At 37.2% G+C, this 110,138-nt stretch overlaps 2 protein-coding genes and 1 long non-coding RNA gene across 3 annotated transcripts; 2 read left to right on the forward strand and 1 right to left on the reverse strand.

Annotated features, from left to right (window-relative positions):
• Positions 1-5,966: 5,966 nt before the first annotated feature.
• Positions 5,967-7,117, reverse strand: LOC137388674 (uncharacterized). The gene is made up of 3 exons (XR_010977990.1): positions 6,905-7,117; positions 6,476-6,649; positions 5,967-6,322 (listed from the first exon to the last, which is right to left on the reverse strand). It is a non-coding gene; the product is annotated as an uncharacterized lncRNA (long non-coding RNA).
• A 15,048-nt stretch (positions 7,118-22,165) lies between these two features.
• On the forward strand, positions 22,166-46,078 carry LOC137388059 (phospholipid-transporting ATPase ABCA1-like). Its single transcript, XM_068074576.1, has 8 exons — positions 22,166-22,450; positions 34,140-34,377; positions 38,747-38,943; positions 40,513-40,636; positions 42,457-42,644; positions 43,355-43,636; positions 45,648-45,887; positions 46,034-46,078. The coding sequence occupies exons 1-8, from the start codon at positions 22,199-22,201 to the stop codon at positions 46,076-46,078; spliced, it is 1,566 nt and encodes a 521-aa protein (XP_067930677.1). The 5' UTR covers positions 22,166-22,198.
• Positions 46,079-46,430: 352 nt separating this feature from the next.
• Positions 46,431-109,727, forward strand: LOC137387548 (phospholipid-transporting ATPase ABCA1-like). The gene is made up of 37 exons (XM_068074002.1): positions 46,431-46,552; positions 47,915-47,962; positions 49,007-49,208; positions 51,211-51,337; positions 54,960-55,170; positions 55,735-55,921; positions 56,586-56,741; positions 57,735-57,884; positions 60,106-60,310; positions 63,365-63,602; positions 63,965-64,114; positions 66,672-66,870; positions 67,237-67,391; positions 68,245-68,450; positions 68,951-69,057; positions 70,373-70,536; positions 71,670-71,818; positions 73,393-73,524; positions 75,006-75,211; positions 76,190-76,259; positions 78,884-79,030; positions 80,214-80,460; positions 81,851-82,041; positions 82,782-82,917; positions 85,051-85,225; positions 85,529-85,699; positions 86,628-86,756; positions 90,033-90,251; positions 91,378-91,512; positions 91,733-91,851; positions 91,952-92,130; positions 93,858-94,065; positions 98,459-98,597; positions 99,618-99,771; positions 102,721-102,876; positions 107,709-107,893; positions 108,865-109,727. The coding sequence occupies exons 1-37, from the start codon at positions 46,455-46,457 to the stop codon at positions 109,066-109,068; spliced, it is 6,054 nt and encodes a 2,017-aa protein (XP_067930103.1). The 5' UTR covers positions 46,431-46,454; the 3' UTR covers positions 109,069-109,727.
• The last annotated feature ends 411 nt before the right edge of the window (positions 109,728-110,138 follow it).

Genomic DNA, 110,138 nt, shown 5'->3' on the forward strand with positions numbered 1-110,138 from the left:
TAAGGCATTGTGAAGTAACAATATCCCCAAGACTTAGTTAAAATAGAATAAGTTTAGTTGAGATAGCATGTCTAGAATGAATTTTATGGTCTGTTCTCTCAGTTGGCTTGCAGTCACTTTTATGCGAGTATTAGATGAATGCCCTGTGTTGCACAGGAAGTATACCACAGCTTATAAACCTTACATAACCTACATTACCTTACCTACTACATTACCTCAACACTGCATTACCTGCAACTGTTTATAAGCTGTCGTTATGGGTGCAATGCTGGGCATTCAGCGTGAGGCCAGCTGATAATTTTGACGTGTGGCGCAACGCTGTTATGCATATTTTAACCAATGTAATGAATATCTTCACTATTACCGTTAGCCACGTCCAGTTGAACGCAGTCTAATGGGTCAGCTCAACGCCTCCAACCCTGGAGGTTCTGACATGGAACCCTCTGAGGAACAGATTTTTCGTTACTAAAACTTTATCCCTATGACTGGTCAGACAGACATGTACATTTATATATGTACATATATATATCCCTTGCTGTTGGTTTTAACAGAGCATATAGAATATGTTCAACCAAATAGACTTGGTCACCGTCGATAACACATTTTCTGTGAACAACGTTTATCTTTGGACAAATTGCCTTTCAATTATTTTGTTTCCCACATGCTTCACATATTATAGGCAAAAATAGTTTAACCACCTCTCCGGCCCCCTAGTTGAGTTGATTTTATATTGCAGTTTTTGTATCTCTACCTAGGTTTGTGATGAAAACTTTGGGTAGCATACTTGGCCTTGAGAACTTGTTTGGACTGTCTCACTGACTCATTGTTTGGTTCTGATTACTTACGGTTGACTTAATGGACTGTATCAGATTTTCAGCAATCAGTTTTTCATCAAGAGATTTAATGTGACCTTATTTATCATCAGACCCCCTTATCAACTTTTTAAAATGAAATTTGTTTCTAATTGATGAGTCTCATTGATTTTCCAAACCATATCCTTCAGCTAATTTCCTGTGATTCATCTAAAGCACATTGACTGTGTCATCACTTTGAGTACAACCATGACATTTGTGCCTGGGAATCACTATCCTAGCTCTGAGATTTCAGTATTTTTGAAATATGTTTATTACACCTTTCTACTTCCTTTCATTTGCATCTTATTCGTTTACAGTTCTCATCCATTCTTATCAGCTTTAAAAGAAAATACATCCGAGTATATAACTCTTCATAACAGTCATAGTAGGAACAACTTTGTCAATTGTCAACATACAGTTGTTGAAAGACTTCATCCAAGAATACCAGACTTCAGAAAGATACTCCTGACTGATAAGAGAACTTTATACTAACTATAACAAAAATCATAACAACATCCAAAATTACAAAACCCTAACTTTTTAACCTAGTGTCTTTAAGAACTTTGTCCTTCGGGGAAGCTAAGGTCAACAAAGCATCTTTGAACTTCTGCTCATTCTCGACCTTCAGCTGGAGCTGGCACTGGTCGACCCCTACAGCTGCAATATATTTCTTGTACTCGTCGATCCTTGACCTGCATTCAGCAAGGGCATGTTTACGCTGTATGTGACCTCGCATAGCATGGAACCAGACTTAATCTCATTAAATAAGCTGCTCATCTGATCCAGGAAAGGCCGCATTTTACCCTGAGCTGCGTCAATTTTAGATTTGTGACAAGTTGGGCGTGTAGAAAAGAGAAATTCATTGATGAGATGTGAAGGTAAATATGCTAACATAACAAGAAGTTTGTCTGCTTTTCTGGAACCTTCACAGTTTAAATCAATCTCTCAAATGCTTCAACTCAAAAATACCTGGAAGAAGTAATTGCCCAAAAATAGTATTGTAAAGGAATTGCTATGCCTCCTTTACTGGTTTCATGCTTAAACTCAAGGAAACAATGCAGAAGGTTTCTAGTTCAAAATAAATGTGTTTGCTCTACTCGGATAATGTACAACACATGCATTCACAAAAAATTCAAATGAACTCTGCCATCTTTGCCCTCGTTTTGTCCTCATACTTGCTGAGCAACTTTGGCTCCATCTTCTTTCAAGGCGGCTCTGGCAGGATTTCCGAGTCAATCGGACCTGAAATGAGTCATCCTTCTGTCTGTCCAGTCAATTCGTTTTCACCGAACAGTCCCGTCCCAGTAAGAGTGCTAGCTTTTTAATTAAAGATTGTTGAAAGGGCTAGCTGGGCCCAGGCCCTGAGTTATAGGGCTGCCATACTTCAACTCACGGTTCGCCTTTCAAAATAGCTGTTTTTTTAGTGTCAGGCGGGTCTCTAGTCATCCTCTTTTGGGCATCCTTAATCGCCATTTCCAAGTCATTGGTGTCGCCGCCTATATGCTTGGTCTGTTGATCTCTCTTCTCACCGAGATTGGCTGTTCAGCCTACTGCCTATTAATTCACCCAGCATTCTGGTTGTTGGCTGGTTTTTGAGGAGAGTAGCTGGAGAAGCATCAAGGAGATGACTCATGATCATGTGTTTGTTGAGGTCCGGTTGAACTAGTTCATCTTATGGCATGAGCTGACTCTTTTGACAGCGCCATAAGTGGTCCTGGTTACTGAGGGTAGGGCTGCATGGGGCATCTTTGTCTGTAGGTTCAGGCACAGACAAAGATGTGGCCAAACTGTGGCTCCACTCTGGTTTGTCAACCAAAAACACTACCAAAGGGTAGTCTCTATTGGCAACATGGCTCTTCTGGTGGAGTAACATCTGATCCTGTCAGGAGTTCTGCAAGGAACAGGGGCCTACGATCGTCACAAAGTTTTGCATAATTTGATGCCGGCTTCTTGTGTTGCTGGTAGGATAGACTTAGGCTTAGGACGTTAGGCTTTTGACACACTTTCTATCGTCACAAAAATCGCTACCAGAGGATGTGAAACTTTGATTTCTCTTGTCTATGTAAGTGGTAGGTGAACGAGTAGTATAACTCTTAGGTGCTATTGCGTTTGTGCTCGTACAGAGGAGTGGGCAACACTCTCTTTCTGCTATAAATTGTTCGAACTATGTTAATATACCTTATCTGGAGGATCTGCAATATTTAAAGCAGATGTCTCCACTGGTGCTTTTTTAAACCAGTCAAGATGTTCGTCGTGTATGTCAAGTGGTGTCGTTTCTCTGCTAGCTTTGTTCATTAGTCTTTTAAATGTCATTTTTCACTTGTGGGAGTAGCCACCATCTTTATCTCCGAGGTAGGCTTGACTGGCTCCTAATTTTTTTCAAACAGCTCGGAGCATTTTCAGTTAGGACATACAGCTGACTTAGCAGCTCTTGCAGAGATGTTTCTGAAATATTATTTATGTCTGTCAAAAGTAGGCTTTGTTTTGTTGCTCGTACATCTTTAACATTTGAATTTTTGCAAAGGAATGAGGTAATATCTATAGAGGGGCCAGTTTTACACCTTTTTTCCTCTATGCTGAGCCAAAATCTTTTGCTCTTTGGATACAGCAAAATACTTGCATTCACAAGAAAGTGCTAAAGAACTCTGCAGTCTTTACCTTTGGTTGCCTTTTATGGTTGCCCATTGAGTCTTTTTTCCGTTTGACTGATCAGTTTGCTTTCACCACAGTATATTGGTACAAACGCTGGAGAATTTTTAGATGTTTCGTAAATTGTCCCACATGGACAATTATTGTATTTAATGTTTTGTGACTATATGTATGAGATACTGTAATATCTGTTAACAGATTGGAAATATCAGTTCAAAAAGATGCCATTTTCGAAAAACGAGTCTCTGTGGTGCAACAAATTGTACCCTAACACCTGCCTGGTATTTGCTACTTTTTCATAGGCTCTGAAAGTATCAAGTATCTTGACTTGGTATGCTTGTCATGCACTCCCCCTTTCTTTTTCTCTTTGCAGCATTTTGAACCAACAGACAGTTTTTTATTTCTCTCACTATTTTTAGTTGTTCTCACATTTTTTAATATAAATTATTATTATTACCACTATTATTATACGATCATATGATATGTAAGGTTGGATGGTACAAGAGGCTTTTTTAATATATGCTTGGACTAGTGGAATGCCCAGTGTTGAGCAGGTATTAAACTAACGCTTATAAACAGTGGCAGGTAAAGTAGTTGCCTGTCACTTACCATTAGCCTGGCACATTGCCAATGGCTAATTTGAGTAAGCTATTATCCGTAATGCTAAACTTACTAATAAGAGCTCAAAAAGCAAGCTTTGCACGACGGTGCATTGTAACGCAGTCACTATCCCTATATTAATCTAGATAGCAATTTACAGTATCATGTGCGGAAAACACAATTCATATATATAAATCCGAACATAATAGATTTTGTATGTGCTGCAGTCTGTAGTTCGGTCTGTCCAGCTATAATAGCTATTATAATCTTGGAATGACGAATTCGTATCGCAGAAGATTTGATCTCAGAACCTCTCATTCAACAGGCAAGAAACTAACCCATTGAGCTATGCAACACAAATAAATTTATATGGGCAATGTACATGTAGATATGAGAGTCATATCCATATCTGTTCCATCCTTGCATAATACTTTAAATTTTTTCATCTCTAAATTTGTTCTAAATAAATTTGTTCATCGTTTAAAATTCGCATCATTCATCTGTGTTAGCAAAACTCTGAAGATTATATTGTTTGTGTTTCCTCATAAGATAATAGATGGTGGGAACAATCATATGCTATTCATCATCAATAACTTTCAATAACATCGCGCTGACCTTCTTTGAATGCTAGATTTCTTTAAAGGTTGACTTGCAACAAAATTCACATTACAGTTATTTGGTATCAAAAGATTCGCCATGTCTTACTCTGTAGTGTGGTAGGTGCCAAATATGTGGAAATGTGATTAAAAGCTCTTAAAAGCTCAAAAACAAAAAGCCGCCGTAGATTGGAATCTCTTGATTTCGATGACGTATCCGCGCTGTATGGTTATTGTCTTGTCACGTGATGTTCTCGCGTGAATTGAAAGGCCAATAAAAAGCTCAATATCAAACTTATCGTAGCAATAGTTTATGATAAACACTTCGGGTTTTACCTAAGACTCCGTATCAAATATAGATGCTCGCTACTTTACAGTTTCGGCTTGGCCATTCCGTTCGACTATTCATGTCTGAGTTGCGTTCATAGAAAATGTCAAATTCTGAAAAGTTAAGACCCTGGCGTTTCGAGCCTGACGCTCTATCTGAAGAAGATCCTCAACAGAATCAAACCTCCCAGCAAGTAAGCACCGCCATTAGCCAGCTCTCATGTGCCGAGCTAGCTAGTAGTAATAGCTTTAGCTTGAGAGTGATAGAACGAATATTATTATATATGATTTTAATGATGATAATTATCGCTTCAATATTGCGAAAAAATAATTACAGATTTTTCTCGAATGACAACATTAACAATTTTATTATTTAAATCTAGTGCTGCACTGATATACTGTTGGATAACATCGACCTGATGTATTAGCTATGGTTGCATAGACATATCTGTTCATTTCTTTAGGAGCTAATACCACCGGCTACAGAGTGGTGTGCCTGCAAGCATTGTCAAGACATGCCATCTCTTCCTGAATGTTTGTGCTGCCATTATGCTGAGTTTGCGCATTGTCTCCTTGACCGAGGGGAGCATGAATGCCTGTGTATGCATCCCGGTGTAAACGAATTTGTGACGTCTGCACCCCTTGAGTTGAGGTGGAATAATTACCTGTGATATCATAGTGAGTTGGATATTCATTTAATGCCAACAACACCAAGGCTATGCTAATGTGTCAAGCATTATCTAAAATTCTTGTGTTACACATTTAATGCATCAGTTGAACACACATATTCTGAACTCGTGGAACACAAGGAGAACTGGTATATTTGGCTTGTACACTTACTACAGTAGAGAGTGTATTAGTTTTATGATTTTATTATATAAAGATCGAGATTATTTTGATGATCAGCAATTATTGTTTTTCAATAATTATTTTGGTAGATAATCTATTCCCATTTGGAGAGCCATCGCCAAATGCTCGGAAAAGGTTGTGTGCATACCGCAATCTTGTGTTTTGGTTTATGCCGCAAATCTTGTTTGCAAGTCTGCAAACTCTTCTTCATCATCCGTTGGTGGGAAAAGAGCCCGAATCTTAGACACCAAGCAGGCAGGTAGAGGCCGTCGCTCACGGCGACAAATTTGCGGCATAAGCCAAAACACAAGCTTGCAGTATGCACACAACCTTTGTAACAACATCCGTTGTAATGGACCTCACTCTCAGGCCGTGGGAAATTAGATCGGACTGGCATCGCTTGAAGCCTTCCAGCTCCATGGTGTTAGAGCTGGTGGTCTCTGTTGACTGCAAAATATAGAAAGTTACGACCAACAATTACTTTCACATTATTTGAATGAACTATTTAGCTAGATGAGCAACTTCATGTTTATGTATTGATAACTACTAAAAAATTTGGGTTTTTGTCAGGCTGTGAAGTAAAAACTGTCAAAGTTTTACCTTGACAAGATGGCTGCTGACTATTAAACCGCAGCTCTGATCCATCATAGTGTAGGCTCTGTATAGTGCGCAATGCCCCGGACTATCGCATCTACCGTCACCTGCCAAATCAAGCTCCCAATCGATTGCTGCCATCAATCCCTCGTTATGCAGGGTGTACTGCTCAGCAATACACTGTAAAATATTGTAAAACTTCATTATACAAGATTAATTTGTATCATTATCATTAGTCTAAGAATGTAGAATCCTCTTCCCCTTTTTGTGCTATATTATGATGAAGAATCAGAATTTTGAATTATAATATATTTTGCTTGAAGGATGACATATTTTCATTTCAAGAAAAAAATTGTTTCTAAATGTCGTTATTCAATTAGTGTGCCAAGCTTTTACTCACATTTTCCAAGTTTATGAGTAAATATTAACACTCACACCATGTAAGTATTCTCTTTGTTGGTAGAGGCAAACGCTGTGGCTTGGTATTGCGATGTTCAGGAGCGACAGAAAACGGAGGTTCTGCGTAAGGCATCCGCCAGAAAAGAGTGATGCAGCTGCCAGCAGGGGGTTGATGACGTGAGCTCTGTTCACCCTGGCAGTTGTTTCCCAAGTGTACGATCGGTGACAGGAGGCACATGTAACCTTGAACTCTACCATCCGCCTTCTCGCACCATCGTGAATGAGCAGGGGAGGGCGCAGGTGTGACAGTGAAATAGTCGCTGGAGTGCTGTCACACTTACAATTATTTTCTCCTCTTTGAAGGAGGATTCGGGTCTGAAATCACGACACAATAGTTGACTTGCAATACGATTTGTACAACATCATTTCCTGTTATTATATCATATTTGCTTGATCAGAAAAAGAATAAATATATAGCCATGCAATCATGACACAGATTTTACAAAACCCTATCAGAATCCATGATATTGTAAACATAAAATGTGAGTAATAACTCTATGGATATTTTTTATATTTTGTCAAGTTTGGTTTAGTTCAGCTCTATCTTACATGTAATTGGAGAGCGTTTGACGCTGGCCAACATAGCGCTCAAACTCTTCCCAGTCTTCAGTGGTTGGCACAAATTATTCATCTAATACTAATAATAATCAACTAATAATATTAATATGCTATTAACGATGATACCAGAAAATGACAATAACTATTTTATATAACATATCTATAAGTGAGTGGGGTTAAGAAATTTGGCGAAATTAATCGTGAAACAACATTATTTCATCAATTATATATTAATATATTACGTTTTACAGATAGATATGCAGTATGAATTAGTTTTGTTATTATAATTAGAGTTGCCCCGATTTTGGTATCGGTATCGGTGCCGATATGAGTGTCAAGTATCTGAATCGGTATCGGCCGATCTTTTCTTAAAAAATCTGAACCTGCCGATACTTTTTACAGATCAACCATTTAGCAGAAAACTGTATTTTAACCTGCTATACTAATAAAAATTCATCAGCTGTAAGCTTCTTACTTTTACTTAATGAATTTCAGGCCTGCCACACAATTTATTTCATGTCTATAGCCTGATCAACGCAGCGAAGGAAACTTTTTAGCCAGAACGTAAACAAAAAGTGTGGTATTTTCCAATTACAGCGATAGGTTTTATCGCAAGCAATCACGAACAAGATAACAAAAATGGGAAACAAGAACACAGTGTAATATTTCTATTTACTAGCATTACGAAAGTAATTTAAACAGTCGACGCATAAAGTTATCTATCACTCTCTTGATCCTGACGATACAATGGATCGTTTGTATTGTACAAAAAACGGTAACCCCAGTGGCGTATCGGTATGTAGCCTGTCCTCCAACATCTGTTGCAAGGGAATCCCCCTTCAGGACGCTTGGCTACATTGATAATGATGGAAGAAAAGAGACGTCTTACTGAGATAATTGAATCACTAACGGTTTTTAAAGGAAACATTGATTTGCTATAAACTTGTACAGGCACAGCAGTTCATCTAACAATAGAAGAGGGACTCCGTTATCACAGATAGAACTGTACCACTAACAGTAATTACCTTTATTTCCAAATTACAAGAAACATGGACTGTTTTGTTACTACATGCACGGTATGTCAGTATGTGAATATGTATATATTTTTTTCCATAAATGCAAACAAATAAATACAATAATATTCATGTTTTCTTTGCATTATGTTTGTATTTGCATAATAAAATGAGCTACTATCTATGCAACACAAAAGATCTGAATCGGTATCTGAATCGGATTATTTTTCAATTAGGATCGGTATATCGGATCGGAATCTGAATCGGCTGGTGAATTTAGAATCGGGGCATCTCTAATTATAATAAGGATAATACACGTAATTAAAAAGATAAAATACTAATAATATAATATTACAATTAAATGACATTAATATTGTTACATTAAATATAGATTAATACAGTAGGCTACTATTAGGAGAATACTAGAAAATAACCCGAGTTACTACTACTAATACAAGTAGTTCATAAAATAAATTACTCACGTGCTTTGGTGACATGTGGAGTATGCAAACAGGTTAGAAAACATGTCGTCTTTGAACTGGCGAAAACAAAGGTAAGAGTAAGCAGGCGAATAAATAAAGTTTGTCACATCCAGCTTCACCCAGTTGTTCCACGCCCGGTGGAGGTCTGGTCTTTTCTCAGCTCTTGGCCAAAAAAAGGTGCTTCTCAGCTTGGCAGCTGCACAAACACTATGTGGCGCGTTAGACATTATGACGAATTGAAATAAACAAGTTTAATATGAGAAAGCGTGTTTGCTATTTGCGATAGATCAAACTTGAACTGAAACTAACATTATCTGGTCATGTGACTTACAACTCCCGCTATATGGCGCGAAAATTTTCTACAGCATTTTTCAACCATCATAGCGGACCAAAAGGCTCATCATTTTTATCAGAGGATGATATGCAATCGTTCAAGCTAAGCTTAAAAAATTAAACATATTTTTATGCTACGTTTTGAGATATCAGTGCTCAAAGTTGCAGCATTACGATGCCGATAAAATAGACGCGTAAGAACAATAGACATGGTTTTTATCGCAAGCGTGAAGTATATTTGTGAAAATAGTTCGACGAATAAGGATGCATGAAAGTGTAAACATAAACTATCTCGCACACATTTTAGCCGTTTTAGCACACATACGTCACATTTTAGCCGTTTTGGAAAACGAATCCAAACTAGGGCGGTCTCGTGTGGCTGCGATTTTCTGTTCGTTTTTTAGCTTTTACGAGCTTTTAATCACATTCCCACATATTTGGCACCTACAACACAATAGAGTAAGACATGGCGAATCTTTTGATACCAAATAACTGTAATGTGAATTTTGTTACAAGTCAACCTTTAACTAGTCAAAACGTGGTATAGCATAAGTTGTATTTTATTAGCCTTGTTACAATTTCATGTTAATTGGTTCAGATGAACAGAAACCAAATAGATGAAATAATGAAATGTTGCGCCTGTAGACTTAGATCTCTGAACTGAAATACACTGACCACCCAATTGCTTGAGTCAAACTCACAAAACTAAAATGAAAACATAACTCTCACAAAACACAAATTCGTGACACTATTCATTACAGATATCTCATAGCAGTCAGACGTTTCATAGGCTAACATGCATTTGAGACACTCATGGCATGTTGGTTTCATTACATTTTCCCCATTGACTTCTCTGACTAGCTGGTGAGCTTCAGCTTTCTCGATTTGTGTAACAGTTTTTCATTGCATTGTTCATAATCCTAAATTTATTTTACAAAATACAGAAAATATTAAAGAATTAGAAACTCATCAAGCATTTTTTGTTTGATTGCTTTGGATATCCATCATTCAAGAATTGCATGAGGCAGGCCTTTGTTGAGCCAGTCAACTGTAAAACTTCAGTTATTTGCCATTTTTGTTTCTCATCTTTGACTAGATATAAAATTTATTCATATTTATTCAGATTATTCATGTATTTTATGTCTTATGCAGAGTTTTACTTGCCTAATTCAAACTGTTTTTATTATTTGCCACAAAGTGACCCACAAAGTGACCCTCTTTTGCTACCCAAATGTTTTTGCAATTGTTAGCTGGATTTATATTCTTTTTGCGGGAATAATACATTTTAGATAAAGGACCTGCTTCACCAATTAGTTTTATTGGGTTTTTTGCAAAATATTGAATGCTCACTTTGATCTGTGTTGACTGGATTTGCATGGCCATAAAATAGATTTGGTCTGGGAGATGACATACATGCTTGGATTTAGTTTTTAAAAAGCTTATTGCACATAATGCATATGTCTGCTAGCATTGCAAAGACCTTCACTCGTTTGTGTTTCTAGAGATGTTTGTATGCAACTAAATTTACAGGATTATTAATGCAAGTAAATACAGTAAAACCTGTATTTAAACGCCACCTTCAATTGAGCACCACTATGAAATAGAGAGCGTCACCCTTTATTTGAATGCTACTTTTATTTGAATGCCACTTCCAGTTTACCAATACTCTCTGACCTTTGTAACCTTTACAAACTCATAATAGCAAGTGATCAGGAGAGAAGTGTCCACAAACCGTATTAATAATGATTCAATTACATCAATAATAATTAGTTCGTTCATTTTTTCTGTTTGTATCGAAGTCCGTTTTCGAATTCTGTGTCTAGGTTATTTCGTTAGAATCTTTTAATGCAGCACCATAAAATAATTAGTTACTGTATTAGGCTATTAGTAGTTCCTTTTTTATGACGTTCTGATACTTCAATGTATGGGAAAAGGTTTTCGCATTCACGATGGAAAATTCACTACTATTATTTTGAGGCTAACTTTTGAACCTGTTTTAATAACATGTGGTTTTTTTTTATTCGCAGTGCAGAAAACAGGTTGAGGTCAGAAGACGTTGTGGAAGGTATTGAACAGCCAGAATTTATACAATGGTTCGAAACAGAAACAACAATCAGAACACAACTGGCCCAGCAAGCGACGCTAATATTTTTGTATTAAAAATGTTGATACTTGTCTTAAAACGTTAACTTTTGTTTCTACATGTAATATAAGTATGGTTCCTTTATGTCACTTGTTCATGAATATATAGTTGTAGCATTTGGTAGATTATCATTATATAACTTATAAATATGCAGATTTACAGCACATTATTTGATAGCCTCATTGCAGTAATCTGATTTTACAACGAATCGATGCTTGTAACTCATCTTCTATTGAATATAAAAAGCTAGTTTGGGCTGTAAACTGTAGCAAACATGTTGATGGGCTCAATGAGGTTTTATGCAACCCTGTTAAATGTAATTATAAAATGAAAATATGCCTTCAAATTTAAAATGAAATAAAAAGCTTTTAAGCTCCAACAAGTCGCAATGCAGGCTATAAAATCATGGTTGGTTAATTGCGAGCAATATATATCAATTGGTAGATGCATGTATTAACTTCCTCGTGCATGCTTACTTAAAAATATCTAAGTTGGTGGTAAGTTAGTAAATTTCTTGCTAAAGGGTTAATGGCGCACCACCCAAAGGAGAGTGCAAAATATAGGCAACATTTGATTCCCCCACATAAAGATTAAATCCATTTTTCCACCAGTCTGACGAGGTGTTTGAAAAAAGCGCCACTCTAAGGGAAGGGTTGAAAGATAGAGTGCCGTGGCATTCAAATAAAGGTCTTACGGTATGTTTCTCCTAGGCAGTAACTTTGGCAAATACATGTTTTAGCTCATAGTTTTGGCGGTACTTGCATGAGTGATATCAGACTTGCTTTTTTGAGCTCTGCTTTTAATTCATGACAGCGAATCCTAAACTATGCAATACAAATATATCTTAATAAACTATTAACTATATGGGCTTGTCCATAATTAGTGTGTGACACTTGTAAAGCTTTCCTAGCTATATGGCGATTCAGCATTCTGAATTTATAATTTTTGAACTACAACACTTAGTGTTTGAGGCATGCGTGAGCCTTGATAAGTTGGATTTATTATATATAATAAACCTGTAAACTAGTTGGTGTACAATATTTATTTAAAATACACAAATTTGAGTCTTTTTAACCTAAATACTTATAGATCAAATATGAATACTGCAACTATATTTTCTCCCATTTTTTATATGATCTTTATGTTTGAATTTGAGTAACCTCTAGGCATATTTTAGAGACAGGAGAACAAAACAAATTTTTTAGTGCATAAACCAAATCGCAGACTTAGTTGTTTTCTTTGCTCAATGAATTTTATAGATGGCTGGCCCTGACTCATGTGAGATAAGTTAGCTCATATGATTGCAACAGATAGGAGTTTCATAGCTGAACCGCTTCAAAAGCTGTCATAATAATCACATGTTTCGTGGTACTTAACTTACTGCCAGCAATAAGATCAACAATCATTTTTCAGACCTTAGAAGTAGTCATTTGTCGAGTTGGTTTTTTATCAGCTGAACAAATTTATTCCAGTAGATATTCATATGTTGTAATATAATATAACAGCATCTGTTGTAAAACAATCATATGCTATTCATCATCAATAAGTTTTAATAACATCGCGCTGGCCTTCTTTGAATGCTAGATTTCTGTAACTAGTCAAAACATGGTATGGTCTAATTTGTATTTTATTAGCCTTACTTGTTACAATTTCATGTTATTTGGTTCAGATGAACAGAAACCAAATAGATGAAATAATGAAGTGTTGCGTCGATAGACTTAGATCTCTGAGCTGAAAATTAGACAAAAAGGCATATCAAACCTTACTTTTTAGAGAAGCTGCAATGTTGCTGATGTAGCTATAAATAATCACTTCTAAAAAGTAACGAACTTGACAACAAAAATTATTATTTGGTAATGGCCAATAATTCCAGTTAGAGTTGTATGCTCATTTTACAAACAACTCTAAATTTAAAACACTTGAAACCTTGACTGATTGCGAATGTTTTACAAGGTATACATTTATGTGTCAAGTACCATTTTGTGTGTCAGTGTCAAGTCAAATATCATCTGATATCTCACTTTTCTAAGTGAGCGTCTATGACATCCACCAGCTGCTTTTACATTGAAGAGACAACTCCGAACAGCGTCAATTCACAATACGATAAGTTTTGTGGCAGCAAATATGTTAGAATGTAATTTTCAAAAACCCTGATGTACTTCAAAGGATGAGGAGTGAATATGTCACTACAAAATTCAGTAATGATTTCACCTTTTGCTTTTACTATTGGCTCTCATCGTTATTCCTCAGTTCTTTGGTTCTATCTGCTAGTCACCCTTTATCCTTATTTTCCACATTCATAATACCTGGGGGCACAGCTGACCTGAAGTTGACTTTGTGCTCCCTTTTTACGATGAAAGCATTTAACACCTCAGACTCGTTGCCTTATAGCTTTTGAATGGTATGAATGCCTTCCGGGTTTTTGCACTTAAGTGAAGTGCTCACACCAATATTCTGGATCTGCAAAATTCTCCATTAGCGTTCAACTCGTATATCCTCAAGTTGGTTTTGCTCTGTAACCTTTTGAGTGTTTGTAAATTAGTTGAGCAGCAAAATGCAAAAGCAGAGCTGTGAATATTCAGCTCACATGTGCAAGTGATGATGTGCAATAGTAAGACGGCAATATACAATACAAAGCTACTGACCCCTGATTTCCAATCCTTGATAGGGATTGCCTGCTTTGTAAAGGAGCCCCTTAACTCTCAAGTATATACGTGAGATTTACTTTTAGTTATCAATTCAGTTGCATCAGTTAGTAGGATACGTTCATGCTATGACCAAACCTACTTGTATAGTTGTAAGGAAATCTAAATGCCGTAGATAAATTTAACTATTGTTCTCTCAGTGTCAGGGGCGTCCAATCATGCCTGTCATTTAGTAACAGTGAAAAGTACTTTTGAGCCTGAATATTTCTTCAGCTATTGTTGTCTAGCAATTTATTTTTATTTTTGTTGTTATATTTTTTTGCATATATAAATTAATTCAAGTTTCTTTTGCTGCTTCATAGTGCGCCTTCTTTTTAGCTTGCAAATTCATAAACTGCTCCGAAGCCTTTGTAACATTAAGCTTGTCTGGCTGTTTTGCAAATATATGTTCAAGGAAGTTGGCAGGCAAAACATTTTTTGTCGCTTTAAATACAAACAAACGTAAAGCTTGAGTTGCTGACGATCTTTTTCATTTATTTGCTATGCTGTTTTGTTGAGGTTGGCCATTAAGCAATCTAATTAAAAGACATGAATTTCACAAAAATTACAAAAGAATTAAAAATACATTAACTTCATTTTGGTTGTAAACATTATGGAGTACTAGCTGAATGCACAGCATTTCACAGGTAATAAAAAACTTTCTGCACAAAGAATTTAGCATTAGTTGCTAAATTTAGTTATCATTGGCTAAATCTATTTAGTCACTAAAGCTAGTAACTTAAGCTAGTAACGTCCTGTAATAAAAGTTGTCTGAAGCCAGCTTGCTTATAATCGTTAATGAATCTATACATATAAATCTCAGTGTTTACCTTTTTGTTGGTTTTCTGTTAGTCTGTCTGTGTGTCCAATTATAGTGACGAAGTCATAGGAATGAAAATCTGCTGTGCACTAGATTTGAGCTTATAACCTCCAATGCAGACAGCATTAATCCAATACAATACACTGTCCAACGGGCTATACTATGAAATAACTTTGCACATACTCATTACACCAGCCAATGTTTTATGGCTTCACGCTACTCACTTTAGCTAGCACTACGCTAGCACTAGATGAATGCCCAGCATTGCCCAGATAATAAAAAGTATTTGCGCAGAAAACTTATTTTTATTTAACATGTACAACATTTACCATTTTAACTTTTAAACTTCCTATCATGAGAAAAATGTTTTGGGGCAGTTTAAATAAACTAAAAGAAAAAATAAACAATAAGTACATAGAAGAGTGTGTATAAAAATGTTACCGTTGGAGCAGATGTTTGTTGTATCCAAAGTTTTGATAGATGGTACTGGTACCTTTCGATACTGGTACAAACGTAAAAATGAGATATCATACTTTCTTTGTCTGAGCGAACAAAAAGAGGATGAAGAGGCAATTCCTACTCCAGATGCTAACACAATTGTACACATGAAAATCATTTGGCTTCTGCAGATTTACCAAAACTAGAGATACGAGTGTAACAGCATGTTTGAAATTGAAGCAGCAAGTTGAAAAATTACAAACTAAAAAAATAAGTAATGGTAAAACAAATACAACTTTTAAAAAAATTCAAAAAATAACAAACACCAGAGGTAATATTAATTAATGAAATATTATAAAAAAATTCATTTCTATTTAGCAATTATACAGATATCGTAAATAAAATTGCTAAGAATGGCTTAAACCTGGTTTCCACATAGCAACGCAATGATCGCGCGCGGCGCAGTGACCGTGCGCAATGCATTGTGTTGACTGCAATGCAGTGTTTCCATAGCACGTGTAGGCGCCATGCTTGCATCGAACCGAGTGGGTAATTTCCGCTTACTCTTTCGTACAAGAGACCGATTTCTTCGCGATGAAAACGAAAACTTTTTTCAGATCAAAATATCCCTCCGTTTGCATTATGGGATATGTTGAAAAGGTCAAACAGTGTATTGTGGGATACATCATCGCACGCACCCGTCACAAGGATCCATTCAGTTGAATCCTTCCGATCATCGCACGTTCGACGTGCATTCGTCCGGTGATGAGGTGTCCACATCACAGCCGGCCTATGTGCGACGTCGTGCGCCTTGGCACCTTGCGCTGTCATATGGAAACCAGGCTTTAGTCTTGTGGTTAGGTGCGCGTGTTTGCAAACTTGTGGTTACAATGTTCGTTAGTTCAAATCCAGTATGAAGCGCATTTTTAATTCCTCAAACTTTATTGCTCTAACTGGGCAGAAGGATGACAAACTTTGAGTTTTATATAAAACTATATAAATTATGCTAGAATTGTTGGACAGAAGAAAATTCCTAAACTCACTATTGCAGCAAAACTATTGCAATCAGTATAGAGCTGTAGAAGGAACCACAACCGGTACACCATGAATTACATGGAAATAAACACTGTATACCAAAATAAACAAACACCTTTGTTTAAAAGTTGGAGTGGTAGATGTTGTTTATGTTGGCTAAAAGTAAATTTTCTGTGCAAAAACTTTTTTATTACCCGTGCACCGTCGAACATAAATAAATTGCTGACATAATACTTGATGCGTATGTTATAAACTGCATAAGTGTGAGCAGTCTTTGCATAAGTATGTGAACAACAATCCCATAGTATGGCAAGGACAGCTTAGTGTAGTGGCTAGTGCGCCTGTCAAGAGACTTGGAGGTTCCGAGCTCAAATCCAGTGCGGATGTTTTTTACTAAACCTTTATCACTATAACTGGACAAATGAACGACATATGAAACAGTCAAGGTTATGTCCTAAAACGTATACCTGTTTTTAGGTCCTCAATACTATTTTTAGGTTTATATTTTGAGTTAACGTTCGGTAACTTCAAGTCTTACTGAAAGTAGAAGCTGTTCAGGTACATTATGTCTATAAATGTGGCAGAACGACAATTAATAACTCACATTTGCTATGATAGAAGTCCAGCTACATTGTATGTAAAATCGTATTACTCAAGTTACAGTTGACCTAGGTCATCAACATTGGGTTAAAGTTGCATAGGAAAGAATTGAAGCAACTTTTGTGTTGGCCTGTTGGAAGCTCGGGTATAACAGCCAGACCAGTGAATGCAAGAGCATTATGAAAATGCTCTCTATTCAATTGTCTTTCCTTTACGCAATACGTCTTTCCTAGCCTGAGCTACTTTATACGAGGGGTGATCATAAAGTTCCCGGAATCGTTTTCCTAGTCAAATATAAGACCATGTGCAGTTGTTTTGATTGTTCCATGTTGCTAAGCAGCACGGAATTTCCCCATAGCCAAAGTTTTACGCCTGTAAGAGCACGCGCAGTGAAGTTATAGTAGGCCATGTCAAGGTCATTTTTTATCATTCGTCGGATTTTTCCAAATTGAATGATATAGGAGAGCAACGCGTTTGTGTAAAGTTTTGTGTAAAACATGGAAAGTCCGGTGCTGAGACACTCCAATATTACGGACAGCTTATGAAGACTCTGCCCTTGAGAAAACAGCCTGTTATGAATGGCACAAAAGATTTAGAGAGGGAAGAACAAGTGTTAAAGATGATGATCGCATGGGCAGACCGGCAACTTCAAGGACGACAACAGCCACAGACCTTGTGAGACAGCAGGTGATGGGAGATAGGCGATTGATTATGCATGAAATATCAGCAGAAAGTGGGCTTTCTTATGGTACATGTCATCTTATTCTCACTGAAGATTTAGGCATGAGAAGGATCTCTGCAAAGATGGTACCCAAACTGCTCACTAACGACCATAAAGAAAAGAGTTGGCTGTTGTATTGAACTAAAAGAAGCTTTAGCACAAGATCCTGAGTTTCTTTCAAAAGTTGTGACTGGGGATAAAAATTGGGTCTATGGAAATGACCCAGAGACCAAGTCACAAAGTTCTCAATGGAAATCTCCTGGCTCTCCTAGGCCTAAAAAGGCTAGAATGTCTCGCTCAAATGTGAAAACGCTGCTGATAACGTTTTTTGACATCAGAGGTGTGGTACACTCTGAATTTCTGCTACATGGTCAAAATGTGAATCAGCATGTGTACAAAGACATTCTGATAAGACTTAGAGACAGTATCAGAAGGAAACGTCGGGATTTGTGGCTCTCAGGTGACTGGTACCTACACCATGACAATGCTCCGGCTCACACCTCAGTGATGGTACGTCAGTATTTGGCAAAAAATGAGGTGACCGTGCTTAACCATTCCCCTTATTCACCTGATTTAGCGCTGTGTGACGTCTAACTATTTCCCAAAATCAAATTGACAGCGAAAGGTGAAAGGTTTGACGACATACCAACTATTCAAGAAAATGTGATGAGACAACTCCGAAACCTTACGGAAAAGTGATTTCCAGCATTGCATGGATCAGTGGAAACGCAGATGAGAACAAGTGCATAACAAGCTCAGGCGATTACTTTGAAGGGGACAGTTTAGATTAGGTAATTACGATTAACCGTTTTTGTGTACTGAGACCATTCCTGGAACTTTACGATCGCCCCTCGTATACTCCTCAGTGTTAAGAGTAGTAATATACAACACTCTTCAGCATATCATATTTACGTTATGCTGGCTTTTACTTAAACTTTTACTGTGCTATGTACTGCTTATAATTCTATTGCCTGGTTAGCAGTGTAATGTAAATTAGTTGCTTAAGTAGTGGATCGCTAGTTTGTTAGAATAGTAAGCTAAAACCAATAGTTCGGTCTGTCCTGTGCCACTGATGTTAGTTGGTAGTCTTGTGCATTGATGGAGACCATGATTATGAGCTACTTTCATTGTAGATCACAGGCTTATATGAATAGTCTGAGTTTCTACCATGTAAACTGCTTCAGCCCCGATTGTGAAGAATTCAACTGATGCTTTTACTTAATTAGTTTTGTATTGATAAGCACCGTAAAAATTACAATAAAATGCACATTATGTGAGATACTAATTTCTACGGAATAATGAAAGGCTATAATTGGTATGCATATATACTATAGTATGAAAATTACTAACAATATTGTTTGTAGTTTGACAAGCAATACATGAAACATAGCAATGAATAATACGGAATAATGAACAGAATAAAAACAATACCTTGATTGAATCTTTGGGGAAACAGTTATATAATATGAATGAATGTCTTCTTGTAGTTGCCTCTGAATTAATGCGAGTAAATATGTAGCTGATTGATTATGTAAGGTATATAATCAAGAGCTAGGTATAATAGTATAATATATGAAAGCTGGTTGTAGAGATATGTAAATCCTACATGTTACCAGTTTTCCTGTTGCCTAAAGAATGAATCGACAACCAGTGTGAATACCTGTTGGGTTAGTGGTATCATAGGCCATCATAGAGCAATAAACAGCTATGGGGTCACCAAAACTGATGACAAATGAGAGTAATGAGAGTATAGCCTAGTGAACCTTACATACCATATTATTGAAAGCAGAAAGCTATGTAGCTTGCTTGTGAGTGCTTCTATACCACAGTTAAGAGCGAGACTGATCAATAGAGTTGGAGTTATCTTCTCTTGAGAAGTGTTGATAACTTGGTCAATGCGATTAGGGCTTAGATTAGTACCTCGATGGCGGTACTAATTTAGAGCTATTTTGGTGTACTACATACATGTATACATACCTACCAACACTCACGCATTGGGCGTGAGACTCACGCAATCACCCTAAAAAATGAAAATGCGTGAGAAATGCATGAGATTTTTGCCCCAATTTCCACAATTTTATATATAATATTATACTATCATTGATACATCAATTGCCCCAAAACCAAATCTCACGCATTGCCCCACTCTTGGGTTGACAGGTCTGCATGTATAAGTTATAACTACTAGCAATGATATAAACCCCCATTATAATTATTAACCCCACATCATAAATATAATGTGGGGTTGGTTGTATATCATTGCTACTAGTGAGTCTGCAGTCAAACTGAACCAAAAAATGTCTACTCTGTGGCCACTCTGTTTATCAGGGCAAAATTGTTTTAGTGCTATTACTGATGATGTTCGAAATTCAAAGCATTTATAAGGCATTGCATACAGCGAGGACAAAGTGTACATCAAGCAGGATAAGTAGAAAAGGCCAACTTGATTTTTAAGTAGATTTGTCTTTTCAAACTCGATTTATCTCATGACTCCACAGTAGATTTGCTTGGTGGTTGGATACTTAGTGTTGTTTACTTTCGTACGCCACAGGTACACCATATAGGTATACGCGTGCAACTGACTGCGCATTACCATATTCATATACATGTACATCCAACTTTATATAATTAGAAACGTAGATGGCCTCAGGTCGTCGTGCGTAAGTGGGCGGAGCCCATTGAGAGGCAAATGTTTATTTGTTAACAGCCCAACGCGGCATGTTGTGCCCGTCTCGGCTTAATATGTACTCGAGACACTTTTCTAGGGGCTTTACTGACGGTAATAGACTCATGTTTATACATACATATACCGCCCGTCTCAATCATGGCTTGCTCAAAATAAGCGGCGAACAATAAAGTTATATTACCGGACTAAACGTGGTGCGATAACTATATTCTTAGAAAATCGATCAGCTGAAATATATGCGATTGCATAATTGTTATTTTGCTAGCGGACAAATATCGTAAGGAAACGTACCACGCTTTTAATTATTGAATTATATGCTTGGAAAATAAACAAGAATTATCAGTATAGCATTTACTGCCAAAATCTAGCGTTAGTGCTGCTTCATTTACAAAGCAATTGTCGCTTTATTCGTTTTAGAGTAAAACATACGTGTACATTAACGGCTGCAGACAGATCATCAAACTGGAGTTTTAGTCCGTGAGTAAAGATTGCCTAATTAATCAACAAGTTTAAGAATATTTTAATTTACTAAAATTAAATTTACTAGAATACATGCAACGTATCAAGTGTTTTGTCTAGCTGCGCTGTTCCCGTAAAGGGCACGATGTCGTCATCATTTATCTACATGCACGACTGTCTGTATGAAGGCTGTTTTTATTTAATTCAGCTGTATATCGTGAACTATAAGTACTAATGTCAATAACTGAGCGTTATTTCAAGTTGAAATAATGTTGAAGAGCAGCTTGGGTAATAGTTAACAATTAGCCGTTGGGGCATTCGGGGCTTGATTGTATCTAGGGCTATTGCATATTTGATCAATTGGTTGAATGCTGGTAACGTTTTGAAAAAAACACTTCAAACACACTCGACTCTGTGTCCTATTTATATTCTACTCTGTGGCCTTTGTTGGTCTAACAGTTCTATATGAAAATTGCTAACTAATTGCTTGTGCTGGAGGAAAGTATATATGCCATTCATAATTACTTATTTTTTATCAAGCATATCTGTTAATGTTTTTTGATGATGCTGGAGCATTCATTCTGCTCTTGAGATTTTCTTCTTGCCTTTGTTGGTATACTAGTATACTTGGTAACCTAATATCTCAATTTGAGTTACCAGGTAAGAAGATAGTTTGAAGAAGTATTTTTGTTTGCTATATATTGATACAAATATTTGAGTGACAAAGAGAGTTGAGCAGAAAGTGGCAAAAAGAGCAGAAAGTAGCAAAATAGACAAAGTGTAGCTTCTACCACGAGTTTTGTAGTAATGCTCAGCAAACTTTTCAAAGCTCACACCACTTGCATATTTGTCATCAATGAGAAAAGTTATATCTTCACTCTAGTTTTAATTTTATGAGCCTATAGTCAACCTCCTTATATAAATGTGTATAGGAAAATTTAGTCTGAAGTATGGTAGATTTTTCAACAAAGTAGCCATCCTAACAAAATCTTTTTTTTGATGACAGTGTATTTTTACTGTTCGTTCACACTTGTTTAAGAGAAAATTTCAAGGTTTCTGTTCTATATTAAGTATCTGTATATATGGCTTTTGAGAAATTGCTGCTGGTTAATAGTTAGCTCAAATTGAATGTTTTTATTCTACTAACCATCAGTCTCTCGATTATAAAATTTATTGGTCCACTTGACGAATAACAGATTAATATTTGTCACATTGTGTATTTGCTTTCATTTTATTTTTAATAATTTGGTTTTTAGAAGCCTTAAGGAGTGCTTAACTCTACTCAAACTCGTGTTGCCATGGAGGCCACCAGCAGAGCAGGTCTCACTGGTGTCAAAAAACTTGCCCGTCAGTACAAACTTTTAATGTGGAAGAACCTTCTCTTACTTAGCCGCTCACCTTTTCGAATCGCAGTAGAAATAACATGGCCGCTAGTTCTCTTTTTCATTCTTGCCCTGGTGCGGAGTCGTGAAACTCTTGTGCAATGGAACCCAGAGTGTCATTTCCATAATAAGCCTATGCCGTCTGCTGGCATGCTGCCATTCTTCCAGGTGAGTCTTCTTAAAGACCCACGAATGGGTTACTAGGAATTCTGTTATCTATGCCTTTATGCATTGTTCTGCCCTCTCATCATACCTAAACCAGTTGTAAGCCTATAAGTAATCTGAAAAAATGCTGGAACAATGTTCACTCAGTTGTTATGCTGGACCTGGATTAAATATCGACAGGGATATAATGAATGGTTTCATAATGTTAGTTGGTAATCCTGCCAAGTCCACATTCGGTCATAGAGGCATTGATGCTTCTTCAGAACAAGATTAGCAATCATGCCATCAATATTCATGTTTAATGTTCATCTTGGTTAACATTCTATAATGTACTTCTGCTACATCTATGAAATAACTTTGATACAGTCGTTTTTTGAACCTGTCTATTTGTATGCATGTATGTACCTTCATATCATTTGTTGAGCTATTCTTATAATGAATTGTACTCATTACGTGACTGTGGCCCAATACTACTAACGCGTCTAAACAAACTTTAACATGTCAAATCATTATCTTATCTGTATCCTCATGTGGCTTTTAACGTTTTAACTGTGATCAGGTTTTGTCATTTTTAATCTTGAGACATCCTTGCAGTCAGATCACTTCAAACATCAAAAACGATCACAAATGATACAAAATACCGATACTTTCTGATAACATCTACTAAAAATATATGCAAGTTTATCTTTACCTACTGAACCCCTACAGTCTACAACATTTACTAGCCAAGACTATCTGAGTCTATTTGATTATATAGTCATCATTATCAAGAGAGAAACCATATTATTACTATTTACAACAAGAGACAGTAATCAACCGTTGGTAAGTGCCAGGCTATGATTACTCACAATCCTCCTAGTGGTTAACTACTTGCTACTATCACTATATGCTATTACTACTGACAATGACTATGGGCCAAGACCAAACTATGGTTGCATACTGACAGTCAACTTGGCTCACTACAAGCAAAGACCGCATTATAACTACATAGTAGGACTCGGGGAAACTATTTACAGATCACACGACAGTGACATATGGTCAATTCCTGTTTAGGACACATGCGATTCGATTCGTGTATCATTATGCAAAGGTGATTCAGATTGCATCACTGACTCTCTTTACAATCGAATGAACATCTGATTGTGCAACTGTAGACGCATGAATTAATCGACATGACACTCCAAAATCATCCACTTGTCGCTGTTCAGTACAGGGTCATGTTGTTTACTGTCATAGTGTTCCTATACTGTTTACACGTATTGATTGATTTTTTTGTTTGTGTTGATGTGATGCTGCAAAAAAGCATTTGTCAGATACGATGTAACTGCCTTTTACTGGTAAAATAAAATAACACTTTTTTGTAAAGCCAGTTTTGTTATCCATCAAATAGGAATTTACCAAGGCATGCAATCAATCCTAAATTTGATGCTTTTCTTAGTAACTTTTTAACGTGTCCTTCTAATTCCATAATCCTTCTGATTCCATATTCTGTCTAGGCATTTTGAAAGATACACAAATATAGATTTTAGATGTAATGGAGTATTTTCGGTTCATCAAATTCATTCATGCTGCTTTTTGAAAAACTACATTTTCGATGTAATTAGCAGCAACTAATACCCTTGCAGTCTCAAATGACATGATAGATCGTCAGCTATGTCTGTAAAGTACAGAGAATAAGTATGTTCACAATTATTCCATAATCCTGTAAGGCGAACGACTGGCGCAGGTAGTAGCGTGACCAAGCTGGTTGTAGCGGGTTCGAATTCCATTTGATGGAATGTTTTTTCACGGCTCTTATTATAGTAAAGATTTAAAACCTGCCTTGCTTTTTCCAACGTTATGCGGGCAATCTGTAGATATCCCTACAAGATTAGCTTCAAGTGCCCATGCTTTAGTCATGTGACATAGAAAGACATTGTGGCCAAAGTTGATGATGTCCACTTGAGTGTTTTATTCAGTTGTCAGTGTAATGATAATAATAACTCTTGGCTTATTAAAAACATATGGCTAGATCTACCTTTAATCTCAAATCATAGAGGGGTGTTAGATTTTTACCTACCTTTATTTGTAAAGAGCGATAGCTAGATAGTGTATTGAACAATTGATGATGTTTTTTCTGGATTGCGCCATGGTAAATAATATATGTTACCGTTGCTACAAGAAATGCTGGGAGCATGCCAAGTATTAGATTCGTGGTTGTGCCAAAACCCTAAAGTCTGGCGAACGGTACAGACATATTTTTATTTAGTTAGCTAAGCATGTCTGATCAATCAGCAATTAATTTTCTTATCGCAAAAAACACCATGTCATCATTTTCAGTGTTTCTTTTGGCTACCAAAGTAACTGTAGCAGTCTTTCGGTTGTAGTTCTGAACAGAAATGGCATGTGATCGTCAACAATCAGCTTGGCTTATAAAATTAAGCGCAATGGCCGCACCAATTTTCTTTATTCGAATGACAGTAGCTGACTTGAGGCGGTACAAAAGTACTCTAAAATCATTTTTGCGTATTGCGTGTGAGTCTAGCTTGCCTGTATGTGCTGCTTCTATAGTATGGATGGTGTTGATTGGAATTGTGCGCTCGTGGCGGTACCGTGCGATAAGTGTGCCAATGGGCAGCCGCATGTAGCGGATTAACACGGACACTTTTTAAAAAAGATAAAGAATGCTTCGCAGAGATCAGGGGGCGCACTCGTGTTTCACTTATTAGCACACTTTCGAAATATGAATGGCCAAAGTGTGGAAAATGTTTAAAATGGAACAACTTGTGCGGCATTTTCTTGCGCATCATTCGCAATTGCCTCTTTCATCTTTCTTCATTATGAAACATTTCGGAAACTATGAAACATTTTTCCAAATTTATGAGTAACAGAACTCCCAAGACTTGCAGATTTTGGTTGTTTCCCTCTTTCGGGTGACGCGGACTTGCGGGATTAACTGCATTATAAAAACTGTGATGTATAACAATGGTATGTACTTTTCAGGGAAGATGCTAAATTTGTACGATTAACTGTTATTACATCTTAGTGCTTTTGTCGTGCGGGCAGGTAAAGCCTGATTAACATAGGTATGTTTCGCTTTTTATCATAAAAAAATGTCACAACTCACAGATGTTTTATTGCTTGTCCAGTCGCATATATCGTGGAGAAATAAATAACAGGTCGTTGCCTGGGCTCGGTGAAGAGCTATTGAAGAAGTCAATTTAAAGCGAATGCAAGAAACGCTTGTGCTTTGAGCTAGTAAAAAATTTACTCGCGATGTTTGCAAGCGATGTACACGCATCCTTGAGGATTTTTGATTACGCAAAGTCACGCAAAACTCTCATTCTCCTCTCCATTCATGTGACGTCAATCCTCTTTGTTATCGAAGCTTTCACTTGAACTGCCGACAACACATGACTCTCTGTTCATCACTTGCATGTTTCTTTCTCTCTTCTTTCTTGTGGTTTATAAGTGAACAAAGCTTTACCGTTCTTGATGGCTTGAAATTACATAGCACTTCAGATGAAGAAACCAAGGAATCCCCTACTGGCCGTTATGAGTAACTATTTATAGCAAACTTTGGTAGATAATACGTGAATGTTTTTGCACATAAAATTGAATGTTTTCCAATTCTGTGGTTAGATAGAACATACTCGGGGAATCGTCATGAGATAGTTCCTGCTACAATATTGAATCGCCTCGTTGCCCACAAGTCTGATATTGCTGATAAGCTATTTGGCTAGAAAATAGAGCCTTTAAGAATTAAGGCAATCATTCATGCGGCCACCATGCTTGTCAGGTATCCAGATTTCTCCCCTTGCCTCTCTCCCGTTTCACGATTTTATCCCGTTGTTGGGCTATGAAATTGCGAATCCAGTGTTTGCTCATGTTTTTCTAAAGACCTAAGGGCATGCTCAAATGAGCAGTTTGCTATGCCTCCCCGAGTGCTCAAACTGAATGGATATTAGATTGCTAGCTCGGGAGCTATGTGTTACGTTCTCATGACCCGACTAATCCAGCAGTTTGCGTCATCCAAGATGGAAATGACAACAACCAGCCAGTCAAGTTAGTTTTTTACTGGCAAGTTTTTATCAATTGTTTCATGCTTGCGAAAGATGGAAACGGCACTTGCGAATGATGTGTAAGAAAATGTTGCACAAGCTTTTCCATTTAAAACATTTTCCATACTTCAGTCGTTCCTATTTCAAAAATGTGTTGCTAAGCGGGACAGGGATGTGCCACTATGACTTCTGGCGTAGAGTTCCTTTCCTTTTGTAACCAATGCCCGCATTAATCCGCAACTTGCGGATTCATTGAAATTGGTAGCTCAACGTGCACACAATTCCAAATCCATATCATCCACACAATAGACACAGTGATGGTGAACCAGTCAGAGCTAGTGAGAAATGTGACATGAGAATTGTACAAATGTTTTACTACAACATTTTTAACTTTCGCACTCTTGCAGTAGCGAGATGGATTATATGGCTCATCTTAAAAGACCATAAACTTTACATTTGAGCGATATGCACACGGAAATTTAGCGTGATAACACTGCCCTCCTAATTATATTTGTAGCGCGAATTGTGTTGATCTTAGTCAGAGTTTTACAAAAATTTCGGACAAAAGAAATTGATCCGGCAGTAATGCATTGAAGCATTTCACTCGTGTATGGCAGCTTTCTTCATCAGCTCCTGCACCTGGAACTCCCTTGAGGTGTTTTGACTGTGCCTTTTTTTACTCAGGAAATTTCGAGGCTAATGAAGCTTGTTTTGGTGCTAGGTCCACCTCAGGTAGCTTAGTTAGCCCTGTTCATTGATTTCAAGGATGTGATTTATAGTATTAGGCCTACTACTATTTAGTTAGCCGAATATATCATCAGTTATATAACTACTTTTATATCGTAGCCTTTACAGTTCATTGCACAAGTATGAAAGAGTCACCAAAACATGAAGAAGTTTTGTATTTCAAAAGTATGGAAATATACAGGAAACCTGTGAATATATATAAAATTGTTTCTTCACTCCTTTTAACTCATGTAGGTGGTCATGTCTAAAAAGATCATAGCTCTTCCCAATAGCGCTCTTTTCTGGAACTCCCTCGTGTTAAATGTTGCTTGTATTTGCACAAACCACATTTGATGTGCAGGTGTTATTACACTATACCCAATGCTTCAATAATTAATCAAAGTACAATTGTTCTCATATACCAGCACTTTCCAATCTCCCCTTCGTGTGCGAGACATATTTTTCTACATTTTCCTTTTCTTTGCTGGCTATGTAGTAGTCATTGGGTGCTGCTATATCTATTATAGTAGCCTTCTTGCTCTCCTTGTCCATCCCATGATATCAGGCTAGTTTACCAAGATGTGCGTGTCTATTTATATAATATATCTACAGTAGAACCTCCCTGTTGTACACCATTAATTCCTTCTGGTGTTGGAATAGTAAGCCAAAAGTGTTGTATGAAGAGGTATGGAGAGGAAACTTTGAATTTACCTTGAATGAATTAAGCTTATTGAGCACACGCCCACGCACACACTTAAAACTAAGTTTCAATATTTTACTGAACTTAACTTAAATTTTTTCATCGTTTTTATTTTTTGTTGCCCGTTTCCGGTTTGGGGCTTTTTGTTTCGCTTTCACCATAACTTTCAGCCAACTTTACTGAAAAAATTTTTCAAACTAATTTGACAAAAAAAAAACGAGCGGTGTTGCTCAAATTTGAATTTTAGGGATAAATGTTGATGTCGTATGGTAGGGAAAATCTTGTGATGAGGGGTCGGAAAACTTCGTGTTTCACAGTGTAAGCCGAGGCAACTGTAATACAGTGACACTGTAATTCGGGGTTCACCGTATATATTTTTGTTTCATATACTGGTGAAGCCTGTTTAGCGTATACATCACCCTTTATGTGACCAGAGCGTTTGGGAAAAATACTACCTCAAGTGTTTTTTGACTGTTTATGCTGATTTTTCCCGGTGTTGCTCTTTAATGATTGTAACATAAAGATAAGGGCACAGCAAATGTTTTCCTTGACCATGTAAGAGGCAATAAACCTAAGATATGCACAAAGTTATATAGATCATTTATGCATAAACAAAAAACAAGTAGTAAACAAATACCGATACTATCCAGCATCCATGACCTCTGTGGGAATATTTTTCATATTTTGATGCATTTTACATAACTTAATAATTTAACCTACAGAGTGCTGAGTATGCATTGGAAAATTGTTTAACCCAATTGGAAATATACGATAAGCAATTGTTCATGCCTATGCGTATTTATAAACTTCTATGTTCATGAGGGTTCTGCATGTTGCTTGCAACGGTGTACGTTAGACATGGTAATTCATCGAACACATTGGTTATTCAGTATGCGGGATCATTGAGGCATACCCTTAGACCAGTCACAATCAAAGCAAAGCCTTTGATGTCGGAAGTTTGATTTGAAAAAGGCTGCCGAAGTGAATGAAGCGTGAAGCTTGCAATCGAACAGTTTCAGTATTGTTAAATTTGGTGCAGCAGTCATAACCAAAGCTCGCATTTGATTGGACAACACATCATTAGTGAATCCAATACTCACTTTATTTCCTCATCATTGCAAAGTAATAAACAACATGTTGATATTATAGTTAGCCATGATCTGAATTCTTGCAAGCTAGAAGAAAATTCCAACGATATAAAGAGAATCAATTCCCTGACAGTAGAACAAGAAACAGCTAGTATGCTGTAAACTTCTAAAGTTTAGTTCGGCTTTTGTGGCTCTTTGTTACAAAGTTCAGTTGCCTTTGCCAAAATTTGTGCACTTCGAAAATTTCGGTTGCCATGTGACCATGTCTTTATCCATAGTCATCAAAGCTTACCCTACTCAGTTGTTGTATTCCATCAAATCAAAAGTTAATATAGTTCCTGTTAAAACGTTGTGAGTTTGTCTAAATTTCACACATGCACCCTCACTCCATACGTGCAAGAAATCATTTGACATCATATGAAACCATTGGTCCGGAGAAATGCATAGATTATATTTTATTATTTCCTGGCACACTTATTTCCATCTGACCAGCCCTTGTCAGATTGCATGCATATAATCTAAATAAATTGAACAAACTGACTGGAGTGGCATTTATACACCGCCTTCTATGATGCAAATTTGATCCACCAAAGGTTGTTATTTAGAAGACTGGTGATAGTGTCGCCATGTACCAGCAAAGATCTATAAAGATTGGCTCGATGTAATTGCTCATATATGATTTTAAAACCATTCTGGCATACAATATTGTTTATGGCAAAAGTATTTTTAATCTGACATAGCGAGACAAGTGGCACTTTGACATTTTAGGCAACAAATATTTTTTGTGGATGGTTAAACTGGACATTAAAAAGTCGGCCTGCGTATTTTTGTTATATAAATTGTTATATAAGGATCATTCGCAGCCATTGCGAGTATACTCCCATATTGTGGTCGTTACTAGGCTACCAACTTATCTCACTTTTGAACTTTACCCATTCCAAGTATTGTCATTTCTAAGTTATAACAATTTTTTTTTATTTGTGTAAAATAAACTCTAGCTAATAGAAAAACCAAAACTTTGTCTCAATGATATCGTCTGCAATCACAATACTAAACCATTTTGTTCCATGTTACATGTCTCCATGTTACATGTCTTCATGTTACATGTCTCCGTGTTACATGTCTCCGTGTTACATGTCTCCGTGTTACATGTCTCCGTGTTACATGTCTCCGTGTTACATGTCTCCATGTTACATTTCTCCATGTTACATGTATCCATGTTACATGTCTCCATGTTACATGTTTTCATGTTACATGTCTCCATGTTACATGTCTCCATGTTACATGTCTCCATGTTACATGTTTTCATGTTACATGTCTCCATGTTACACGTCTCCATGTTACACGTCTCCATGTTACACGTCTCCGTGTTACACATCTCCGTGTTACATGTCTCCGTGTTACATGTCTCCTTGTTACATGTCTCCATGTCACATGTATCCATGTTACATGTCTCCACATTACATGTCTCCACGTTACATGTCTCCATGTCACACCGGTATTGACATCAACCTAAACTGGAAAACATAATTACGACTTCGAATTTGATTGAATGTGATCAAATTTGCTGTTACTCTAGAAATGAATATGCACAGCCAGAAGAGGTAAGACAGTGAAGGACTGCATAAATCAAATTAAAAAATAATTTGTAATCTTTTAAAACTATTATTAACATTGCTACGAATTTGAATTGTTATTTCCTGATAAAAAATACACTTTATAGTGAGTGAGTCACAAGCGTCTGGGGCCAACTGCATGGCATGAAAGTCAGTCAGTGACAAATGAGTTAAAAAGCTATCTTTGAGAGCTTTCTGTTTAAAGTTTGTTTTCGTGGTTTTTAGTCTGCCATATCTTACTATCAATCAATATAGCTCAATTTGCCAAAACCCTACACCTTGTTTGTACTGTTACTGTGTCCTTTTCAAGTAAACCTGAGTGTACTTTGTTGAAGCCTTGAAACGATGGTGTAGACCAATTGGCGCAGTCTGCAAACCACAACCTCTCGTTTTTAATCTTACTTTTGGTCTTGGCTGGGTTTGGGCAATGAACCGTCAGTAAAAGTCTTCACAACGTTGCTATAAATTTTGTGGCCATGAAGTCGTTAATAACAAATACAGCTATGCGTGTCACCAATAAAGTTGGTTGTGGTTAGGTCCTGTGTTTGTGAAAGTAACGGCTGTTGTCAGACAAACTCGAGAACATTACGTTACGCATACTCTGTTTCCTGTGACATGGTTAATTTATTAGTTTGCATCATCCCCCACGCTGGAAGGACAAAAACCTGCAGTCAAGTGAGTTTTGTTTCTCGAAAATTTTTATAGAATTTTTCATGATTACGAAAGATGGAGACAGCTGGAGACAGATGGAGACAGCACATGGAATGATGTGCCAAAACTGCTGTGAAAGCTATTCCATTGAAAACATTTTCCACACTTTAGTCGTTCCTATTTCGAAAGTGTGATGCCAAGCGAGGCAGGAGTTGGCCAGTAATTCCCTATCTTTTTTAACAAAGCCTCCACGTTAATTCGCAACATGTGAATGTTTATTGAAACCCTTACCATGCGGGAACTCAATTTGTACACAGTTCCAAATATTAATCATCCTTACCATGGAAATATAATGTAGTTTGATTTGATGCCTGGTGTGAGAGGCAGGGGTGAGCTATAAGTAGTTATGCAACTACCTCAGGAAAGTTTGTACCCAAGCAGCATAACAAGTAGATCAATAAAGAACAGTTGTATTATATTTAGTCAGTCTGATCAGAAAAATCAATACAGTAACCTATTCAATCTTTTGTAAATTTGTTTTGAAAGAATGGTCTTATAGAAGCTGTTTGACTGTTGAGTTATGAGCATGATGAAGGTTTATGGTGCTTACTTGAGATTGTGGGTACATTAGTATGTTTGAGCAATAGCAGTGAATAGGCAACTCATTATCGAAAAATGTCACCCGAGATGAGATGTCCAACTATATTATTGTTGACAGCTACACTAACCGACATGCTCAATAAATAAAAACTTGTTGTTAATTGATTTCTCAGCGGGTGTTTTCTCCACTATAAAAGGATACATGCATCCATGACAGTAGTTTTAGGTTGCCAAGAAGTGAGATAGAACATGGCCCTTGAATTCTAACACCAATCACTGTTTCCATGACGCAATTCATGCATATCATACGGACTTAAAGTTGTGCACAAGTTGTGTTACTGTGCGAATTGAGTATTTCTATGGAATTCGCATGATGCGGATTGACTCCGGTGCTTTGTTGAAAAAAGGGAAAGAATTGTAGGCCTACGCTATACGTTGATAATTAGCGACGCACGTGCTAGAAACTCGATCGGGAAAGGATGACGGAAGTATTGAGAGTTTTTAAAATTGAATAGCTGGCGCGATACATTAATGCGCATCAATCGCAAGTGCTGTTTCCATTATTTGCAAGTATGACGGGTTTGACAAAGTTTTGCGAATCGCAAAACTCGCTTAGCTTGCGGATTTATGCCGTTTCCATGACACGGTTAACTTTTGGATTGGCTCAAATTTGCGAATCATGCGCTGCATGGAAACACAGTGAATGAAGATGTCAGTGTCTCTGGAGTTTGTGGAGTTGGTTGTAAACAGAACAGATGGAAGGTAGAGATTGTTGAAAAATAACCAAAATCAGTCAGCGGGCTGGTCTGTAAGGATATTGCTACGAGGGATGAAAATGCGTCCCGGAAGTTGAAGACACAACAAGAGCAAAGTATTAAGTAAGGAGACCAGCGAATAAAACCTGTTAAATTAAAAAGCAATTTAGGTGAATCCGTCTTACTTAGCAGATTACCAGCAAGAATAGGCAAGGAAATTTGATAGATTGATCCTGACGTCACCCGTTATATGATACGCGATTTAAATATAGTCATCCTTATTTGCCGTAGGCCTATTTTGTCTTTTTACATTTTTAACATAAAGAAGTCGAGCAATTCAGTAACTCGCTTCTCTAGCTGAAACCAACCATCAAGGGTTGATATTCTAGTTTGGAACACTGCATTTGGCTGATGGCATCATCCAAAACTTCCTTTAAGGCTGGTCCACAGTATGTGGCAGTATGTCAGTGTTAATACCACTATAATACATCAGTGATCGTTTGTGATAGCTCGTTCACACATTCACAGTGTCACAAACCCTTCCGCGTTCACATCAGCAAGTAGTCCACGACATGGCGTTCTCGTTGCACAATGTCATCATTAAAACTATGAAATACCAGTCCCGCAATGACTATCACGAACAAAAATATAGATTAACCAATCCGTGACAGCCTATCACATTACTGAAATAGTGCACATTGCACAGACTGTTGTGGATACCCTGCTAAATATTGGGAAAATTTGGCAGCTGCTGTCTCCCGACACATTCGTATTACCTTGGTGAGGTCATCAATTTATGATGCTCGTAGTCGACAACTAATTGTTGAGAGAACAACCCCGACAAACGCGATAAGGTGTGACTAGCCTTTAACTGCACATGCCAAGCGTGCATGCAGGCGTTTTTAATGACGGCTTATATGGGCGCTTCATTTCTGTGTTGGCTGTGTCTTTGTCAAGGAATTATTACATTAAATTTTGGCTAGTGTCATTTACAAAAGGAGCCACTATCATGGCATGAATTATGTTTGCAATAGCTTGTCAACAGTAACAAGTGCAGTTGATGCTATCTCAATTAGCCAATGAGGCATAAGCGAGAGGCAAAAGCATTCTCAATAATCAGCTACCCGTGGGTGCGAGGCCTTCTGCCAAACCTGCCGAACACGGACCCGTGCAGCCATAGTCTATACCTACTGCTATTCTTTGGCACAGATAGTTCATGTGCTGCAGCCATGCATACCTTTCTGTAGCAGTACCTAAAGTTCAATCACTGATGCTAGGAAACACTGCTCTCCTGAGATCCCAGCCAGATCATGTTAGAACTTAGGCAATAGGCTATACATTTCAGTATCTTCATAATAGAATGTTTATATGGTTTAATTTGTACAATAGTATATATAATAATAATAATACTAATATCTATACATTGATTAATATTCTTGTTGTTAAATTACTTGTTTGAAAGGAAGGTACATCTCTAAAATTTGGTAAATTACATGAAATATGACCATTTTGTCAGGGAATGATGTGCCTCTCCAACAACACTTGCTTTGATCATGAAGTCGCTGACGAACTTAGTGGCAGGCTGACAAGCTTTGAGACAACTGGAGTAGAGAGGTTGGTGAACGACACTGCCACATTCCTCTCCAATGACACACAGACACAGGTGCTTTATAATGCTGTTACGGAGATGGCGAAAATCTCTGATGCTTTGCAAACCTTGCAAAGCAATCGCAACTCTCTTGGGAGTCTTCTTGGTACGTAGAATTGAGTTAACTATTTATCCTTTTTGCTAGGACCAGCTACAAGCTCGGTGTTCAAATAATCAATTAGTTAATTGATTATTAATAATCAAATAACCAATAGTCAATTAGTTGTGCACTGTGTTTCAATATCAACTGAAGATTTTATTTGTGTGAATAGGAAAGTTCTGGAAATGTTCAATCTAATTTTAGTGTTATTTGACTGATGGATAAACCACTCAAAAGTAAACTTGGACGATACTGATGTTTTCTGAATACATTGTCACGAACAACTTGGATCAAGAAGAACTAGGGTTATGCACTTATAAGACTTAGGCTTTAGATGATATTTGACTGATCAATTGATAGAATCACAATCTGACACTCACGTGTCCTTCAGAGAACACCAATGTAAACATGGTGAATAAATATTTTGCTAGTACGGTTAACTTAATTTTATCAAAAATTTGTTTAATTAAATTCAAATGAAACCACAAGTAAATGTTCAAAATCATTTACTGCCTGGAGAATAATATATTTGTAGAAAGCCGGCTTTCAAAGGTGTAGGCCGGTAGGGTGTTTTGACAAAATATTCTTATTTGTACTTCACATTTATATCAAATCCGCAGGGTAGGCAACGAAATGTGAGCATCTGATCTGTTTCGTATTTACTCACAGAGTAAGATCTAGGCTCAAGAATGCCTCCTTACTGTATATCTAGTTAGTGACTGGTGGGTGCTTCTCTAGATGATGTTGCTGTTTAATAACAAGTTATTGGTTAGTCACAGACATCATAGCTTCCCATCAATTGAGTCAAGTTCCCCAACCTGGTGCTAAATGCGAACTTCTACTGAATTGAATTTAGGGATCAGCATTCAAATGCAAACTAGTAGCTGTCTACTAGCTATGAGAACCTTTAATGAAGCTAATCAAGTTGAGCCACATAGAAGTTAGTCAATCCAAAGAAATCTTCCTTTATGTCCTTGACATCAGACTAATAAACTGGTATGCTGACGGCAAGAGACGAGTGTCACAATTTTTTTTATTTCCTTCTGAGAGCCCTTTTACTCCTTACTGCCTAGTGCTTGAAGAGCGCAAGCGTTGTATATTAATCACGAGTGACTGGTATTATCTTGACTGGTTTGTGAAAATCATCCTACACGTAGAACAGTTTGCGCAATTTTTGACTGCGTGGATTGGGCAATCTATCACAGGACAGAGAAGGCCTCTGACTACATGTAGTGGGCAATCTATCACAGGACAAGAAGGCTTTTGAAAATTCTAAACAACATTGAAGCATCATTGACTGAAAACCTTTTTTTATTTTTAAATGAAAATTAGAAAATCAGCAGGTTTTGCTTGTTCCCATCTTGTGGCCCAACTTGACCAGATTTAGTCGGCTGTTAATAAGATCATTCTAACCCGTTAATTTATCAATGATCGTGGATGTACGAGTATTTAATGAAATCTTAAAAACAACTTTACAAAAAGTTAAATGAATTAGTTTAACACACAAATGCTTGAAGGCGAACTTATACAGAGCTTTTGTAGATTTTATCAAAAAGTATTTTTCTATAATTCTCGATTGTTTTTGATGTTTGAGATGGTTTAATTTCCAGGACATTTCTAGATTAATATTGTCAAAACTTGATCACGATTAAAACACTCGGAAGAAAAATACGCGCGAAATGACATCACTAGTTGCTATCGTTGCGATAGCTGATATCGGCTATTGCGTTAAATAGCGGCTATATATAGCGTAACGCAATTATAAACGTCATAATCACACTTTTAACTAACCTTAGTGTTTGAATCGTGATCAAGTTTTATCCATTTTAATCTTGAGACATCCTGACAGTCAGATCACCAGAAACATCAACAGCCGTCGCAAATGATAGGAAAATACCGATACTTTCTGTTGAAATCAAACAAAATAATTTTCATAAGTTCATCCTTAATAATTTATTTTTTAAACAAACGATTTCCAATATATTTGATCATCATTATAATGATATGATAAATACTACCTCAGGCTTGTATTCATCTTTTAGTTCAAGAAATATTATTATAGAGTTGACTGCAATGCTATTCACCATTTTCAAGCCTTCAATCTTAGCATCTACTGCGGAAGCCAATGTCAAAAAACTATAGCCATGCATATTACTTTGCAATACAAGGCATTCTATTCACATCAAATTTAATCAGACCACCTGTCGGAAATTGTTACTTCATTAATAGAATCTACCATCTCTGTTGTATACTAGAGTTCTAATCTAAGACTGTCAGTCCATTGGAGTTTTTTTGCAGAAATTCTGTTTGATGTTCGCAATTGGTTATTCCAAGAATGTTTTTGCAGTTGATCGCATCGTGCGGCATATTATTACTATCCTCAGGTTGTGTTATCGCTATGGTTTTTCATGGTAGTTCTTTGTATTCACTGCGTTTCCATGACCCGCATAATTCGCAAATTAGAGCCAATCCGCAAGTTATCCGCGTCATGGAAACGGCATAAATCCGCAAGCTATCCGCATAAATTCGCAAGCTAAGCGAGTTTTGCGATCCGCAAAACTTTATCGAATCCATCGTGCTTGCGAATCATGGAAACGGTACTTGCGATTAATGCGCATTAGATTATCGTTGGCTATTACATTAAAAACATTTTCACGCTTCAGTCGTTTTTACTTCGATTTCAGCAGTCTCAATGAGCCAACGTTCCGAACGATCGCTGCTAAGCTAAGCGTGACAAGACTGCTTAGCTATTTATAGAGTCATTAATTAGGCTGATACTTGACCTATGGGGTCAAGTATTGGTGTTAAATCCGCATCGCCAGGTGTTCATTGAAACGCTCGATTGCTAAGTAACTCAACTTGCGATCGTTCGAATTATTTGAAACATGCGGATTATGAGAGTCATGGAAACATAGTGACTGACTATCTTCTCTGTGGCTCAACTTGATTAGCTTTATTAATGGTTCTCATAGCTAGTAGATGGTTACTAGTTTGCATTTGAATGCTGATCCTTAAATTCAAATCAGTAGAAGTTTAATTCAGCAGAGGTTGGGGAACTTGGCTCAATTGATGGGAAGCTATGATGTGTGTGACTAACCAATAATTGTCTATTAAACAGCAACATCATCTAGAGAAGGACCCACCAGTCACTCTACATGTAAATATACAAAAGGGAGACATTCTTAAAGGTGGACTTGCAACAAAATTTACATTGCAGTTATTTAGTATCAAAAGATTTACCATGTCTTACTCTGCTGTGTTGTAGGTTCAAAATATGTGAAAATGTGATTACAAGCTCTTGAAAGCTCAAAAGTGAACAGTTAAAAAACGGCCGTAGGTTGGAATCCCTTTATTTTGACGATGTACTTAACTCGACGTGGTTATTGTTTTGACCTGTGATGTTATCACGTGAATTGTAAGGCCAATAAAATGCTCAATATAACCCTTTTCGTAGCACTAGTTTATGACAAACACTTCTGGTTCTACCAGAAAGCCTTATCAAATATAGATGCTCGCTACTTGACAGTTCCGTATCAGTCTGGTCTAATCATCTAGTCATAATTTTTGTGAACCCATATTTTCGTGACCCAAATGGCGCGAACAATTTCTGCAGCACTTTTCGACCATCACAGGTGACCAACAGGCTCCTCATGTTTATCAGAGGATGATATGCTCCCCCTCGAGCTAAGGTTAAAAAATTATAATAGTTTTTAGGCTAGGTTTTGAGATATCAGTGCTCAAAGTGACAGCATTATAATAATAATAATGAAATAGACATGTTTTTTTTTAAATGCATGAAGTTTATTTGTGAAAATATTTGCATAAAAGTGTAAACAGAAGCACATTTGACGTAGTTGAACTCGAGTTCAACTACGTCAAATTTAAGCCGTTTAAGAGGGATTCCAACCTACATGTACAGCGTTTGCGTGATGGCTGCGATTAACTGTTCGTTTTTGAGCTTTTAAGAGCTTGTAATCAAATTTCTACAGATTTTGTACCTACAACACAACAGAGTAAGACATGGTGAACCTTTTGATACCAAATAACTGTAATGTGAATTTTGTTGCAAGTCAACCTTTCCCAGGGGTCAGCCTTAACCCAGGGTGTACTGTTTGAATAAATTCAATTTCGGTGATAAAAAATGTAATATGTAATATGTTTTTTATGTAATAAAAACATCATTTTGTTGGTGATTACTAATGTCAATACAAACTCAAACATACATGTGTTTTTTCAAGAGTTTACGCTCGTCGTTCTGTAATGTTACTGAAAACCCTTTGATGCCCTTGCTAAATTTCCATTTGAGTTTGACATTTGTATACTGTTTGTACTAAGTGTTGCCTCTGCGTTACATTCAAAATATATACATTGGTAGCCCTGGATGAACCTAGCTTCTACCAAAAGCTTGAAGAGTCTGGCATTCCACTGACCAACCGGACTGCTGACCTCCTGTTCAACAATGTGACCCTCAATTCTTCTGCCTTGCTCGATGAGCTCGGCCGCATACAGGACCGAAACCCTGCGTTCATCCCTCTACTTGAGACCTTCTTGGTTGACTTGGTCACCTTTCGGGTAATAATACCTCTTTAACTTGTCTGTCTCTATCTTGTAGATTTGGTTACACTTCCTGTTGATTTGATTACATTTCCTGTTGATTTGATTACACTTCCTGTTGATTTGATTACACTTCCTGTAGATTTGATTACACTTCCTGTTGATTTGATTACACTTCCTGTAGATTTGATTACACTTCCTGTTGATTTGATTACACTTCCTGTTGATTTTATTACACTTCCTGTTGATTTGATTACACTTCCTGTTGATTTGATTAAACTTCCTGTTGATTTGATTACACTTCCTGTTGATTTGATTACACTTCCTGTTGATTTGATTACACTTCCTGTTGATTTGATTACACTTCCTGTTGACTTGATTACACTTCCTGTTGATTTGATTACACTTCATGTTGATTTGATTAGACTTCCTGTTGAATTGGTCACACTTCCTGTTGATTTGGTCACACTTCCTGTTGATTTGGTCACACTGCAGGCAACAATACATATTGCACTTGTCACAATCACCCTGTTTTCATAGTGTGAATGATGCAGATTTGGAGTTATGCACACATGTAGTTACCATGCAATGAGTGTTTCAATGGACACTCACGGGGTGTGCTTTGTTAAAAAAGATAAGGATTCTATGCCAGAAGTCATAGTCACCCACTCCTGTCTTGCTTTGCAGCACGTTTTTGAAATATGAACCACTGAAGTGTGGAAAATGTCTAGAATGGAATAGCTTGTGCGGCATTTTTTCGCGGATCATTCACAATCGCTGTTTCTATCTTTCGCAAGCATTAAGCAATTGATAAAAGTTTGTTAGTAACAAAACTCGCTTCACTCATGTGTTTATGCTATTTCCATATTGTGGATTAACCGTGTAATGGAAACGTAGTCCTTGTGTTGTGTTAACGTAACCGGTTAAAAGGCAACCATGATCCAAATCTTAGGTACTCTTGATACCTGTATGCATTGCAGTCAAACCTTGGCGCATGGTTACTTCTACATGTAAATCCTTTGGTAACTGATGTAAGATTCGAACAAATGTCTTGATATACCAGGTAATTGCCGACATGTGACATCTAAGGTTTGTCAAAACAATAGTTTTCTATGTAAAAGTAAAAAGTGTAAAGTAAAAGTATAACAAAATACTAAACTAGATTAATTTAAACTATTCCTTGTTCAAGTTAGAGTAAGTTATACCACGTGTTTGTGTCACCCTAACATGAAAATGAACTCATTTTATTTTCTCATTACCTCCCCTAACTTAGTTGCACTAGGAATCCGTTAGATAAGGTAGCTGCTTTGAGTTAGCTAATTTTGTAACAGACCATACTCAATGATTGCTTCGGAGTTGTCTGTTTTCTTTTTCAATCGAACATCATGCTCATTAATCAAGTAAGAAAGGTTGTTTTCTTGTGGTAAGTTACATTGCAGAAGATACAGAAAGTTTTTAGTAAAGTGTATGGCGTTGTAGGAGCACGAATTCTCAGAGGGAAAATTGTCTTTATAATGTGATCTGTGAAGTAGGTGAGGACAAACATCGTCTCGAGCTTAGTTAAGATGTTATATCTGTTCATTATAGACATTGCTGACAAATGACTCACAGCTATGGGCCAAAGCTTTAACTGAGGACTTTGTGGAGAGTTTAGCCTCTGTACCCAATATAGATCTTTCACCAGACAGCGTCCTTGACAGGGTTGCAGCCGGTAAGCGTTAATAGTAAAATATAACTGGTATTCCAGTATTCTTTGATGGATCCTCGCATCGAGACCCTAACGCATGTTATATTTAAGATTGTCATTCTTGCCTGAAGGCCATCTGTAGTTGATTAGGGAGCTGATAATGTATGGAATGTACTAAGTTACTCTTCATGAAACTGGCTGTTTTTATTATCACTCGATTAACACTGTAAAGTATAAGGCATTTCTGCCAACAACTTATGTAGTGAATTTGTCGAATCTGTTGTTGTCTCCTTTACAATTGGAACACTCAGGTCAAACAATGGGTTTCGAGTCGATGAATATTTCTTGAATGTGGTTTGGGGGATTAAATGGAATACCTGGCCTTTAAAAGTATGCAACCAGTTAAAGCCTTAGGGCATGTCCACACAACGATTTTTTTGTTCATTCTGACCGAAATCACGAAATGAACGAAAAACAGAATTATCTGGCCGAAATTCGCAGAATTGTTCAAGCTGTGCATGCACACCGAAATCGTTGATGAAACGCTTTTAATTGGTTAAACAAATTATTAGAGAGCACAATTCTAGCAGCTTTTGCAATTTATATAGTCCGAGACACACAACGCGACACGTAAGAAAATACTAACACAAATTGTCATAGTGAATACTATGCAACTGACTTGATTGCGCTAAAGATGGCAACTCTTTCTACAACAGAACCTTTGCTGCTAAAAAGGAAATTGCTATTATTAAAAAAGAAACGATTTGTAGCCACAATGTCTGAACGATAAAGAATCAGCAATAGGGCAATCTAGGCAGTTGCATCGTATGTACTACCTATGTCTAATTGCGCTGGTGCTTCTATTGTGTGTCGCGATATGTGTCTTGGACTATATAAATTGTAAAAGCTGCTCGAATCGTGTTCGCTAATAATTTGTTTAGGCAATTAAAAGCGTTTCGTCGATGATTTCGGTGTGCATGCACAGCTTGAAAAATTCTGTGAATTCCGGCCAAATAATTCCGTGTTTGACGTTCATTTCTTGATTTTGGTCATAATCAACGAAAAAATCATTGCATGTGGCCGTACCTTTATAATGCTGCCCTATTGTGAAACGGAAATAATTAACCGATTATAAAACATACACACAGCCCGTTATGAAATGGAAAAACCGAGTCTATTATAAGACGGAAATACCCAGCCCGTTATGAAATGGAAAAACCCAGTCTATTATAAAACATGTATACCCAGCTCATTATGAAACGGCAATGCACAGTGTATTACGAAACGGAAATGCTCAGCATTGTACGGTATGGATGTATCCAGCCTATTATAAAATGGATATACCCAGATTATTAAAAAACTGGAAATATCTAGCCTATCATAAAATGGAAATACCTAGCTCATTGTGAGATGGAACTACCCTAGTCACTTGTTTACTAATAATAGTTGGTAAGGCTGATATTAAACCATACTAGTATCCTGGAAGTCTAGTGTGCCATAAGAAAGTGTCAGGTGTGTTGATAGAGCATCAATAATAAGCACATGTATGTGCACAATTACTCAGAAACATCGGAAAGTAGTTGAGTTGCACAGATATTAGGTTGTCAGGCTACTAACCTGGTTTCATGAGTTTGAATCCTGTAAGAAGCAAACAATTTACGCTAACATCCAACCGTGGCTTCAAACAGGGGGACTTGTCCCTCGAACAGATGTACAGGGGGATACAGGCCGTAATTGTAGAACACGTTTAACTTAGAGTGAAAATCACATATAGTCAGTGGAAATAGTCTTAATATGCTGATAGTTTTAGCTGAAGATATTGTAGATCTTGTATCTTTTTGCAGATGGCATCAACTTTGGAAACATTGACATGACAGACCTGCTGGGCAAGATACAAGGGGCTAGTTCACCGGAGGACCTTCAAAATATTATAGCCAATGCCACAAGCGCTGCTGGCATTGGTGAGCAGGTGATGAATGTTGTGGCGCTATCAGCAAGTCAGAGGCAAGCCTTGGATGAGTTCTGCGATGAGGTTTGTGTTACACCATGTTTTGTTAGGACTCTGCTGCCCAAACATCTCTCTGAATGTTGGCTTATTTTAAAACCTGTATTTAAATGCCACCCTTTATATGAACATCACCTCAAATAAAGCGCCATAATAGAGGAAGGGTTGAAGAATAGAGCCCCATGGTGTTCAAGTAAAGGTTATACTGTATGCTCTTTCTTAGAAGTTAATAAAGGCCTTACCACTAGTCTTGGTAAGACAAACAACAAGACAACGTGGCTTTGCAGATGAAACAATTTCTTTTTTTAAACCTTGACGTCTAACTTGTTGTTTTCTTGTTGGTCGATGCGATAAGACAAATTTGCTGGTTATTAACTTTTCTTTAACTGGCGTCTTGTTATCACTGAGGTCATCTAGTCATATCTTCCAATGTTGTACGTTTTTCTCTGATTCTTGTTTAGCGGGTGATTCTCTTTCCATTTCGTAGACCGCTACCATTGCTGACCTGGCCAGAAGGTTGCTATGTTTTTATTAACCTTTTTACTGAATTTATTTTATATTTGAGAGGAAGTTAGCGGACTATAGGATATGATTCAAATCTTTTGAGCTGCTCTTTTGGGAGAGAATTATTTAAATAGATTTTTGTAGTCATGCGCTCTTTTGGCTTTACTGGAAAGTGAATTTAATTAAAAAATTTAGTTTAAATTAAACTTTGAGTTACTATATATATATTGTAGGATCAGAACAAAAATTCGTCAGCATGCCTTCTCGGCCAGATTCTCTCTGACAATTCCACAAATGCTGCTGCTGCTGTTAGGGAGTTGTGCTCCCAGTCTAGATATGATGGTCTTGTCACTTGTACGCTGTTTGATTTCACAAATGTGAGCAATGTAATAGAGGCGAGTGCGGTGGTGGAGAACCTCTGTGAGCATCACATCATCAGCAACACGTCCCTGTGTGCCATGGCCGAGGTGCAGCAGCATCTTCTGAAAATCCTCGAGAACGCCAGCTCTTCAGAGGTAGGCAGATAACGTTAATATGTTCGCGTATGTTGGCCTGTGTGTGTTTTACATAATTTATCATTCCATAATCATAAAGTGCTTTTATTGATTTACTGTTGAATATGGTCAATAGTTAAGTTTGTTGATAATGAACTCTTGGGTCAAATGGTTAGCTACTATAAGTGCTTTTGTGGGAATAGTCAATTACTATAAACTCATTCTTAATTTTGAAAATATTGCAACTCTTTGTGTCCTTTTTGTGTGGCTTGAAAATTGTTGTAAAACTTGTAAAATCTGTAAAATATGTGATTGAAAGTGTTGAAGAATATTATTAAAATGCCAATTGGCACTACTATGCCTGCATTAGTTGTGCCAATTGGCACTACTATGCCTGCATTAGTTGTGCCAATTGGCACTACTATGCCTGCATTATTTGTGCCAATTGGCACTACTATGCCTGCATTAGTTGTGCCAATTGGCACTACTATGCCTGCATTAGTTGTACCAATTGGCACTACTATGCCTGCATTAGTGTTTTCATTGGTCAGCTAGCTTTTTGTTCATCTGCTTGTTAATAAAAGCACCTGTCCAAATTGTCATACTATTTCTAATCCCAATTTCTCTTGACACCTGCCCAAATGGTATGCGCTATTTCTTAAAAAAGAATTTAAAAAACTATAGTTTAAAAGCTAAAAGTTTAAAAATAGAAAATTAATAGACAACTTGGTAGCTCATTGGCAATAGCTGAGTTAAGTAAAGGCAGATATATCTTTGCTATTGGCTAAAAGCCTAGAGTTTGCCATGTGAAGGTTCACCCAGAGAACTCAAAACTGACTGGCTGAGAATCTGGCTTTGGTATCTGAATTAAATTCAACAAAAAGTTTTTCTCACAGTAAATTGTGTAAATTTGCTTGTTTTTCTCCTTTGCATAAACGACATGAAACTTATTTTTCTAGGTCAATACTTGAATGAAAATGTATATAGTTATACCTTCTGATCTGTGTGATAAAGTTGAGTACGATCATTAATGTTGTACGAACGCAAAAGTCACGTAGCATCATGTAGATTTTAATTGGTTGTTATTTACACTGCTAGAGCGTATAATCACTACTGCATCTTTTGCATTCATATAAATTTTAAAAACGGTTATAAAAAGATTAATTTTATGAAACATGATGCAAGGTTTTAAGTATTTTCAGATTTACTGATGATGTTTAAAGTGTTGGCTTCACTATTTGTGAAAAGTTAAGTCTTTGATTTGCCACCTCCCACCTTCATCACGATATGAACTGTGTGAACATACTTTAGTCAGGTGCTAATTGGCAGTAAAACTACTTTACACTTAGGTGTCAGTGTCATGGGAGATTACCTGTTTAGTTCAATCATAAATTTAGTGTGCAAGTCGATGGATATAATTCATCAACACTTGGTGGATTTTGAGTCATGCACTGAATTATTTACTAAGTTTTCATACGGCAATAGCATAGTGACACGTCTCCATGTGGCGTGGCAATACCATCATAAAAACAACCGTGTTTTTCTTATTCCGTCGGGATTCAGTGTCGCTGTTTGGAAGCGAAACGCCCTTGCGGTGTGCAATCTTTGTGCCTTGGAAATGGCCTTAGGGACCAATGGCATCACCCTTGTGCTTGTGCATAGGTTTTGCTTAAAGATACAACATTGACATAAGGCGTCGCACAACCATCGCTCTACTAGAGCAGCATATGAAAACATGATTTGCTTGTTGGCTCAGCGTAGCGTCTCGGCACTGCCGCACTCAGTTGTCATAACGCTATCGCTGTATAAAAACTTTGTAATTGTTGACAACAGAGCTTCTAGTAGGTGCTTAAAAATTGGCATCGTGAGAGGTTCTTGTAAGCCAATTGCCCTACCAGTCAGGGAGCTCATTATGAGTTAGAGAAAAACAGGCAAAGCTGTGTATGAGACTTTACTACTATGATTTTTGTCGATAAACCCTGTATTTTTGTGTATTAAGATTTAATTTTTACTATCTCTTTTCCTTGCACAGGTCTTATGCAATGCTGATTCTACGGTTCTGATATATGACAGCCCAGAGATTGAGAGTGAGGTAGAAACTCCGATGTGTAACCTGAATGATACGCAGCAGAAACTGCTCCTTGATATCCTCGTTGAACACATCAATACGACAGCACTTAGAGAGGTCTATTTTCCTGATGGTTTTGATCCAGAGGTTTTGTTGGAGTTGGCGAAACAACTCCAACAACTTAGAGACATGCCATCTGTGCAGGTATCACTTGTATTTTATTTCATTTCTTACTCCCTTGTCTACAGGTTAAGGTTCAATTGCAGCAAAGGTTAGCCTACTGATGGTGACAGGAATGACATCCATCCTTAAATTTCTCTCTAAAACTGGGCATGTTCCCGATTGTTAAGGTTCCCGTGCCACTAGACTCGGTCATGTCTGGCCAAGATCACTGAGCGATCGCTTGTGCAATAATTCACTTAAAAACTCGCACTGCCTCTGCTTGCAGTAAGCTAAGCAGACATCATACTCAATCTGCAAGCGATTGCCCGCACGCGTTCACACACACACACACACACACACTTCTGTGTCTAGTGGAGTTCTAAGATCAGATAAAAAGCACTAGTGTTCTTTTGTGACTTGGTGTATTTTATAAACTAGGTGTTGTCTTACATTCTAAGTCAACCACATTCATTGTTATATATCAGTAGAATTTTTGTATTATTTATGTTGTTGTGATTGCACCTACAGGACATGATAGCCGACATACAAGACATCATGGCGAAGGGATTTGGGATTTCCTTTTGTGGCAGCGCTGCCGATGTTCCGCTGATGTCACCATTAGCAGCCTTAAGTGAGGCAGATGATGGTACCTTTACCTTTAATGATGACACTAATGACACAAGTGCTAGCGGTACCGCTACCCCTTCGTAAGTCATTTCAACAGCTCTTATAACGATATCATGACAGTCTGAAGGTCCTGTCACACTTTGCTATCGATTGACGAATATCATTGCCCCATGTTGTGGTTGAGTAGAGTAAGAAGAGGAGGGAGCAGTCAGAGTAAAGTTAGATGAAAACAAATAGGTGTGTCTTCAAACATGCTCTGGATAGTAAATGAAACGACTTACCTCTGAGTTCCTATGTTGATCATAGCTATCAGCGATATATATCTACTATGCATATGTACATACTTGTACTGCCGGCAGTCTAGTGTGCTCTGAGAGATCGTCAGGTGTGCTCATAAAGCACAGAGATTCGCTATCTGCGCAATTAAGCTAAAATGCCAAGATGTGGTTAATTGGTGCAGGAGTTAAGAGCGCTGGTACCTTGACTTTAATATCACGAGATCAAGTCCTGTACAATACAATCGTTTTTCCAACCTCTAACTGTGTCTACAGATGGACAAACGGACGGACACTGCTCCTATAGAAAATATTTTGCTACTAATTATTTTAATAAATGTATCGCTGTGAATAAATTTTAAAAAAATTATGTATTTAAAAGTATAACTTGGGTTGTATTATTTTAATCAATGATCTCTAATGTGTGTAGAGTGTGAGCTTGTGATTCCCTGGCTGCGCATTCATTACAATGATTGAGAAAGGAGGTGCAACTCCTTATCTGAGGTTCTCATTTTATAAGACCGTTTGACTGGCCAGAGACTGCCTTTTTATCCTCATAAGCTTCTCCTGTTTGTTTTGTATTATTTAAGACTTTGTGCCTTGGGGGAGGAGTCATAGGCTGTTAGCTTGATGGCTTAATTAGGGAACAAGCACCACAGGTACTTCCGTCACCAGAAAAGCCACGTGTAGTGACTCTAGATCGCTTCCTCTGCCAAACAACATTGCAGACTAGTTTGCTGTGGTCACCCCTTCTCTCATGGTCACCCCTCTCTCCCGTGGTCACTCCTCCCTCCCTCTTGGTCACCCCTCCCTTTCTCAGGGGCAGCCCTCCCTCTCTCCCCTGATCAGAGATCTGCCATTAGTTGCTAGAAGACAATTGTGCTTTGTTTCACCATATGTTCATTAAGTGATATGAGTTCTACCTTTTAACACTAGGAGAGCTGTTATGTTGATTTTGTTGTGTTACTCTTTTCTCATCTCCGCATCAGCCATTATTTCTATCAATCGCATTGTTTATTGATGTCGACAATCTAAAAATTAAATGTTTCTAAGTGAGGTGTCTAAGTCTATGTGTGTATGCAATGTTTTCTTCATTTGCATAGGTTTTCCTAGTTGGATTGTTTACATTCCTTATGTATAACTACAGAATCACCAACTACATTTCAGGTTGGAAGATCTAGAGGAAGAAATTCAAGATGACACCATTACAGAAGTGTATGTAATCATGTTATGTTTTGTTTCCTGTGTTAAACGTTTGGTTTCAGTCTGCCGCAGACAGAGTTTAGCGATCTGTTGGTTTAGTGGCATCAGCTTATCTTTTATTATCTTTTTATGAAGCTATATTATAAATTATTTACGCTATATTATAAATTGTGAAAACAAATGACTGTGCAGCGGTGTGTTGACCAACAGGATGTGTATTCTTGCGCAAATGTAACTGACCCACGTTAAAGCATTCAATTATTTCAATTTTTATATTTCCTAGATGATTCCTCTTTGATGTATTTGATTATTTGGGCGATGCAGTTCTATACAGAGAGTACAGTAATAGTACATGATTAATACTTACATTGCCTATACATGTATGTATCACTAGCCCACACACTAGCTGCACGTGTCAGTAAATTGAAAATTTAGCGTAACAATACTTCATGGAAACTTAGTAATGGTTCTATTTGTCCTGCTGCTGCAAGCAATAGTTTTAATGTTTTACGGACTTAAAAGCTTCGTAGCATCATGTAGAGTTTAATTCGTTGTTATTTACACTACTAGAGTGTCTAATCACTACTTCATCTTTTTCATTCATGTAAGTTTAAACAGTGGAAAGATTACTAATAAAACATGCAAAGTTTTCAGATTTATTGATGATCCTTAGAGCATAAGCCTCACTATTTGTTCGAAAGTGAAGTTTTTAATTCGTCTTCTCCCCGATATGAGCCGTACAAATATGTTTTAGTCATGTGCTAACTAGCGGTGAAACTATATTAAATACCTAGGTGTCAGAGTCATAAAATATTACCTGTTTTGTAGCTATGCACATTTTTAGCTCATGCAATATTAAGCTCTGATGTTATCAGCGACCATTTTCAAGTTTTATAGAGTCCTTGTGATAATAACAGTCGCCCAAGTCTGACACCTTGCCTGTAACCGTACCTCATCATAGTGAGCCATAAATCACCAATACTCCTGAATTTCATACATCACTTTAATTTGTAAATAGGCTATACCGGTTTGTTGCAAGTTTTTCTGTCATTACAGCGAGTACCAGAATGTAGATAATCCGGAATGGCGACACTACCAACATTGCAAGCGCCTGTTCAGAAACCTGACACATGCAGACGAAGAGATGGGCTCCTACATCTACCAGCAACTCGAGCCCATCCTCCTTGGCAAGATACCTTACTCTCCAGCTACGGCTGAGATCAATGAGACCATCAGACGAGCTAACGAAACATTTATTGTGAGTGACGAGTTTTTGGTTCTTTCATGTATGCTGACTGCTGGCAGCGCTGATACTGGCAGTTCCATGGGTTGTGCCCGAGACGTGTACTACGTTAATTACCAGTATCTAAAATGTTAGAAAATACATGAGAATAGCCAGTCTGCCAGATCTTGATGGGCTGTAAAAACATTCATATTATAAACAAATATTTGGGAAGTAATTACAGATCATTGACTACAAACTCTTCAAGTTCTAGCCGTTTAAGATTCAATGGGTGGACTTTTACATCCGGGTAGGCTCAAACTCCAAAGATTTTATATGGTGACAGCTCTTGTCAGAATGTTGACATAAAAAACATTAATACTCATGGGGATGCAATTTTAACTACAGAGCTTTTAGTAACTTCAGTAGCTTCTTGTTCTTGAATGCCTTCTGTAATAAGCCGTAGTAAAGAACAAAATGGCATCTACTCGATATCAAATCAAATTGTCCCTGGTGAAATGCTCGCCAATTTCCTGTTCATCGGTTGCCAAGATATTCATGAAACATATTTTGAGGAGGGAAGAGACACATATTGTAGAGGGAAGGGACTTATCTTGTCGAGGGGCGGTGCATCTCTTGTAGAGGGGAGGGACATATCGTGTAGAGGGGATGGACATCTCTTGTAGAGAGGCGGGACATCTCCTGTCGAGGAGAGGGACATCTCTTGTAGAGGGGAGGGACATCTCTTGTCGAGGAAGGGACATATCTTGTGAAGGGGACGGACATTTCTTGTAGGGGGGAGAGACATAACTTGTCGAGGAGAGGGACATCTCTTGTAGAGAGGCGGGACATCTCCTGTCGAGGAGAGGGACATCTCTTGTAGAGGAGAGGGACATATCTTTTTGAGGAAGGGACATATCTTGTGAAGGGGACGGACATTTCTTGTAGAGGGGAGGGACATAACTTGTCGAGGAGAGGGACATCTCTGGTCGAGGAGACGGACATCTCTTGTAGACGGGAGGGACATATGTTGTTGAGGAGAGGGACATCTCTTGTAGAGGGGAGGGACATATCCTTTCTCAACAATAGATATTCCGTTGATATTGTCAGTTTTTGAGCATCTAGCTCCAGGTCAGACTAGAAGCCTTCAAAATACTCTCAGAAGTAAGGCACTAGGCACTATTGGTAGTTGTCTGTTCTACCATGTATTCCCTGCTGTTTTATCTTACAGTTTTAGCTGGTCTTTTAATGATGAACTGCCAGCTAACCATAAACAATGACTTTAAAAGATTATTTTAAGATTGTTCGCCGTCAATGCTGAGCACAATTCTGTTATAACCAATGTTAATGTCCCTTATAGTACGTAGTAACTACTCTGAAATGGAGCTCCATTTTTTTCAATTCTTGTCAAAGGTGTAGTAGTCTTAATCTAACAGAGGTTCATCGTTGTTAAGATTAATAGACATAAAGATGTTCAGTTGATTTTAGCACTGTTTTATTGTGCATATAATTATTATAATGAGGGACTTGATGCATTGAAATATTGATTTTTTTAAAAGTATTATCAAAATGTTTTGACAATTACGTTGTCGTTGTTGCTATTTTCATTTCCGTACCACAAGATCTATTCTTAGACTAATTAGCATTTGATTTTCCTGAGCTGATAACTCCGGCAATCTGACTAACGATTTTATGGGTCACGTTTGAAATTAGTTCATTAGTGTTCATTATGCTTTATCTCATCATAACCCTGGATATTAAGTAGACAACACTGAGACATTGCCAGAGGTTCGAGTTGTGACAAGGCAACATCACCATTTGGCTTATTCAACTGATGGATTGTTGTTAGAGATTAATATTCAATTGGATATTAACATCGAGTATCTATAATTTTACTTATTGTGACAACAGTAGCCTTAGGCCTTTCCAAACTAGTTCCACCTTATATCTCCATCTAAACATTTATATTTTTTTTTGTTTTCTCGATATACTGGCTACTAAGGCTAGATTGCAATGAGGATGTGTACATCTGTTGCAGGCACTCGCCACAATAAAGCAGGCTGCCAACGACATACGCCAAAACTATAGGGACTGGGAGGTGAGGCTAAACTCTTTTGGGGAGAATCTGAAGCTCTTGGAGAAGCTACTTGATCTTATCATTCAAGGTAATACCCTGTTTGATGCATCTTCGATACCCATCTAACATTGCTGCTAGTTTACCCACCCGCTTTGTACCTTGACCTTTTTGCTGTCAGGTCGGTTGTGTGTTGCTTCATCGCTACAGTAATTTTGGAGCTTACAGCTTTAGAAAGCGCTGTATGGTTTTCCTAAATTGCAAAATGCTTTGAAATTTTGCTGTAGCTTTCTGACATATTTATGTATCTTATAGGATTTTAATTGACTATTTCGTAAGTTAAATAGAACACTAACAAGCTAGTCGAAAAACAAATTGATGATGTTACTTATTGATGATGTTTGAAATTTTGGCTTCACTATATATGAGAAGTTAAGTCTTTGATTGGCCCCCTCTCCACCTTCATCACGATGAGCCGTGTGAACATACATTAGTCATGTGCTAATTGGCAGTAAAACTATTTTTCACTTAGGTGTCAGAGTCGTGGGAGATTATCTGTTTAGTTCAATCATAAATTTCGTATGCAAGTCCATGGATATAATTCATCAACACTTGGTGGATTTGGAGTTAATATTGATTTGTACGCTACATGTTTGACTATTACAAGTAATTTATAAAATGGCTTCAACTCAAAAATGCTTTTTACGTTCAATTTTTACTATAATAAGAATTATAGATTGAGATGAAAGAGTGCTATAAACAGGATTTGAACTCATGAAATACAGCTTGTTAGACTGAAACTGCAGCAACTGCGCTAACCGACTGCCTCCCAGCACCAAATACTTGTGCATATAGTTAGTCTTTGTACTTTATTGGTGCATCTGACGATTTCTCACAGCACACCAGACTGTGAGGGCACTAATAACCATCTAGAATACAATTGTACATCGTTATGAACAGTTTATTAACCGTTCAAACATAACTATATTATTATTATTATTCGCGGTAAGACTGATTTTTATGTTCAGCTAAAAGCTATAACAATATTTAGGAAGCTTTCATTGAGCGACAACTTCTCTTGTCGCATTAATAATTCATAAAACTTCTAGAACATTGCTTACGTAAAAACCTATTACTATAGCTGTGTCTTGACTCTGAGAATAGCTTTTGTCAAATCTGGATGATAGACATCGGAATCAAAACTCCATAATTAGTAATAGTAAAAAGATTATCTAGCCAAATACTCATATTTCATATGAAAATAAAATCTGAAACTTAGTGAAACTCATTTGATTAGGTGCTAGGGCTAGTTCAAGAAGAGTACCATCTTCTTAAACTTACCATCAACCACATTAAAAAGTAATCTATTTTCCCACGACCAAACAAGAGTGAAACAATTGATTGGGAGAATTATGATAAATGCACATGTGCACACAACTCCCGAAAAATTATCCGTTAACAGCCGTCACCAAACCCTTGCAACGAAATCCTATCAACAAATTTAACTATTTTTCAGTAAAGTCGTTTAAGTATAATAATGATACAAAACGCATTAAAACCTATTTAAATATGTTACCAAGCCTTTAAAAGGTTACCGCAAATTCCTAAAACTAACCCATCTAATCGGATTATACATAAATAGACAGATTTATTAGGACGAAAATCGTCACAAAACGCTTGAAAAGCTTCGTTTAATAAAAATTAAGACCGGAAATTGAAACGCCGAGCGACAGAAAATAGAACGATAGTCTTGCCACAAATCGCCACAAAACGCTTGAACAGCTTGGTTTATTAATAGTTTCGACCGACCTACGAAACGCCAATAAAGCCGTGCGACAGATAGTAGAACTGTTTACTGTGTACTGTTTGAGGCGTAGACCGATTTACAGGTACAACAATGTGGTACACAGTTTATCAGCCTACGTTTTTGTCCAATTACCGAAGGTTTTTCAAATTATCTAGAACATCAGCCAGATTTCTTTACATCTTATCTACAAGGTAGGGCGTTACTACAATGCCCTTTTATGACAAGAATATTTCTTTTTTTCACTCCAGTTTGCATAAAACTTCCAGACGCGTAAATGCCAACGCTTGCTCTCTGTTACATATCGCTGTCAAAACCATTCTACATTCACAACACAACCAACTTTCAAACTGTATATTACACATCAGTTTGCCGTTTAACTTTTAATATTGCATTTCAGAGATATAATAAACATATTTCTTTATTGTTGACATTGTTGTTGTTAATTAAATTACGTACAGTAGGTTAGGTCTACAGCTTGAATTAATATTTATTTTATTATTGTAAAACATAAGTTTGAGATAGTTAAATATTTATTTTATTAATATTTATTTCTGTTACATGTCGTTGTCAAAACTGTTCTGCATTCAACACAACCAACTTTCAAACTGTATATTACAATATATTTTACTTGTAATATTGCATTTCAGAGCTATAATAAACATATTTCATTATTGCTGTTGTTAGTTAAATTACGTACAGTAGTTTAGGTCTACAGCTTGAATTAATATTTATTTTATTATTGTAAAATGTAAGTTTGAGATAGTTAAATATTTATTTTATTAATATTTATTTCTGTTACATATCACTGTCAAAACCGTTCTACATTCAACACAACCAACTTTCAAACTGTATATTACAATATATTTTACTTTTAATATTGCATTTCAGAGATATAATAAACATATTTCATTATTGCTGTTGTTATTTAAATTACGTACAGTAGTTTAGGTCTACAGCTTGAATTAATATTTATTTTATTATTGTAAAACATAAGTTTGAGATAGTTAATTATTTATTTTATTAATATTAGTTTCTGTTACATTTCTGTTATTTCTGTTGTGTCTTTTTAGAGTCGTGCTCCCTCAAATTTATTTTATATCTTCTCAAACAAGTCTCATTTACATTATACTCTGTCAATTCCTGCTGAGAACTACTTTTTCAACAACCAACAGTACCCTTTCTTTTTTCCATTATTACTTTGGTCGTGGGCTGTATGACAGTGGAATTTCTAGTGATACTATATACTGTTAGAATGGCATACTACCAGGGTATGCCTATTTTAATGAACAGGAGTCATAGTTTTGACCTTTATCGTACCATGTTTAAATGAACAGGAGTCATAGTTTTGACCTTTATCGTACCATGTTTAAATGAACAGGAGTCATAGTTTTGACCTTTATCGTACCATGTTTAAATGAACAGGAGTCATAGTTTTGACCTTTATCGTACCATGTTTAAATGAACAGGAGTCATAGTTTTGTCCTTTATCGTACCATGTTTAAATGAACAGGAGTCATAGTTTTGACCTTTATCGTACCATGTTTAAAACTGAAAGTTGCAAAGTTCAAGTAGTATTTTTGTTCATCGTTAAAGTTAACAAATTGCTGAAGAGATAATTCTATCCACAAGAGTAATAATGGATGCCAAGTTGATGTTCACTAGTTGATGAAAATGTATAGTCTTGCAGATCGTTTCGGGCATAGCAATCACAACTTCGTTTTGTTTATAAAAAAGTTTTATATTTAGCGTCTGAATTGTTGGAGAACCTTTTGTTCTATATGGTATGTCATTGTAATACAATACTATAGGAAGTATTTGCAGCACTTCAATGATTTCTCTTGCACCATTCTATAAGCCTGCTATTGTTTATCAAACTAACTTTGCTTGATTTTTCTAGTTGATCCAGGAAATACTACCGGCCTCCCAGAGCTCGTGTCTCCACAACAGTTCATAGATACGATGCTGTCACTCGGATTTCCGATGGAGAATGCCCAGTTACCAAGCAACTTCACTGAAGCTCTCATGCAACTGAGACAGCTAAGTGTGTCGCTCGAGGTTGGCGGAAGCATCTGGAACACTGTCGATCAACTCGGCCGTGCCATGAGTGTCCTTTACACGTACGTGGCTTTTTGTTTCAAAGTCCTTTACATTCTACTATCAGAGTAAGGAGGAAAAGGTTTATTGTCAAATATGGTTCTGGCTCTTTATGATTATGAAAAGTGCACGGAAAGACAATAAGATGATAACATACATGAATCTTTAACTCGGATTCTTACAACAGATAGATGGTGTGTAGGTCATCTTTGTCAATTACTGCATGTTGCTTGTTCCTAGCTGCTAGTATGCTGGAGCATTTAGCTATGACTACTGTTAACTAAATATTATAGATTTAGTAATGTATCCTAGGTAGTTTAATCACGTAGGATAATGTAAGAGGGTTGACATAACTACAGCCCCATTTAGGTGCTGCCTCACAGCACTACTTAAGTGCTGCCTCATGACGCTGCATGGGTTGAGTAGCTGTTGCATGATATAACGACCTTTCACCTACCAGCAGTATATGTGTAACTATGGTTTGGAGCTACGGTTGCTATAGTAGCGCCAACTACCAGTGGTCACTCCATTGTACTCATCCTTCATACAGTGAACTTACCCTGCAGATCTACGCACAATTGTTTTAGATATTTGGATTGCGTTGAGCTGGATAAGTTTGAGGCATACAACTCCGAGTATGATTTGGAAAGTCGAAGTGTCGAGCTGATTAGTTACGGAAAATTCTGGGCGGCCGTTGTATTTGATGATAGTCTTGTTCAGCAGTCAGAGTTGCCTTCTCATGTCAGCTATAAACTCCGCATGAACACTGATAAGGTCAGTACACAAACTAGCTTCCATGGTTTGATCTTGATATGATTTGCTGTGATAAATACTAAGGATGAGACGCATGGCTTTAAAGACCTTATTCTGCTATTTTTCGCTAAATAAAAGTTTAAAATGGGAAAGATACCAAAAAAACTCCGGAAGTATCTCCTATTATAACACCTTTAAATATTTTGCTAATCTTGCACAAGTTAGCCGTTTGAATGCAGGCATTTGCTAATGTAGAGAGAATAGAATATATGAATACAATAAAATTAGGTTTGGCAAATAATAAAGCAAATCATTGTTATAGATAATAAATTTGTAATGAATCTTAAAAGAGCAACCAAATCACGAGCCTTTGCTAAATATATTGTTTGGCAGAGGCTCGTGATTTTGTAGCTCTTCTATTGAGCTTTATAGCAAGCTGAAAGTGAATATCTACTGTATGCCGATCTGTATTCAGTCAATGCTATATAGCTATATCATCAACCAATTATCATTTAGCTGTAGGAAAGATGATGGCTAAAGTGTGTAAGTCTCACCAACTGGAATAACTCCTCACGTCAGCGACAAATCATGCGTGGGAGGGCAACTCTTATCACATTAGTTGTACTACTTGAAGTCTTAGATAGCCAGTAGTGTAGACTTCAACGTATTTCATTTTACACCCCAGGTTGATGGTACGGACAGAATCGAGGACAAGTATTGGAACCCGAGACCGCGGGCTCGACCTCCCTTTGATACAAAGTACATAACATATGGATTTGCATACCTACAGGATATGATAGAGCATTCTCTTATTGCTGTGATGGCTGGAACTGAGGAAAAGGTACTGTCTACCCATAATTACGTCTCTTTCTCTACTTATATTTATATATATATGTATATATATATACATATATATATATATATTTCAGTGTCCGTCTGTCCAGTTATAGTCATAAAGTTTTGAAAACAAAAAATCTACATTGTAAAGGATTCAAACTCGGAACATCTAGCTTTGTAGGCGTTGAGCTTATTCATTAGACTACCGCTTTCAACAGAGCATAGGGACAAGTAATGCTGAAGATATTCATTACATCGGTTGAAATACGCATAACGACGTTGTGTCACACGTAATGCTCGCTAGCTGTCCTCACTAGATGATTACCTGACTTTGCACGGATAATAAAAACAGCTTGTAAACAGTTGCGGATGATGTAGTAGGTAAGGTAATGTAGGTAATGTAATGTAATGTTTATTAATAGACTGTTTTATAAGCTATATTTATATATATATATACACACACTAGCTGAATGCCCTGCGTTGCACGGGTAATAAGAAACAGCTTATACACATTACTTTACCTACTACCTTTGCACTACATTACCTGCAACTGTTTATAAGCTGCTTTTATTACCCATGCAATGCCAATCATTAACCGAGTGAGGCCAGCTGGCAATCATTACGTGTGACACAACGTCGTTGTGCGTATTTTAACCCATGTAATAAATATTTTCACCATTATTCTTCATCTTGCTCAGGTGAATGTGGTAGTCTAATGGATAAGCTCATCGCCCCAAGACTGAAGGTTCCGAGATCAAATCCTCTGCAAAGCAGATTTTTGTTACTAAAACTTCAATGCTATAACTGATCAGTTGGATATATAGATGAGTAGTAAGAATAGTGAAGCTATTTGTAAATACTTCAATGTTGCGAGGATTTTGGACAAATACCTGTAAACTTAAGTAGAGCAATTTGCAAGCACTTGAAGGAATTGTAAAGAGGGTACGGCTTGAGTCTACGGGGAGAGATCTAGTCGATCTAGTTGTATATTCCTTAGGTTGGTGTATATCTGCAACAGTTTCCTTACCCTTGCTACACATCTGACTATTTTGTGCGGGGCATGTCAACAACTCTTCCCCTTTTCATGGTGATCAGCTGGATCTTCTCTGTGGCTCTCCTTGTCAAAAGCATCGTCTACGAAAAGCAGGTACGCTTGAGAGATCACTTTGGTAATTGACTTCTTAAGATTTTAAAATAATTTTGACAATCAATTTGCTCTTTATACTGATGTTTATTCTATAATTTATCTGTTCAGCTGTACGTTTAGTAAGGCTCAGGTCCACCTTATGTAATGATCAGCTGTACGTTTAGTAAGGCTCAGGTCCACCCTATGTAATGATCAGCTGTACGTTTAGTAAGGCTCAGGTCCACCCTATGTAATGATCAGCTGTACGTTTAGTAAGGCTCAGGTCCACCCTATGTAATGATCAGCTGTACGTTTAGTAAGGCTCAGGTCCACCCTATGTAATGATCAGCTGTACGTTTAGTAAGGCTCAGGTCCACCCTATGTAATGATCAGCTGTACGTTTAGTAAGGCTCAGGTCCACCCTATGTAATGATCAGCTGTACGTTTAGTAAGGCTCAGGTCCACCCTATGTAATGATCAGCTGTACGTTTAGTAAGGCTCAGGTCCACCCTATGTAATGATCAGCTGTACGTTTAGTAAGGCTCAGGTCCACCCTATGTAATGATCAGCTGTACGTTTAGTAAGGCTCAGGTCCACCCTATGTAATGATCAGCTGTACGTTTAGTAAGGCTCAGGTCCACCCTATGTAATGATCAGCTGTACGTTTAGTAAGGCTCAGGTCCACCCTATGTAATGATCAGCTGTACGTTTAGTAAGGCTCAGGTCCACCCTATGTAATGTTCAGCTGTACGTTTAGTAAGGCTCAGGTCCACCCTATGTAATGATCAGCTGTACGTTTAGTAAGGCTCAGGTCCACCCTATGTAATGATCAGCTGTACGTTTAGTAAGGCTCAGGTCCACCCTATGTAATGATCAGCGAGTTGATCAACAAGTTAGCTATCAGTCAATTACTAAACAGCAAACACTTAGCAGTAATTAAGCGCTTATCTATTCCTAATTCATCAGTGACTATTTTTTTTGTTTAAAATCTTTGATATTGTTTTTATTATGTTCGGCACATTAATGTTTATTTAAAAATATGAACTGATATTTATTCTCTCAGTTTTGCTAGCGCGTTTGGCATTCTGGGATCCGGAAAGTTGGCAAATTATAGAACAACCGACTTGAAAAAAATTAGTTAAAGAGTTGTTTGCCCATCGTACCTCTTCTTTCAAGTGTATTTCTATGCTACACATGCGCGTTTGTGTGATGGATTGACTAGCTCATAATTCTTAGCACTACTGGTGGCTTTCAGCAGGTTGTGTTTTAATACCTATCATATCGGTACAGTAAGAAGTATGTACCACAATGATATCTATCATAATACAACAGTAGGATGTACACTCTTGTGATATTACCATTAATGATAATATAGCAAATTATACACACTTCCATGAGGGATATCAAACTAGTACCATAAAATGCACATTTATGCTACGCTGTTTCCTATAAGGTTGCATTAAACTATACACTCCTATCATAGTGGTACAGTACACTGTATATTTCTACTACGGATAAAAGCTAAAAATGTGTCAGCATGCAAAGTATTACGACCGCTGCCAGTTAGAGAAAATAATTGAAGTCTCACTACTCTCTCTGTCCAAGTGACCTTCAGTCAGAGGTTAGTTTGTTCCTAGAATATCTTGAAGCCATTGAAACAGTCTTCTCCGTATATGTTAACTTCTTGAAGAGTAGAAACGGTAGGTTGGCTTTTGTCATGCGAGTTTAGTAGAGAAAACGTGTACTTGCAAGTCTGGGAGTTGTGGTCCTCACGAGTTTAGTAGAGAAAATGTGTACTTGCAAGTCTGGGAGTTGTGGTCCTCACGAGTTTAGTAGAGAAAACATATACTTGCAAGTCTGGGAGTTGTGGTCCTCGCGAGTTTAGTAGAGAAAATGTGTACTTGCAAGTCTGAGAGTTGTGGTTCCCATGAGTTTGGTAGAGAGTAGATGAACCTGTAAGTCTGAGTGTTGTGGTTCTTAATAAAAGTTGGCAACAGGTAAATGGGCACACAAGTAATGTCTAGGGTAAGGATGGATACAACAGAATGTAATCGATACAAAAAACAGCTTCAACTCATACAACGTATATATGTGTGTGAGTGTATCACTTTTTGAAGATAGTTTTTTACGATACGACAACTCCTGCTATACCATGAAATTTCTTTGATGTGTTATGTTTCAGTACTATAGCCTTTTGTTATATGTTTCCAAACACACATTGAAGAATGTGATATGTTAACAGGAGCGTCTCAAGGAGCAGATGAAGATAATGGGACTAGCGAATGGTACTCACTGGTGTGCCTGGTACACCGTAAGCTTCATGCTGATGGCTCCCAGCATTGTACTTCTCTGTATCATCTTCAAGTATGCCAAGGTGCTTCAGGCTGCCGATCCATCAGTTATGGCTCTCTGGCTCTATGCCTTCTCTTTTTCAACCACCTCTATGGGTAAGAACTCGTGTTTCTTTTCTTAGTATTTTTCTACCAATCGTCTTTGGCGCCATCCTACTACAGTGATGTGTGGTCCCCTTTGTTAGAAAACTAAAACTCTCATTTACGACATTGTTACTCATTGCCAATTAAGTCAATAGCCATAAATAATGCATATAAAACTAGGTGAATGCTCGGTGTTGCACGGGTAATAAAAAGTGTTTGCCCAGAAAATTAATTTTTAATCGACGTATACAACATTAACCATTCTAACTTTCAAATGAAGGTGTTTTTCTATTTTTCTGTGTGGTATATGTTTATGCTATATATACATATAGCATATATTTATAGCATTTTGGGAAAGTCTGAACATGTATTTTTCTTCTAGTACACTGGCAGTCCTGTGCGCAATTTAAGGTTGACAGGTGTAATAAATATGTTCACAATAATTGTGAACATAGTATAAGAATAATTATTATTCTATAGTATGGCAAAGTCACCGCTTGACATAGTGGTTAGTGCACCTGTCTGCAAAACAGGTGTTTGCGAGTTCAATTCCAGTGCGATGCAGGTTTTTCGTGCGAATGTTACCGATACAACTGGACATACGACCAACAAAAAAACACTTGGATTTTTATATATCGATAGATTGATCTTCATTTGTCTTCATTTTAAATATGTTAAACTAAAAGTTGTAAAATGGTGTTTTTGAATGACTATGTAGGTTAAATTCTGAATATTTTTATTTATAATGGTTGAAATTAGCATTCTGTAGATATATGATCACACCACATACATTTTATTTGCTTATTTCAAGTCATCACAGTCGATTATTCTACCATTTTTTTCTAGTCATGAATCACCAGAGTTTGTCTCAATGATTCCTCCATTTCTTTCTACATCTTTTTAACTCTTGAGTTCCTGTAGCCTTGTTAAAATATAACCAGGAGTACATAGAACTATTATAAGTACCAACTCGGTGTAAAATGATGCAGTATACATACTAACCAGGTGTACATTGATATATTATATCGGTATACACCTGGTCAGCATGTTTCAGCTATTCCTCCCTTTATCCTCCAAAATTTTTTTGGCAACTTCAGCTGCGTAATTTTGCTTGCCCTTTGTTTTTAATGAGTGCATCTGCCAATTTCTGCTGCACCTTATAAATGCTTGTTATACTTGGGTGATTTACGATAGATGAGCTATCTGCTGGATACCATTCTTTGCTGCTCACTTCCTTACCATCTTTGATGCATATTGCTCATCTGTGATAATGTCATGTATCATATATATTTATAAATATATATACAATATTTAATATACATGTACATATATATACAGTATTTAATATACATATATATATACGATATGTAATATACATATACGTATATACGATGCTATATATGCAATACTATATATGTATGTATATTGCATTGCATATATAATATTGTATATACATGTTGTATTGTGTATACAGTCAAACATGGATAACTCCCCTCAGATAGCTCGAACACTTGGTTAACTCTAATGGATTTGTTTGGTCCGTTCCCACGCAATGATAAATTGCTTCAGATAACTCAACCTCAACTTCGTTAACTCGAACAGTTTTTTGCCCAACGGCTACTGAGACAGTTGTTATCGCTTTAGAATATCACTTTATTCCAAGCCATAGAGGTAAACTTCAACTTTTAGTAGTTCATAGGCGTCGTTATTACCATCATCGGCAAAATATTTCTGTCAAGGACTTCAAAAGGTTTGGTAAAATTTTAATTTTACCACACATCCGCTTAGCGATCGCCCTTCGGAAGCAAGGTAAAGTGAGGTAATCTTTGCATAAACTTCAAGAAAAATCAGCAAAATTAATCGTGGGTAAAATGCTCAAAAGAAAAAGATGTCTTTTTTTAGCATTTCAACAACGATCAAGTTTTGCCAATTTTAATCTAAAAAACGTCCTGGCAATAACATCACCTCAAACAACAAAACAATCTCAAGTGATAGAAAAATCTCCTATACTTTTTGATAAAAAGGTTTTAAACTTTACATTAGAAGCATTTAATTTGAAACAAGCCATTTATGCTTTTGATTTATATTATAGTTTGTATATGTGCATGTATCTACTAATAAATACATGGACTTGTGATAGTGCTCTGATAACTTGAACGCTCTGATAACTCGAACACTTTCACTCGGTCCCATGAAGTTTGAGTTATCCATGTTTGACTGTATATAGTATTGTATATATTCATATATATTGTATTTATAGTATATATTGCATATACAACATACATATATTACTATTTATACAATATACCATAAAGCCTCTATTTGAATGCCATGGCACTGTATTTTTCAACCCTTTTCCTTTAGTGGCGGTCAAATAGAGGTGGCGTTCAAATAAAGGTGGCGTTCAATTAGAGGTTTTACGGTATACACAATATATATGGTATACACCGTGTATTGTATTTTACACTTATATACAATATTAATTGCTAGTTATACTTACATGTTTGTATTAGCTTGGTCTCATATTCATGGTTATTTTTAAAAGGGAAGTTTTTAGTTTAGTACAATATTAAGTACAATGTTGAGTACAATATTCATTGTATATAAATTACATATTATATATACACTACATACAATATATATTGTATGTATTGTATATATATTTTGTATTGTGAATGAGTAATCAGACCTACTGCTAACATCACTCTACGCTCCGAAAAGTGTGGAGTGTTATTAATAACTCGAGTGTTGGAATGAGGTAATTGGTAGAACAGGTGGTGTATCACCACCAGTTACTTGAGCAGTGCAGAAGCACAAAACAGACCTGTCATGACTCCGTAGAGAAACATTAACCTGGAAAAAATAAGTAATTTTAACCTAGTCCAACTCTAGTTATTTATATATTGTATTGTATATGTAGTACATGTATATATAGTGTTGTATGTATCTTCATACAATATTCATATCTTGTATGCACTGATATGTTGCCGTTATTGCTGATACGTATCAAGTATTATAGTAGGACATGTTTTCATTTCACTGGCATTTATTTCATTTTGTTTGCAGCCTTCATGTTTAGTGTCTTCTTCACTAAAGCAAATCTGGCAGCATGCTGTGGGGCAATAATGTATTTCACTCTCTATCTACCCTATGCTGTCGTCTATCAGTACGAGGAGGATATGGATGGCTGGATGAAAAGCTTTAGTTGTCTTCTCTCTCCAGTTGCCTTTGGTATCGGCACTTCTTACGTGGCGAGATATGAAGAACAGGGTGTCGGAATTCAGTGGAGCAACATCTCTAAGAGGTGGGATAAGGTTATAGAAACATATAAACGAAAAACAAATCAGAAAGGTTTTGCTATAATAGTTCGTGGCGTAGTAATTTTACCCAAAAAAATTTTGTGCACACTGAGAAGGTGTAGAAGTGGTGTAGATCATTCATTTGTATATCCTTTCTGTATCTTGCTTTTATGTTGAAACTGTTTTTTTTAAACCGTACTTGATGGGTGATTGGTCCGTCAGCGCTCATGGTGTCTAACAATGCAATATAACCGTGTTGTACTCTCGCTGCTTTGCTCTCGCTGCTTTGCTCTCGCTGCAAGCATCAGGAGTTGAAAAGTGGAACTATCTAAAGGTATACATGAAATAAATATGCTTCTACTTGCAGCCCCCTGCCAGCGGATAACTACAACCTGCTGAAATGTGTCGGCATGCTCTTTCTTGATGGAATTCTTTACTTCTTGATAGCGTGGTACAAGGAGCATGTCTTTCCTGGCAAATACGGAACTCCTAAGCCGTTCTACTTTCTATTCACCAAGTTAGCGTTTATCTATCATCTGTTGATCCACTATCTAGGGGCGTTATCACAGATTGGAAGTTTTACACGGTTCAGTGAATTATCTCTCAAAAATCTTACCTTTTGTATATCAACTGTTTGTATATCAACTGTTTGTATATCAACTGTTTGTATATCAACTGTTTGAATATCAACTGTTTGTATATCAACTGTTTGTATATCAACTGTGTGTATATCAACTGTTTGTATATCAACTGTTTGTATATCAACTGTTTGTATATCAACTGTTTGTATATCAACAGTTTGTATATCAACTGTTTGCATATCAATTGTCTATATATCAACTGTTTGTATATCAACTGTTTATATATCAACAGTTTGTAAATCAACTGTTTGTATATCAATTGCCTATATATCAGCTGTTTGTATATCAACTGTTTGTATATCAACTGTTTGTATATCAACTGTTTGTATATCAACTGTTTATATATCAACGGTTTGTATATCAACTGTTTGTATATCAATTGTCTATATATCAACTGTTTGTATATCAACTGTTTGTATATCAACTGTTTGTATATCAACTGTTTGTATATCAACGGTTTGTATATCAATCGTTTGTATATCAACAGTTTGTATATCAACTGTTTGTATATCAACTGTTTGTATATCAATTGTCTATATATCAACAGTTTGTATATCAACTGTTTGTATATCAATCGTTTGTATATCAACAGTTTGTATATCAACTGTTTGTATGTCAATTGTCTATATATCAACTGTTTGTATATCAACTGTTTGTATATCAACTGTTTGTATATCAACAGTTTGTATATCAACTGTTTGTATGTCAACTGTTTGTATATCAACTGTTTGTATATTAACTGTTTGTTAAGATGGTTGCAGTACCTTCTATTTGCCACCAGATTTCTCTACATACTATATATATATATATATATGTATCACAGTACACGCTCCTATAACGTAAATTCTAGATAACATAAAAATTATGAACAGTTTATGCTTCGTACTACGTAAAAAATTCCACATAACGTAAAGTGTCAAGGCAGGGCAATTTCTCAAATTCGATTTGAATGTTAACATATCTCACCGCACTTTTAAGAGAAAAAACCACGTATGAATAGCGTTATATCTACTTATAGACAACTTTCATAACATTCTGGTTCGTCATTCATCGTAATAGGTTGTCAGATGTGTCGACAAAACAGAGAGAATTAGTAGCTGCGCATAGTTCATAAATACTTACAGCCGATCGATTGGTGCAGGTGTTACAGTGTCGGTCTACCAATCTGAATAGCACTAGTTTGACTATTGTCAAAAGTTATCTTATAACTTAACCTAGACCCCTGGATACAGATGCACAACAAACTGGTAGACACCGTTCTTTTTATAGTTCTTTTTATAAAAACGTAACAAAACTAGGTTTTATGTTCTGTTGCAGACATATAAAATATTTGTTATTAGTTTTACTTAGCAAAACAGACTTCGCTGTCTAGAAAAAATAAAAAATGGTTGTAAATGGGCGTCGAAGATGTGCATGTCCCATCAACTTATTGTAAAATAACTGCAATCATAGTCTATAAAATCAGTGAAATTGATCAGCAAAAGAAAAAAATATGTCGATGCGAACTAATAATGTTGCAGTTACAGTACGGCCAACAAATTGAAAAAGTTAACTCTAGTTATCCTCTTTGTATGGCTGAACGGGTAAGTTTGGAAAGATCGTGGAACGGATTAGGTAATTTTCTATGTATTTCACTGTTCTTATAACGTAAAATCCCGAAAAAGTAAACATTCCTAAATGGGTTATTTACGCTGTAGGAGCGTCTACTGTTTACACTATAGCAATGTATAATTGGTTGACACATATACATCATCTATGTACACCTGATCAGTATGTGTACTATACCTATCAATGTACACCTGGTTAGTATGTATACTGTATCAATGTACACTGTGTTGGTACATATGCTTTATCTATGTACACCTAGTTGGTATGTACACTGTATCAATGTACACCTGGTTGGTGTGTATACTATATCAATGTACATTTGGTTGGTATGTACACTATATCAATGGACACCTGGTTGGTATGAATAATGTACCAATATACTTCTGCCTGGTATGTATACTACACCCAAGCACACCCGGTTGATATGTGTACTATATCAATGTACACCTGGTTAGTATGTATACTATATTAATGTACACCTGGTTGCTATGTATATTATATTAATGTACACCTGCTTGGTACATACTGTACCTTTGCACACATGGTTGGCATACATAACATATCACTGTATACATGTTTGGTGTGTATATTTTATCACCGCATTCCTTGATGGTATACATACTGTACCACTGACATCTGGTTAATATACATACTGTACCACTCTGCTGCAAGTTCATGTACAAATGATACTACTACCAAGATTGGTTGATTTATATACTATAGCATAAATAGTTTGTTTAGCACATCCTTGTCTTCTAAAATGTCCATCTGTTTTTTTCAAAGACATCTATTCAACGTATGTGTATCTGTATCACATACATGTAGGTCCTTCTGGTGTGGGACGACTCCTGCACCCTACTATGATATCCCACTAACGAGCCGAAATGGCTGTCATGATGTTAACCAATCAGGGAATGGGACATGCACCAATAACCAATCACCTGACTGTGAAGCGGAGCCTTCTCATCTCAATCTTGGTATTCAGTTGAGAGGCCTGACCAAGGTGTACAGCTCAGGCAACAAGGTACTTATAGTAGCCTGTGGCACCTGCAGTTAGTCTGTGGCACCTGCAGTTAGTCTGTGGCACCTGCAGTTAGTCTGTGACACCTGCAGTTTTTGCAGTTTTTTTCTATTCTTTGCTTGTGTGCGCTGTAAATTTTTCAAATTTTCTAGTATGTATTCCTTTGGTATGTTTATTTACTACCCCTTGTCATTGTCAGGAATTTATGTAAAATATTGTTTTATATTTTCTGGATGCACTGTTGTAGCAGCCCACATGTACTTTACAAGAAACTAGAATCAATCAGAATTGATTGTTGTTCGCTGTCAAGTACCTAAAGGATTTAAATATGTCAGTTTCAGTTAACAAACATACCATATGCTGTTTTAGCTGGCTGTTGATGGTTTGTCTCTGAATATGTATGAAGACCAGATCACATCTTTCCTCGGGCACAATGGTGCTGGCAAGACTACAACCATGAGCATTCTTTGTGGATTATTCACACCGACAGACGGCACAGCCATCGTTTATGGCAAGGATATAAGGTGAGAGTGCGTTCGTGTGAGGTTTTTATGCTCCTTGAGAGTGTAGTCATATTTCAAGTTAAAGGTCATTAGATTAAATTTTATATTTATTCTTATTGAGATTTTGAGTTATGTAATATTTTTGAGAGCTGAGAATTATTGAGTTGAAAATTACTAGCTAGAAATAGTTTAGCAAAGCAGAAAGTAGTTCGGCAGGACTAAACAGAGGTAGATGTGGTTGAATATGATTTATGTTATGTAGTTTGATAGCACAAATGGTTATAGAGCACTACCTTTTAAACCTTAAAAATAGCTCATGAGAAAATGAACAGTTTTTATGGTATTAAAATTATATAATAATTAGTTTTGAGTCCTATTAGCTGCCATTATTATCCCTCGTAACACAGTAGCAGCCATTGAACATCAACATGTTCAACACCAAGCATTGAACATCTTGATTATCCAAACTCGCGTCCTTCTTTTTCATTCTCAGAGTCGGCAGTGGATTTATCTCACCATAAAACTGCTGCTGCAGACAAACCTCGCTCAAATTTATTGTTTTGAATTAAAAGGATTAACAGTTTCAATTTCAGCCACATTTTGATGAGTAAACCTTCTAACCCTATGCGGTTTAGACTTTGTATGTTGAGACTTTGTATGTTGAGACTTTGTATGTTGAGACTTTGTATGTTGAGACTTTGTATGTTGAGACTTTGTATGTTGAGACTATGCAGTTGAGACTTTGTATACCTCAGCAAGCTGTTTTAAGGATGTACATTAATGCCAGCTCGCGCAGCTACATCTTCTGCCATGGAAATCACTGGTCTCTATTGTACTAATCCTGTTTTGCTCTGATTCTCAATGATCTCTCCAGGCATGAGCTTGATGATATAAGGAAGTCCATGGGATTCTGCCCGCAGTTCAATGTTCTCTACGATTCTCTGACTGTCGCCGAACACATCCTTTTCTATGGACAACTAAAAGGATACAGTCAAGAGGCTGCCGAGAAGGAAATGATGTCGATGCTGGAGGCGACAGGCATGCTGAAGAAGAAACATGCAAAGGCGAGCTCATTATCAGGTCTGTTCCCCCTTCACATTGTATTCATATTTTATTTTCAATCTTTATTTATTAGCTTTTTATTGTTGGCTATAAGTTATTTTAATTGATTTACTTTATTTGGTAGATGAGTGTTCTTTTGTAATAGATATTAATGTGATAGTATTGTGAATTAGTATGGATATGTAATGAATTAGCATGAATATTTTGTGAATTAATGTATAAGAACATTCTTCGCTGCTTTTCTTGCTTTTGAAAGTTCCTAGACCTTTGTGAATTGACTCCTTGAATGAGATGTTTATATGAATTGTGGTCTGGCCGCCATGACTATAAAGCTGATTTTCAATCAAGATAAACTTTTGACTTCATGTTTCAAGTATCAGTGTCTGCTATTTGCTACTTGTTGGGCTTCTGCATATTTTGAAACTGCTAAAACTTAGAACACGCATCAATTGGTTTGCCGATTTCAGAACTGTTTACTCATCGATTATCTTCTGTATACTTGCTGGCATGTCCTGCAGGTGGCATGAAGAGAAAGCTGTCAGTTATGTGTGCCTTTGTCGGAGGCTCAAAATGCGTTGTGCTTGATGAGCCAACAGCTGGTGTGGATCCCTACTCGAGGCGTCAGGTAGGCTTTGAGAATTGTGCAACTGCTGACAACTGCTGTTGACCGGTAGCAGTCAACAGGAATTTTGTTATATGTATTTATTCCAAAACAGTGTTATTAAAAGCAATGGATAGGTTTTGTCCTAGTCCTGGTCTTCTCGACTTTTATATGACATACACATTACAACTACTTTGATGATATTGCAAAGAAAACTTATAAATTTGACTCATGAATCAATATAGATGCTGCAATTGTCTTCTCTTGTGCTACTGCTCATGAATTCAAAAGTAAGTTCCCACATTAATTCTGCAGTATTCTTTAGATTTGTTATTTATTAACGAGATAGAATTGTAATTGACAGCCAAGTGAAAAGAAGGCCTGCGTTAGCAATGCTATAAAAGTTTAGTATTCCCCATGCATTAATTGAAATTCAAATAAAAAGATAATTTTTGGTGATATTTTATAATTATTGAAATGTGGCATAACATGCTTTGCAATTGGCTCAACGAGGGATTCCAGGTCTAAACTATTGACTGGTACATCAAACCAAAAAATCTGGTTTGGAAAGGCCTCCAGTTTGATGAGTGTTGGCAGTTTGCGTCTTGTTGGAATTACTGTATATTTCGGGTCTCATTGTTATCTATCAGGATCATTTTGTACCTTCTACACAAACTGACTGGCCTAAGGATTAGCCATTTTATGGTTGCTTTGATCTGACTGGCCTAAGGATTAGCTATTTTATGGTTGCTTCGATATGAGTAACTTCGAAAATCAATCAACTGTTTATAACTAGTTAGATTTACGAGTTGAAATGAATATTTACACGAAGTTTCAAGACTTAACAATTTGCCGCATTAACTATCTTTTTAAAAGTGGTTCATGGCCTTATTTAAACAACAGAATTGGCTAGAAAACATTCAAATAATGCTGTATATCTTTGATCTTGGACAAAAATTAGTGCGTCGGGTTGTAGCTTTTGTAATCAATAATGAAGAAGATAATTCTTGTAATTATATACACTTTGGATTATCAGCTCAAGTGTTCGTTTACATTGCAAAATTTTTGGCATAAAACTCGGCTAAATTCTGGTCAGGGATTATCATTTCACGCACATACAGTTTTAGTGGTGCATCCACTCTGCGAGTACAAAGCTTTGCTTACACACAAAAAAGTCTCCTTATATTAGTGGAGTGCTGTTGTAGTTCTATTGACTCATCATTGAGTGGATTGACTTGTCATAGAGTGATCCTAATTTGTTCTAGAGTACGTTTTCTTTAAAAGAAAAACTGTAAATGCAGTTAGGTTTTTCCTTTTTGCAACATCTCTGTCTGTGCAGATTTGGGAGCTGTTACTGAAGTTCAAGAAGAATAGAACTATTCTCCTCTCTACACACCACATGGACGAGGCTGACTTCCTCGGAGACAGAATCGCTATCATCAGCCATGGAAAGCTGTGTTGTGTTGGCAGCAGCCTCTATCTCAAAGCCCTTCATGGCAGCGGGTTTGTTTTGTCCTATTAATTTTTTTTTGAATAAGTATATTTTGCTTTCCATTTTAAATAAAGCTATTGAAGTTGGTGGAATAAGTTTTTATTTGGTTTGATATTGCAACAAGTAGAGCAATACAGGTTTGATGTGCTACTGTTTCCTATGAAAAGAGCATGACTGACCTATTAGCGTGTGCTCCTTCAAGACTCTTTGTCAATCATCTCGCCTGACTCTCACCAGGCTATCTAAAATATCTTTAACCTGTGCCGACTGTATTTCTGGGCTTTCTGAGAAAATGACTCCTAAAGAAACTATGATGTCATAAAACTTCGTCACCAAATGTCACTCTAGTTTATGCATTTTCCTTGAAAGACTGACAGTTATTGCAAATTGAGTTTTTTATGCTTATGATGCACAGTTCTGTGTTTCTGTGTTGTACGCTGTTTCATGTATGAAGTACTATTTGTAGTATTTCATAACAGCCTATTTGTAGCTACACTTTGTCTTTATACCCTCAAACCTCTACTTATCATTCTTCTACCTTCCATCCTACCTTCCATCCTACCTACCATCGTTCTACCTTTTATCATTCTGCCTACCATCGTTCTACCTACTATCGTTCTACCTACTATCGTTCTACCTACCATCGTTCTACTTGCTATCTTTCCTCTTATCACTACCATTGTAACTCTGCACCTACACATCGCCTCGGCTACACTTCTGTTTGCATGTCGAAGATACAGTAGTGATAAACACATTGTTTTATCGATGACAACTTGACAATACTTTAGTTTTCTATGTTAGTTCTATTAGCAACAACCCATATTTCTATTACGCAGTTATTGGTTATTAGGCTGTAGAATGAATTCAAGAGAATACAGTATATTTTAAAGCAATCTTTGCTCTGGCAAGCGCTAGTTCCATAAAGATAAAGTAGATATGTGAATGATTCCCTTTTTATTAGGTTTGATTGTATTTCCACTCTGGCTACCAAATCTTTGTGCAAGTTGTTGTAAACCCTCAAACTCAGTCTCCTAACTTTTCAAATGCCATCACACACCTATCTAAGCTAGTAGATTGAATTAGCACACACTTCATTGGAGGTAGTCAGATTGCTGTTTGTATTCCTGCTATGTTCTACCTGCAGCTACTACCTGACACTAGTACAAGAAGAGGAGACATCTGCTGCGCAATCGCTAGAAGAAGAAATAGAGAGATTTGTAACTAGCCGAGTCCCCGGTGCAATCTTGACAGAGTCTGTTGGCCAGGAACTCGTATTCAAACTACCATCAAAGGGTAACTATCACTTTGTTTGGTTTAATAATGAGTCACTCTGACTCTGTCTTAACTAAACCGTTTGTACTCTTTATTGCAGTGCAGTACTTTTACTTTTCTTATCATTAGTTAGAAAGTCACTTTTTTCAGTACTAAAAACAGTAAGTACTATTTGAATTTTCATTGTCGTATACAAAATATATGGTGTGATTCATTGAAATTATTTCTTTGGTCGCGTTTCTTTTGCAAGTGCGTAATTTCAAGCATTTCCTGAAAAGTTTATTATTTAGATAATTTATGTTCAAAAAGTGGATGTGTTTAATTATCCTAGTTTTTATAGATACTTTTCAGCTGGCCTCAAAGGTCATGCCAAGATCACGTCACAATTTCACCCAATAAATTCCAAATTTCAACTCAAACTCGCATGCTATATAATATATGCCTTTTTTACGAGATTTATTTTAGCTGGAGATCCAAAAAATTGACTAATTACTTTTCCTCACTAAGCTTTTCATTTAAACAAATATTACATTACAGATTTAGTGATTCAAATAATAGCTTTGATCCAGATAACACCTCTGATCCAAATAACACCAGAAGCTTACTTAACATTTGAATTCCGGTAAAATATTACATCGGTATTTATTTATCTGGCCATAACAGATCGACCAACAAATATCTACGTATAAAAACAGTTACAGGAGATACAGTAAAAGTATTTTTGAGGTGCTATTAATAACTGCGATGGCTCTATGCCTCACATGCCTCAATGCCATTTACAATAAACTGATAATAAAATGAGTGATAGGTTAGGATAAGAATTACGTAGTCACTACACTGTGTACATCAAACACAATTCCTAGTTAACACACCCATCGAGCCATTCTTAAACGGTTTTCATCCCAGTGCAAACTTCGCTTTCGAACACACTCATTATTTTGATTATTTTGAGCATCGCTTTTAATACATTGTAAACTTATCAATCACCCTTGATACTACCTCTTTCTACAGTTTTTTCTCATGGTAGGTATTACTTATTGGATACCTGCGATGAACATATGGTACCGTCAAATTAAGATGCATGCCTAGGTTTTTGTAACATGCAATGACCCACATATTCCAATTTTTACTAATGCATAAAAGGTGATGATTTTTTTACTGGTAGTCAGTCTTCTTTCTATAATGACTCTCTTTTCTTGTGACATATAAATTAAAATATCTCGGCAACCTAACATCTTTATTGCTAGATTATGAGCTTATCAGCTTATCGCGAGTAGAGGATTTGCAGTGTTTGTTAAGATCATCATGGCACCATCAATGGCTCCGCAATCATAGCGCAACCCGTTTGAGTGCTTTGTAAGGGAACCTCGACGACTATTGACATGCCCAGTTGCAGACAACAATTTAAGGCTGGATGTCATTCCTGTCACCAGCTGATTTCACTGTCACCACCGGATGTCACCATCACCTTCTTCGGTGAATTCAACCCCAACCTACCGTTTGTAGGTCATATGTTCTAGATCACAAGGTCATGGCTGCGCTCTGTAAAACCTACTTAATGTTTACTACTGTTGCCGGTTGCTGAACTATTTTAGAGGTTCAAACTGGGGCATTCACCAAGTTCTTCGAAGACTTAGACACTCACCTAGCCAGGCTGAAGCTAACAAGCTACGGTATATGTGACACGACCCTCGAGGAAGTCTTTCTTAATGTTGCTGAAGCTACGGGTAATATCACTATCCGCTAATCAGGCTCAAATATATCTTATATAACTTGCAAAAGCTTTGTTTATGCGCAAAAGTTCCTCCTATTTCGCTGCTTAACTATCTCGGCTTCTTGGTGGCCTTCTTTTGTATAAGTCTAGTGAGATACTGTCAGTATTGTCCCTCAGGCATGAATGGGAATGCACCATCTATTGGTACGAAAGTACCCTAGCAATAAGATATTGATGTCTAAAATAAAAATTGTATCTCTTCCTACCAAAGTTCGAGACCACTTTTTAACTATTGAATGGCTATCACCACCCTCTTCCTTCATTTACAGGGAATGGCCAATAAGCGCTTTCCTTCATTTTGTTATCCTCGCGATGTCTGACACGGTCGTCTCAAAAATATTTAGCATTGACTTTGTCTCTTTGATTCTCATCCCACTTATGCTGCGCTTTCAATTTTTATTAATCTTTTAGGGATTAACTTACAGTGGGCCCCCACCATACGACTTTAATTCAGTCCAATGCTGGCATTGTAAGGCGAAAATGTCATATAGAGGAGTATAGAAACCCATAGTAATTATCTAATGCAAACTCCCCTGGTAAAAAACATCAAAATTTTATATACGTACTGCACATATTACAAATTAGTAACAAAATGATAAATTAGCCTTGGTAACTATAGTTACCTAAAGTAACTTTAGCATATTTAATGGTTATGATCTGCGATAAAATGTAACATTACAATGGATATGTGATACCATAAGGAGTTCTTACCTTTGAGACAGATGTATAACATAAACGTTGAATTTAACTTAAATGGATTTAGCTTAATAAACACCTACTTGAAACTAAGTTTTAGTATGTGTTTTACTAAATTAAACTTCAACTTTCTCATCGTCTAAAATTTTATCACCTTTTTTCCGGTTTCATTTTTACTGTAACTCGCAACAAATAACGCTGAACTGAGAGAGATCTCTTCCAGGCGTTGTGAGAGAGATTTCGGCGAAAAGCATATCGGCAGCTTTGTTATTTCGACGTATTGAACACTGACTGCCAAATATTAATTTCGAGAGAAATTATTGTTGATATCATACGGTGAAAACAATGTGGTAGGACAAAAAACATCGCGCTCCACATTGTAAGGTGAAATAATCGTATAACAAAGACATCATAACCAGTGGCGCACTGCACTCTGATAACAATATTTGCTACTGCTTACAAAAATTTTGACATAGAATGCAGATATCAGATTGGATTACGTTTAATTGTTGAAGTTTGACTGTATATTTTTTCAGCAGTGTTGATTGTGTTAAGATTGTTAATTAAAGTCATGTTATGAAAAAAGCTGACAAATCAGATCTTAGTTCCAAAAGTTATTGTAATTTAATCCGTGATTGGCTTTTATAAGCACTAGTCTTGGGCCTTTTACTCCTTGGTTAACCAATCCAATTATATTGACTAGCGTGACATCATGAATGAACTACACTATTTATTTAGGGGTGGATACTGAGGAACTTCTCACAGATGGGGGTACCTTGGCGATGCCTGCACGCAGAAATTCGCTGAAGCTCACAAAGGGTGCTCGTAGAGCGTTTGGGAAACTGAAGGAGAAACTTTCCAAGCTAAAAAAACCATCAAACAAATACTCAAGGCAGCTAGATGATGATACGACATCCACTAGGGGTTTCGGATTGAATTCCATTGTAAGTCTTTTTTATTGGTTGTGAGATTTGTAGCATTATATGTAAGAAAAGGCTGGTTGGTTATTTAGGGCACTTGATAGTATAAATCAGGTTTCTGTTTGCTGTCAGTCTTCCATTAGCAAATGTGTTATGATTCAGATGCTGTCATTTCATCGTCTTCTAAAAGCTGTAAAAATGAATCCTTCGATGGGCATAGCGACATTTATGTCGCTTATATGTTGCACTCTTCTACGGGTGGAGCGAGATTTATTTTGCTGGTGTCAGTGTTTTTTGTAAAACGGTGTTTCATAAATTTCAAAGTATCAGGCCGAGTTGAGCAAGGACTACTTTATGTAAACATATTAGACTGATGAAATTGCTACTTATTTCGAATATGTCGTTTTCAAGGTCGTTAGAAGAAACAAAAAATCTTTGGAGTTTGATCAAAAGCATCATCAATATGCCATAACAATGGCGGCTCCTGTTGCTAGTTTGCTGCTTCTGATGAGCATTTTAATAGCTCATCTAAATATTTTAAACTCTCCGGATTTTGTTGCAAATAACAAATTTGAAGACAGTAGATCATATTTAGACCTTAGACATGTTAAATCAAAGTGTAGCTCTGATGATTGTGAGGATGGATCTTCTCAGGTACACTGTCACTAAAACAATGGCAACCACTACAGCAACAACGACAGAATTCAAGGATATTGGTGTAATCTAGTCATTATTAGTACCATTTTGTTGGGAGTTTTTACTTTCCTCGTAACTGTGGGTTCACGAAGATCATACTAACCTGTTTCGAGTTATGACCAAAATAGTGAATGTAGAACATATCGATAATTTTTTAAGAATTAATGGGCCTACGGTGTGGGGTTGAAAACTACAGCATGGAAACTGTGAAAATATGTTTGTCCCCAATGGCTTAATTAGGGTAACGTAACAACGACGTGTTGATATAAGCAAAGTGCCAGGCTTATCTTAACACTGGTTTTACAGCCTGAGGCTGATCCGGAGCTAGAGAATGCAAACAACGTTCAGAGGACAGGTTCAGACACTGCTGCAACAGGTACTTTAACAGTAGCATGTTACGGCAGTTGGTTTCTAGTCTATTTACTAACTCATCAACCCGTGGCTTTCTCTGGTTCTATAGCTCTCTCGGTTGTTTATTTTCTTACTCTTTCTTTCTGCACACTAATGGTAGCGCACAAAAGGCTCTTAGTTATGTTACACATTCATAGAACTTTAGACTGCAAGCACATGCAAGTGTTTGTCATCTGCTTTAGTTAGTCATGACAAAAAGCACCCGCTATACTATGTCATGGCAAACAAAAGCACCTGCTTTAGTAGGTCACGACAAATAAAAAATAAGCTATTTGTATCAGTGTCTCCAAAGATTATATGAATTTTAGCGAGCTGTAAAGACTAGTATTTATGGGATGTCAAGTAAAGAGGTATTTGAAAATAGGAATTAGGTCATGATAAAGCTCTTTTCTAACCATTCTTCCAAATACTAACATCTGACTTTACCATCTACCATAAACAGGTAGGCATGAATATGTCACTCTTGCCAAGTATGAACAGGTTGTTTGTGTCAACTATGAACAAGCTGTTCTTAATCAATGTGACCAGTGTCAGCTATAAACAGGTTGCTCATTTCAATTGTGAACAGATTGTTTAGTAAACTTGAGCAGCCTGTTGACACGAGTGACTTATTTATGTCTGTCTACCACAAGCATGCCATTCAACTCTACCGTGGACAAGTTGTTGCTATGTGAACACAAGCGCTTTGACTTATTTGCAATATGTAATTTGTGTTATTTACATTTTGTCATTATTCACAGCAGTTGTGAATACGGTAGTTTAGCTATATAGTTTAGCTATATAGTTTAGCCACATAGTTTAGCTATATAGTTTAGCTACATAGTTTAGCTATACAGTTGCCACGGGTGATGGTTGGTGATTAGCTAGTTGCTAGCTGCCACTAGTAGTCAGCTTGGCTCCCTGGTAGTGTTTCACAGCTTTCAAGCATGTTGAGTGATTGCAAAATCTGTAACCTGATTTGATTTTATCCTTTGTCACACCCATTACCCTCGCATGATACAACTCCCAATGCATGTACGCACTGCACCCGACCCCACCCAACCCCACCCACTATGATTTTGTAAACACTCATTCTTTCCTGAAGCGAAACAATGCCATTTTTATTTATAGTTTTTCAACTAAATTTTATGTTTCTTTTCCGCTAAGACTTTTTCTTTCCTCAAACCTGTGAGTTTTCACAAACTCTTACCTTCACTCTACTTTTTATAGGCACTTTTTTGTAGGCTTTTCTTTTTCCTTGAACATTGTTCCTTTTTTTTCTCTGATCTCACGTTACCTTACAACCTTAATACTCTCTGCCTCCTAATGGTATACAGGAAGTCCCTACACCGCAAGCTCCCCTGTTACCTTACGCACTCCTTTTATGCTTCCTAATGATCTTTCTCAAGTTCACTAAACTGTAAATTCTCATGTTACACCAATGGCCTACACCTACACTGTACATCAATGGTTTTGATGAGCCTATGTTAGCGGTAGTGCAAGCTTACCCTGTACTGGATGTCTAATGGTTGTTTTCATTAATAGAAAGTCTGTAATTGGTTGTTAAGAATATGTTTTACCAAGAAAAGTTTTGTTGATGCCTTGATGACTAGTTATAGATTGTTAGACATTCATTACATAACCGCTGCCTCTGGCTATAATAACCTGGCTATTGGACTAATATACGGACTGACTTGCCTATCCAGTATACTATAATTGGGCTAGAATTTGTCTGTCTGATCATTACTTATAAGGAAAACATCCAATACCATGAATCCTGAAAGTGCATAGTAGTATTTAGATATAATTCCTATTTTGAATAGTTATATAACCCGTAGTAAAAAAAGTTCTTTATTCAAGTTGGACAGGAAAATGTGATGCAATTCACTAACTTGTTCTTATTTTTATGACAATTCCAATTAGTGCGAGGTAATTAGTACAAAAAACCTGGCTTCCATATACACTTCCCAAGGGCAGCATGATCGGTCTCTAATAATCAGGTCAACCCACGAAGGTGATGTTGGATACTGCCGAGGACAACCCCATTGATACCAAAGTTTAAAGGAGGAAGGAGTAAATGCAGATTTTATTACAGAACTAGTGAAGTGCCATTGCTGTTAGATATATCACACACTAGTGTGAGAGTAAAATGAAAATTGGGCTTGGAGAACGTTTACCAAATTCAGTTGCTAATATTTATCAAAAATACTCACAATCTAAGACCAATCGTTATAGAAACATTTGCTATGAATTGACAAGCCAGTTGAACTTCATGGTTTATTCCAATCCTCACTTTTTACAATTTGAATGTAACTTTCTTGATTTGCTGTGAGTCGGTCAAGAAGGTGGGAGGTTCAGGCCAATATTGTAACAGCTGGTTATGACCTTAGTTTAAGGCTACAGCAGTCTGAAGCGCTACTCTAATCAAATTGCATGCTGCTCGCTAACCCTGTAGTCCTTGGCAATGGTCACAGTTTATCATTGAGCAATCACTTGACACGTGTAGCTGTGCATGTTACCGCTGGTACACAGGCTCGCTACTAGTACTTTCTGTACGTCTGCTCTGTCTGGTCCTACGTAATCTTGCTAGTCCAGTCCCACTGTTACCAGATGGAGACGATACGGAGGACTGCCTTTCTGATGATGATGAGCAATCTAACGTCGCCTCTGCCGGACATCTCTCCATTGCCTATTCATCGAATAGCGCTCAAATCAGCTCAAACGCGGCAGGTTTCTCTGGAGACGGCGAGAGCAAAGGTGAGGAGTTGTGACTCATTTGATAGTATTTATGACAGAACTGCAGGAATGACTCTTGTGACTCGACGTGAAAAGGCTTGATGACATTAGATTTAATGTTAGAAAAAAGTTACATGATTTTGTCAACTGCTCGCTCTGTGGAAAAATGTGAGAGTTTATTACGTTTTATGGCATGCGATACTTTATTTACATTGCTTTGCCGCGGAAAATGTACTTGGCCCTTCTTCAAAGCTGGTTCACATTATATTGCCATATGTCGGAGTTATCCTCTCGGCTATTATTCGTCAGACTTTGGGCATCGTAAACTGATGGCATCGTCGAAGCAATGCGGATACATCAAAAACGCTTGCAGCTATCAAACTATTTGGTACTTTTTCAATAGTTCACCGAACATTCACGACAGCCTGTGCAATGCACACGACTTTGGCAATGGTGATTGGCTGTCGGGGATTGCTTGATTCACATTTTCTTCCATGACAGTTGCTGCGGACTTAGTATTTCATTGTTTCTCCAACCGCTTTATATAATAAGAACTCTATGCATCAAACCTTTTGTTGATGTAAACCCTGATGTGTTTGTGATAGTGTGAACATTGTCACCACCGATGATCACCAAAGTATTGTGTGTTTAACTGCGATATAGTGTGAACCAATCCTTGTTACTTGTCATAAAGAGCCAATGAATGTCACTCGCCTCTTCATTGTTTTTAATTGGATATTTGAATCATCCTTTTTACATCCTGTAGTTGTAGAATTGTACAACATGCAATTAATCCGACAATCATAAAAAGCTATTGTTTTTTACCAAAGAATGTTAAAGGATTACTTCATGATTTTTCTAAGTTCTAGAGTTGTAAGTTCTAGATTTTTCTAGTTCATGAGTTCTAATCAGCCTGCTCATGCTACAGTATGTCAGTACAGTATGTCTACCAATATGTTCAGCTCAAGCCTGGCATTTAATCTTCTATTGTGTGTTATTAAATTGGTTAATCGTAATTTTTTTGTTTCCCAAAATAGCACCAGCGGCATCCTAAAAAGGAAATTTATTGGCTGCAAAGTTATACTAACTGCACATTTTTTATTACTGGTTGAGCTTGCCAAACCACTGCTAATCTAGTTGAAACTGACCACCGATGCCATCATCTGTTAGTTTTTAGCAGTAAGATGTGTTTTAATGTTTGCAGCAAATAAGCTTGTTGGCTGGAAACTGGTGCTGCATCAAATGAAAGGCCTGATAATAAAACGGTTCCACCATGTGAGACGTGACAAAAAGGCCTTTATTTGTGAGATTATCTTGCCTGCCGCCTTCATCCTCGCTGCCATGGCCTTTGCTCTTGCTGTTCCTCCCATTCGCCCGCAGCCTCCTCTCGAGCTCCAGCCTTGGATGTATGAGCCAGCTCGTGGCGACAAGCACCTCAATTTCTTTTACAGGTTTGGGTCACTCCAAAGTTATGAACAATCTAATCGCATCATTTGATAAGACTGTGATATTAGTGTTACATGTGCTACATCGATAACCCTCTGTTCTTATTATACGATGTTGTATCTGTCATTCTGGTTGGACGATTAGTTGCTCTGTACAGCAATATGCATTGAGTATTCATACTTACTATGCATATAAAGTACGTAAGTGTATTTGTATATGTGCTTTAGCATATACCCAAATACACTTTTGTTGGGTTGTCACTATGGCAACTTCTATTACTTGTTTTGAGCACATACATTTGTAATTTTTTCAGGCAAGTTTAAAGGTTGACTTGCAATAAAATTCACATTACAGTTATTTGGTATCAAAAGATTCACCATGTCTTACTCTGTTGTGTTGTAGGTGCAAAATATATGGGAATGTGATTAGAAGCTCTTAAAAGCTAAAAAACGAAACGCCGCTGTAGATTGGAATCTCTTTATTTCGATGGCGTAGCCATGAAATTTGGTTATTGTCTTGTCACGTGATGTTCTCATGTGAATTGAAAGGCTAATAAAAAGCTCAATATAAAACTTATCGTAGCACTAGTTTATGACAAACACTTCGGGTTTTACCGAAGACCCCGTATCAAAAATAGATGCTCGCTACTTTACAGTTTTGTTTTGGTTTGGTCTAATCGGCAAGTCGTAATCTGATCATGTGACCCAATACTTCGCAAATAATTTTTGCAGCACTTTTTGAATATCACAAGTGACCAACAGGCTCGTCATGATTATCAGACAATGATATGTATTCCTTCAAACTAAGGCTAAAAAAATAAACGAATTTTTACGGTAAGTTATAGGATATCACTGCTAAAAGTGACAGTATTACGATGACGATAAAACAGACGCGTAAGAACAATAGACATGGTTTTATTGAATGCGTGAAGTATATTTGTGAAAATATTTCGACGAATGAGGTTGCATGAAAGTGTAAACAGAAACCATCTACCACAGCTACGTCTCATTTGAGCCGTTTTGGAAAGGGAATCCAAACTACGGCGGTCTCGTGTGGTTGCGATTTTCCGTTCATTTTTGAGCTCTTAAGAGCTTGTAATCACCTTTCCACATATTTTGCACCTACAACACAACAGAGTAAGACATGGTGAATCTTTTCATATCAAATAACTGTAATATGAATTTTGTTGCAAGTCAACCTTTAAGTTTATTCCAAAGTTTTTTTCTATGTGCCATAGCTGCATCATTCCTACATTTACATCGCAAGTAAAAAGGCTGTCTTGAAAAACGCCATGGCTAAAAAATGGTGTCTCCTTATCTAATAGCATAGAAGTTTAGGTGCCTGAACGCCTTACGGGTGTGCAACCTGAATTTGAGACTCTGGTATTTATTTTAGAAATGAATACCCGAGCTCCGAGTTCACACAAAATTTGGAAAAACTGGTAACAGAATCTCAGTATGGAACTCGATGCATGAACCCTGATGTATATGAAATTGATGGACTTCCATGTGGTGCTATGAACTCACCGCTGGATTGGAGTGAACAGCCCTCGGATATTTCTCCTCAGTGTGACTGCCACGCTACAGGTAAATGCCTTATCTGACACCTGACACTCACTGTCAGGTACCCGTTGTGATTGTCAGATTTCTGCTAGATATGCCTGTCTTTAAGATGTTCTTGTTCAATAGGAGCTTTTTCCTTCCTGCCATCACATTCAAGGTATTTAGAAATGAGTTACTATGTGGTGCTCTAAAAGTTTTTTGCTGTATTGCGCAGATGCATAACTACTATCACATAGCTGTTAATAAGTAAAACTTATCACCATACTTGTACACTGATAGTAGATAGTTTCGAGTGTCGTCAGTGATTGTCAGATGTGCCAACAAAGCACAGAGTATATCTACATGCACAGTAAATGTAAAACCATGGAAGGTGATTGATTGGTGCATTTGGTAATGTGATGGGTGGGAAAGCGCTATGTTGCAGGTTCGAACCTCGTATGGGGCAACCTTTTTTCCAGCATCTAAGCGTGGTTTTCAGACAGAAATAGACATCCCTACTATTATAGTAAAGATTGGCAGATGATTACATGATCTCTTACTATTATCTGAATTATGTACAAGCTGTAAAAACTGCATAATGTGGTTAATCTCTATCACGTATTTTTCTTTTTTTTTGTCGAGTCATTTTTGCAGAAGTCTAAATTTCTAGCTGGCTTAAATAAATTTTTTTTTCTGGTCAAACTGTCTGTCATTACTATATGCTTGTACAATTTGGGCACCAATCATGATGCTGCGTCTAATATATTGATATGATGATTTGGTAGGCTATCAGCAGTGTGGGGATATCACTAATATGCCATCCAATGTTACCTTAGCCAATCACGACTACCTTCTTAACCTGACCAATCAGAACGTTTCAGAGTGGCTAGTCAAAACAATGCAGCCCTACATCAAACGCAGGTAACTTCATCTTACAGCAACTCTTGTTTGGTCATAAGTTCTTCTCAAACTCACTTAGCCCCTTTGGCCTTTAAAAAAAACATAACTTTTTTATTTTTTTATTTTCCAGCAAACTATTATGTAAATGGTTTGTATCAACAACTTTCTCTTTTTTCTTGTCATTTTCATTTAGTTTAGGGTTCATGATTACAGTTATTTTATGTTTAGTTAAGGGTTCATGATTACAGTTATTTTATGTTTAGTTAAGGGTTCATGATTACAGTTATTTTATGTTTAGTTAAGGGGGGCATTTTCAATGTCTATTCCAAATTTATTTTTTCCACTTTTTGTCTCTGTAACAAGGTCTATGCTACAAAAAAAAGACAAATGTAGCATGTGTATGATGTAAAAATATATAGACTAGATACCTTGAGTCGTTGTTTTCTTGACCAAGTGCGACGAGAGAGACAACGATATTTAAGGGTAGCTATGAGAATCTCGTTATTCAAATCGAAGTTTAGAACTTGCGTCGAACTTTACGCTTTATGTTGTATGGAGTTTCTTACGTAATATGAGGCAAGACTTTATACAAGAACAGAAAGAACATACATTTGTTATGTTCAATGTAATTTACGTAAAAGGAAGTTTATGTTATGGTATGTTATGTTATGGGTGTGTCCGCTGTATAGAAGGTAGCGTTAAGGCCCCAGAGTGTAGGCAAACATAAAGACTTAGGTAACAGATGGAAGTGTATGCAAGCGCATACGTGACGTAGTGGCGTGTATGCAAGCATACAAGAGGTGATAAGGGGCAGTAATTCATACAAAGAAGTATTGAGTTTATTACAAATAGGCTAGTTAGTTTTAAGAATATCATCTGCGCTGGTATATAATCCTAGCTTCTGAGATTAGCTTTTTATTTATAGTTTTGAATAAGGCTCTGAAAATGTGGCAAGTTGTACATATTAGGTCGATGTTTAGTTGTAACTATGCGTGAAGTAGTCTTCTCTCTTCTGCTTCCAATTTACTGACTGTAACACTTGACTGTAACGCTTGATTGCAACTGAAAAGATAGCGCCATCTTATTATTATCCTACTGACACCATAAATGGTCACTTTACGACAGCGATTTAATGACACCTGTAACTGCTAGTCAAAGTAAACAAACTTGAGGCAAGATGGAGCCTTCACAATGCCTTTTTTTGATTGATACGACTTTCTCATGCATAGGCGGCACCCAGGATATGATCCGTTTTGCTAATTGACAGTAGCTGTTCGTTTGGCTGCAGACATCTGAATCTGAATCTCTTTGCTTGTTTATCCAGTTGTCATCACAAACATTCCTACTTAACTGACATAAACTTCAGATTCAGTTCCATACAACAGCTGCCATATAATGTTGTAGTTAGGTATGCTGTAGTAGTGGTGTGAGAGTTCATGTTAGTACTGTCGCACCTGCTACACAATGGCACAACCTACATGGTTATCATTTTGTTTGTATTCAAGATACTTGACTTGTACACTAGCTGGCTCTGATCACACTTAGATAATCACTAGTGTTACATGCTACAATTTCTTTCCTGCTTTTCATCTTCGTAGCATGTAATGGTTTCAAACGTCGCATTTTTAATTCTTCGAAACGATTTAAACCTTCGATTAAAGGGGAGTGTTTTTGAAAATATCGTATCAACAACGAAGTACTGCGTATGATGTAAACATCAATATCTGTATTATTGCATAAATCTTTGCGATTGGAGGTTGGATTTTCATCGTCTTCATTGGTGACGTCCTTGCAGTAACCCTACGCAGTTCTGTTTTTGAGTTTTTCTTCGAATTTGAAAGAAAAATTTCCCACACGTTTTAACATTGACATTTGACCTTGGACGCATTTTTAGTGACAGCCGTGATAAAAAATATGCACCCCGCTGTAGCTAAAAGCGCGACAGACTAATATAGAAAATGCGGAGTTGTGCGACAATTTCTTCGTAGTACGTAAACTTGCCCGCTATGAAGAATTGGGAGTTGTGCGACCACTCCTGCGTCTCATGTAATTACGTCCTCCTCATTCCTACAATCAAAACCACAACATCGAAGCTCAAAGATTCGTAGCAAGTATCGCTAGTGATTGTCACTTAATTTCAGTATCTGTTTATAGATATGGAGGCTTCAGCTTTGATGTCGGTGGTTCGGCAGCCTACGTGAATGAGAGTCATATAGAGGCCATATTGGAGGCAGCCATGCCGGACTCTTCTAACGTCCAGACTGCTGTTGACATAGCAGAATCTATGGAGGACATACTTGACATGGTTAACATCCATGAGAATGTCAAGGTATGTCTTGTTTCAAATTTGTCTTTGTTAGGAGACTTACTGATGTGGTAATGATAGTAGAGGTCTGGTGATCAGAGTAAGCCAGTTGTTGGTATAGCTAGCTTGTGGCACCCAGCAGTATCACTCTACATAAATTAGTAGATTAGGTTATTATTTGCATGCAAGCAGAATTTGCTAGGTGTACATTGTCATGAAGTTACTTTCTCTCCGTTGCTAGGATAACACTTGATAGAATAGATCCTGTAGTTGATCAAATTAAATCACTGGAGATATGGAGATCACCAGTGCTCTTTTTTGGTACAGGTGTGGTTTAACAACAAGGGGTGGACAGCGAGTGTCAGCTATATGAATGCTGCCAACAACCTGCTGCTCAGGTATCAGCTCAACAAAACAGGCCGAAGTACTAAGTACAGAGATTTTGGTATCACAGCCATCAATCACCCAATGAACAGGACAGACTATCAATTCCAGCAGGTGTGTTCTATCAGCTTTATTCTATCAATAAGTTGCTTGGATTTTATAACATTGTCAGAAACTTAGAATAGATGAATGTGTCACATGACTGCCCCCAGGCTATGTTCCCTGTCACATGGTTGCCCAGGCTATATTCTCTGTCACATGGTTGCCCAGGCTATATTCTGTGTTACATGGTTGCCCCCAAGCTATATTCTGTGTCACACGGTTGCCCCAGGCTATATTCTGTGTCACAACATTGCCCCAGGCTATATTCTGTTCAAGCATCGAGTATCTATTACATCAATAGTTAGTAAAGGTAAAAATGTAGGTCAAGGTTTCACGTGGTTGTACAAAAGCGTAATGAAGTTTTTAAAATCACAGTTTTCTCGAGTATCTGCTAGAACAACTATTAGTACTTACTGCCCTATTGATTGATGGCAGATGGCAGCAAGTGTAGTGTGATCATGAAGCTGTGAAGATGGACATCAGGTTATCTTATGTAAAACATTTGGAGGTTAGGGCTGAAAGATTGTAAAGTCTATTTGTTCATGTTTCGATGGTAACAGTTCTATTATGTTCATGAGACTCTAAACATGAGAGCTGGACACAACAGACATGTCGGAAAACTTGTTAATGGGAAGCATCATGTCACCTCTATTGGCATTCAATCGTGGGTTGTTGCATTTTTACATATCAATTATCATTAACAATTTAAAAAGGATAAACAGCTTTGAAGTTTTTGCCCCATGCTTAATGCAAACGAAGATGAATATTTTACTGAAAGTTCATAGGTGTTATAATGATGTCAGCACTCTTGCAAAAGTTTTGGTAAAAGTAATGATGAAAATGTTAGTTTTCTCTTGCCCTCCAAGTCGTAGTTTGGAACTCACCTCTGCATGTTAAAATGTTGAGTTGTCCTACACCGCTGGTTTTTTTCTGTTTGAAGGAGTTACAAAGTCAGAGCTATATCACACTGCTGGTATCACTTTGTGTTATATTTGCCATGTCTCTCATTCCGGCTACCTTCGTCCTCTATCTCATTATGGACAGGGTCTCGACTAGCAAAAGTCTTCAGGTAAGCTTTTTATTTTAAGGAATCCAGTCTGACTTCAGACTACAGTTACGTTAATCCTTAAAATTGTGAAAAATGGCGATAAGGGAACTATTATAGAAGTAGGACTGCATTTGCTAGCGGACAAAAATTAGAATAATCCTTCTTTTCCTCTGGCACCTGTTAATGGTCAAACATGTCCATAGCACTTTGATGACTTTGTATGCTCTGTATCCTTATTGGTTTTTTAGAAGAACAGCTTTATATGAAACATAGCAATTATTCAGAGTTAGATTTACGCTGTCTTCCTGCCATTCCTGTATGATACGCTTGAGGTGTCAAAGATAAAAGCAGTCTTGAACTCTTGCTGATTGTTTGCAAATTTAGTTTCTCTGGGAGAGTTTGTGATGTAACTCTAGATTTTAAGTTACCTTAAGTCCTTAACTCGCTGAATACAAAAATTAACATAGAATGTACTAGTACTCGGTATTAACATAGAATGTACTAGTACTCGGTATTAACATAGAATGTACTAGTACTCGGTATTAACATAGAATGTACTAGTACTCGGTATTAATATAGAATGTACTAGTACTCGGTATAACAAATATTTGTATTAGGCCTGGCATTTCACGGGACTTCCTTCATTTTCGATTAAATAGCCTGCAGTATGGGTGTAGATTTTTAACGCAAATTGCTACACCGCTGCTATGACGCCAGTCCTTGAACACATTCATTGAGAACAATTGTCCTCAATGAATACTAAGAGGCATCCTTGAGTTTTTGATCAGATGGATGTTCAAAAGGCGGGCTCTCAGGAACTAGATTAAGTTTTGAAACCAAATATTTTAGCCACCTGGTAGAAAACACGGAGCATATGGGTGTGGTGTTTGCAAAAAAATGTGGAAAGTGTTTACGCAGACTAACAGACAGACTTAGAATGATAAAGTAGGAACTGTTATATGTAGTTGAGCGAGGTGTCATGCTTGTAGCTCACTTATGAGCATTTTATGGGACTCATAAGTTCCCGTAGGTCATACTGGTTAAGTTTCCTTTAGAAGCTCAAACCTATTAACGGCGTCAAGTGCTTTGAATTACCATAAGTTGATATAACGACAAGGAATTTTTATATTTGTGATGTACTTATATAAGTTTTCCATGAGTCACATTGCTTCAGTTTCCTTTAGAAGATCAAACCTATTAACGGCTTAGAGATGGTTTGAATTACCATAAGTTAATGTAGCGGCAGGGAGTTCTATGTTTGTCTCTCGGTTGACTAGTCGTACAATAGCTGAACGTTAGCATGAGTTCTTTACATACCTCTTTGAAAATCATTTACCTTGAATAGACTCTTGAGGATCTATTATGATGCATTCACAATGACCTCATTGTCACTAAACAAAAATGTGAGCACAACAACAAAAGGTTTTTACGCAGCATCAAGCTGCTATGATGGATACCAACCTTCCTTGTGCTAACAACCTTCACTACCGCAGTATTGCACGCCAGTAGCACAATATCTACAACCAACCAAATACGGCAGTCCCTACTGCCTACACCTATGCGCAAACCAATAACCATTTAGCGGCCTCTGTCGCCACCCGAAAGTCCCTCTCTGCTCAGACCACCCTGGAGGTTTCTTTCTTGTTCGTAAAGGAGAAAGGAATAGAAACTCTGTAGTGCAGTTCACACGCCCTTTGCTCTCATTCACTAAGCTTCAACCAAAACTTGATTCACTGTCTTATATATAACGAGTCATGTTAGTCAGTCCTCTGACTTTTCATGCAAGCCAGCTTTTGTATTACTGGCCAAGCACTGAAAACCCTCAGATGTTTAAATATTATCACACAAAAACAAATGTATGAACTCCGGCTAGTCATCAGTAGAAATCATACAGCGGTATTACGGTTGTGGTTTGGTCACTCACCCTGATGCGGTCACTCACCCTGATGCGGTCACTCACCCTGGTGTGGTACCATATCCTGGCTCAGTCATTCACCATATTGCGGTCACTTACCCTGTTGTGGGCACTCACCCTGATGTGGTCACTCACCCTGGTGTGGTACTACATCCTGGCACAGTCATTCACCATATTGCGGTCGCTCACCTTGATGTGGGCACTCACCCTGATGTGGTCACTCACCCTGGTGTGGTACCACATCCTGGCACAGTCATTCACCATATTGCGGTCACTCACCCTGGTGTGGTCACTCACCCTGGTGTGGTCACTCTCCTTGGTGTGGTCACTCACCCTGGTGTGGTCACTCACCCTGGTGTGGTCACTCACCCTGGTGTGGTCACTCACCCTGGTGTGGTCACTCACCCTGGTGTGACACTCACCCTGGTCTCATCCATTCTGCGCTTTATTATTTCTGACAATTAACATTGATTTAGAATCCATGTTTTATTAACGACGAATATGAGGAGTCTTCTTAAACAAATCTGATATGAAGCTGATTTCAAATAGAAGGAATTACAATAGAAATTATAATTGTCTAATGAAGACCACTCATTTCAATGGATCACTTATACATAAACGATTTCTCATTCGTCAACCATGAAGGCTTATGAACGGAAAGAGCATTGGCTGTCATCTCAAATTGTAATCTGTACTATAATAAGAACATTCTCCAACCTCCTGTTCAAAGCCACTTTAAGAGCATTAAGAAAAAAATTTTCTCACACGGAAATCAAGATTTGTAGGCATTCAGGCTACCACAACCCGACTCTCGGTCGCCTTACCATTTTACGCATTAACCCTTCAGCTTTGTGAGCCCTGTAATTCGGCTTGAAACTGTAATAAAATTGATAAATCGTTCTGCTCAGACATTCTCATGGTCCTTGGCTGAAAAAGTGTTCGTTTTCATTCTACAACACGTTTGTGATATTTTTCATACCATCAGCTGATGTAAAATTTTATGTTGATTGATTTGGTATCGTAGACCGTGTGGTTCAAAAGTCATGGCAATTTGTACGTGCCAGATATTAGGTTTTACCGGATACGTAGTTGTGTCCCACTAAAGAAATTTATACATGTCAAATATTAGGTAGGTAGCGAAAGAGTGAATCATGCGCATACTGATTCGTGATTACTCATTACGATCTCTCACAGCGCATGGGACTGCCAAGTGGTAATAACTAGTCGGTATTAAAGACAAATGAATTTCTTGCTGTTTCAGTTTTGGTTACCAACAAGCTGAAAGATTGAGGTAAATGCAAAATATCTCAGAACATTTTCCGTTCTTAGAATAGTTTGACTTCTGGCCGAGCTGTATACAAGATGCTGCCTCTCTTTTGTAGTATGTCAGTGGCATGAACAGGATGGTCTACTGGTGCACCAACTTCCTCTGGGACATGTTCAACTATGCCGTTTGCGCCTCTCTCTGCTTCATCATATTCCTCATGTTTAATGAGAAGGCGTTTGTGTCAGCTACTAATGGACCTTGTCTGGCAGCACTGCTGCTGTTGTATGGATGGGCGATGATACCTTTCATGTACCCTTTCAGCTACATATTCTCTGTATGTTCATTCAAACGCTGTAATAAGTTTTGTCAGTCATGTTTTAAAATAGCAGACAACATCATTCATTCAATGGTAATTGCAAACTTCATTCTTCATTAGTTCAGTGTTTAAAATCCAATTTAGAGAAAAGTTGAGGTTATAATAGAGCTAGGATTTGTTTGTGTAACAGATGGCTAACTTGTAACTCGTATACTCCTTTTCTCAAACTGTCAAGTAGTGAATCACTTTTTTTTTTCATAGAATAATTTATAGCAACTCGGAAAGCTCCTCTCATGCAAAACAAGTTTTTCATCCAAAAATTCGAAACTGCCTAAAGATCTTGCAGCCTTTTTAAATTTGCCGAGACATACTGTAGTAATTGCTTTTAATAAATTTAAATAATAATCCAGTCTAACAAACTAATAAATTTTGGTTGTATTGCCATAATGCTGTAGAACCCAAGCATTTTGAAATCATCTCAATCATGGATGAGCATGGGTGATGCGATAAAATTATTTTTAGAACAGTTGAAGTGACACAAGTAAATTTTATTTTGTTTAAATTGGAAATGTAACCCTCGCTTATAAATTTAAATGTTAGTTATAGTACCGTTTGCTCTAGCGGCTTTTGTTAGCTGTCACTAGCCACAATTTGTGATTTTTCTCTCCCTTTAAATTGTGTACACTAAGGCGTTAAAGAGCGCGATTTTCCTCTAGGGCTTTTGATGAACATAATGCGAATATTGCATTTTTCACATAGCTACTATATGTGCAGACAACTCTGTAAATGCTTCAGGAAGATTTTACACCTGACTCTACTTGTAATTCTTGCCAAATATTGTTTCAAAATTTAATTTATTGACATCACCTTAAAATTTGGATAGCTCTATGGATAGTGAATACCTAAGTTTTTGTTTTAGTTCAAAACTGACGGTTTTCATCTTAATAATTTATAATAATTTTGGTAGAATAATGGCATCACTACGAACTGGTGGTAGTTGGGCAGTGGTATTTACATAATGGTATAACTAGTCCGCATTACAGAAAGGTAGTGCCTTTAGTTACGAAAAAATGTTTATATAAATTTCAGCTGACACTCACAATGAAGATGGTGAATGTAGGGGTTTATTGTTTTTGTTTCTCAGGAGCCGGCTATGGCCTATGTAGTGTTGGCCTGCATGAACATATTCTTGGGATTCATCACCACCCTGTCGACATTTATATTGGAGTCGTACCCCCAAGATGAAGAATTAACTCAAATCAGCAACCAACTGAAGAAGGTACATCAGATATCATAGATTTTTTCTGGAAATAGATTAATACTGAAATATTACAATGTTTTGAGTTGTCTTTTCAGTGCAGAAAATAAATGAAGCTGCGTGTATTATTATTCATTGCCAGGTTTATCATTTTATGCATATCCTATGTTATGTCGGTTGTAAATACCATCTGTTAATGAATGTTAATACCGCATTTAATTAAATGTTTTGTGTTGGTCAGGCTTTTCTCATCTTCCCCCACTACTGCCTGGGTCGCGGCATCATGGACATATCTGTGGAACACATCAAGAAGGAGATAGCGGAGATTCTAGGCACTACATACGAATATGACCCCTTCGCGTATGTAGTACATTTTACATGTCATTGAATATTATATTATAATAAGTTATGTTCTTGAAGTTGTTATCTTTGAGTTACGAGCTGATACTTTTGGTTTCAGGCTTGAGGTGACTGGAAAGAACCTGCTCGCCCTTTTCGGACTCGGCTGTTTCTTCTTCTTCTTGTTGATCATGTTTGAGTATAAATTCTTCTACCATCGTAAGCGCAGCTCAAAGCTGCTGAATGGTTTAAGGGAGTTGGAGGATGATGTTCTGGCTGAGGAAAGGGCGGTCAATGAAGGTGAGAAAGCATTTCTACTCTGCCTTGCTGACTCCTGTGGCAGAGGTTACACGCTTTTTGTCTAGATGTAGTCAGTCAGCAGGTCAATGTGTCATTTAAGCTGCCGCAATCACTATAAACTCACTGCTATGGCAGTCCATAAGCTGGTGGTTGAACCTGATGGTTAGGGCAGACTCTCAGGATCAACCTCAATGAATGTTATTTTACTCTATTGTAGGTATCTTTCAAAATAAAGTCTAATCACCTTAATATCTTCTTTGATCAAATCATGCAACTGTAGTTTGTCGTTGTAGTTTCTATAAATTTTTTGTGGTCCGAAGTATTTTTGCCATTTTTTGGAGATATATTTTTATTATTATTGGCCGTTAGTCGTCTGTCTGTTCACTTTTTTTACTGTCACAAAGCGATCTTTATTCTCTGATTGGTACAATTATTCTGTTTTATGCGCCATTCATTGGAAGACATTGAATTGCAAAGAACTTTCACGTTGCTTAAATTGTTGGTGACCTTACATTTCTGGGTTGTTGGATAATGTGTAAAATTTGCAAATGTTCAGAATCAAGTAGTTTTATTTTACCGTCGCCAATTATCGCTATGTTTCCATGACCCGCATCATGGAGATTAGGAGTTGTGCACAAGTTGCGTTACCATGCAAGATAAGTGTTTCTATAGACATGCGCATGATGCGGATTGACTCCGGCGCCTCGCTGAAAAAAGGTAAGGATATGTACGCTATAAATTAATAATTTGCGACGCAGGTAGAGATGCAAACACGAGTAAACTCGATCGAGAAAGGACGAACGGAAATATTGAAAATGCTTAAAATTGACTAGCTGGCCTGGTATTTTAATGCGCATCATTCACAAGTGCTGTTTACATTATTCGCAAGCATGATGGATTCGATTAAGTTTTGCGAAGCGCAATACTTGCTTAGCGTATGGATTTATGCCGTTTCCATGATGTGGTTAACTTGCGGATTGGCTCAAATTTGCGCATCATGCGCGTCATGGAAACAGTGATTATAACATAACAACCTTTCAGCTGGAAACGCTTCAGCTGTTTTTCTGTTGATATCTAGTGTCAACCAACTATAAAATTGTTTTAACTTGTAACACTGAGAACCTTGATAGGGAGCAAGTTAAACAGAGATCATAAAGTATCGGAGTATGTTGGTACCGAGCCTAAAAAAGATGGTTAGGATTTGCTGTTTCAGTAGTTCCGCTCTCTGTATATTACATTGAGGTGAGGATGCTTATTCAGCTGGCTACCCTTATATATCTAATCATACTAGAGATTGCTCATGGCTCATTCCATTGAGAAACCTTTTAGCGCTTTTGACTTTCCATATTGTTAAAAAAATAATAAGTAATTATGTAGTAATTATTTTGGTATTGGTCTGTGTTGAAAAAACCATCTTTCTTTATAAGTTCAACTTATTCATGTTACACAAAAAAGTCTTTATGAACATCTTTGTCCCTTTGAATTACACTTGTAATATCTTAAACGCAGCCTAATTTCACCGAATTAAGTGTAATTAATCCTAAGATATGTATTAAATTTATATTAAAGATTTAAATTCTATTTGAATTCAATTGTCATGGATTCCTAATAGTTAGCTACCAAGACTAGATGGATAAAATAATTTCAATTCCCATGATCGCATTAATATTTTTACTCACTTCCTGCTAGGCATTCTTTTAATGCTAGTCTGTTTACACTGTTCATAGGAAGCCGTTCAGGCGATGCCTTGCAGACGAACAAACTAAGCAAGCGGTTCCAAGGAAATACAGCTGTAAATGGCCTGACCTTTGGAGTGCCCTCTGGCCAGTGTTTTGGCTTGCTCGGGGTGAATGGGGCTGGCAAAACAACTACCTTCCGAATGCTCACAGGCATCACTGGAGTGTCTGGAGGAGATGCCTTCATACATGGACACAGGTACTGGTATATCATGCATCGTTGCATCATTTCAGTAAGGTTGGGGATATTCGGAGGTCATTGCTGTTTGAGTTGTTAAACAGAAACTGTAGTCATTGTCAATATTAACAGTAACCTGTTACAGTATGTTAGATTAGTTGACATTTAGTTTTCAGAGGTGTGCTGCTCATAGACACATACGTCGCACATGTTTTCTGCTTTGTGTGCAAAATGTGTGTCAAGTACAGTAAGTAATTTTTCCTACCTTGTGTTGGCTACGCTCCAAACCCACCCGCAAAAGGGAAATTTCCGCCAAAACCGTAATTGTGAACCACAATTTTAATACTTCAGAAAACTTTACTGCTTTTTAAACTTTCATAGTTACTCTACATGTAAGTACATGTAAATGTAAGTACATGTAAATGTAAGTACATGTAAATGTAAGTACATGTAAATGTAAGTACATGTAAATGTAAGTACATGTTCTGCATACTTGAAATGATCGGTGGAATAGGACTTGAACGAGAATCAAAGAGACAGTCAATGCTAAATATTCTTGAGTCAACCAGGATAGTGAACAGATGGAAACTGCTTATTAATGATTCTCTGTAGATGAAGGAGTCATGGTCAAATTCCATTAAATAGTTGACAATAGATCTCAGTCTATTCTTTGAAAATACTAGCAGTTAACTAGGAGATGCCTTAGATTTCTTTCATTGTTTATAAGATAGCCTTCGTTATAGCTCTTATAAGATAGCCTTTATAAGATAGCCTACGTTTGGTCTGGTTCTCAGGAGCCAGACCCTAATAGACAGACACACGATGACAAAATGAGATTAATAAATATTGGTTCTATTTTTCATCGTTGAAATAAATCACGATCGGGAGGGGACTTTCATACCAATAAACTGTACGCTTCATATTCACGCCTCCAGGATAAAACTACTGGGTATTGCTAAGTATTCAAATGGAAGCTTTCGAAAACCTGCGATACTGCGAAGCCGCGATAGTTGAAGCCCTGTGCTACCCTTTGCTGTGCTACCCTGTACTGTGCTACCCTGTACTGCGCTACCCTGTATTGTGCTACCCTATATTGTGCTACCTTGTACTGTGCTACCCTGTACTGTGCTACCCTGTACTACCCTGTACTGCGCTACCCTGTACTGTGCTACCCTGTACTGCACTACCCTGTACTGTGCTACCCTGTATTGTGCTGCCCTGTATTGTGCTACCCTGTACTGTGCTACCCTGTACTGCACTATACCCTGTACTGCGCTACCCTGTACTGTGCTACCCTGTACTGCGCTACCCTGTACTGCGCTACCCTGTACTGCGCTACCCTATACTGGGCTACCCTGTACTATGCTACTCTGTACTGCGCTACCCTGTGCTGTGCTACCCTGTATTGTGCTACACTGTATTGTGCTACCTTGTACTGCGCTACCCTGTACTGTGCTACCCTGTATTGTGCTACCCTGTATCGCGCTACCCTGTACTGCGCTACCCTGTACTATGCTACACTGTACTGCGCTACCCTGTACTGCGCTACCCTGTACTGTGCTACCCTGTACTGTGCTACCCTGTACTGCGCTACCCTGTACTGCGCTACCCTATACTGCGCTACCCTGTACTATGCTACACTGTACTGCACTACCCTGTGCTGTGCTACCCTGTACTGTGCTGCCCTGTACTGCGCTACCCTGTACTGCGCTACCCTGTACTGCGCTACCCTGTACTGCGCTACCCTGTACTGCGCTACCCTGTACTGCGCTACCCTGTACTGCGCTACCCTGTACTGCGCTACCCTGTACTATGCTACACTGTACTGCGCTACCCTGTATTGCGCTACCCTGTATTGCGCTACCCTGTACTGTGCTACCCTGTATTGTGCTACCCTGTACTGTGCTACCCTGTACTATGCTACTCTGTATTGTGCTACCCTGTATTGTGCTACCCTGTACTGTGCTGCCCTGTATTGTGCTACCCTGTACTGTGCTACCCTGTACTGTGCTACCTTGTACTCTATAATACTTGTGAACTATACCCTGTGGTAGATCAAGGTAATGTAATAGATTGCATTAAAAGTACACTTTCTATAGGTGTAAACTATATCATGTAGTAGGTGTGAACTATATCATGTAGTAGGTGTGAACTAAATTATGTAGTAGGTGTGAACTATATCATGTTGTAGATGTGAACCATAACCTGTAGTAAGTGTGAATTATATCCTGTAGTAGGTATGAACTATATCCTGTAGTAGGTGTGAACTATATCCTGTAGCAGGTGTGGACTATATTATGTAGTAGGTGTGAACTATATCCTGTAGCAGGTGTGGACTATATTATGTTGTAGGTGTGAGCTATATCACGTAGTAGGTGTGAATGATACCATGTAGTAGGTGTGAACTATATCATGTAGTAGATGTGAACTATATCATGTAGTAGGTGTGAATTATATCATGTAGTAAGTGTGAACTATATCATGTAGCAGGTGGGAACTATATTATGTAGTAGGTGTGGATTATATCATGTAGTAGGTGTGAACCGTAACCTGTAGTAAGTGGCAATTATATCCTGTAGTAGATGTGAACCATTCCTTTAAGTAATTTCACACATCTTGTTTTGGGCATCTTTGAACTCCTTTAGTCAACTTCCGAGGTATCTTATAATAACTATCATCTTGAGTTTATTCACCACTATAATTTCATGATCTTAGAGTGTAACTTAACAACAAAGTTACCACTGCGCATTGATTTGTCTATTAGAAACATGTTAGTTAGTATACCCTAGGACACATATTTCACTAGTATTTAGTTTTGTGAGTAGCATACAGAGTAAAATTTCGCTGCAACTTAATTTCGCAGCTCTGATGAGTGCGAAAATATAGTGATGTGAAAATAAATGCAGTGGAACAAGCATAATTAGATTTCTAAGGTTCTGTTCACCGGTAAGAAAAATTTTTTCAATTTGGGACTAGTTTGTAATTGTGAACCGCAGGTAGAATTGTGTGGCCGAGATCAATAATGCAACTTGATCGCTTGCTGCCATTTGTTTCTTGGACTATCAATAAACAAAGCTATTTAATTCCGCGTTTTCGCTCGTTCGTTATGACGGTTTAGTTTCGCTCATGAAATTTTCGTGAGAGGATGACTCCACGTAAACACGCAAGTTAGATGAGGCAAATACATAAGTGTCCTAGGGCACCACTAGTTTTGCTCCACATCAGCTTAGGTGTCAGGCCGGGTCAATTCCTAACGAATTGAATGAATCATGCTCTTCATCGGATGGCTGGTCTGTTATAGGATAGTCATACGCACACCTTTATCATGATATAGTATGGTGGTTCTATTGTGTTAGTATTTAGTGTTGGCTGGCATTTGCTTAAGGCGGTCACAAATTTAAAAAAATCAAAAAGTGGGAAGGTGAGCTCCCTGCACTTATTAAGGAAAGCATTTTAAGCGTATAAAAATGCACAAGTTAAAGAGATGTGTGAGGACATTACCATGGATTAAAATAGATTATTAATAATATTACTTGTACAATGGACACACGCCCTTTCTCAGTAATCTTATATTTCACTCGAAGGCTGAAGCTTAAAGTATGCTATTGGAATATGTTTAACTCGGCATATATAAATAGTACTTGCTACATGGTTGTACATTGTACACTCGGTTTAGATTGGATAAAGGTTTATGTATTAGAATATAACAAGATGGTTATTATATAATGTTAATCAGGTAATACTCTACCGTAGCAAGTAGCTTGTTATAGTCAAAATATGCTTATCTGATTAATCTCGGAATTACTTTTCTTTATCACTGTTTTCATAGCGGCATGAAGCTCTTCATGATGGTTTGGAGTTGTGCGCAAGTTGTGTTACCATGTGAATTAAGTATTTCTATGGACATTCGCATGATGCGGATTGACTTCAGTGCCTTGTTGAAAAAAGATAAGGAATTGTACGCTATAAATTAATAATTGGTTAAACGCAGTTAGTGGCGTAAACACGTGAAACTTGATCGAGAAAGGATGACGGAAGTATTGAAAATGTTTAAAATTGAATCGCCGGTGCAGTATTTTAATGCACATCATTCGCAAGTACTGTTTTCATTATTCGCAAGCCTGGTGGATTCAATAATGTTTTGCGAATCGCTAGCTTGCAGATTTATGCCATTTCCATGATGCAGTTACCTCGCGGATTGGCTCAAATTTGCAAATCATGCACGCCATGGAAACATAGTGTATATGCTCCTAAACACTATTAGTTAACCTATGGTGAGGGCTGAATGGTAAAAACATCTTACTTCAACTACTGAATAAAAATTATTAGTTTTATTGTAAGGTATTTTCTGTGGACATGGCTGACATTGTTTTGATGGCGTAATTAAAATAATTACTATTATTCTGTTTTCTAGCATTACCCATGATCCTACCAAAGTTCAACAATTGATTGGCTACTGCCCACAGTTCAGCGCTCTTGATCCTTTGCTTACCGTTACCGAGCATCTGGAGTACTACGCTAGGCTGAGAGGTGTTGCCAGTCAATATGTGAAGGTAATATACGTCGCTTTTACTAGTACTAAGTGACCAGCAGATGTTCGCACTCATTATTGGCTTGCCAAGTTTCCTCATCCATTCTTTTCACGCTTTGCTAAGTCCTAATTGTAAAGTCAAGAGCTGGAACGAGATTATATAATTATTATGTTAATAAATAGGTAACAGGTCACTAAGAGGAAATGCGTTAGGTGAGGATATTTTTTCTGTATTTGCGATGAGAAATCCAAAATAATTGGCCACATTGGGAGATGTGGAGTGTGCATAGTCGGTGTGAGTATGAGTAGGAGTATGGTGGTTTACTATAGTCGGTGTAGTTTCCAGCTAGTATGCTAGCAGTCCCAGAGAGCTGTGAGAGATCATCATGTGTAATAACTATGCGTACAATTATTCCACTATGCGGCAAAGTGATAGAGCGGTGCAGTTGGTAGTGTGTCTGTTTGCAAAACCAGATATTGGAGTTCGATTCTCATGCACGGCAATTCTTTTTCCTAATGCTCTTAGCGTGGCTTAAGACAGACTGACACGGTTCTTATTATAGTAAAGATCGCGTGTCTACATAGTAGTAGAAGAATTACTGTAGCTCTGTTACAATGATTGCTCTATGCTGTAGTACACAGTAACTGAGTCATTCAGCCCTCAATCGTCATCTGAAAGAGGAAACTTTCCTATGCTTTGTTAAAAACCATCTTTGCTAATTTTTTGTAGGATGCAATAGCTGACTGCTAGCTGTATAGCAGATGTGTTTGGTAAATGCTAAAATAGATCTCTGGATTGTTTGTTAACGGATCATCTCCTAGTCGACAGAGTAACTACCACATCAATCGCATATTATTGAAAACAGTGTGTGGAGAGTGACTCAGCATATGAATAAAAGAAGAGGTCCTTGATTGCTTTCCACATTTAACAATAAGAATTCATTTGAGGAAGTCTGAAACCACCCAAAGCTTCCAAACTTAAAACAAATTTTTTCAAAAAAAACTTTAAAAGATTTTTTCAAACTGATTTGTTGTCTTTCAGTCTGTGGCGGCAGCCAAGCTGAGGAAACTTGGCCTCGTCAAATACCAGAAGAAAAAGGCGGGACTACTCTCTGGCGGTAATAAAAGAAAGTTGCAGGCAGCCATTGCACTTATTGGCAACCCACCAATCATATTCATGGATGAGCCGACTACAGGTAAACAAAAACTATTATTAATTCCCATGTTTATAACAGTACTAGCGGTGCTACCCGGCATTGCCCGGGTAATAAAAAAGTCTGCACAGAAAATTGATTTGTATTTAACATATATAACAAAATTTGCCGTTCTAATTTTCAAACTACATATCATGAGAAAAGTGTTTTGTGTAGTTGAAATAATTTAACAGAAAATAAAAACAACTAAAGTTTTTTAAACTTTGTCAAACAACTGTAACTTTCAAACTTCATATCCAAACTATATTCAAACTTCATATCCAAATATAATTTCAAAGTTCAAATCCATCAGATTGCAGAGACTTTATTCCAAGATTTTAAGGGCTATAGCTGGAACTACACACACACACCACGCAGGCACACAAACACGACCAACTTTGAGAAATATATATATATATAGATGATAGCTGGCAGTTGCTACCTCAAGAGATACAAGATAACCTGTGTAAGAGTCAGCATTTTGGTAAAACTTGAAAGTCAAAGGGTAGTGATCAACGAGTAGGAAACAAGGAGTCGACAACTCTCTTGCAATTTAATTTGCAGCAGTGTAAATCTACTGTATGTTAGCATTTTTTAAACCATAAATGCTTATTGCAACCCGCGCACAGGAAAAGTTGAATATTTACTATCTTAAGCTCATTACTGAGGTAGTTTTAGCGCTCTGCATGCATTCAATTCTTACAGTATGTGTTAAGGTTTTAGTATTAAGGTTTTAGTATTCTAATACTCAGATGACACACACATATGACACACACATGACACAAATACGACACACACATGACACACACGCTCGCATGACACACACATGACACGCAGACATATCATTCTCACTGAAGAAACGCAATTAATTTATGAAGCATTTCTTTCTGCTATTTAATATCTGTTGGTACATCCTTTGGGTTTGTATCATTATCTTACCAACTCTAGCGCTATTTGAATATGCTGGTTTCACACCTTTAGCTAATATACATGTATGTGCATGTTTGGAATGATTTAACAGAAGTATCTCTGTGAACATGCATTATCTTGACACTGTAAATGTAAGATTGTTTACAACGTAATACGTTTACCTCACTCATTTTAGTTTGTTTCTTGTGTTAGTGTGACTGGCACAACCATCTATCTCAGTGTTTGTTTGTCTGTTTTTCGTGTGTCCAGTTATAGCGATAAAGTTTTAGGAATGCAAAAATTTGCTTCGCTCTGTATTTTAACTCGGGTCCTCCAGGTCTACAGACAAGTGTGTCTAATTATTAGACCAAGCGACTGCATTGCTATACGATGGAATAATTGTGGGCATACTTATTTTAGTTGCCGATGTTTATTGCCAATCACTAAGGCCGATTCAGCTAGCGCGCTTTAAAATCATGATTGTGTCAGAGAGAATTACTCATAACCTAATGATTATTAAGCGGGCTTTAGACACGCTCTTATTATAGTCAAGATTTAGACTAGCTTAAATTACTAGCTTAAGTCACTCAAATTCCTTGGGTGATTATTTAATTACTCGTGCAACACATGGCATTCAGTTCAGTCATTGCTTATGTGGTATTTGATCTTATGGTTGGATGTATTTTGCTGTTTACACCCCACAGCCTTGTTGTATCAGTCAGTCTTGCACTGGCTTCAAAGAATACAAACGAAATATGCGTCTGTTGTACCATACACTTCATTCACTTCTAATAAACTCACAAATGCGACACAACAATATCTGAAAGTTTTGTAACCTTACAAATTATCTTTGCTAAAAGATGTATGCCAAGTTAATTTCTATTCCCCAATCCACTAGCATATTTGTGGTCTTTCATTTTTACAAACTTCTCTTCTCAATTTCATCACTGAATAGCTAGAGCCTTCAGGTAGTTTTTGTTTTAGGTGATGAGAATGAGAGATATAACAAGTACAATATACAACTTCTCTTTTTTCACTATAGATTGTGCTGTATAAAGAGTGAAAAAGTCGATTTAAATTAATATTGAGTTATAATAATAACCAATCAACGTAAAATCACCCTAATCATAGATCCTAAATCAAGTGAGAGTGATAAACAAGAGAAGCCCTGTTGATACACATCACTAATACCACAGATACTGTACAGAACTCTGGTATTATTAAACTGAATTAACCGTTAAGAAGTTAGTTTATTTTTATTTTCTTTTTTTAGGGTCAAAGTGCTCAGTTTGGGATGATCGTGGAATGAATTAGGCAATTTAGAAATATTTTACTGTTTGGATAATGTAAAGTCCTTAGAAGGTAAATGTTCTCGGAACGGATTATTTGCTGTATAATATCCGGTGATCAGCGAGTGAAGTTTCCATCCCATTTCACACGATGTCTCTGAATACTCAAAAATAGATGAAGTCACACATTAATTTTCTTATCCAAGTTTGTGTCTCGCCAGTTCTAAAGTCCATCAAAAGACGCTGCATATTATTTTGAATCGTAGCCCAGGGGTATGGTCTGGAAGTCTGAAGTCGCAGGCCATAGTGCAGCACTACCTTATTTGTTTACATCGTTTTTAATGTAGCGCTATCCTCGCTTTATTTCAATGAAAAGAACTGCTCAACGCATAATGGAAAATTGACTTATTCAGAATATAAGAAATCAATATGGTATTCGAGTGTAATATAAAAAATCAGCTCACTTTATGACTTTTGACCTTCCCCCCCCCCCCCGCCTCTTCTCTGCTATTGTCTGATCAAAACCTGTTTTCTTATGAGTGAGTGATATGCACAAATCATTTTTAAAATTTTTAATCTCATTGATGAAATTACGATAATTATTTTTGGTATCTAGAAAAGATAAAAGTCAGGATTCACATAGGAAAGTTGTTTCGACAACATATGCGCTTTCTTCGTCTTCACACGCGAGTATTCCCAATCGGGAAGCCGTGCCATAGCGACTTCCATAACTAACCTTGTGGATATCCTGCAGGCATGGATCCTAAGGCCAGACGCTTCCTCTGGGACAGCATATTAAAGATCAGCAGAGATGGGCATGCAGTGGTTCTCACTTCCCACAGCATGGAGGAGTGTGAGGTGCTGTGCAGTCGACTCGCCATCATGGTCAATGGTTCTTTTAAATGCTTAGGTGAGCTAATGGGCTGTTCCATACTCTAGACTGGATTTATTTCAGTGTCTCTCGCAGTTCTCAGTGGTAACGTAGAAGTTTCTATTTCAGAAAGTATCCAGCTGTATGCGTGTTAGCTCTTCACATATGCAGTTGTCTAGAGTCGTTAGTTTATAAATTGTTAACCTAACAGTAACTATAACTGTTAACTTATTGCACTTATAATCAGATAAGATAACGAAAGACGAGACAATCTTTGAAGATGAACTCATACAAAATTTTACTAGATCTTATCAAAAAGTATCGGTTATTTTTTATCATTTATGATTGTTTTAGATGTTTGAGGTGATCTGACTGCCCGGATGTTTCAAGATTAAAATCGACAAAACTTGACAAAACAATGTGTGTGAATTGATGTCACTAGTTACTATCGGCTGTTGTTTTCACCTTACAGCGTCACCTGACGCTATTCTTTGAGTCTTGTTGCAACTATAGAAGTCATGATTGCACTTTCGCTTGCACTTTTGATTGCACTTAGCTGTGTAGGATGTTTCGCTTGATTTGAGCGTTTCAACCCCGATCAAGTTTTGTCGACTTTCATCTTGAAACATTCTGGCAGTCAGATCACCTCAAACATCAACAACAATCGTAAATGATAGAAAAATACTGATACATTCTGATAAAATCTACAAAAATGCTGTGTATATTGACTATATTCATCCTCGACAATAATATCTGGAAGTTGAAGGAAATCTCTGCTGGATTTGTTGACACGCAGCCATCTTATTGTCTTATCAACAAGTCTGATTTGAGGGTTCAAGTCGCACTCCTCATCCGCCGTTCAACAATGAATGACGATATTCGAAGTGGTCTCTTTTTAAGCTTTCTATAGTGCAACTCTGATCGACTGTGCGATCAATATACAGTCAAACATGGATAACTCGTCTACAGATAGCTCGAACACATGGTTAATTCGAACGGTTTCTTTGGTCCGTTCCCACGTAATGATAAATTGCTATAGATAACTCGAACTCAACACTGTTAATTCGAACTGTTTTTTGCCCAACGGCTACCGAAACGGTTGTTATCGCTTTAGAAAATCACTTTATTCAAAGCCATAGAGGTAAACCTCATCTTTTCGTAATTCATAAGCGTTGTTATTACCACCATCGGCAAAATAATTTTGTCAACGACTTTTCTAAAGGTTTGGTCAAATTAGATTTATACTGCTATACGATTAATAGCACGGGCTAGCCGGGTCACGCGCGCAAGGATTTTCGCCACGCACATACAAAACAAAAACAGCATGTTGTTTTGTATGTGCGTGGCGAACATCCTTGAGTGCGTGATCCGGCTAGCCCGTGACGAATAGTTTTCCGACGTTGATTCCGTGTTGAATCAACGTCGGAATGTTGAATGTTTAAAACGTTTTAAAAATTGTTTTTATTAAACGTATACGTTGTCTTAGCTAAAAAAACTATTCATCGTTTGACCTAAACACAGAATACGTGTGTACATTCAATAAGTATCCATTCAAAAAGCGTGAGTGATATACAATGTACCATTAAACCTCGTAAAACTTTTAATTGAACTGCCTCGGAGTGTTGCTCTTAACGAATCCCAGGTAAAGTAAGGGATTTTTCTTTGGTAACTTTTTCTTGAAGTTGCATAAACTTCAAGAAAAATCGGCAAAATTGATCGTGGGTAAAACGCTCAAAAGAAAAAGATGTCTTTTCTTTTGAACATTTCAACAACGATCAAGTTTTGCCAATGTCAATCTAAAAAACGTCCTGGCAATAACATCACCTCAAACAACAAACCAATCTCAAGTGATAGAAAAATCTCTATACTTTTTGATAAAAACGTTTTTAAACTTTACATTAGAAGCATTTAATTTGAAACAAGCCATTTGTGCTTTTGATTTATATTATAGTTTGCATATGTACATGTATCTACTAATAAATAAGTAAATACATGGACTTGTGACAGTGCTCTGATAACTTGAACGCTCTGATAATTCGAACACTTTTGCTCGGTCCCTTGAAGTTTGAGTTATCCATGTTTGACTGTATTTCCATGATGTAGTTAATTCACAAGTTAGCTCCGCAAGATGAAAACAGAAAAATCCGCAAGCGATTTTTGTTACAAATTTTTATTGAATGTCTCATACTTGAGAAAAATGGAAATGGCATTTGCAAATGATGCGTGGAAAATGTCACGCAACCTATTCCATTTTAAACATTCTCCACGCTTGAGCCATTCTTATTTTGATTTGAGCATTTCCGAATGTCCCGCTATGACCTTTTGACTTCTTGCATAGAACTCCTTATCTTTTTAATAAAGTGCCGCGTTAATCCTCAACACCCAAATGTCCATTGAAATACTGTAAAGCAAACTGCCGTGTTCCCTTTAATGCTTCACAAGAATCAAAACCACTGAGTGCAAAGCAATAAGAGATATATACTTGATAACATATACAGTAATACTTCAACTTACGAGTGCTCCAACGTACGAGAAACTTGAGATACGAGCCAGTTTTCAAACAAGTTTTAGCACTAACATACGAGCCATGTTTGAGATACGAGCACTTGAGTCAGTTGCCAAGTATGCCGGAGGTGTTTTATGAGAACAGCATCACTCTGTATTTTTCAACTGCTCAGGTTATACTGTTGTACCGTGTTTTTTTGTGCACGATTTTCTGTGCAGAATTATGTGAATTAAAAGTACTGTGCGTAGACCGAAAGTTTGCCAGTAAAATGAAAGATAATACAAAGAGAAAGCAAATGATAACAGTCGATATTAAACGGAAAAATATTGAAAAATATGCGAAATGTGTATGCGTGATTCAGCTAGCTCGGCAATATGACAGAAATACATTCATAATTATCAAACAGAAGGATTATATTCAGGGCATTTAGTTCGCAAAAGGACTAACCATAGTTTCTAAACGGTGCAGCGATCTTCACGACGCTGATGGCATTGGACAAACAATTGGCCGGTGACAGCGTAACTGAAACGATGCTATGTGAAAAGGCCGGCGCTATCTATCCAAACTGTTTAATAGACATTCGGACAAGTTGGCTAGTGGTCGTGCGTTAACCATTTGTGACGACACCTGTGTTCGTCCTAATCGCAACATGTTGCAAGGGCGACAAAGGCAAACGTGCTTAGATAGGTTTATCTTAAAACGGCCGGCTAGTCGTGAAAGCGAAAAAAAGGAAAAATTTCTCGCTAACCAGCGAGAAATTTCAAACTATGAACGCCGAAGAAATTTTAATTACGTTTAGTTGAAAATGAAAGTTTGCTTTTAGGTTTGCTTCTAAGTTTGTCTTTTAACACTTTGATAAAATCCAAATTTATCAAGGACAACTGCTGTAACGAAGGATAACTCATATCTCCTTCCCTGGCAAATGCGAGTGTTAACTGCTATTGTATGTATTTAATTTTACATTTTAATTAATCACATTTCCTTGCATTATTTATTATTTGTTGCTTTTTGAAAGCATGTAGTACGTAAGGACAATAACCAACATGTTCTTTCTGTTACAATATCTTGTTTTGAGTGTTTTATTTACTTTTTTTAGAGTATGGAAACCAATCAATATATATTTAATTGTTCTATATATAAATGAATTGCACCAACATGCGAGTAAATTGACATACGAGCTCAGTCTCGGAACGCATTAAGCTCGTAAGTTGAAGTATGACTGTATAAGAATACAAGCAATTCAAAGTGTGCGAGTACAATGATCAGCATGCAAAGGACTGCCAGGGACCTCTGCTTATCGTCGCTTCAAGTGCTGCTTTTATAACTATTTTATTCTTGACTGACTAGCTCCTCCCTATCGGTAGACCGCTAGTATGTCAGTCTCAGCAGCCGATCTTTGGCTGACCGGAGGTCTTTTCTTCTGCTGGGACTCGTTCGTGACGTATGCCCTGAGGTTGGCTAGACAGCCGGCCACGATATTCCTTGCACGGTAACTCAGTGCGCTCTTTTCAAATCCTCATGTAGACAATGCAAACATAGTTTATATGTACACATGCTTATTTGAGTTTTGTGGTCAAGCTTTTTAATAAAGTTCTTGTCAATTATTTATTTAAGCTTTGGGCATACAGAACTTTATCATGGATTGATCACTCCTGCCCTAATCATCGGCATTAGATAAGTGAATGTAACCTCGATTTGATCGACTGATGAGGTCTGATAGGCGATTGCTTAACTCATAAGTGCTGGTTCATGAAGCTTGAAATGACTGAGTGTCGGATTTATGTTAGAGATGAGATGATTCCTCCTTATCTCTATGACTTTCTTATTGATTGTCGATTTCCTTGTTTGAACACAGGGAACTGTTACTGGAGTGATTAGTTGCATGTTCAGCATGATTTAGCTGAAATATGCTCTATCACTTTTAATCTCTACTATAATAAGAACCGTGTCCGTCTGTCCGTCTACTCCGCAGTTGGAGGCTCGAAATAAGATTACATATGCCGTATGGGACTTGAACTCCTATTCTATATTAGATACATCGTGCTGTGTTGCATTCTAATACCACCCTTATGACGATGGAGCTCTCTAGCGAGCATGAACATGTCAATGTATCCTTCAACTGTTTTCAACAGATATAAAAATGAACATCTTAAAAAGACTTATATTATGTCATTTCTAAAAGCGCTAAATACATCAATGGTTTTGAATGCATTTCTGTATTTAACTAGAAACTTGAAGAACGGACTGAGGTGATTGAATGTGAGCGATATATTGACATTTTCTAACTGGTGAAGTTTATTATTGTAAAACTTCATGAATGTTCTGATTTAGCAGCACTATTTCAATATTTACGTTTATGATGCAGGGACCCCACAGCACCTGAAAAACAAATATGGAGATGGGTATCACGTAACTATTAGAATTTCACGTGACGCCAATGCTGATATCGATTTGCTGTTGCGCGCTTTCTCCACTGAGTTCGCCTCTTCAGCCACTCTTCTGGAAAGTAGTCTGCTTATGGCACAGTTTCACCTCTCTTCAAATATACGGGTAAGTTATGCTTATGTACAACTCTAGCCTTACAGTTCTGTCTTTTGTACTATACATACTCCAAATGTTGTTTAATCTTATCATGAAGGTGATGATTACTCAGTAGGGGAGACGATTACAGTTTTAGCCATAGTGTTATGTAAGCTCAGTTCCTTCTCAATTAGCTATTTATCATGTATCTGGATGAGTTGTTGAGATATGAGAAACTCAAATCTTATGGTGTTGACCAATTACATGAAGGTAAATACAGGACGATAAATACGTGATGATAAATAGACAGTTTTTCTTAGCAAAGTATTAGCAAATTGGTAATTCAGTTGTACTAGGAAGGGTATTTTACATGCTGACTCTTTGGTAATCTTTATAAGATAAGTAAATGTACTCTTGCTAAATTTGAAAAGATGATATACAGGGTTTAAGTATTGCATATTTTTAATGATTTTATCATGTTGACATTGCATCGATTCTTCAATAATTGAGTTGCACGCTTCAACTCATATAATAGATCAGTTTCCATAGATTAGTTGTGCCTTGAAGCGTGTCAGGATCAGGAGGCACCTTGACTGTTGATCTAATTGACCGATGTTAGTTTTTATAGTGCATATTTTATAGGTCAGTTTGTGATCCAATTGACTAGCTGTTTGTCATAATGAGGTAATTGATGTGATAGTTTTGGCAATGCTGGTCTAAAACATTTTTAAACTCACATCTATAGAAAGCTAATATTAGTTTTAATAATTTTTCTCTCTGATATTTGTAGTTTTCCTCTCTGATATTTGGATGTTTTGTGACGCTAGAGTTTAAGCTATAGCCATTCACTTATTTACTGTACTTCTCCATAACTGTTTATGTTTATTAAGGATAGTACAACTTCTTTAAAACAACGAGTGTAATCTGCAGGTTTGCTGTTTATTATGTAATTATTATAGCTGAGGTGCCACTTTTAGCAAAGTCATGATTGCTCATTGTAGATTGCAGAGATATTCTCCGGTATCGAGAGTTTTCGAGTACGGTGTGCTGTGGAGGACTACAGCGTGACGCAAACAAGTCTTGACCATGTTTTCATACGCTTTGCCAAGGAGCAGGCTGACACAATAGACGCCATTGAGGCTGCCCTTGGCAGTATTAACGGAAGCTCTGTCTCTGGCAACATTGAGATCAGAATGATGGTCTAGGACAATTCTATCGAATAACTCTATCGGACTGTTCTTAACTTTATTAATTGTTACTCGAGGATATCATCAATTGAGCAGACATTTCTGCCTGGACTTTTGCTCAAAAAACTTGTCCGAATTTTTATCAGTTCTGTGGTATCCAGGCTTGAACGAGTGTGCTGAGTATGCATACATAATACATGCGAATTTTTATTTTCTTATCAATTTATTTTTAGCACTTGACAAATGTTTCTTTCGTTTTATTTAGATAACACAATTCTTGTTTTCTTGACTCTGGATTACTGTGATATTTTTTGTCTGATGTAGCGAAATTTCATATCACCACTTGGTTTACATTCTCATCCGCTCTAGTTGCCTAGCAATAGGAACGTCTAAAAGGATAAACGTTTAAAAGCATATTTTGCTGTTCGATTGCTGTACATGGCAAGTTTTATTCCACATTTTCACAGAGGTTTAGCCATTATTTCAATGAAGTTTGATAATGGTGTCCACGTTGATCCATCTTTTGTCACATCTAAGGGGTTGCAAGGACGCTATGTCTTTAATGTGCAAGTATGGACAAGCAGTTTAATTAAGGTTAATAGTATATTTGTGAGTGTGTATGTTTAGCAAAGAAAAATCTGAAGATGAATAAGAATATATTGTATATATACAATTGCCATGATTGGTTGTTTCAACTGGAATTGGGCCATCGCCATGTTTGGCAACATCAACGCTTTTCTGATCGTTTTGCCATTGAGTATCCGTCTCCATCTCGATTGAACTGAATGGAAATGAAATAGCGCTATCTTTGAACAGTTATTTGTTACAACCAAGAAAACCCTTTTAACATAATTGTAGGATGAGCACAAAATTGTTGTAACTTCATATAGAACATAAGGGAAGTTACAACAATTTTGCGCTCAGCCCACGATATGTACATAAAAAGGCTTCTCAACAATCTTGTTTTTGCCAAATCCTAAATCACTTAATTTTTATTAAATCGTAATTAATCTATCACTTGTTCAAATCTGATAAAAGGTAACTAGAATTTATTTCAGATATTTGAATATCTAAATTTGACTAATTTG

This window comes from Watersipora subatra, chromosome 2 (assembly GCF_963576615.1).
Source record: "Watersipora subatra chromosome 2, tzWatSuba1.1, whole genome shotgun sequence".
Taxonomy (NCBI): Eukaryota; Metazoa; Bryozoa; class Gymnolaemata; order Cheilostomatida; family Watersiporidae; genus Watersipora; species Watersipora subatra.

What these genes read in the sequence shown, in the direction of transcription:
- LOC137388059 (XM_068074576.1), top strand. Translation starts at nt 22,199, where the DNA reads ATGGAGGCCACCAGCAGAGCAGGTCTCACTGGTGTCAAAAAACTTGCC. An exon ending in CTCTCTTGGGAGTCTTCTTG is followed by an intron (nt 34,378 to 38,746) that starts GTACGTAGAATT and finishes ATACATTGGTAG; the next exon opens with CCCTGGATGAACCTAGCTTC. An exon ending in TTGACTTGGTCACCTTTCGG is followed by an intron (nt 38,944 to 40,512) that starts GTAATAATACCT and finishes TGTTCATTATAG; the next exon opens with ACATTGCTGACAAATGACTC.
- LOC137387548 (XM_068074002.1), top strand. Translation starts at nt 46,455, where the DNA reads ATGTCACCATTAGCAGCCTTAAGTGAGGCAGATGATGGTACCTTTACC. An exon ending in TTTTTCAACCACCTCTATGG is followed by an intron (nt 60,311 to 63,364) that starts GTAAGAACTCGT and finishes TTTTGTTTGCAG; the next exon opens with CCTTCATGTTTAGTGTCTTC. An exon ending in ACATCCATGAGAATGTCAAG is followed by an intron (nt 85,226 to 85,528) that starts GTATGTCTTGTT and finishes TTTTTGGTACAG; the next exon opens with GTGTGGTTTAACAACAAGGG.